Consider the following 144179-nt stretch of genomic DNA (forward strand, 5'->3'; position numbering starts at 1 on the left):
ATCCAATGTTCGTGTAAATATTCTAATCCCTGAAGTGTCATCAGCATATATGCTTTGATGTGGGAAGGTGTCAAAACAAGACTAGTGTCCTTTATTATAACCTGTAAAGCAATATATTTTATAAACTGCAACCACTTCATTGACTAAATTTACACAAATGTCTATATTCAAATACAGAACAGACCCATTCAGATAGTACAAAGCTTCATGTGAATAGTCGTGCAGAAAGAACTGTATATGTGAAGGTTTCCAGAATAGTGAATACTTCACTGCAGGCTTATGGAAGATGAATTCAGTGATATCAGTAATGCAGCTTTACTGAATGACAAGGATGCTCACCACTAAAGAGTTATAGTATATATGTTTTTGTGAAGTCTCAATAGAGCTCCCACAAGTTACTAAGCCATAACCTGTAGTTTACAAACCCCAATAGTTGGATTCACACTTTACACTAAGCCATAATGTGACTTGTTTGAGTTTGGCTTAGCAAATGGTATGAACTGAGCCACAAAGTTCAGAATTATTGAAATCAATAGGGCATCAGTTTGTCTTAACTGACTTAGTCTCGTTGGTTTATATAGCTCTCTGCCAAGTATGATCAAGCCAACCCATAGTTTCTAATTAAAAAAAAGTTATCTGAGAGACACTTCATTAGAATGTTTTAGGTCTAGTTTAAATAAATAGCACCTTAAGCAATTACAATTTTCTCTCTTTGATGAAAGCACCATAATCTTCAGCCCTCTGTTTCATGAACATTTTACTTGCTTCTTTTTGAACTATATCAAAATAAGTTGTTTTGCAGCATGACTCAGTTACTTTATTTGCCTTCAAAATTATGTTATGTAAAGCACCATGTTTCCTAAATGACTTAAGAGGATAAAAACAGAGGAATAGAAGACAAATGGTGTCAGGAGCAGAATGTTATTTCAGTTACACATTCTTAGAAATAATAGGATACCTCCAAAGGGTTCAGGGACAAGTGAAAGTTGAAGGAAGTAACAGATGACCCCTGAAAAGTCCTATGAGAGATATTTTCAGACATAAAACAATTCATTATGTTTATTTTAAAAAAATCAAGTGACACATTCACTTTTCTATTCTTTTTCCTAATTCTTCCTGCAACCTTGTGATTTCTTCCTATGAGCTCTGACTACAATATATATAGAGTGAAACTTGCCTCTAACAGGAAAAGTTAAACCAGTAGAAAATGATTGGTTTAAGCAGTCTTACCTCTAGATCCGTTTCCATAAAATCAAACACTAGACTGATGTTTGATTTGTGTCCAAACGCATCAAGTAACTGGAAGAAAAAGACATCCAGATGTTTGTAGTTCTTATTTCATAAACGGAAATGGCTCCAGGTTTAAAGAGATCCTGAGAAAAATAACCTGGGGTGTCTTCTTCCTGCTTGGTCAGTGGACAGGCAGCTTTAGCTAGTTGGGATGTCTGCATGGCAAGCTATCAGTTGATTGGTCTAGTTACTCTTACCTTTCCACAATGTCTCAAAGTTATACTAGATCCAGCCACCTGCTGTGTCCTGGAGTGCTAAGCCAGAAATTTTTTAAAGTGAGGAAACTAACATCTGTTCCTCACAGTGTGACAACTTCTCAAAGATATCAAGTAGTGTGATGGCTCTGCCATATGTAGAGAATATTAGTAGTAGAATGGATACTGTCTGAATTTGAATCTGAGAGGGAGTTTGATTCTTAAAGAGAGTTATCTCATGGTTTTAAAAATCTATACTATGATTTTATTAATGCTTGTTAATGTTTTTTATGACCCACCTTGCTAGTATGTATATTCTGAAAGGCAGAATAAATTGAAATCAATAATACACAAACCAGAAACAGCGTTAATTGATTTCTTGGTATGCTGGCTCTGCTGAAATATAACAGACTGTAGAAAGGAATGTTAAATTATGGGCTAGCATTATACTTCAATAAATAAAACGTAGTTAAGTTTTCTGCTCCATCTTTGCATGGCCCTATATAATTGAAATAGGAGAAGGTTGTTTGCCCGTATCTTTGAAATCTTGAGCCATGTTCTACTTTTCTAAATCACACATAGCAAAAATTATAATATGATGAGATATCTCAGCTCATTCCATTTCAAGCCAAAAGGTTAGCAGAAATAAACCTATGTAAGGAGCCTCATTTATATATTACAGCAGTGAATATGAGTTGCTTCTCTTTAACCTGCTTAACTCATAAAACTTTAGTAAGTTGTATAACAGGACCACAGTGGTGAGGTAATGTTAGACAATAAAACCCTGGGTCATAGGAATGATTTCAGCTAATCTGATCTAAAGATGAAATAACTAAACACATTTGCAGTTGTAAAGGGTCCTAACTATCTGAGTAAAATAACCAAGCAAAAAGATTATATTCACACTCCTGCAGTCAAGTTTCATTGTGATGCTATAAACTAAGCTCTGAATTGTACTCAGGTCTGTCTTTAACTTTTAGATTCTGGAGCAGAGAGAGAGGCAAGAGTGAGACCATATCACAGCAATCATAAGGCAACAAGCAGTATCTTAAAAGGATTTTAGCGTGCCCTAAATAATAAGCTTCATTCTTTGAACCCTCAGGCTGTTTCCTTTGTAATTTTGGTAATTACTGTTGCACATTGTTACTAGTTTCTGGCCTTATACTTATTCATACTGTAACATGGGGTATATTTAGAGACTGGAGCTTGCAAAGATTGGAGATTTAGAGATTAGAGCTTGCAAAGTTCTTTTTGGCTGAAAGATATATGTTTTTCAGTTTGTTGAGTTCCCTTGGAAAACTACTCCAATATAGCATAAAGAAAGTATAGCAAGTAACCAAACTCCAAAAACTCAGCTCACTGGTTCTTTCTTTCTTTCTTTACTTTCTATCCTGCCTGTATTACTTTTATAAATAACTCAAGGCAGCAAACATACCTAATACTCCTTCCTCCTACTCCTTTCCCCACAACAACTCTGTGAGGTGAGTTGGGCTAAGAGAGGGTGACTGGCCAAAGGTCACCTAGCCAGCTTTCATGCCTAAGGCGTGACTAGAACTCACAGCCTCCTGGTTTCTAGCTCATTGCCTTAACCACTAGACCAAACTGGCTTTCTTCCTGTAATTCCTGTATATTCTTATACAATAATATAATAATTAATACAGTAATATAATAATAATAATTACTGTAACATCTGAAACCAATGGTTTCAGAGTTATTAGAAGATTAAATTATTTTACTATAATGTATTGGTTTCTTCCCACATTAACATAATCAAAATTCACCTGAAACTGAACCATGTCATTTGCCTCTTCCATATCATCCTAACATACATGGAATACTTGAGTGAACAGAAAACTGCCATAGGTAAATAGCTTATATAAGAATATATGAATTGGGCCTAATACACAAATGGCTTTTCCAAGTCAATTTTTTCCTACATCTATAAATTTTATAAGATTCATTTTTCTGGGAACTCTCTCCCACATGGAATAGCAATTTCTAGCCAAATTTATTGATAGCTATAATTAAGGTAACAACATAACAAGGATTTTTTTGTAGAGTAATTCATACTTACCCCAATAATATTTGGATGGCTAAGCTCCTGCAGCAGTTTTATTTCTCGAAGGGCCGTTCTATTTATACCTTATTTGAAAGAACACAAGATTAAAAGAATTTGAGGTACCTTAGGTGTTTCAAAGACTCCCTTGACAAGGAGTACTCAGTGCTAATACTTCTGCCTTGATGATTTATGTACACATTCGTAATAGTGTTATGCCCATATGATCCAAATCTAAAAGTCCCAAATCTATCCCAAGTGACCAGACTTCTGGACCTTTCTTCTGGACCTTAGAAAACAACTTGTCCTAGTGAAGAGTTGTAAGTTAGTTGCTTTAAGTTTCTGATCTAATCACTAGCACTTCCAATTAAAAAGAAAGTTTCAGAGAGATTCCTATCATTTCCTATTTTTGTATACAATGGTAAATTACATGAACTAGTTTAACAGCATCTTAAAGCAGCTTCATGATGATGAACAGGTTAAGCATGGCATAAACTTTACTGATAAAATTTACACAAACACACCACCCTTGAATATTCCCATGTATATTCAAGATGCAGAATTCAGTCAAATATTCTAGAAAAAAGAAGAGAATTATTTCACATTCTGTATCCTGAGTGATGAGGGAAAAACTTTGTTTTCAGAGAAGGCTAGGTCCCTATGCAAATATCCTTTGATGTCACACTTCTTCCAAAATTCATTGTTTCTACACTAGGGAGGAAGGTTTTGGTGGAGACAAAAGGAGAATAGAAAGATAAGAGCTTATTTTCTATGGGGTACAAAAATTATACTGTATGTGCCCATATCTATACTGATCATATAGCTTTAAGAATCTTAAGTGTCCTAAGCATTATTAGAGTACAGTAATTACATGTGCCTATATTATCTGCATTCACAATGTAGATCCATTGGCTCTTTTAATAATTTCCAAACTCAACTGCATGCCAGCATCTGCCTTTAAAGCCTTAAACAGCTTGAAGTAGTCCACTTCAGATATCACCTGCCCTCAGTACTAAGTCTTTAAGATCAATCTCAAAGGCCATGTTGTTCATTCCACCTGCATGTGAATCAGGTGAACAAAGATAAGAAATAACCTTGGTGGTGGTGTCATCCAAGGTCTGTGTGCAGTAAGATCTTATTCTTCACAATTTGATTGTAGATGAGTATGTGAATGCAGTGTGTATTACTGAGACCTGGATGGGCAAGGGCAACAATGTCATGCTGTCAGAGATTTTCCACTCCTGGGTTTTGGGTCCCTTATCTGTTTGATCTTGTCTCAAGGCTCGTGTTAAAGACTGCTCACCTTTTGGTGTTGGGTAACTTCAATTTCCATTAAGTCTTAGGGGTGGTTGGGGCAGAGTTTGGGAGTTCATAGCCACTGTGGCAACTGTGGGCTTGATCCAAGTAACACATATAAGCAGTTGGGCTTTGGGCCTCCTTTTGTCTCTGAGTAGGTATGATGATCTGGATAAGTAGAGCTGACTGTAGTTCAGATCACAAACCTCTTATTGCACAATTTAGGATCAGACTAAAGAGATTAGGGAAGACCCACAGATCAGCTAGATATGAGCTCACTAATATTCCTAAGAAATATGCAGTGGAGGTGAAGAATTGATTTAAGGGACTGGACTTAGTAGATAGGGTCCCGGAAGAACTATGGACAGAAGTTCGCAACATTGTTCAGGAGGCGGCAACAAAATACATCCCAAAGAAAGAGAAAACCAAGAAGGCAAAATGGCTGTCTGCTGAGACACTAGAAGTAGCCCAAGAAAGAAGGGAAGCAAAAGGCAACAGTGATAGGGGGAGATATGCCCAATTAAATGCAAAATTCCAGAGGTTAGCCAGAAGAGATAAGGAATTATTTTTAAACAAGCAATGCGTGGAAGTGGAAGAAGACAATAGAATAGGAAGGACAAGAGAGCTCTTCCAGAAAATTAGAAACATCGGAGGTAAATTCCAGGCCAAAATGGGTATGATCAAAAACAAAGATGGCAAGGACCTAACAGAAGAAGAAGAGGTCAAGAAAAGGTGGCAAGAATATACAGAAGACCTGTATAGGAAGGATAACAATATCGGGGATAGCTTTGACGGTGTGGTCAGTGAGCTAGAGCCAGACATCCTGAAGAGTGAGGTTGAATGGACCTTAAGAAGCATTGCTAATAACAAGGCAGCAGGAGACAACGGCATCCCAGCTGAACTGTTCAAAATCTTGCAAGATGATGCTGTCAAGGTAATGCATGCTATATGCCAGCAAATTTGGAAAACACAAGAATGGCCATCAGACTGGAAAAAATCAACTTATATTCCCATACCAAAAAAGGGGAACACTAAAGAATGTTCAAACTATCGAACAGTGGCACTCATTTCACATGCCAGTAAGGTAATGCTCAAGATCCTGCAAGGTAGATTTCAGCAATTCATGGAGCGAGAATTGCCAGATGTACAAGCTGGGTTTAGAAAAGGCAGAGGAACTAGGGACCAAATTGCCAATATCCGCTGGATAATGGAAAAAGCCAGGGAGTTTCAGAAAAACACCTATTTCTGTTTTATTGACTATTCTAAAGCCTTTGACTGTGTGGACCATAACAAATTGTGGCAAGTTCTTAGCGGTATGGGGATATCAAGTCATCTTGTATGCCTCCTGAAGAATCTATATAATGACCAAGTAGCAACAGTAAGAACAGACCACGGAACAACGGACTGGTTTAAGATTGGGAAAGGAGTACGGCAGGGCTGTATCCTCTCACCCTACCTATTCAACTTGTACGCAGAACACATCATGTGACATGCTGGGCTTCCAAGGCTGGAGTTAAAATCACTGGAAGAACCATTAACAATCTCAGATATGCAGATGATACCACTTTGATGGCTGAAAGTGAAGAGGAACTGAGGAGCCTTATTGTGATAGTTGCCTTAATTCCAATAAAACGCTCAGACTCAAAATGACAATTCAGGTTCTGAGTTTATTTAGAAAAGGGTGCAAACAGGTAAAAAGCTGAGAATGAGAAAAGCGCACCTAAACTCAAACTAAATAGCATCTTACACACAGCAGCCCAGCCCCTCCCTCACATACAGTTCACCCCACATTCCCAGGTGCTCCTAACGAGCTCTGCTGCTCAACGGGCAAAGAGACCTTGACATTTCAGAGATAGTCTAAACACATTCCTTCTGGCACAGATCAACACGTTTTTAGTACAAGGCTCGCAGCAGCACCCTCCCAGTCAGAACACGTATCAGCACCATGGCAAGCGAACTGTTACAATGCAGAAACATCGGAACGGTGAACGTGACACTTATGATGAAGGTGAAAGAAGAAAGTGCAAAAGCTGGCTTGCAGCTAAACCTCAAAAAAACCAAGATTATGGCAACCAGCTTGATTGATAACTGGCAAATAGAGGGAGAAAATGTAGAAGCAGTGAAAGACTTTGTATTTCTAGGTGCGAAGATTACTGCAGATGCTGACTGCAGTCAGGAAATCAGAAGACGCTTAATCCTTGGGAGAAGAGCAATGACAAATCTTGATAAAATAGTTAAGAGCAGAGACATCACACTGACAACAAAGGTCCGCATAGTTAAAGCAATGGTGTTCCCCGTAGTAACATATGGCTGCAAGAGCTGGACCATAAGGAAGGCTGAGAGAAGGAAGATCGATGCTTTTGAACTGTGGTGTTGCAGGAAAATTCTGAGAGTGCCTTGGACTGCAAGAAGATCAAACCAGTCCATCCTCCAGGAAATTAAGCCAGACTGCTCACTTGAGGGAATGATATTAAAGGCAAAACTGAAATACTTTGGCCACAATCATGAGAAGACAGGACACCCTGGAGAAGATGCTGATGCTAGGGAGAGTGGAGGGCAAAAGGAAGTGGGGCCGACCAAGGGCAAGGTGGATGGATGATATTCTAGAGGTGATGGACTCGTCCCTGGGGGAGCTGGGGGTGTTGACGACCGACAGGAAGCTCTGGCGTGGGCTGGTCCATGAAGTCACGAAGAGTCGGTAGCGACTAAACGAATAAACAACAAGGTATGATGATCTGGATAAGTAGGGAATTTAAATCTGCCCTTAGTTGTGGCCACATCACTTCCTGGTCCAGGTGATATGGCAGCTACCCACCACCTTGGAGAGCAAAGGGACTGATTAGGAGTCTTCCCTAGTTACCTTATGAATCCAAAGGGTTTCTGGTAGGCACCTGGGGTTTTCCTCAATACACATAACCCAGGAGAACCTGATGGCAGTTCCCTGCTTTTTTCAAGTGAAGGAGGGAGAGTCTTGCAAATTTTTTTTTTCTGTCAGTGTGCCTGCATTTTGGAATAGTCTCCCCCTAGAAATTAGATCAGCCCTATGCTGTTGGCTTTCCAGAAGCTATTAAAAACAGAGGCTCCCTGAGTTTTGTGATGTGAATTGACACCATTGATTATAATTTATGTCAGGATTGGTTTACTGTTTTATTTTCTCTGCTTTACTGGGGATGTTATGATATTGTTTTGATATACAGTATATTGTAAACTGCTGAGAGTCTTTCCAATTGTGGCAGGGATAAATCCAGTATATATATAAATAAATCTGAACTGGAACTCCCTCCTAATCATTGTCCCTTATTTCATCTTTCAGAAGCTACCAAACGAAGAAGCTTATTCTTATTAGGTATTTTAGATACTTACCATCTTTAGCTTCTGATCTATGTCCAAGTTTTATCTACAGCAGAGAATATTCTTTATTAATATATGCAGGTCAGGAACTGCAATAATAGTTTTAACTGATAGAAAGCTATATCCTATGCTTATTTACTTACAATAACTATGCATATTTACTTACACACATGTATAAAAACTATACATATGTACCACTGTATATTTTATTACTTCAAACACTTCAACAGGTTTGGTGCTTACAAACTTTTTGTAGAGTTACGTAGTTGTGCCAGACCTAATGTACTGGCTTAGAAGTCCCAGTAAATCAGGAATTCTGTTTAGTAAGACATGATGTAAACAAGCAGTGTACCCATACATGGAGTTCAACTGTGTTCCCACTTCACAAATGCCATCAACAACCAAGAAAGTCTATACATGGTTGACACTTATGTATAGTGAAAGTCGTGACTCATATGCCAAATTTAAATTTAAGTTCTGGGATCCACAGACTTTTAGTTATTAATGTTTATCTACTACTCCAACGGTCCAAATCTTCATGTAAAAGTAATTATGACGAACTGAAAAACTACATTGAAGACTTAGTGTTAAATTTCCCTACTGCATAAGTTCTAATTGGAGGGGACTTTAGTGCCAGAATGGGGTCCAACGATAAGGCGTTATTTATTTATTTAATTTTATCCCGCCTTTATTATTTTTATAAATAACTCAAGGTGGCGAACATACCAAATACTCGTTCCTCCTCCTATTTTCCCCACAACAACAACCCTGTGAGGTGAGTTGGGCTGAGAGAGAGTGATTGGCCAAAGGTCACCTAGCCAGCATGAAAGCCGGCCACTAGACCAAACTGGCTCTCTAAAAATATTTTTTTAATTCTACATTTATTATTTTCATAAATAACTCAAGGTTGGGAACATACCTAATACTCCTTCCTCCTCTTTATTTTCCCAACAACAACCCTGTGAGGTGAGTTGGGCTGAGAGAGAGTGACTGACCTAAGGTCACCCAGTGGCTTTCATGCCTAAGGCGGGACTAGAACTCACAGTCTCCTGGTTTCTAGCCTGGTGCCTTAACCACTACACCAAACTGGTTATATACTCATTACCATTAATGCCCCCTTGATCCCAGTCATGAGTCCTCATTGCTGCAGCATCAATTTAAAGACAATATCTCTAGCTATACTGGTCACTGTCTAGCTCAATTAACTTACTATTTGAATCTGAATATCTTAAATGGGGCAATGTTGAATGACTGTCCAGCAGAGTATAGATAGTGGAGAACAGAGATCAGCATTACAGATTATATCACAGTCTCAAATAACACGATTGATTTGTTAATTTCATTCCAGGTGACAATGGGCAAGCTAAAGAATGATTAACAGAAGATCAGTGTCTTAAATCTAATTTAGCCCTGACTTCTTACACTTGATTTTCTTCCTGCAAGTGTAAATTTTGGCACTTTTAGAAAACTACATATCTGCAGCTATTGAGAACTGTTGGTGGCTTGAAGACTGTGTCTTAGGGAAAAAAAGTATCTTTTTTCATTACTGTATTTATAGCAAATTTAAGATAAAATATAAATAAATTATTTGAGGGAAACCCTCACTCTTCTTTTCAGGTAAATAAAATGAATTCCTACATTTTGATATAAAGGAAACAGGCAATGTTTTCCAGTAATGTTGTTAACTTTTTACTTTAATTAAATGATTTCCCCATTTATGTTGTCTGCAGAGGAATCCATAGTCTTCTCCAGAGATAAATGATTGTTCAGATCTAAAAATACTGCTGCATTCTAAATTATGGTTAGAACAAAGGATGATCTGAGGAGATATGAAACAGCCAAAATAAGACTTACCTTTTTAATAGCAACAATTTGATTTGTGTTCTTGTCTCTTGCTTTATAAACAGTAGCAAACTAAAGAGGAGAGAAAATACCTGAACATTAAAAATTCAATTTTCCAAAGATATAGCAACATCACTACCCAGCTTTATTTACTTAGAACACAAAAAGGGTTAGGGTTAGAGAATACCGTAATAGGACTTTTATTAAGGTCACAAACCAGAGTTACAGACACATTAAAAGGTGGATCAGGCCGCTATTCCTTACCTGCCCTTCACCCAGAAAGTCCAGTTTTTCGTAGCGTTTGGCTCGCGCTCGCGCATCCATGGCGACGCGATACCAGGGAAGGCCGGAAAGGTGATTTAAAATCCCCCGCGGCTCAAAACGAGCTTTAAAAATCCAAATGCCCAAAGTGCAATTCCGCGCCGCCGTTTCCGGTGCGGAACTCTATGCCTGCGCATGCGCCGCACGCTGGCGAAGGACGCTTCTGCTGGCCGGGCAACGGCGTCTAAACCGGAGAGGAAGAAGTAACGGCGCGACGCTCGTCGCTGGGATTCCGCTTTCAAGGGAGCGGGAGCGGGAGCGGGAGCGGGAGCGAGAGCTGGGTAAGCGCTAAGGTTGGATGAGCGGCAGGAGCGGTATCCCCTTCCAAAAGTTGGCATGGAAAGGAGTAGTACATACTTCATATGAGTGAAAACACGATACGGCAATTTTCAAACAATTAAAAAAATCTTATTATCTGCCAAGTTTGGCCCTTAGATGTTTTGCGCCGGCCTGTAATACATTTTAACGACTGGGTCACTGTTGTAAGTGTGCATGGCACTGAACATTTTGGGGTGGGATGGAAAGGCGAGAGCAAAAACATTTTATAAATCCCTTAAATAAATTATAAAAGTGTTCTGCTGATGCCAGTAAAGTGACCTGAAACACGCTTGAATTTGAGTTCGGTTGAGTAGTCAGTTATGTGTAGCCAAACTGAGAAAATGCCCCAGAAAGAAGATTAAATCTGCATTTGCTGATTGGTATGTATCTACACAACTCTAGAAATAATTATTATAGATAAAATACAACAAATCACATTATGGTGGAGAAGACTACTATGACCTGGTCCCTGTCAGTCTGCTATCCAGATAATATCTGTTGGTGAGAAATCCTAAATTCCCTACCCATGCTTTTGATGGTTATCTTTATACCAGGTTTTTATCGGGGAGGAAGCCTTCCCAAGTATATCAGAAAGGAAACACAACCAGATGAGCTAATTCTCCTTCGCTGAAAGGCTGCATTAACTGAATCTTGCAAGTCTGAAAGTACAAATCTCCCACCATCTTTTACAGCTAATAAGTTACAGAGGTTCCTGAGCTTCTTTCTCTGACCATTATGCAGCTGTGGGCTGTGCCCTCCCTTATCTGATTGTTCGCTATGCAGCATCTCTTCCCCTGCCTCCCAAGGTCATTTCCACATACCATTACAACTGTCACAAGCTGGGACTGACTTGGACCTCCAGCTAAATTTCACACACAGAACTCCAATTATGTAGTTAAGCTGTGTCTTTATTAAAACACTGCCAGCTTCAAATCAATACTCAATTACATTCAGAAATCTTCATTATGAGTTTGCAGACAGCGAGTTTGCCTTTGTAATTTTTTTTGGGGGGGGAAATATTATTTGAAAGTGTTACCTGATTTGTTTCCTCTTCCTTAAATTTCACCCCGTTTGCTGCGATGTTTGACTGGCCAAGCTCTGAATAAAACATTAAAATGGACCCAATGATGATCTTTCCATGCAGAAATTGCATAATTTTGAGACATGCTCTCAGCTTTTCCCAGTTGCAGGGCTGACTGTTGAACGCTAGCAAATTAACAACGATGCAACTAAAAAAGTTTTTCATTAGGCATGTCTTGCACTTCCAGCAAGGAATATCCACATTCTCTGACAATATCCTTCGTTCGTACCAGTAAGAAAAACTTTGGCTATTCCAAAAACAATGAAGTTGTTTTTCATCCATTCTTTTGTAGATTTGCTTGTATGTTTGGGATTACTATCTTGCTGCATGACCTGCTTACAGTTCAGCTGATGGTAGTTTCCTGTAAAATTCTGATACAAACCAGAATACACGCTTCATTCAATGATGGTAAGTTTAGGCCATCCCCAAACCATGACATTACTACCTCTGTGCTTGACAGCTAGTATGAGGTTTTTACTGTTAAATGCAGTGTTTGGTTCCCTCCAGATACAATAATGTCCATGTAGCCTGAGAAATTCTACTTTTGACTCATGTCGTTCAATGAACATTCCTCCAGAAGTCTGGAGAATCATCTGCAAAGTATGACTGTGGATCAGTGCTCCAGAGCTTTAGAAATGTTTTGTAATTTTTCTACATTGACAAGCATCAATGACATTTTTACAGAGGTCTTCAGAAATTTCTTTTGAGTGAAGCATGACATGCTTTTAAAACCTATCTAATAAGAGAAACCAATGCTTGTGAGATTTGCATAGGGCAGGGCTGGCCCAAATTGGCCCTAATTGTTTAATGCAGTTTTCAGACAACTGCCCTTTGTTCTCCCTTTAACAATTCCATACATTAAAAAGGAATTAATGGTGTTTACATTTTCACACTAGCACATTATATGTTGGGTGGCTTTCTGAAATGAAATAAACACCAAATATTAGTGTTACTTGTTTACTCAGGTTTCTTTTATATTTCACTAGGACCCACAGGAACATTTGCTGTTTGCAAAAATATGCAAAAATTCAGAAAATCCAAAAGGGGGCAAATACTTTTTTCACAGAACTTTAAGTAATAAGAGAAGCACATCAAGGCGCATATGTTTGAGAAAATGTAGGCAGAACGGAAATGTACATTCTGCTAAGCAGGTGCATCCAAAACGGCAGATCCATATTGTGGTTTTTATTATCCAACTGTCCAGATGGGTTTGCTTTATTATTTGTGGTGGTGGTTGTAAACCCAATTGCAACTGGCAATTAGAATTTGTTTGGTTTTTGTGCAAACATTGCTAGTGTAGACCAAACCTTAAAATACATATGAAGAATATATCAAACAACAGTAGAAATGCAAACATTACATTCAATATAACACACAAAAGCATTCTTACAATAATAGAAGGTGAACAACTTAATGGAGCTGTATCTACTGATTTAGTAAAATCTTGCATACAAAGTCGCATTATAAACTTGAACCTCTTTCCCACTTAAACAAGACAGATGAAAGTTCTTCTCAAGTTTGTGTAATAAAAATTGTTGTTTCAAATAACAATTCTCCATTGCTAGGCTTGGCTTTCCTCTTTCCTGTCATTAAAACAGGTATGTTATAGTGAGTACATCTGTTAAAAATGAAGTCAAATATTGATCACAAGATCCATGAATATATCCATTTGCAGTTTCAGTACTGCTTCATAAAAATAAATTATTTTGTATGTCCTTCATATGATTCATTGTGTGTGCTTCATATAATTCATTGATGTATACTATAATCGTGTACTAAGTACTGTGTACTATGAATTATACTTCATATTATTCTGGATTTGTATATTAGTAGAATACAAATCAGTGCTACCCAAATCATTCAGCACAAGGAGTTCTTTCAGCTTCCTGATTCAGTGACTCAAAGCAACCCACTCATGGACATGTTCTGTTGTACAAGTATGAACTCCCTACAAGAAACAGGCCTCTTGATGGAGCAAAGAAAATAAATGCACACAGGAGATTCTTATCTCAACACTGCAATTCATGGACAGTCCTGGAACTCATCTGAGCCCAGCTGAGAATATTGGTGTTAACTCTGACTGACAAGTAAATATTACAAGTATTTTAATTTCTTATTACAATGTAGTCACTAAGATCATTTAAAAACAGGCATATGAAATGAAGTCCTGCATATCCTGAACCAAATTTCTTGTAACAATTGTGCAAGTTGAGGTAGTGTAGCACCCAGGGAAGAACTGACTTGTTTCTTTTTCCAAAGGAATAATCACATATGTTTGTAGATTATGTTTACTGAACACAGTGAGTCCTCTAACAAAATTTGTCAGTTTTGATAGTGGCTAACTTAAGTTGATTTTTCAAAGTTCTTTGGAAGGACATGTACTATGTTACTGAGTAGAAGGAACAAATCCTGCATTGTTCAAACTTTGAAAACACCATGGTTTTCTTCTGGCTTTATGTATTTATTTATTAAATTTATATCACCACCCTCTGGGTGGTTTACAATAAAATGACACTAAAAACATAACCACCTAAATTACCATTAAAATATAAATAAAAATAAATGTAAAATCCAAGTGGAGATGGAACACAATCACTAAGAATTATGAAGAATCATGAAGTCATTTTATTAGTAGTTATTTTTAATTCTTAGTGTATCAACAGCAACTATAAGAGATAAGGAAACTATACTGAATGGAATGAAAAAATAAATTTTAATAGTGCACTTAAAGTGGAGGCTTCTGGTTACTTGAAACAGAATTTTCTTTAAATGTGAGACACAAGCACTTTCTGAAGCTATTAACCTTTAGTTTCTCACAAAAGTACTTTGAAAAAAAATTCCTTATGAACTCCTTTAATATCCAGAGAGAGAGAGAGAGTGAGTGAGGAAGGATTTTATTGTAAATACAAGGGTTTTTGTTATTCAGCAGTTACAAACTGCACAATGCTCCATCTTATTCTGGGCCTCCACGCTGTAAAATAAAATATTATCTTTTAGCAGAAACAAAAATCAGTTCTTGCACCATGATCAGACTGATATCCATTACGTACTTATTTATTGCCTTTCCCACAGGAACTCAGGATGATATACATAATGCTCCCTCCTCCTATTTGTCACCACAACAGCAATCCTGTGAGGTAGGTTGAACTAAAAGACAGCAACTGGCACAAAGTCACTCAGTAAGCTTCTGTGGCTGAGAAGGGACTAGAACCTGGGTTTCCCCACTCCTAGTCCAACACCTTAACCACTACACCACAGTTTCTACTGCTACGATACACAGTCACAGATATTCTCTCTTCTACTCCCACTTGACAATTTCTGCCCTTCACCCAAGAGCATGTTCCATTTGACTCTCTTGGGCACAAGCCAGATGAACCCTTAGTGCCAACTGGAAAACTGTGGCAAACCCTTTCCCAAAATGCTGCAATCTTTGTTAAATTTTAAGAGAGAAACTGAATATGCAACTAAGGGACTTTGGAAGGAGTAGCACAATGAAGGTTTACATATAATTCTTAATGTAAAATCGAGGATTTCTAAAATACAGTAGGGCACAGCTACATGAGTATTCTGGAGATTCCAAAATAATTAAAAAATAACATTTTACAGTAACTTCTAGCCAGTGCCATGTTGTACAAATAACTACCCACATGTTTTTGCAATGTTGTTTTTGCAATGCTTTTTCTATACTTGATTTCTTGCAGTTTTCCTACCAACCACTTTCTGGGTATCTGAGATAGCCATAAATAAAGGTAAGTTGTTCAGTGGTCCAATTTAGCTGCACCTTGCTTTTTGTTCAGACATTCAAATGCTGCTTTTAACTAAGAATGGGACAGTTCATGCTTCATACCACATCAGGATAGTCAAGCTAGTTTTGGGTTATGGTTTCCGTAAGTTCCACCTGGCATAGCTAATGGATAACCCAAGATATGAAGGGTACAGCTAGCTTATTCCAGCATCACACTATGAATTAGCACAACTCTAAGATTATGCACTTCTCCATTCTCCTTATCAACAGTCAAAACAACTTTTCAGGTTTTAACTTTTGTGAATATTTTTCTTTGAACCAGGGAATGTGGCTTTATTTAAATACTGATCACTTTAAGCAAGCCAGCTTGAAGTTCGGAAGTTTGATTCTGACAGCTTTTGAAAGCCATAGTTTACCAGCAATGTAAAGATTCAGAAGCCACTTTCCTAAATGTGTAGAAAGAGGAGAAGAAACCATCCTCACTTTAAGCTAGCCTTTTCCAATTTGGTAACTCTCCAAATGTACTAAGTACTATTCAACTCTCAGAATTCCAGCCAGCGTGGCCACTGGAGGCACTCATTTTGACTTCACATAGAAACTGAGTACCAAAATAATAATTTAATCCTAAAAGCCTTCAGGGATAAAGCAATACTACAGTAATCAAAACTTTTCTTATTTTCTTAGTTATTTATTTACCTAATACACTGCTATCCTTGCTTTTTTCTAGCATAGGAGTATACATTAGGCTTACAGGTGGTTTCTCAGCCAAGCAACTGAGCAGATCCAGGCAAATCTGATTCAGCATTATAATTGCTTCATGTATCTCCAACCCATACCCTAAAACAAGGTCTGGTATTCTGAATGTTTTAAAACAAGGACAACCAATCACTTGGTTATCACAAGCAGGTGGAGGCATCCAGTTCCAGCTATTTCAGACTCAGACGGCTTCAACCAGATATTCTGGCCTCCCACCAGCTCCAGACAGTATGCCAAGCTATACTCTAAAACATCTGGAAGGTACCAGGTTGTCTAACTCAGTTGTTTCAAATTCAAGACTGTCCACGTTTTGAAACTATCGTATATTGTTTGTCTTATTCATTTTTGTAGGAGATCTTTAGAAGAAAGTAACTAAATTCCCAACTAGAAGCATTCTCCAAAAGATAGGACTGAGAAAATTTTCCTCTATTCTATCACATTTATACTATGAGGTTCTGGAATCATATCTCCAACAAAATATTGGGACAACTATTCAGAATTTGGAGAGAACAATCACCAATAGGTGACTTAACACAGTGTATTCATTTTGTACTTGGTAGAGTTACACTCATGCTGGAAGAGCAGGTTTATAAATTGGGGGCTCCCCTGGATTTGTGTTGTTGGATTCCGATTGCATAACAGCATTTTAGGTTATGGATGCAAACAGCTGCCTCATTTAGGAGGAACGAACTCTTTATAGTCACCCACGGTAGCTGACAGGAACAGGGTTTCATCAATTCTACTTGTACCCATCTGAACTTGCCTGACAACTGAGATAGCAAAGACCCTTCCTTGGAATTCCCCACAAACTAAAGTTAGGCAAACAGCCGATGGAGAAGATGCAAGTGAGATGGGCGACTATATAAATTCAGTCAATCAATCAATCAATCAATCAATCACTGTACTACTTTTTGTAAGAGATTCATCTTTGACAGGGATTTTAGGTCCCCCCCTCCCCAAGGAACAGGAGAAGTCTATCTTATTACTAAGTATATTTCCAAATTTATTTGGTTCTTTATCTGTTTGTGGTTGGCTGACAGACTACTGGGGGAGTTTGAATTTTTAGTTGCTTCAACCGCATTATGGTGCTGAAAAGATGTTTTAATATCTCCAAGGATTTTATTTTGCAATAGGTGGCCCACTCCTGGTGTAAACCATGCCTCCTAATTTATTTTTTGTGGGATCTAGAGATTCTTGTCACTGAAATTCATTGACTAATTATTAAGGTAAAGGTAAAGGTTTCCCTTGACGTAAAGTCCAGTCGAGTCCGACTCTAGGGGGCGGTGCTCATCTCCGTTTCTAAGCCTTGGAGCCGGCGTTGTCCATAGGACACTTCCGGGACATGTGGCCAGCATGACTCACAGAACGCCGTTACCTTCCCGCCGAAGCGGTACCTATTGATCTACTCACATTTGCATGTTTTCGAACTGCTAGGTGAGCAGGAGCTGGGACGAGCAACGGGAGCTCACCCCGCCGCGCAGTTTCGAACCGCCGACCTTCCGATCGGCAGCTCGGCGGTTTAACCCGCAGCGCCACCGCGTCCCCTGACTAATTATTAAACATCCACATTATTTCTTGATTTCTAGTGTGAAGTAAAACCAGTAAGATGCTAAGCATTAGTACGACTAAAACATAGTCCGATCCTCTATGATTTTATTGTCCTGCTTCAAAAAACCCTAAAAAAGTGGCCTCTGGCCACAAAAAAGCAACCCACATATAGTCTAAACTTTGATTTAATTAATTAATTAATTATTATTATTATTTTTAAAAAAAGTGGCTTTGAAATGAAGCAATACTAATCTTTTACCTTTTTTTTAAATAATGGGAACTTACTTGGATGTATTCCATCTCTTCAGTTGACATGGGTTTCCTCCTGTATTTCTGCGGTAAAGTTCTTACTATTTCTGCTGTGTCAGGTATGCCTTGTGTTCTACCAGTAAATAAAGTATTTTGATAAGATGGTGTCTTGCTTTCTGCAGAAAATTGAGAGGCTACTCCATGAAGTGGAGGCACTCTTGCCTGTACAGACTCCTGCACTGAAACAGTAAGAAAGAAAACTATTTATATTAGCAAAAATACTCTGGATACCCTAGATCATAACTAACCATGTTGGTCTACTGCAGCAAGAGACTTGGGCTACCTTAAAGGCTAGATACAAGTGCCGTTCTCAGGTAGTAAATATATTTATTAAACATATGTAGAGGAATATGGAGCTAACCTTGAAGAAGCAATGCAGGAACGGTACAGTAAACATTCACATAGCCCTAGGGTGGGAGAGAGGATGAGAAAGGAACTCAAGATAACTCCACCTTGATTCTCTTTAGTATAAGAGAGGGAAACTCTGTCAGGCTTCTGTTATTATACTCTACAGTAATAAAGTAGAGTTCTAGTAGTCCTTATAGTGTCTGTTTCCTGATCTGACCTACCTCAGAGGCCTGACAATATGTCAATCTGATCATTGGCTATGCTGAGTGGATAAGAGAGTTGTAATCTAACACATCTGGAGAGCCAAGGATTAAGGAAGGTTTGTGTGTGTGTGTGTGTGTATAATGTAAACTGTTGAAGTTAAATGGTTAATTCAAAAAAGTTCAAACTGAAACTCTAATTAAAGTACCCAGAAGAAACAGTTACATTTGTGCACAGAAGTGGATACTGTTAACACCTTAGTGATGTGAAATAAATTAGCAGACATAGTTGGAAAACATTATGTTGGGTTCACACATCATGCTAACCCATAATGTGGTTTATAAACTATGAATTATGATTTAAATCTCCTGAGCACATCCCAACCAATAGTGGTTTATTGAATAAATTATGGTAAGCCATGGCTTGGCACCATGTGCATTTAGGAAAGATATACTTACTTTTAGGCTTTGGAGTGCTTTTTCTGTCTGGAAACTTAATCAGTGGTGTATGTGGCTTGACTATCTAAAGAAATGGGAGATATATTGGAAAAGCAAGTCAGCGTATACATTCATATATCTGTGCACTTTTGCCAAGAAAGGATAAAGTTTATGCCCCCTTTTAGACTGAGAACCAAGTTGATGTAGTATTTAAGTTGCTGGATTAGAAACCAGAAGATTTTGAGTTCTAGCCCTTCTTTAGGTATGAAAGGTGGCTCTCACAGCCCAACCCACCTTGCAGCATTGTTGTTGTGAGGAAAAAAGGAGGTGGGAGCATTATGCACTTTGCCTTCAGTTGTAGAAAATAAAGGCAGGATATAAATCTAATAATATTTCAGTGGAGATTAAGCGGAAGCTCAAACAACATCAACTGAAGTGGAAAACCAGCAATAGTAATAATTTAGGAGTGGAATGTATCTGTTTTTACAAAACTGCTCTGCTTTTTCAAGTTTAAAAAGTTGGACTGGTTCCAGTGCTAAAACTATCTTATTAATTCCAGGGATATTTCCTGTTTATTAATTTGCACTCTAATGACATCCAAAGAAAAATACAACCACAGTTGTTACATTTCTTCTATTATTCTGGAGGAATATTTATCTGCATGGGTGGTTGGCAAGTACTAAGTGCAGAGTACAATTACCATACTGGGAATTTGTACAGTTTGTCCAAAGGTTTATTTTTATTCTTAGTATTGCAGAGAAAAAAAAGGAAGGCTAGGTTCATTCATACATAACAAGGGAATAAATCATCCTATTTCCTCCAGGAATCCTGCAAATTTGACAATCCATAGCAATTGCAGTTATTTATTTAAAGCATTTTTATCCTGCCACTCAAGCCAAAAAGGATCCCTGAGCACATTATATTTTGATATAAAGCAAGAAAATCCCTGCTCTTATCTCTCTCTGCTACAATTTAATGGAATATCTGTTGCTAGTAAATGTATAAAGTATGAATATTGTTTTATCAGGCAAAGAGAAGCTGACTATGTCAAGCAATATATTTGGTTTAAGAATTTAAAGAACAATCCTACTGGATTTTACTAAACATCCCTCTAGTCCAAATCTTGTTTCTTGGAGTGGTAAATAGATGGCATCCATAGGGAGGTGCAAAATGTTCCATGCATTCTATGCACAGAAAAGCTGGGTTTGGGTGGCCCATGCCCAAACTGAAACATGCGTATCTCAGCATTTTGGTCAAGGCATGAAACAAAATGGGACTGTTTTGATCCAAGAGACATGGCTAGGGGAAGGGCAAGGGGGAACCAAAGTCACCAATTGTTACAGGAAAGCAGGAAGAAGGAAGGGAAAGTGCTAGGAAAATTGGGGGAGTGGGTGAGCAGGCTGGTAATATATGTACTGGGACATTCATGGCCGAGGGATAGAAGGTATTGGGAAGGTGGGAGGGGAAGGGCTATGCTTACTGGAATTGGCAGTGGCTGATGGCAGATGAGGGTCTATTGGGACACTGGCAGAGGAGGGAAGATTCTGGGAAGATTGACAGGTGGGCTGGCCATAAGGATATCATGACATCAGTAGCAGCAGTGGCTGTGGGTAGAAAGGCAAGATGCCAAGGAGGTGGGCAGGTCAGTGGAATATTCTGTAGTGGGCACCACTGAGTGAAGGAAAGGAAAGCAGGGACACTATGTAGCGGCCTTGCCCTTCTTTCCTATTCAGATTCTTTCATATGAAACCCGGAACAATAGAAATATCCTGAATTTTATTTATTTATTATTTAATAAATTTATTCACCGCCCATCCCTCCCCTACGGGGGGACTCTGGGCGGCTTACAATAAAACAGGATTAAAATTCAGAACTATTACAATACAAAATACAGTAAAAATACAAATATAATAAAATCTACATGGCGAAAAGATCTTAATCAGTCCTTGAGTGTAATAGGCCCCTCAGAATCACTTTATGGTGCTAGCTATCCCCACATGTAATTATTCCCCCTCCCATTCCAAGCCTGCAGACAAAACCAGGTCTTTAATCTTTTGTGAAAGTCCAGGAGTGAGGGGGCTTGTCTCACCTCTGGGGGAAGGTTGTTCCAAAGGGCGGGAGCTACAGCAGAGAAGGCATGCTTCTGAGACCCCACTAGATGGAATTCTTTTATAGATGGGGTCCGTAACATGCCCTCCCTGCATGACCGGGTGGGGCAGGTCGATGTAATAGGGATGAGATGGTCCCTCAGATATCCTGGTCCCATGCCATGTAGGGCTTTAAAAGTGATGACCAACACCTTGAATTGGACCTGGAAGCAAACTGGGACCCAGTGCAGCTCACGCGTCAAAGGTGTTACGTGTACAAATCTTGGGACGCCCAAGATTGTCTGTGTGGCCGCATTCTGGACCAGCTGTAGCTTCCGGATATTCTTCAAGGGTAGCCCCATGTAGAGCGCATTACAGTAGTCTATACGGGAGATGACCAGGGCATGAGTGACCGTTCGGAGGGCCTCTCGGTCCAGGAAAGGCTGTAACTGGTGCATAACACAAAGTTGCGCAAAGAACCTCCTGGCCACGACTGCCACCTGCTCTTTGAGCAAGAGTTGTGAGTCCAAGAGGACCCCCAAGTTACGAACCAGGTCTGTCTGGGGCAGTGCAACCCCATCCAGCACTAAAGATGACAAGTTCCTGGTGCGCAAGGTGCTGTTAATCCACAGCCACTCCATCTTACTAGGGTTCGGTCGAAGCCTGTTGTTCCCCATCCAGGCTCCCACAGCCCCCAGACACTTGGAAAGGGTGGACACGGCATCACTTACTTCAGATATACAACTGGAGATATACAACTGAGTATCATCAGCATACTGATGATACCTCATTCCACAGTGATGGATGATCTTGCCCAGCGGTTTCATGTACATGTTAAAAAGGAGAGGGGAGTGTACTGATCCCTGCAGCACCCCACAAAGAAGGGGCCATGGGGCCGATCTCTCCTCCCCTATCAACACTGATTGGGACCGGCCCTGGAGGAAGGAGGTGAACCAGTGCAAGACAACGCCACCCATCCCCATCTCCCTGAGCCGACCCAAAAGGATACCATGGTCGATGGTATCGAAAGCCACTGAGAGGTCAAGAAGAGCCAGGATGGATGCACTCACTCCATCCCGTTCCCACCAGAGATCATCCATAAGTGCGACCAATGCCATTTCTGTCCCATGACTGGGCCTGAAACCTGACTGGAAGGGGTCTAGATAATCCGTTTCATCCAGGATCGTCTGGAGCTGCAACACCACCACTTTCTCAACCACTTTCCCCAAAAAGGGGAGGTGGGAGACTGGGTGAAAGTTGTCCACTATGCTGGGATCCAGCAATGGTTTCTTGAGGAAGGGGCGCACCAGCGCCTCTTTAAAGGCAGCCGGAAATACCCCCTCTCTCCAGGATGCATTTACCATCGCCTGGACCCAACCACATGTCCTCTCCCAAGCTGCCTTCACCAGCCCGGAGGGATATGGATCTAATTGGCAAGTGGTGGTGTTTACAGTCTGGAGGATCCTGTCCACTTCCTCAGGCTCAACAGGATCAAACCGTTCCCAGATAACAGAGTAAGAACGTTCCCTGGGCATCTCCATAGATACTGCCTCACACTCAGAGTCCCACTTGGAGCGAATCTGAGCAATTTTATCCTGCAGATGCCCAGAAAACTCCTCAGCTTGGCCCTGTAGATGGATCTCTAGGTCCCCTTTCCCCAAGAGGGATCGGGTAATCTTAAACAGAGCTGCCGGGCAGCATTCTGCAGATGCAATAAGAGCGGAGAAATACTGACGTTTCGCCACTCTTACCGCCACAAGATAGGCCTTAATAGCGGTTCTAGCTTGTGTTCGGTCAGATTCAGTCTTTGTCTTCCTCCAGCAGCCCTCTAGGCATCTCTTAATCCGCCTCAGAACCTTCAGCTCCTCCGTAAACCATGGGGAGTGTCAGGTTCAATGGGATAAGAGAGGCCGCACAGGCACGATCCTGTCCAAGGCCCCGGTTGCTTCCCTATTCCAGGCGGCAGCCAGGGCCTCCACTGGACCGTGCAGCAGATCCTTGGGTATAACCCCCAGCTCCCTCTGAAACCCTACTGGGTTCATTAGTCGCTGGGGGCAGACCAATCGAATAGGTCCTGCCTCCCTGTGGAGGGGGGCAGCATAGGAGAATCTCAGGTTCACCAGGGTGTGATCTGACCATGACAAAGGGGAGAGATGTACTTCTCCCCTCAGATCACATTGCCATTGCTCCGACAAGAAAACTAAGTCCGGGGTGAGGCCACTGTCCCGAGTTGGGTCTCGAATAATCTGAATCAGGTCCATGGCCGCCATGGCGGTCATGAACTCCTGAGCTGTCTCCGAGGCATGCCCCAGGGAAGGCAGGTTGAAATCCCCCAGAACCATAAGTCTGAGGAACTCCGCCACCAACCCTGAGATGGCCTCCAGCAGCTAAGGCAGGGAGGTTGCCACACAGCAGGGAGGCTGGTACACTAGCAACACCCCCAACTGTTCTTGAGAACCCAACTTGAAAAACAGGGTCTCACAGCCGGGCACTTGTGGAGCATGGCCCCTGAAGGCCACAAGAGATTCCCGGATGACAACAGCCACCCCTCCTCCCCTGCCCTGAGATCTCAGCTGGTGCCATACTTGAAACCCGTCCGGGCACATCTCTGAAAGAGGAACACCTCCTTCCGGGCCCAGCCAGGTTTCAGTAATGCACGCCAGGTCAGCCCCTTGTTGCTAACAGACCTGGCGTTACAAAGCAGCAGCCGCAGATCAGGGCCTCCATGGGTCTGCTGACCAGGGTCTGGGTTTGAGCACGGAGGGCTGGAACACGCCACCAGTAATAAACACCGGGGGCATCTTCCCTGTAGATGGCCCGCCCTTCAGCTCCCATAACATCCCTGACCTGTCACCACCTCAATCCTCTGTCCCGCCCTGCAATCCCCAGAGTCTTGCAATCCATTATCCCCCAATCCTGGACTCCAAAGACCCCTGGTTAAAAATAGAGATTCCTCCATCCAAGCACACAATCACTCACACCCTCATACACTCACTCAATCACAGTGCGATGGCGGGCCCTTCGAGCGCACCAGCTCACGCTCTCGGCGTTGTCAGGACCTCACCATCGCCTACCCACTCATTCACTGTGCCCCCCCTTGGCTTCTCTCACTGGTGAGGAGGGGGCACACCAACCACTACTCCTCGCCCCCTGTCTCTCACTCAGGAGGCGAGTATTTCCATACAATCCTTCCCAATCAATAACCCGTATTCCCTCTTCCGCCTCTCACAGGTGGGAGGGAGTACCCCATTCAACTTGGAGGAATCTCCACAAGGCTGACAAGGCTACTGATGACTACAAGAATGGTGGGTGATCGAAGATAAATCCTGAGGTCTCAGCTCTTAAAAGTAAAATTCACACCCGTGGACCAGTTCTTCTACAGGTCGCTGGACACCCACTCAATCCAATTATCCAGGGGCTGCCCCGGTGTCGCTGCTCCCCAGGCCTGCTGCGCCATCGACGTTCATGCTGGTTGAGCTGGACCAATGCTCTCCATGTTATCTGGGGAGCCCTGGCCAAGGCCCTGGGAATTTTGGTATTGTAGAACCATGGCTGATCTGAAATGGTTCAGTAGAACCTGTGGAATGTGATAGTTCATTCCACATTCAAAGCATTTTCCCCATTTTATGCATGCCACTGGTCATCATGAAGCCATCAACAAAGGTATAATCTATTCTTCTATTTCTGATCCATGTCATCTTGTACTTACAGAGTCAAAGCATGAATGACTCTGTACTGCCATAAGAGTTGTAGAAACTTAAAAATATTTAGGAAATATATATTTTAGAGATGAGGTAGAATTATTCAATGGGTCTAAAATAATCGTTAGATTGTTGTAAAGCTCAGAGGTAAATCTAACAATTGAGCACATGGAAGGAGGAAAAGGAACGGAAAGGAGTCAATGTATAGGAAAGGGGAAAAAAAAGAAAGACACATGAAATATAAAAACTATTACAGGATCTGAATGTTAGTTCATGACTCACATTTTTAAAATTTAAAAATCACCTCCCATAATAGAGGTGAGGATTATCCATAGAAATTGAAGGAGAATCAATGGCCATTTAAACTACTGGGTCTAATCTTATGCTTAGTGCGGGAATCCAAATCAAAGCATCCCAGACAGATGTCTATCTAGACTCTGCTTGAAGACATCCAATGAATGGTTGACTCCATCATATTCAAAATAGCTAATAAAGACAGTATGGTCAGTAGTCACAGAATGGGAGAAGAACTAGATCTGAGAAAAGGAGATATAATATCCCGGCCACTGCATTCTAAAGGTTAAGTAACCCTACCATGGTGTTGGAGGAAAATTCTGAGAGTGCCTTGGACTGCAAGAAGATCAAACCAGTCCATCCTCCAGGAAATTAAGCCAGACTGCTCACTTGAGGGAATGATATTAAAGGCCAAACTGAAATACTTTGGCCACATAATGAGAAGACAGGACACCCTGGAGAAGATGCTGATGCTAGGGAGAGTGGAGGGCAAAAGGAAGAGGGGCCGACCAAGGGCAAGGTGGATGGACGATATTCTAGAGGTGACGGACTTGTCCCTGGGGGAGCTGGGGGTGTTGACGACCGACAGGAAGCTCTGGCGTGGGCTGGTCCATGAAGTCACGAAGAGTCGGAAGCGACTGAACGAATAAACAACAACAAAACCCTACCATAACTTGCTAAACCTCAACATTCAACAATTCCTGCCCACAAGGCCAGTAGGCAGAGATGCTTAAAACTAGTTTAGCAACAACTGCAGGATCACACACTGTGCACCCCATGCCTCTAAATGCTTGACATCATTAAAGCAATGTATATAACCACTCAGAGTTCCCCGAAGGGAGGAGATGGGCACGGACAAATTGGATGGATGGATGGATGGATGGATAGATAGTTAGTTCTGGATAGATGTATACACCATGGATGGTTCTAGCTTTTCTCAGAGTTGTTCAAATAACAAACCATGCATAACATTAAATTCAACCATTAAGGAGCCCCTCCAACTTTTTTTTTTTACTATCAGGCACATATTTAGGTGAAGGGCATTTCTATCAAAACTTTGCTGGAAAGGAAATGAAATTGTGATGCAATAGCATAAAAACCAACCCTTTCATCTCCATTACAATAAACAAATAACTGCTAGTTCCATATTTAGCCTTGTCTCCAATTTGGGAAGCATTTTTTTTAAAAAATACGTACTTTGCCAACAGTTCTGGCAAGCGATTATGAAATAAATCTCCAAGCGCCGTCTTTTAACCAACGTCTGCAAGGCCTCTTCGTGTCTGGGCTTCTCGACAGCCCTTCCCACAAACTGGTGTACCTCTACTTGGAAGTCTGGGAGTTGCAGTCCAGCAAAGCGGATAATCCGCGTGGAGAAATATGGTCTACGATTTATAGGGGAGAGGAAACTCAAGGTTTTAACGAGCAGAAGAAGTGAACGAGAAGCCACCGAAGCGTCCGCCGTTTTCACATGAAACCCGCCAGGGAAGCCTCTGTGGCTGGCTGGGCAAGAGCTGTGTGAACTAAGTGACTAAGTTAAAGGTACCCGGGTCGATCGAATCCACCTTCCAGGTCTAGCGGGCAGCGCAACCCGTTCCTTCTCCTTCCCACTCAAGGACACCAGTTCCGGCTCGTGCAGCTCGACACCATGGATTCGGTCCCCAAGCTGCAGGCCCCCGAAGCCTGGCACAGAACCGCAGCCGCAGCCAGTTCCCAAGCGCATCCAAAGCTTTCGTCAATGCACTCGATTTGAAGGACTTACCTGAACGACCCTACTGGCAGCTGCCATCTTGCTGCCCATGATGATACCCCGCCCAAGCAGAGAAAAGAGCGCGCCAGGACAAAGCGTTGCTGGAGCGACGAGGCGGGGTTTAGCTAAGCCCCGCCCTCCATGGAGGGCACGGCTTCGAACCAAGCGGATCTGGAGCGAAGTACGCAGAATTTGGCCCAAGAAAGCGTTCCTCGCGCAACTATTGAAGGAGGGACTGGCGGGTGCCAATGTTTATTTTAATTAATAACATTTATTAAAGCAACTGGATGTAATACCAGAACTTACTGATTGGTTATCCCTTGTGTTTAAAACTGATTTTTTATTATTTTCTATCCCTTTATTATTTTTTATAAATAACTCAAGGCAGTGAACATACCTAATACTCCTTCCTCCTCCTTTTTCCCCACAGCCCTGTGAGGTGGGTTGGGCTGTGTGTGACTGGCCCAAGGTCACCCAGCCGGCTTTCGTGCCTAAGGCGGGACTAGAATTCAGCCTTCTGGGTTCTAGCCCTTTGCCTTAACCACTAGACCAAACTGGTCTTTATTAAGACTTATGTAGCTACCACATGGCAGACAAAAACTGTATATTTCCAGTATGCAAATCTGTTTTGTTTGCTTAGCACCTTCTATTTACACAAAAATTGCATTGTAAAAAGGAGGCTGATTTTTTTTGGAATACCTGCACATACAGCTATTTGCATGATGCCCTTTAGCCTACACAGAATATTCAATCAGATAGAGTTTTGTCATCTCCAAGCACTGTTGACCTTTTCTCTTTTTGTCTATGGGTGATCCTTAGTCGTCATCTCTGTGACCTTCGAAGGGGAGGAAAAGTTAGTATAAGCTCTAGTTATACTTCATCTCAGAACACCAGAGTACACAAAGCTATTTTTGTTTAATTACAAGTACAGCTACAGTACCAAAGCACATTTATTGAACATTATTTAATATTTCATTTTAATACATTTGCCAAATCCTCTTATTTTTGGCTTTCAAAACATCATTGTTCAACTAAAGGTAGCTATATTTGCTAAATTGTATCTTATATCAAATTCATATTTATATCATCAGGCAATTAATTTAGTAATTCCTCCTCCCGCATTCATAGAGGTCAGTTCCAATTTGTTCAAAGGCCACGGCAACCCTAACCATAAAGGACAGCCACTGCTGTGGTATGAGGGACAGGTAACCATCCTACCCTTTCTTTAAAGTATCTAACAAAGCCAAGTCTGTTATCTCTGAAGGCAGCCTGCACCAGTATTTAACAAGTTCCTACGTTTCACAACCCTCCCCCCACCTTCTTTTGTGTATTTTGAACTTTTCAATTGGGCCTTTCTAGTAACAAAAAACAAACCTTTGTTTCCTGTGTGACAGCTCTCCAAATACATAAAGACTCATTTATTGTCTTAAAATCATTTTTTCTTAGCATACTCAGCTTCAACTATTTAAGGGAATTTCCAGGCCTCATACAACTTTTCCCACCCCCTCTGGACATAACCCTGTTTGGTATCTTTCTCAAACTGTAAATGGTAGCATGAACTTCAACAGCACTACAGTGTGAACTATCTATCTTGATGCCCTGTGATGTTTTCCTAATAGGTTAGTTTAGAATGTAAGCACCTTCAGATTTTTATCTTTGAACAATGCACATACTGTTTACTAAACGGCATTGAGACAATAGCAGCAGTGGGCATTTTATAAATCTGTTCTTGCTGGAGAGTGAGATCCCACTGCCATTTTGTTTGTCTTGGCTCAAAATACTTTTTTGTCTGGGAAAGGGAACAAGAGGAGACCTAACAATACAAGACAAATCAATTGTAACATTTCTGCAAAAAAAGACTATCAACATTTAGGAATTACCTGCTATTTAGATATTATGGAACCTACTTCTAGTTTTACTATATTACCTATTCATTGGCTATGAAAAACTAGAGTTGCCTTCCTTAAGAAGTACTGTAAATCCTACTGTGCTATAGTGTTCCTCTTGTTATTCCTAAAGAACAGTTTCTTGGAGAAGGATGAATTGCACAATTCAAAATACTGTGATACAATAAAACTTCCACAGCTTTCCCCTTTCATCAGTTTTTCCCCAATTTCTGCCTCCCCTTGCCTTCATGGATCTTCATCTTCCCTGTGTTCCTTCCCCATAATGATATGAACCTTTAATTGAATGCACCACTGTTGTGACAGAGTATTAGCGAATAATTATCTTTATAATCCTAATTTCCTAACTGCTTTCTTTTCAAGTTGCAAGCTTGATTTCCACAACCAGCAAGAAGCTTAATTGTGCAATCTGCTACCACCTCTCCCATCTCCTGTTTGTGGGACAATTATTTGACTAGAATTTATCTAATGCAAATTTGCTCCTGGAAAGTTCTGATCTTTTATTTTTCAATCTCTTAAGTACCTTATCACAAGATTCTACTAACTAGACTAATGTTCCAAGTATTACACTTCATTGGTATTTGAGTTAAAGGGCCCATACATTGAGACTGACACTATCATGTCCATCACAGCACTTTTCAACTAAATGACTTTTGTCAGCTGTTTTCCCTAGATATAGAGAAATAGATTATTACAAATATCTTACAGACGCAAGAACGGCCTTAGCAAGAGTGGAAACACTGTTGAATAATATTCTGCAACATCGACTATGAATATTTGGACAACTGATGACTCTTTAAAAATCCACTGAAGTTAGGGATAAAGAGTTATTATGAGGGAGTTTAGCAAAAAAAGATTAAGTTGCATCCTACTCACATATGTATACATGATGTGAAGACAAAGCACAGGTTAAATTGTGAGGAGAAAATGAAGTGGCTATCTTTGTAAATACCTGCTTTTCCAGAAGGCCTATTGCTCTGTTGTCACTAAAAAAGGCAATTGGTAACTTTGTGAGAAATTAAGAGAAGATGGGAATTATTTTACAGCTAGATGACTCTCCAGTAATAGCTCCTTGTATACATTAGCAATGACTGTAACAGGAATTTCCCTTTTGTTGCTATATCAATACATACTTCAGTGTAATATATTCTTGTACAGATACACAACCCTTAGAATATGTCCAGTATATCACAAAAACCTGACAGACTACATTTTCTCTTCTGAATTTGGAAACCACAGCAAATACAGTCATTAATTCAATGCTGCTTTAGATTCCAGTCACATTTTTCTCCAGTTGTAGAACAATTGCCTTCAATGCTGGATCCTTTGCCCAATTGACTCCACTTCCAGTAATAAGGTTCTGCAATAAAATCAATTTTTGTTCTCAATTATAATATTGTTTTAATGTGCAACTAAATACAAGTTCAGCAAAATAAGCAATGCAATGATTACTTAGGTTGCATAATATTTTTGTTTTGTTGTTTATTCGTTTAGTCGCTTCCGACTCTTCGTGACTTCATGGACCAGCCCACGCCAGAGCTTCCTGTCGGTCAACACCCCCAGCTCCCCCAGGGATGAGTCCGTCACCTCTAGAATATCATCCATATTTTTGGATATTATACTTCTGTAAGCAAGCTTTTTCAAATGCATAAGATTTTATTCTTAGAATATGAATATTTAATAAATTCCATTTATAATCTAAATAATAAAAAGGGATAAAAATATGGGTTGCATATAAAGCTTTATTCTGCATGATATCAACCTGTGCAAGTTATACCTGTGGCTATGATGGTAATTATGGTGGTAATAACTTCAGAGTACAATATTTATCTGTCAGTAAACATTGAAACATTCCAATGTCTACAGGTGGTCCTTGTTTAACGACCATTCATTCAGCGACCGTTCATTTTACAACAATACTGAACAAGTGGTAATTACAACCGGTCTTTGTACTTGTGTCGGTTGCAGCACCCCTGCAGTCACATGACTGTGATCCAGGAGCTTGGCACCCAGCCCACATTTACAACATCATAGCATCCCACAGTCATGATCGCCATTTGTAACCTTCTTTGCCGGTTTCTTACAAGCAAAGTCAATGGGGAAGCTGGCAAGTGGTCACAAATTGTGACCACGTGACATCCTCGCTTAATGTTCTGCAGTGATTCGCTTAACGACAGCAACTAGAAGTGCTGGAATTTCCACTGCTAAGTGGTGCAGTCACGTGACATCATGCTTTACAACCATGTCACTTAGCAGTGGAAATTCTGGCCTTAATTGTTGTTATTAACCGAGAAGTATCTGTATTTGATATCAAAATTTTAATTTATTTGTTTCACATCTAGTAGAAACTAGCTCATCTTGCTAAGTAAGACATTTTCTCATCTTCTCAAATATAGCTTACCTGGAAAATGTTTTGAATCAATGTAGTCATCTGAATTTCCTGTTGCAAATTTTTAGAAACTTTTTTCAACATTTCACCAACCTTCATATTTTCTAAATCCTGTTTTCGTTTTCTCTTCATATCATGTATTTGCGCCAGTTTACATTCTCCAGCTCGCTTTAATTCTATTTGAATATTGGGGGGGAGAGGAGAGAGAGGTGGTAAACTAGCTAATTTCCAAAAGCGAGTTCAAGCATTTGATGCCTTGTATTCACTATACTCAAAGATTAAAGTAATGAAATTAACATTTTAAATTAAATTAACTTAAATGTGTTGTTTCAAATTAATTTATCCTACTGAATGAACATTTTTTATCACAACCAGTTAAGGCTTACCTAGTCTGCTCTGCTTAACCTCATTCAGTTTTTCTTCCAGTTCACGGGATTGCTGCAAAACCAAGTAATTTATATTTTTTTGGAAAATAAAAAGTACCCATGCATCCAGATTAGTACAACTACAAAGATTAACTTTTCAAAATACGTTATACTACTGGTTTCAAATGTTGCTTTTATAGACAGTGACCATTATCATTTTAATATTAAGTGTCATGAGTACTGATGGTGAGCAGGAGGGGGCCCCTATCTAGGGGGAAAACGCATGCGTAGTTTAGAGGCTTTGAACTTTCCTTCAAAGAAACTCAGAGCAGACCCACCTTGAGTTTTGGGCTTATCTGTGTTGGTTTCCCACGCTCTTTCAGTTTGGCAGGATTTTCTGTCTAGTAGGGTAGGACAATAAACACTAGAGACTCAAGCTACCATCTCAGCGTGGTTCTTCGCTCAAAGATAGGACATTAAAGATACTCACCTGCTTTGATTTAAGTATTGCTGTACTAAGCATCATGATGTGTTTAATAGTATCCCAGATAAACCTAATGAGAAAATACAGAAAAATTAACAGGACCCACTGGTATGTGAAATCAAATCACATGTTAGATAAAATAATGTACATTAAGCACATTTCTAAGAAAAAGAGTTTTGAAATGGAAAGATTTAAAACACTGGAGTATCCTGCTTAATTCTTTCCCAAGCTATGTTTTTCTGTTCACCTCTTCGTATTTAAGCAGTATTTAACTGCTCTTCTAGCTCCACAGATTTAAAATGCTTTGCCTGGCAGCATTAAATGTAGCAAAGAGGAAAGGAACAAAAGAGTTACAAATGTATTTCAAGATTGCCTTAGAAGATGGGAAAACATTAGCCACAACTTTATTGGTTTAGCTAAAACATGGTTTGGGTGCATTATAGTATTTGGATCCAAATATTGTACATGGCTAGTCTTCCTGCTTGTTTCATTATCTTTCCCCACCCAATTAGCTGGGAATCAGTCTCATAATGCTCTCTGCACATGAGGTCAATCTATTCATGATTCTGCCAATAATTTAGCTGTCACACCAGAGTAACACCCATTTGTTCTGGTACTGTGTTCTCCACAACTGGCTTGCCAAACAGCCTGCTATTCTGTGTCTTTGTCCATTTCCTAAGATCATAAGTCATCCTTGCTTGAAATCTGAATTCTTTTTTATATATCATTTCAGTTTTCTTGAAACTCTTCCAGATCATACAAAAGTGTGGCAGCTCTGGAATGGATGCATATGTGACCCAGCTACTGGTGCTGCCTTTGTGGGAATCTTCACTTCAAGAATTAGATGCACCAATCTCAGTCCAGGTATCTTGCTCTTTGGTCTATTGCTGCTGCTTTTGATTTGACCTCTCTGTGCAGGAACATACCTGCTAGTTGCTGAAACCATTCTTGATTAATTTGCAGTTTGTTTCTTATGCAGCTGAAGTTTTTGTAATACTTTGTGCAGTATCTTCCCTTGAGAAGGTGTAACTTCTGCAGTTGCAATCCTATTTGCCTCTATTGATTCTCTCCACTGTCTGTGTCAGAGGGGTTTGCTCATGGCCTGCTGTGCCCTTTTTGATGTTGATCCAGATGAAAGTATGGCCTAGAGTGCTTTGAGTGACCATCTCATCCTGAGAAGCCTCTTTGTTGGGTGATTCTAGAAAATTCGGTGGTTTACCAAGGATTTCCAGGTATCTTTGGGAAAGATTATCATGACTATATTTGAGATATAGCTACAAAGCAACCTAGAGGAAGATTATTTGGACCTTTTTCAGTCAAGGTTTAGGCCTGAGCATAGACCCTTAGCTTTAATGAACTATTAACCACACAAACAATATTTGTATGTCTGGCCAAGCAAAGATTCTTGACAAATATATACTATAGACAGGTTTTTTAAAAATGCATTGCCTTCATGATTTCAATGCTTACTTTGAATCATCATCATCTTCATTTTTCAGTTTGGTTCTAAGGGCATCAGTTATTTGGATCCTATAAAACAAAGAGAAGATAGAAATAAGGTTGTATTGACATGTGTAACAATGTATATAGAGCATTTATAACAAAAGGATAGATTTGGATACCAAGTATTTTTTCCTTTTCTCATCATATACATGTAACTAACTTAACATAATGCTGAGCATTATATATCAAAGATGAAAAGCAATGTTAAGTAAACAAACTTTTATTTTAAGTATAAGCTTGAATACTTTTCAACAGATTTTAGTACTTCCCCAAAGCTATATTTTTTATCAACCGTTTCACAGTGGTAACTTAGGAGAGAACCAACATAACTGAAAAAAAAACAACAGGATAAAGTCACCTTTGAGAAAACCTTGACTCCAGGTGTCCCCGTGGGCAATCCATGTAGTTTGGCAATGAAACAAAACGTTTGTTTCAGAAATCCTTCTTCAGGGATTTCTACATCAGAAGGATTACCTGCTGGTCTTCCATCTAAGTACTAACCAGGACCAACCCTGTTTAACTTTATGAGACCAGCCAAGATTGGCTAGGACCACTATCTAGTGGACAGAAATGACAACAGTACTATCTATCACAGGCCTGCAATCAGATTCAGCCTTCTGACTACTCCATTTGCAGCTTACCAGCATTTCAAATTCCTGCTCTGAAATTCAGTGACAATATGGCTGATTTTCAGTTGTGGGATTTTACTTTCTTCTCCCCTTGCTAAAATTTAAACCATTTCTATCCCTGATTTCTGTCAAGCTACTTGAATCAGGGTTCAGCTGTAAATCACAAGCCTCTGACTGCACATAGCTTAATGAGGTGGCTGGGTCTGAACTTGGCTGAAGTCTCTCAGTCACTTGACATGGCACCGCTACTGTAGATAAAAATCTTTATTACAAATTAAAAGGCAGCCCTATGCATCAAATGATTGGCCTGTCAAAACCTTATTTAAACGTATTGTTTTTTTCTTCCTGTCTTTTCCACATTTCAGTTGGGCTTCCTAATCTGCACCTGAAGTCCTTAAAGTTGAGTGGTTGCTGGTTGCTGAGATAATGAATATGTCTGTCCTGAGAACCAATGGCTTTTGTCTTGTCTCTCACATCATTCTCCTCTTTAAGTTTTACCTCTTCCACACCGCCCCCCATGGAATCTGGAAGGACTGAGTTCTACCCTTTCTTCTTCCTGACTCTCAGCAGCAAGAAATGGAGGTGTTTTTCCCCTCACTCTATATTTTTTTGCTGGAGCTGGAAAGACTTCAGCCTTTCAGAACTTTCTATCTTTCAGATGGTGCTGTCTCTTCATGCAACCCTCTTCTCCCCAAATCAAATCCCCTTCCTATTCAAGAGCCAGAACAGCTAGCAGCTGCAGAAACTGTATCAATCAGCTGGTCAAATGATTTAGGTTTGTATAGGTTCTGCAAATGGAACTAACAAAGGAAGTGGAATCAGTGCACATTGTCTGCGACCCCAAAGGAATAGAATACTACAGCTGAATATTGTCAGACTATGCTGTCCCTCTCTCTGCCAGCCAACTTGTCCAGGCACAGCAAGTACAACGCCCTCAAAGCTGTTTGCGCCCGCCCACCAGTGTTGTGACCACAATTTCCAAAGTCCTGCCTTAACTAAAACAGAGACATAGAAGATGATTTTAAATACAAAAGAATTGCTTATGGACTTAGTCATAAAACCATTTTTTTTTAGTATGCAGGCAAACTAGAATATGAATTAAATGCATGGCAATATAAGAGTACCAGGTAGTCCTTGACTTATGATGGAAATTAGAATGGAATTTCTGTGGCTAACTGATGCGGTCATAAAGTGTGACTGCATCATTTAGCGATGGCAATCCCTAAAGTTCTGGTTGCCGTTGTTAACCGAATCCCATAGTCGTTAGGCAAGGTAACTCCTGCTGGCTTCCCACAACCAAGTCAGTAGGGAAGCCAGCAGGATATTGCAAGTCCTAGGTGGCTTGCAAGCAGGCTGGCAGGCAGGCAAATGGCTACTGCCAGGTGGGGTGTGTGTGAGGGGGTGCATGAGGATGCGAGGGAGGCATGGTGAGGGTATGCAGGAGGTGCAGCAAGGTTGGGGAGGGTGCACAGGAGTGCATGAGTGGCTGGAGCTGTATAAGCACAGAGGGACTGGGGGAGGGTGCGTGGGTGGGGGAGACTTACTCCAGTGACTTGCGACCTTCCCTGCCGGCTTCCCCCTTGACTTCCTGGGGAAGCTGGCAGGGAAGGTCACAAATGGTGATCATGTGCTCATGGGGTGCTGCAACCGGTCCTAAGTGTGAGCTGGTTGCCAAGCACCCAGATTGCGATCATGCGACCATGGGAGTGCTGGGATGGCTAGAACTCCAAGGAACAGTCATAACCATGATATGTTCAGCATTGTTGTAGCTTTGAACAGTCACTGAATGAATGGTCATAAGTCAAGGACTATCTGTAAAGCATAGCAAAGTTAAAATGATCAAAATAGTTAAAAATATAGCTTTACAACATTCTAGGCATTCAATCCACATGCTCACCCCCAATCCTCAGGTAAGGTGAGAGTTAAGTCCCCTAGCTCACAGTCAAAGGATACATGATAAGAAAAAAAAAAATGACAATTGCATAGCTGTTCGCACAAAGCCAGGTCAAACTTGTCATGTAATCCAAACACGAATTCTATTTTTCAACATTTATTTATTCTCCAGAAAGGTTAGTAAGAAAAGTCAGTACATGCTTAAATGAGAAGTCTAGCTAAATGGACTTGTTTTATGTATTTATTTACTAAACCAATTTATGTAGCTGCCCAACTCACAACAAGCAACTCTGGATGGTGTACAACAGAATTAAAAACAGTCAAAAATACATTAAAAATAATAAAAAAACAAACTAAAACAAAAAATGAAAGGGTGTTAAAAATAATGGAGGCACCTCACTAATTCACCCATCCCCTGGGGTCCCCAGGCCTGCTGGCATAACCAAGTATTGGGGGACCTCCGGAAGCTCAACAGTGACGAGGCCAGCCTCAGCTCAGGGGGAAGAAGATTCCACAGTGCGGGTGCCACAGCAGAAAAGGCCTGCCGCCTAGGGCCCACCAGCTCCCTAGGTGACAGAACCCATAACATGCCCTCTCTGCTGGATCTGGTAGGGCGGGCAGATGAAATTGGGGAGAGGCGGTCCCTCAAATAACCTGGTCCCATGCCATGTTTGCTGTATTAATCTATATATTTTATTTTACTTTAAAAACGATGGTTTCTTGCTAAAACTATATTAGTTGGCTGTGTTGGACAGATATATTGTAGATGTCCTATAGAAATGCTGTAAATAAAGCAAAACAATACAGTCTTTACCTTCGTAATGCTAAGGTTTTGTTTTGATACGATACCCTCACCTCTTCCAAGTCTCTTTCCAATTCTTCTATAGAACTAAGAACAACATTGAAGAGAATTTTCTTTAGTAACTTTAATAGCTTGTATTCTCTCAGAAATTAACGTAATGACAGGTCATTTGTTTCATATCAGATCTAAATGGGTTTGCTGTTTTGATAGAGAGATCCAGATGGTTATCTGTTTTGATATTAGATCTGGATTTTTTTTGCATGTTTCACTGAATATAAAAGAGCAAACTGAAATGTAGTGCTAACATATTTAAGATAAATACATTAATTCAGAAATCAATTTTCCTTTTTTAATATAATTTCTATGACAACAAAATAGGAAATTCTAAGATTACATGCAAGCATATGATTTGGTATGGGTATACTGAAAAACTAAACATAAGCATGTTTAGATTCCTTGAACTATGAAAATAGGATGGGATTCAGGAAGATAACTAGTGAACAGGTAAAAGGCATTAATGCAAGAAGTAGCTGGTTGCTTTTCATGACCAGAAAAGGTACATACTATACATCAGCCATAGTAGTTACTTGAGGAAAAGAAAACTGCACATCCAGCATGTATTACTCTTAGATACACTTTGTAAGAAAGAAATTCCACCCAGGTAAACGTGGCATGTTTTCAAGTATAACACAAGAAAGTGAATACATTAGAATCTTTAAAATACAAGTTTCCTTAAAAATAAATGAAGTAAGAAAACTTAATAGATCAATTCTAATATTCAAGTGTATGAGAAACTGGAACGTATTCTCATGCTATATATAACATACCTCTTGAATTTTGAAAACATACCTCTCTAATATTTTTTCATCTACAACTTGATCTGGAATATTTTCTTCATCTGCTAAGGAAAAAAGATATATGTATAAAGGATAGCTGAACAACCCTCCCATCTCTCAAGACAAATATGTTTCAAAATGTAATTTTCATATTACAGAGAAAAGGCAGTCAAAATACTTGATATTAATGCTTATTTTCCAAAATATTTGCATGTTTGTTATTTTAATCTTACTGGGAGCTTTAACCTAATTTTTAAATATTTACTTTCACATTCTAATATACAGAGCCTGTGCTTTTATAATGATACACTTACCTGAATTGATTATTGTATTATATTCCATAAGATGCTGACTTATTTGTTCCTTGATTCTATAAAAAAACCAAAACACACAAATAAAAATCAGAAAAAGAAAGTGCTGTTGTAGCACCTCACTGCAAGAGTGAATTGCATTACTGTGTTCACTGAATTTTTTTTAAAGAACTCAGTTTATGACCATTTAAAATCTCCTAAATTTAAATTAGGATAAATGATAAAACCACCACAATATGAACACCATTTCTTCCATTTACAAAGTTGTTCACAGTTTTAAGTTTTTCCCTTTGTAGGCTTTTTTTTTGTTGCAGCTCCACTTCACAGGCCATCAGCTTTTAAGAGATCTCAGGAGCAGCTTTTGTTAAAGACTTGTGAACATTGCCTAACAGAAGCACTGGAAACATTATGATATATAAAACTCTTATTTCCAGTCCTCTTGCTGGTACTGCTACTTCCCTAAGTTCCCTAAGTTCCGAATAGTGATTTTGCAGGGAAACAGTATTTCTGGCCCTGTAGGCTTATGTTCAACAATATTCCTCACAGCTAAAATAATCTGCACTCACAGAGTTCCTCAGTTTCTTCAATCAGCGGAAAAATATGCTGGCATAGTTGGTGCTGCCCTGACAGACCAGCTTCAACCGGCCTTCGCACTCAGGCCTGCGACTAGATAGCTCCATCCTTACAATTTAAGGCCAGCCACTGCGGGATTCCCCCGGCTATCGAGGGCTTTTCTTCGTGTGGTTCCGCTGCTGAGGAGTCCCCGACCTGGACTGCAAAACTCCGGACCAACATTAGATGGAAGCCAAGAGCTAAGCGAGTTTTCTATCTCCGCCTAGGAGCCGTCCGGAGTTTTGCTGCCCCTACGGAGCAACCCTAGAATGGCTTCCTGAGGGAAGAAGTCATAAAGCGGCGGTAAGACCGACAACGACTGACCGAAAGAGCGTGAGCAAGTCCGGGATCTTCTCCTCTTCGCTGACGAGCAAACGAGCCCCTTCATCCGTCGCTCCTTCAGTGTTCGTAGTGAAAGCCGCCGTCGCCACCGGTGCTGCCTTGCCTCCTATCTCCGGGCAGCCCGCTACATCTCGCGCTTCCATACCGGCGACGGCACCCAAGCCTCTTTCTTCGCACCGGCTACCCAAGCGCCGTCACCGTTCCAAGGGCCGCCCTTTCAAACAGCCCGCCGACTCCGCGTTACGTCAGCAGAGTATCGTCAGATCGTCGATGGATTGCTCCGGTCTAATTGGCCTGCTCTAGGTCGAAGGGAAACAGCAGCGCTCTTTACTCAGGCCTCGAGGGAAAAGCGCACGAAGATGTCGTCAGCCCCATCCCGGGAGCCTGTGAAATGCGTAAGGGAGCCTCCCATTGGCCGGGAGGAGGAGGAGGAGGAGGGGGAGTTGGACGGGGCTGGACTGGACTGGACTGGACTGATTTTTGGCCGTGGAGCGTCGTTTCCGGTCTCAGGTCTTCCCCAAAGGAAAGCCAAACAAAGGCGAAAGGGAAAGGAGGAAAGGAGCAGGTTAAACTAGGGAAAAATGCTTTAGGCAGGGCTGTAATGCTAAACATTTCACTTGGAAATAATTTATATCGCATTTGGTAGCACTTCCGAATTAGATAGCTTAGGAGTGATTTCTTAGGATTAAACATTTTCTATAGAAAGTGATATACCAAATAAGTATAATACTGTATCAGAACCAATTTTTCCTTCTATTTTTTTTTTGGGGGGGAGGGTTGAATTTCTAGATCAGTGTTTCTTAAAGTGTGGCCCAAGGACCCTTGGAGGTCTGTGAAATCAACATTATTTGCCAGATATTGAAGACATTTGCACAAATTTAAAACAATGACACTCTTCTCATTTTTTCTTTAAAAATAGGATCTTTTTAATGAAATATTTTATTTATGATAATATCTAATGGTGTCAGGGAAACTGGTGAAGAACCACGCTGAGCTGGAGTTGCAACTCTAGTTTCTTTATTGTTCCTACTATATAGAATCTTGCCAGACTAAAGGTATCTAACTGGTCTAAAGGGAAAAGTACTCCTGGGACTCTAGGGTGGGGCCAGCCTAACTTTCTTTGTTGGCCTGCCAATGCTGTCAATGCTGTGAGAACGCTTATCTCCCTGGAATGTGCTCTTTCCTCCCTCAGCTCCAAGATCCATTACAAATGGGTTTAATTTTTACCTGATTCAATAAATAAATATTGGATGAATGCATCAATTAATATGGTAAATATTGATAAATATAACCCATTGCAAACAAAAGCTTTTGGGGGGTCCTCTTTTGGGGTCTTGTGATTTTTAAAAGTGGGAGAGCAAAAAGGTTAAACATCAATCCAGAGCCATTCCTGTGATAAGAGATTAACCGTTTGTGAGCTCCTTCTTTCAGAGGTTCCATGTCTATTACAGTAATTGTTTCTTCCTGTTCAGTTGTGTCTGATTCTTGGAGACTGTCTGGACAAGTCTTGCAGTTTCTTGGCAAGGTTTTTCAGAAGTGGTTTGCCATTGCCTTTTTCCTAGGGCTGAGAATGACTGGCCCAAGGTCACCCAGCTGGCAGGACTAGAGCTCACTGTCTCCTGGTTTCTAGCCTGATGACTTAACCACTGCATCAGACTGGCTCTCAACACCTACAGTATTATTACTAATGTAACAGTTGGCTGACTGATAAAGATTTAAGAGACTGTTTTGTATACAACCAGCTGCAAATTTCCTTTATTATCACTGAGGAAACTCACCAGATGACAGAAAGAAAATGTTATATATGCATTGGGACTATGTTCGTCTTAAAAGGGAAGTAGCTTAACTGCTGGATTTCTTTTAATCTACCCTTTTTTCCCCTCAATAAGTCATTTTACCCATACCTCCAGTTCTGGCAGGGTGGGCATGCTGAGGGTTTCCTCAGCGAAACAATGCCATCTTGTGGGGCTGATGTGCCTTCGCTGTTGTATGCCTGCCCACCATGGAACTGCCTCCCAAATGGATGAACCTGCTCCTGCTGGACTTAAACCCACACTCACTCACACTGATGTTACCTAGTTGGGTAATGAAACATCTGCAAGCAAACAGCCAAGCTCCGAGAGCACCAAGGACTCCACAAACCTGGCTTTCCCCACAGGCATTAGGGCCAGATTTAGTGGAACCCAGCGCTGGCAAATTTGTGACTAAATATTAGCGTGAGATTCAGTGGTATTATTTAATATTTGTGTTTGTATTTTAATTCATGTAGTTTTTATTGTTTTATATTGTGAGCCATCCAGAGTTATTTGCTTAAGATGGGTGTCCATACAAATTTAATAAATAAGTCAGACTCTGAAAATCATACTTGGAAAAGAATCAGTTTTGGTTTTAGGGAGGTACTAAAGAGCCTGACAGGATAAAATATACAAACCTGCACTCCATATTGCCCAGAAAATATCAAATAAATCCAGGTTGGCTTTTTTTATGGAAGCAAGGCTAGCAACTTTTACTTTTTTGGTAATGGCATGATTGGGGCATGTTCTTCCCTGCAAAAAACAGTCAAGCTACAACAATTTGAATTTTCAGAAAACAGATGGTGTGAAAAATCTCTGCCTGGGAGATCCTGATAATCAAAGCAATGCATTAAATGGAGAAATAGGCCCAATATGATTCGAGAACTTAAGACCAAATATTGCTGGAATTGTGCCCAGTGTAATGTAATGGACTGACAGGAAAGGCAGGTTCAGCTCCACTTTCAGCCATGGAAGTTCTCCTCAGCCCACCTACTTCACAGATTTGTGGGGAATGAGAGGGAACACCGTGTATGCTATCTTGAGCTCCTGAACAAAAAGAATATTAAATCAAATAAATGAATTAATTCTATTTAAATGATTTTTAACTTAACTTGCCCAAATCTAATCATATGGTTTATTCAGACTGTAGTTTAGCATATATAAATTCAGTTCAGAGCAAAATCCTACATACTTAGTTTTGATACATATTTAATATTCCACATTCCATTATATCAAGACAATTTATGAACAAGCTCTAAAGGGTATCTCTGACAACATACAATTGTGCAAATAAAATAGTTGTGGAAAAACTCTTTTACAGGTATGATTCATCAGAAATAAAAATCTCCATTTTAAGGTGTGAAAGCTTTGACAGGTTGGGAAAAAAACCTTCAGATGTCCTGACTAGACACAAAGTTTATAAATAATAATCTTTTCCAGGTTTTGGAAAATGTCAGTTTTTCTTATGTTTAAAATGCTGTACATCATTAACTTTCTTCAGAGTAAAAATAAATTTCCTTATAAAAGTATGTTGTATATAAAAGTGAAATATAATTTAAACAGAAAAAACATGTCATTTGTTGAATCTGAGGTACAATCACTATCAGTTTTTACTAGTTCTGAGTTTGTTATATTCATGGCTTCTGAAAACTGAATTTTTGCTTGTATTAAGACAAGTTTTAATTTAGTTATTGATGTTGGTGTATTTCTAAAGACAGAATGTTTCTATTAATATCCATTTTATGTATTGGCTAAAACAAGTACTTAGGAACAGCCCTTGTAATTTTCCTTACTTCAGAATACAAATAATGAAAAATCCCTCTGGGAAAATAGACAGGAAACCTTTTTTCCTGTTTACTGGTCTTCAGTTCAGCAGATCATATAAGCATAGCTTCCAGTATCCTAATATGCCAGTTTTATTTTATGCTTAGTATCTGCCAACAGAAATGTTTCAGTTAAAGTAGACCATGACAACAGTTGAAGTAAAAGTAAATAAGTTTATTAAAAACTTTAAGTGAATACATTTATATACACACACCAGTGACACATGGTGTCAACTTTGTCCTAACAGTTAAATTATATCTATTTCAACAATGGCTTAGCCAGATCCTGTATGACTGCAGAATTCAGTGCTGGAAGGGTGCTAATCTTGGCATGCTTGCTGCTGGCATATTTGTTTTTGACAGTCTAGGGAGAAAGATGTGATTCATTATGGAGTACTTTGCAAAACAGCATTACATACTTTTTAATTAATTTCTAAGGCTGCCCATTTATCAAACAGCCATTAAACCACTTCTGTTGAGAAATATATAACAGCAATGTGAGCTACATAATGTAATCAGCATTGCTTAAACATTTGTATAGATAAAACCTTTTTGCTGCATTATACATAAAAGACAAACTTTAGGGATCAGAGAACACAACTGAAAATTCTGAGAATGTATTTATGAGTAGTCATAAAATGGCTGCCACGGCAACTTGCTTATGTACAAAATGGCTGCCACAAGGAAGAGGACCTATCATGCTTATTCTCCAGGAAAAAAGAAAGATGCCCACTGTTTAGGTTGTTTCCCCACTAGGGAGATGTTTTTTGGTGGTCCATGTTTGAAAGACAATATGCATGTCTTGGACACTTTGGCTGAGCATGGGACAAAGTGTGGTTGTTCCAGGCAGAAGTGATTTGGGAGCTGGAGATAGAGCGGGGAGAAAGTCAAGGGCATTAGGAGCAGCAAAGGAGGAGGATAGGTGCAGGGGAGATGGGGGCAGGCAGGTTGATGGGATACACCACAGTGGATTATTGACAGTGATGGCAATGGTGGCCAAAGGAAGAGTGCTCTGAAAACTGGGAGGCTGAGAAATAACACTGCACTGGAAGCCAGTTATTGGGCAATACATACCACCCTTGCTCCACTCATCATATTCAGATGTTATTTTGTCCAAAACACTGAACCACAGCATTCTGGGGTTTTGTTCCTATGACCCATGGGTCATTTGAAGTGTGGTGGTTTGTTCCAGGTTTGGGAAAAAAAGATGTTTTGAACACACTTCCCCTCTGCCCATTGTATCTTTGTTTTCTGTGCAGATGGGGCACTTTCAAATAAATTAAAACTACTTTTATTTTCTAAGAATGCCTATGGAGCCATTTCGGCCTTAGGTTCTTGCAAATAAAGGTATTAGGGAGTGACTGGGACATTTGAGGGTTCCAAGAAGAGTTGTCTGCAGGCACATTGGTGCACAAGGCATTATGTCACATTTCCCTAGCTAACAGAATTGCAGCAGTTACTAACAAAGTACAAAGTGACTGTTAATTTCTGATTAGCTAACTTGCTTTGCCAAAAACATTTTTTAACAGAAAGAGGATAGTGGAATTAGCCAGAGAGGTGGCAGCGTCCCCTTCCTTACCCCTCAGGCAGATATATCGGCGTTTTGATTTGGATTCTTGCACTGAGCAAGTGATTGGACTTGATGGTCTAAATGGCCTCTCCCAGCTCCATGAGGCTATTTAATTCACAGCCCATCCTAGGATTCACTCATGAAGATCAAGATTGTGTTTTTTAAGTACAGGTAACTAAAGCAAGTAGATATATTTACCATGTGCTTTGTAAGGCCTCGGTTTACCAACATCACGTTCTTTGCCATATGCTGCATCACAGGAATAAGACCATCTTCAGCATAGTACATGTAGTGTTGCAGAGTTAGTGTCTAAAGCAAGAAACAAATTGATAAATTACTGGTTTTGAAGGCCTTCTGGTCTTCAAAAAAGCTGTCTTCAATGAACCTTTTTTGGGAGCAGTTTTAATAGACTGGAAATTTAAGTGTTAGTAGACGATCGGTAGATTCAAGACCAAGTAAACTCTTGCTTAAACATCTAAACTGAGTTCATAGCAGAGAAAAGGTGTGACCTACACCTTCCCAGTTCAATTTATCCTTCATGCTAATCTGCTCCAGTAACTCCTGAAGAGAAATTGGTTCAAGCACTAGTTTAGTGACCACAACTGGGACTGGGAGCTTGGTCATTAAGTGAAACCACATCTGTGCTTATAATCTTACTTCAGCTTTCCAGACCTGCAAAGGTCGTAAATGTGAGGACTGGCTGCAAAGTTATTTTTCCATTACTGTCATAACTGCAAACGGTCACTAAAAGAGTCAGTTGCTAAACGACTCTCTTGTTAAGTTAGGGTTTTGTGGCTTACCCACTCTCCTTCTTCCAGAACTTTAGTAGACAGGCAAAAAGCTGCAGCTGCGATCTGGGAGGGAGGATAGTGCACCATTTCATAATCCACCAGCGCAAGTTCCATCAAATATTTTGCCAGTGTATGCTGATGTATATCTGCCTAGAATAATCAAAATCAAGTTATCCTCATTGTCCTACAAATCAGTAAGAAAAATGTCTCTTATTACACATTGCATAAGATTAAAGCATCAAGTTATTCTTCTCTAATTGTATGTATAGAAAAACAAACCAAAAGCTTTTTAGAGCTGTTCCTTTCACTGGAAAGAAGCAGTCAATGCTGTATGACACCATCACATTAATTGGGCTTTTACCAAAATGAGAGCATAGAAAAATAGGCAATTTATTGAGGAGATATTTTCCAGTTTTGACATTTAAAGAAGCATTACCTCTCCAATTTTTGATGCCCTCCTTAGGAAGTGCAGTGGAAGTGGGCGACCAAGGTTGAAGTCCAGCGATCTTAAGATTTTCATTTCCATTTGCCTGATTTGTAGGTTGGTATAAGTGTGATCTGTCACAAAGGCAAAGTCACCAATTTCTGGTGGAAACATTTCTTCATATTTGCTAGCAATGAACATGGCTGTTACACCAACCAGTTGTAGCATCCTCTTAGCTACTTTGTTATTCTGTAAGAGAGAGTTCCCATCATTCAGTCATTTTATAAAACTTTCTGAAATACTGGAAAAAATTGGTGATGCTATCCCAATATCCATTGTTCAGGCCACTCATTTTCATTGGAGAGGTACTTCTAGGTTGATTGCAGAACAAGTTTAGAGTGTATGTATTATTCAGCTCCTGGTAATAGCAACTGAATAAAAATGCTGCTGGTGGGCCAAGCTACTACTCAAGGGAAAGGCTTATACAATGGGAATCTCTTAAATTAACATGCAGCTCTTGATTTCAAATAAACCTCATTACTTAAGCAAGCTAAAATTCAGTGGAGAGCTGCTGCTATTCTGTTTGCCAGATTTGGAATGAGCTCTCTGACCAGGTTTCCTTACCTGCAGAAAGCGATCAATTATGGCAACAGTCATATACATTGTCTCTTGCAAAAGTTTGAATTTCATCTGAACTTGCACAAGCCAATCAATTAGGATGGCCCGCATATTTCCAGTAATCTCCTGACCTGCCAAGTAGTTTTCTCTCACTGATTGCTGACCCTATAAAGAGCAGAAACATGAAGGATGTTAAATTACGATATTTCCCAGCTCTATAACTATGTTCTGTCATTGTCTAGTTTGATTAGTTAAAACGTACTTCCCAATATGAAGTCCTCTAGATTGTGGGGAAGACTAGCTTCTTTCCCCAGTTTCATCACCTGAATTTTAGATCAAACAACCATCTTGTGCTTTTAAACACTATGGTTTAGTGTGAGGAAGTGTTGGCTTGATAGCTTGACCCTTAGCCAGTTGTATAATCATAGCTACTGGTAGTTTATTCAAACCATGGTTAAACCAAGGTAAAATAGGATGAATTATCTCAGTTTAAATGTTCAGTGATACTTCAGATATTGTGCTAGAGATATGCTAAAAACAAGTTACCTGCTACTAGTAGCAGAGTCTGGTGTTTGTGATAAAATACATTTACCTAACACGGTAGTTTTAATTTCAGGGCCATATGTCAGGCCTGATTCAGCTCTTTAAACCAACCTCAAGAACTTTCAAGTAATTGTAGATGTCCTTCACATATTCACTGCAGAGGTTTGGATCAGAAACATCATCTGTATCTACATCTTTCACTTCAAGCAGTACATCTGAGAAAGCCTGGCATAATATGTCCTCTGCTGGAGCACAACCAGATGTTTCCATGGGGCTTGGGGATGGAGACTCCAACTAGGAAAGATATTATCTTTATTTAGCACTTAATCCACAATATAAAAAAATATGTAGCATATTTCTGCTTATTTCAGAGCATTTTTCTTGGGACCTAAAGGTGTTGTATGATGCAATAGCCAGGAAGAGGGCTATATCGTATGTCCCTAAGGGTGCATTTGTTTGTATTTCATAGACAGAAGTACAGCTATTTCCTGTGGATGTTTCACCTATGTTCTTACAGTTGCATGACTATAGGTACATTTATATTTACATTTCAAATTTCATCAGTGGACATTCAAATTTGAAAGATCTGGTTATCCATGGTTTATTAATGGTACTAAGCCTAACTTTATACCAAGGAAAGAGTTAAGTGCTGCGGTAGATCGGAGGCAATTTGGAAGAATCCTTCTTCCTCAAGGAACAGTTGAAGTGTAGAGATGCTAAAGTTTGCTCGGCCATTACTGTGTAGTCTTTCTCAACCTTTTGACCCTGGAGGAACCCTTGAAATATTTTTCAGGCTTTGGGGAAACCCCTGCACATTCAGGCTCAAATATAGGCCAGAAGTTACAAAATTATTGTATTAATTTCACATGTAGGCCTGTATATTTGCATGAACGGTGTTCTTAAACTAAAAATAAAGAATGCAACTTACCTCTTTAATGTGAAGGTGCCTGAATTTGAAATATTTTTTAAAATAAATTGTGATCTCCCAGGGAAGCCCTAGTGACCTCTCACGGAACCCTGGTTGAGAAACCCTGGTGCAGTGGTTTAAAAAACTTAATCCTGTTAGAGAGACAGCACTAGTCCTAATTAGATGCATTACATAAAATGCCTCTTTCCAAATATATTAATGGTTAGTATATTGTGTTTGAAAAAAATATCGATGACATCTCCTAAGAGAAATAACTCTGTAGGTTAAGTATTATGAGTGAATCAATTGTCTTGATTTTAGGAGGTTAAGAAGTACTTTACATATGTTTGTACGCCATCTCATCTAGCAACACCAGGTGACTTAACAATATATGAAGATACAGTAAAATCATCCATGAAGTCACCACAGAAATAGTCGAGAATAAATAAAATTCATACACACTATTAATAAAAGCAATTACTGCTATTAGGTATTTAGAAATACCATCCTAAAGCAGAATCAAAGCTAGATCTTGGAGGATTTTAGAATTTTAGCCAAAAGGTGTTTTGCCTGTTACAGCTAGACCAGGGCTACCATATCTATTCACTGCCATCTAGAGGTCATCTGAAATTTTGCAACTCATATACATTAGGCCTAAGCACAAGTTTGAAAATGCAACCTAACAGAGGTAAATAAGGATTTTAAACCCCATGCTCCCAGCCTAAGAGTGACAAATACAGGTTTACAAACATAAATAAAAGTCTCTGCTCCAAATACCCATGATCCTTAAATACTTGTTTACAAGCTATTTAATACCTTAACAGGTTCTGGAATTGACTTTTCTTCTTTCACAGCTTCATTTAGTTTTTCAGTAGGTTTTGTGGTTTTCCGAGTAGTCACCTTGTCCACAGCTGTAGGTTTCAACATTTCCTAAGGGGGGAAGTGGTGTGGGAAGGGGGAAAAAAAGATAGTAATGCCATAGTCCTGCTTATTCCTAACTCCTACTGTTGGATGGAGAACAGGCAAAGAAAGGATTACCTTTTTCACTAAGTCTTTAGACTTCGGCTCACAAGCTTTGTTGCCAATGTCTCCCAAGGCCATCCTAGGCCTCAAAGCCGGCTTGGCAGTAGCAACCCCCTGCTTACTATGGGCCATTGCAGGTTTGATTTTGTTCTCAGCATTGACCTTTGTGTTCTACCAAAAAAAAATAAATTAAGTGACACAGCACATTCAGAAGTATTGACACAGCACTATGATGAACTGGGAGGGAAAATTACATGTTACTCTTTCAAGCAGCTCTAGGGGAAAAAACATTCTCAATTAAGCTTTAGGAGCAGGGTTCTACCAAATACTTTCAATAAGGCAGGATGACACTCTTTCCACTCTCACCAGGCTACCTGGATTTCCGTTCGAGTACAGGTTTAGAAAAACAAGAAAGAGAACGATCTCAAAAAGAGTCACAGGCAAGGTACAGTATTTATCACACCACGTTACTCACTCCACCACTGTCACCCTTCATAGGCAAAAGTAGCACAACAGATCTTTGCACACGTTTATTCAGAAGTAAACCCCAGGATGCTCAAAAGGTTTCCTCTCCTGTAAGGTGGGATTTAAGCATAAATGGCCGCCAAGCCCCTGCAAAAAGTAACGTGTAGCATCAGTCTAAAGATAGCCCCAGTGAAATTCCTCCATACCCGGGTAACCCGCAAAGCCATGGCCTCGGCTGGATTTCTAGATCCTCACGACCGGCCTACTCCAAATCGCTCCCTTTCTCGCCCAAGACCAAGAGACAGCCGATTACTGCTACGCACGAGTCCAATACCCACTTTGCCTGCCGCTGCAAGTTTAAAACTCGCACTAGGCTGCGCTCATTGGCTGCTCTTTAGTTTCCGCCTCTTACCATTGGCCACGCAGCGTTCTATTCTAAATGCGTTTCTACGACTACGGAAGGCTGATTCCTCCAAGAGTTCGAAAAAGGAGGCGTGGTTAAGATACAAGGATTGGCCCTGTCGAATCACGTGTCCTTCAGGTTCGGTGCTCAGCTGGGAAGGGAAAGGTTATTACTGGAAGGGTGTGATGATTATATGTGGAAGGTGAGATCGATGGCCACTTTGAAAATTTGAATTAAGTTTAAGCGTATATCAACTGCAGAAATACTAGAAAAGATCAGTTGTTTCTTTAATACTAATAATATATCACTGCCTACAAAAATATGTACTTAAAAAAATCCGTTCAATCATTAAAAAACAAACACCATGTCTAAGTTTTATTTATGGTCATCGTATGTGCCAGAGTTTGAAATTTGGTGTATCTGAATATACCAGGACATTGAAGTGCATCATCATAGGTACATCTTGTCCCAATTCCCCAATAGGTCCCTATAACTTTAAATGTGTGGAATCGTCAGAAAATCAAGTAGCCAGGTTTTCCCTGTGATTGCAGGTTTCCATTGGAGCAACTGCATCTGTTGAACTTTGTCATGGAGATGTTAAAACGTAGATGAAAAAGTGAAGAAAATCTAATAATGCTAATGAACACATCCTGATGAGTAGACTGGGCTTCTCCTCCTGATATCTTATTATTAATGGATGTTTAGTATTTTCATGTAGAGTTTACTTATATAGAAAACCAAGGACTTACCCAATTTTATTGCCCCAACAGCCCTACATGCTAAGCTGAGAGATAGCTATAGGGTCAAAGTTATAGGCTTCATTTGAAACATATTGAGCATCTTGAGTCTCTTCTACTTGAATGGTGAAAGGATTCCTAACTTAGTGGCAAACACAGTAATACTTAATACTCTCATACCAAAATCTATAGAGGGTAGATATTCTTAGGTTTTATTAATGAATAGTATCTTGCTATCACTTTACTGCTATTTATATATGTGCTTTTATGTGGTTGAAAACAAATTATCCTAATGTTAAAATCTGATGGTATGTGAAGTCTCTGAGTAACAAATAGCACAATCCCAGGAATGCCTCCTCAGAAGTAAACATCAGGAGGGCTTATTCCCAGGTGAGGATAGGATTGAAAATTTAGGAAGGTTAAAAGCTTTTGGTGGTCAATACACTGCCATATTGGCAAGATATGACACCTGTTGATTTCATGATGTCATTAAACTGCCTTTCCCTGATCTTGCTTTTCTGGAACTATTGAAGCATTATTACCTATGTTCCCAGTAAGCAATGGTTCTATTGGGTAAGGATGATGAGAGTTGTAGTTGTGGGGGAATACCAGGCTGTGTAAGGCTGTCATAAAACTTCCAAGGTGCATATGCCCAACATATAAAGGAGAATGTGGCTGAAGAAAAAAAGAAGTGTTTACCCAATTTAAATAATAAAACTGTTGAATATCATGCTCAGGACAAAACACTTCCTCCAGTTTGTTAAGAAACTAGTAATGATCATTTTGAGCTTTTTATCCTGGGTATAAATCTATCTGCTGGTCAAAAGATTTCTTCAAACTGAACTTGATTTCTGGTAACCTTATAGAAACATTCATATAATTTTCTTAACAGCAACATTAAAGTGGTTTGTCAGTGACTTCTAAGATACTTGATATCCCAGCCGTCAACAACCCTTGGATTTCTTCTCATTCAGGTCCAACTGTGTTTATGCCTGTGGAGGTGGTGAATACCCTTGGCTTATATTTACTCAGTTTGCTTACCAAAATATTGTGTAGGACTATGACAAACTTTATTTAAATTTCTCACATCCGTTTAAGTCTTGTATTCTGCACTTTAGCACAGAATGAAACTTAAAAGTGCTGGATTGTGCCAAATACCTTTATCTTCTTTTGGCATTCAAATATTGGCAGTACAAGCAGATTCAACACTGACACGTGTCTGTTAGAAGTTCTTATCTCTAGAATAGCGGAGAAGACAAGCTGCATGATATTAAGCAGGAATGTGGTTCATAATCTTAAGAAGGGGCATATGTAAGGACAACTTCCTACTGATACATATATACAACTCTCAGTTATTTGAAATACTGAAAGGGTAATGAAATTTAGGGGAATAAATTAATAAGCTTATTCTTGTTACATCTGAAGAAACATCCTTCCCAGTCCTGCATTCTCTGCTCTCTCCCCCAACACCACCATCACCTATTCTGCTTACTTGTCTTAATATGTGTTGCCATAGCAGGTATTCAACTCTTCTGAATATTTATTCTATGTAATACTAGGGGCACTTCATAGCTCCTTAGAATTCTACAGAAAATGGCACTCATGGCATCATTTTCAATCTTGATTAATCAGGGAGAAATGACTCATGGCAGAAAACTAAATTGTCACTGAATTTTTCTAGTTTTAAGACTGTAGCTTATACAATAATTTCACTAGATACTTATACAAAATATAAAGTATTTATTTTACATAATGGTTCAAACTAAAGAACACAGAAATGCAAAAACAAAAAAGTTGTTTTTCCCTCCCTGATTTGTTGTTACCAGGGTTTTCTTTCCTTTAAAAAAAAATTAATTCACCTGACAATATTTCTATAGCAGAATCTATTTCCCTTCATTTAAAAAAGCTGTGCTTAGAAAATAGGATTGTATACAGGAATGTACATGTTCATTTGTATCTAATGTTCTGAAAAATATTTGCACTCAGTGTATAAATACACATACAGCAGCAAAACTTCAAAATAATTTTGAAGACGTAATTTTTTTTTTTGAGTCTGCTAATTTCCATTTCAAAGCTAGGGAAAACAATTTTAGGTTGCAATGGAAGAGAAATGTTCATAATTCCTGTTTCGAGAGAGTGTACAATACATTTCTGCTCATCCACATTCATACAGCAAAATCCGTTTAATAAGACACCAAATACAGTATTTTACATTGCCATTATTTCCACATATACAGCATATGTTCTAGGTGTCCCACATTTTTTAAACCCCCTGATCTGATTTTAAAGATGTATAACCGTTTGTCTAAAAATCCATATATATATATTTGTTCCTGTACATTTATGTGCAACTTCTCCTGATGAAATAATGGAGATAGCGAATTCCACAGATGTTAACTCCAAATTACATGATGTAAGTACCATCTTTGTAGTACTTCACGGATTCCATTTGTTTTGTCATTGAAAGGACATCATGGAACCCTGTACTGAGGCCAGACATATGCTGAAAATAAGCTTCCTTTTCCACCTGGATAGTCAAATTGTTAACGCCAGCATCTTTGAGAACTGCTGATACCTAAACAAAAAATGAACATTAAAACACAAACATTAAATCTTTGACAAAACTCTCTCTGAAGCTCCAAACAAGACAACTGTTGTAAGGCAAGAGATATCACTCCACAGCTTACATCGTAATCTTCTTCTCCACAAAAAGCTACATGTGAAAAACGTATTTTCTTTAAAAACTTCCTTCCAGGCAGCAGAGGAAGGACTTGCTGTCTCAGCAAGTCTTACCTGGGATTTTACTTTTTCTATTGGTATAATATGCACAGAAAGCACAGCAAAAGCACACTGTGTCCAAGACACTGCTTGGTGTTTTTAGTCTCAAAATTTAAGGTGGTATTAATACAATTTCAAGCAAAACTGAAAAAACACAAGGGGAATAAATTTAATTTCCCCACTTCTTCTAAATATAATCCTGAAGAAATGAACCATGATGCTGTTCTTAGGCACAGACTTTGGCTATTGTGTCACAAAACCCTTCTATAACATGAACGTTGCTTGACACCTGCACCATAGTGTAACTAGAATGGTATTCTTAGTCAGTCTCATACAGCTAAGCGATCTGCAGTGACTGCGCGTATGTAGTTCCCAGTCCCATTTGTGGAACTTCTGGAACTCTGCCAGGTTGTACTGCTAAATCTCAGTATCATAATTATTTGAGGAGAAAGGAAGGAATAGAAAAATAAATGTGTTAAGCAAATGATAGGTGTGTTACACCTATTTTTTTTTTTAAAAGTGCAAAAAACAGGGAAAATGCCCCACAATTCTATCACTGCCTCCTCTAGCAGGGTCACCTCATCACTGTTACACGTATCAGAAACTTCTGGAGGCTTGGAGGAAAATCTGAAAATGAGCAATCCCCACCCCAAGACTGCCTTCAACAGTGTACCCGGATGGAAGTTACCTCCAAGGCGTGATAAAATTGCCCTCCAGTTGAAACAGTGTAATTTAAACATTCTATTAACTGAAGACAATGAGCAGCTTTCAGAAGTTGTAATCCGAGGGGTGATTATTAGCTTATTATATGTACCATTTGGTTGTACTACTGGCTATTGACATTTAACTAATGTAGAGAAATTCATTAGTGTGAGAACTGGGGATGGATGAAGTACGAATACACTAAGCCACCTGCTGTATAATTCTCTGTTCCATCACTTCTGACATTACTTGCACATGTATTGTGCCTGCCACAACATTAGCAGAGTGACACCAGAAATGAGGATCTCTGTAGGAGATGACACCATCCAAGTTCTGGATCTGTAAAAAACACAGGATAACCAGCAATAAATATTCTGTAACACTGTTCAACATGTTTCTCCAAACCCTTCATTTCTATAAAGTTATAGGCAATGTTACTTCTAACCTTTTCTAAAGCCAGGTGCAGATCTTTTTCATGTTCTGTAGGCAGTCTCAACAAGAGTACTTGGCAAGCATCTTTTATTAGAGGTATCACACTGAGAAAAATCAGTGTGGCAATAAATAGAGAGCAGAGTGGATCAGCTATCAGCCATCCAAACTGCTGAATGAGAATTGTTGATATGATAACACCAACGCTCCCAAGGGTATCTGCCAAGACATGTAGAAACACTCCTGGGGTGGGGGAGGGAACACAGGTCATTAATACACTAATTTAGCAGTTAAGATACAGGAACAATTAGCATAAATACTCCTATCAAAGATGAAAAAACGTGATATCCTAAAATACTTCTATGACCTATTTTAAAAAACCCTTATTTACTTATTATAATTGTTATGCTGCCCAACTCCCAACAACTATGGGCAGTTCACAAGTAAAATAAAAAACAGTAAGAAACAAAAATAAAGAATAAAAAATGGCAAAGATGACAAGAACTGGAAAGGAACAAAAAAAGAAAAGAAACAAACCCAGACAATCCAAGGGGTGTTGCCAAAGGCGTTTATCTTTATATGTCTTTATATGGTAAATAAATACCTAATTCATAAAAACTCTGCTGCCTTCTACTTACCTCTCATATTGGTATTCATGCTGCCTCCTAACGATCCATGTGAGTGTCCATGATTATGAGTGTGCCCATAGTCATTGTGGGAATGGCCATGGCCATGGCCATGACTATGGCTGTGATGGGAATGACTGTGCTCATGCACATGGCATCCTCCTCGAGAAGGCCCATGGGAATGGGCATGGCTAAAGGCACAGATACCAACAAGGTTTACTATCAGTCCTCCAACTGAAACAGGCTGCATGAAGGAGAAAAAAAAAAACTTTACACTTATTTACTGCCATTAACTATGCCTAAGAAAACAAGGAACCCAGCCTAGAGCAACTTCCCCAAGTTGTTATCCTCCACTGGAGTTGGCTCTACAGATTCCAGAATTCTTAACCAAAATAGGATGACTATATCTCAATAAAAATATTAAGTTTTGTATTCAGAGAATCATGATGCTGATGAAACTTAGCTCTTTGTTACTTAATTCTCAGGAATAAAGTATCTCTCATACGCAGATGCAAAGCTATAATTCTTAACTCTGCACAGCTAAGAAACAGACAGAAGAATGCAAGATTGTATGCTTACAGTACTGCTGTGTATGAAATTCCTTAGCTATGTACATTTATACCTCCACTGTTAATATTAATCAGAGTTTGATTTTAATTAGGATTTGAAATCAGCTAATTTCCATTAACCATGGAAATGGAATATAGATGCACCCTTTGAGAACTCTTAACACCAATCGGCCAATAGTCAAGAATGATTGACTTATTCGATTTACAAGCATAATGTTGGCACTGGCTGTATGTCATTAAACAAGCCTGAACAGTATTAATATTCCTTGCCTTCTGTAAATGAGGCTTTAGCTAAATCTCTTCCTATTTCAGAAGTAATTTAGATTTGGGGCCATAAGAGAAAATGTAGAACATCAGACTCCATCTACCACTGTATCATTCTGCCACTTGCTTCCACCTGTGTCCCAAGTTTTAGCACAAAGGAGAAGGCTGAACTTTGAAAACTGTGAAACATTTGTTAATTTTAATCAAAAGATAAAAGTTAACCATTATAGCTGAGAAACTGTGAGATAAATGTTACAGTATATAGTTCAAGCTGGACAGAAAAGATTGGTGGAATCAAGTTATATATTACAAGAATGCATTTTTGTTTTTTAAATATGGCAACCATTGCATACATAGAATGAAGAATAAGAGAAGATTATTCTATTATCATACATTACTTAAAAGAGGCTGATCATTAATAACCCTTTATTCTTTATTGAGGGAAGGCAATCTGTTAGGTTCTGTGGGCCATGGACACATAAACAGACATGTATTCTTCCTTTGCTATACACATAATTCTCCCCCAACTTTCATCTAGTTCACTTGAGAATGCACAATTCTGAGCCCTTTCATTGAGGCAAAGACAAGATATTGGGTTTTATTTTTTTCTCCAAGAGGAAGGAAAAACTGCTGCATTTTCTCTGCCATTACCAACAAAAGAATAACACTATCCTTTTTTGCTATGAGGAAAGATGAAATCATGAGACTTCATTCCCATTTAGAGATACTTCAGAGCTACATACAGGCAGCTGGATGTCAGAGGCTTTGACACATAAAGGCTGAGTTGCCAGCCTCAGTTCTACACACTTTGCACAGCCTTTTCTCTGAAGGAAAAGCACTTTTAAAAAAAAATTAAGGATGAAAATTTTGAGTCCAACTAAGTGTGAGTTATTTCCATTGTCATGAGAAACATCTATGAAATTAACAGCATCAATAATGCTTGAGGAAGTGAATTCTGTTTCTACTGAACTTGTAAAAATGCTTCAGAGCAGTATTTTTAAGGTTATAGAAAACAAGGTTACAAACTTACAGTCAACATATTTGTATCTATATCTGGAGGATCAACCAGTCTGGCCACAGACTCAGTGAAGACAAAGAAAGCTATTACCATGAGAAAAAGGCCGTTAATAAAACCTGAGAGAATTTCTACACGGCCAAACCTGCAATTGAGAAAAGAAAGAACAAAACTATAGACAAAATATACTGTGATGTCCCGAATATGCTAAAATCCCAAACTATTCTGTTAGAGAACCCAAGTTTACAGGTAGTCCTCACTTAACAACGCTAATTGGGATTGGAAACTCTGTTGTTAAGTGATGTGGTCATAAGTAAAAGAACCATGTGACCGTGCTGCTTAGCAATGCTAGTTCCAGCAGTCCCAGCTGCTGTTGTAAAATGAGGACCGTGCGGATTGTTAAGTGAGGACCTCACATGACTGCTACTTGTGACTTCCTGCTGGCTTCCCACTGACTTTGCTTGTTGGAAGCTGGCAGGGAAGGTTGCAAATTGCGATCATGTGACTGCGGGGATGCAGTGATGGTCCTAAGTATGAGGACTGGTTGTAACTACCACTCGTTCAGAGCCGTCATAAGTTCAAATGGTCACTGAACAAATGGTTGTTAAACAAGGACCACCTGCATACAAGCTTGCTTGCTTAGTTATTTATTGCAACTGTAATTATGCAAGCTGATAAAAACGGGGACGAGTCTGATTTTCTTAGCATGAAAAAAATGCTGATTCCAACAGACAATGGGAAGAAAGAATGGGTCTTTATGGCATGTAATGCTAAAACTTTTTGAGAAAAATGCAGAAGCAGATTTTATATTTTCCTATCAGTTATTTTTCTCTTGAGTGTTCTGGATGAATAAGTACATCAAAAAAACACAAAAAACTACTTTGTTTTGAGAAGTGCAAATTCAGATGAAATAATCATTGTCCCAAAAGAAATCTTCCCAACTCTCTATACAGTAAAAACATTAACTGTCATACTATGATGAACCATTCAGCTTGTTCAGAACTATCTAAACTGAATTCAAACAGCTGTCCACAATTGTAGAATGCTATATGGGACCTTCTGAAGGTCGTTTGTCTGAGGCTATCCATACTGGGTTGGTCTTCCCACTTGCTCCAGCAAATACAGCCAAATTTCCTTGCTATACTTTATCAGGGAACAGATCTCTCCCAGCAAGTTTATGGGACTAACAAGCAACATGGGAACTCCAAAAATACAAAAAGAATACAAAGAACAGATAAAAATATATCTGTTCAGTGAAAGACATCACCAAGACAGCCTATTTGCTGAACATTAGGTTTGAGGAAACTTACAGTGAAAACATTTAAGATCACAAAAATATTTTGGGATGGAATGTGATAGTGCTTAGCTGCCATCAGCAAGTGCTTCTTGACAACAGATACAGTCCATATGGCTCTTGTGATTTCGGTCAAGGCTTCAGGGAAATGAATGGTGATAGCAAGCTCAAAGGCCATCAGGAAAACTTATGCTGTCCAAGACTGAGTTGTGGGTCAATGCGTTATTGAATGAGAGCAATCTTCAGGATGAGTATCTCACAGATCTTATCCAATAAGAAAAATCTCTAAGAAATAAAATGTTCTCTTCATCCTTCTCACTGGATAACTCTCCCTCTTTTTTGTAAAAGGGAATGGCAAAACCAGTTAACATGAAGCACTATTATCAGTCAAAGTTCCAGACATTTTATAGAAAGCTGGAGAGACAACTTTTCCTTAATGCACAGAAATGTGATACAAGCCTTATTGTCTCTTGCTAATATAATTGGAATCTGATGAAGAATAAGACCTCGAAAAGTAGCAATGGGGCTTACTCATAAAGCTTTTCTTTGAGTACCCTGATAACTGGAATTCCAAGAAACAAAGTGGTTATTCCCATCTTTCTCTGTCCTCAGAATGGTGGCCAACATAGCTGTCTGAGGAAGCCCACATCATATCAAAGAACTTCCATGGCCATTTTCCATAAAGTCTGCCATTATGGAAAGCACCTGGGGGAAGCTGAAGGGACTATCTCTCAGCTGATAGCTGGATCCCTGGGAAAACAACCAAGTGCAGAACAGAGAATTGGGGATGGCAATCCCATTCCTGCATTCCTCTCCTGAAGTACTCAGTGATAAATTTGACTGTCTGGTTCTTCAGACTCCACATCAGAGAGAAGAAAGAGGGAGAGTGATAGGAACTCCTGAATCAAAGCAGGGAAGCGGAAGGCAGAAGACAACTGGCTGGGAGGGCTCTCTCTCTTTCAAGAACAGCAAGGAAAATTTGACTCTGACTGCTGGAGTGATTAGAAAGAGCAAGAAAAGTTACAGATATGCTCCTCCCATGTGAGACAAAGGAAAATTTCCCAGCCCTATCAGAACCTGAGACTCAAGTTTGGTATCGTACTCAAAGGACTAGACTAGACTAAAAACTGGAAGACTGTGATTTCTAGTCCTACCTTAGGCACAAAAGTCAGCTGGGTAATTTGGGGCCAGTCACTCTCTCTCACTCCTAGGAAGAATGCAATGGCAAACCACTTCCAAAAATGTTGCTAGGAAAACTGCATGGATTTGTCCATGCAGTTGCCAAGAGTTAAGAGTGACTCAAAGGCACCCTCACAAAGCAGCTCTGCCACTGAACCATATCCTCTCTATTATGAACTATTTCAGAGCTCTGTAGTTAAAAAAATTAGCATACGATAAACCATATCACATGAAAGGTAAAATATAATCACAAATGCTACATGCATGAGCTGTAAAAGGGAGACGTGCCTCTAAGTAGCTTGGGCACATATAACTTGGATCAAAATCACCTACAACTTCGCTGTATATTTCAATTATATCTCCTATCCCAATATTTGCTTAGTGTTGTGTGAAAGACAGAGAGAGAGATTGGTCTAGTGGTTAAGGTGCTGGGCTAGAAACCAGGAGACTGAGAGTTCTGGTCCCGCCTTAGGCATGAAAGCCGGCTGGGTGACCTTGGGCCAGTCCCTCTCTCTCAGCCCAACTCACCTCGCAGGGTTGTTGTTGTGGGGAAATAGGAGGAGGAACGAGTATTTGGTATGTTCGCCACCTTGAGTTATTTATAAAAATAATAAAGATGGGATAAAAAAACTCTTTAAGAAAACCTTAGACCTTATTTATTATTTCAATTTCAAGGCTGTTCTACTCCACAGCAATTCTGGGCAGCTTACAATAAAACATTAAAAAGAATATAACATATATGCATGAAAAAGAATACAGCTGACAAGACGACAGAACTAAAAACCAAAGAGGCTCAAACACCATCCTAACCCAAGCCCTTGAAGAGGAACCAGGTCTGTAACAATATGGGGAAAATCAAGAGTCAGGAGCAGTATGGATCTCCTTCTGGTTTGTAAACCATAGCTTAAAAAAGCTCAGTGTCTTATGACAACACAGCAAATTGTGATGTATTTAAAAACAATAAATCTTTGTTTACTTTAGTATAAACGGAGCCTTTTCATTTATTTGTGTTTATTTGGTGTAAAGTACCTGTCTTTTAGTCTCACAATTTTGTCTTTACACCCTTTAAAGAAATCTTTATAATTAATTCAGTATACATACCCATAGGAGAATATACGGGTTGCTTTCCATCTAGTCATCAGCGCTGCAAAGAGACCCATAACTAAAGCTGAACAGTCAAAAAGCATGTGAAATCCATCCGAAATTAATCCTAGACTATTGGTCCACACACCATAAAATAATTCTATAAATGTAAAAGCCTAAAAAAAAGTAAAGTTTAATTTTGTCTTTGAAAATTAAACATGTTTTGGTGTTACATATCAAACTGATTAGAAAAATTCATACCTCGTGGGAAAAATAAAAAACAAAGATTCATATACTACTCTACAAAGTATAATCTGGAAAAAAATTATACCCTGAATAAGCATTTCAAATGTCTGCTTTTACGAAAGAGAGAATTATAATACTTGAGAATAATTTCTGTTCGACAACAACTATTAAAACAAGGATGTAGGAACAGGTTTCAGTGCTTGATTGTCTTTTTTGCCTTTTAGTAAAGAATTTTCAATCTGTCATCTAGCTTTGATAAAAGTAAAATGATCCGTTGATCCATTGACAATTTTATGCATAAACATTTAAAATGCAGAGTGTAAGACAGGATCAAAAAGCTTTTTAACAAGGCTTGTAACAAAGGGTGGGCAATGTGGCCAAGAAAACAGCTAACAGAACATATATCACCCTATTTCCAGGAAGAAACAGGAACGTGAGCGCTACTATCATTTCCAATTTAATCAAGCCCACACTGAGATAGCACTCCTTCTTCTATAGTTTTGGTAGTTGCAATTTTTGGAGAAGACAGTATATTCTTGACTTTTGGGTACAAAGCTTGGATGAAGCTGATTGATATTATCTAGGAACATATAGAAATAGTGGAAAGGTTCCAAACACACTTACTTCACTGTTTCCTTCTCTCTCCTTCCCCATCTCCCACTTTACACCCTATGAACTACAATCTCTCATGGCATATCACCCAATGCTTTTGAATTTCTCATCAGTTTCAAAAGGAGTTGCCCTTCCTGTTAGTTCACAAGTCCATTACATGGGTCTGTAGATCCTTGTCATTAGTTTTACTGTTGACTAAATGGAAGACTGAGATCTTTTAGGATATATACATTACTTTTTGTAAAGTATGACATTTAACAAACATTCAAAGGAAAATGCACAGAAAATTAGTTTCTGACTCTGCTAGGAAACTTCTTAAAACTGTAGGGCTTGTAACACTAAACTGTCTTGCCAAGTTATGTATAGAGAGACTGGGGTTTCCTTGAGAAGCTTCCTAAAGGCATCTATTTGATGAAGTTTCAGTGGTTTGCCTAAAGTTGTAAGGCTGGACTATATGAACAGTGCAGGCCCTTCCAGAGAGATTTACATTAAATAGAGGCTTCTGCTTTATTCTCACTGCCAAATAACCAAAAGTAATTTCATATATTTCATTCTCTCTGTCTCTCTCTCACACACACACATATATCCTCACACATATACAGGGATAACGACTTAAAATATAAGCTTACCAGATTTAGGCACAGAAAATAAAAGATCTGCCTTGAGTCAGACTCCTCAAGAATTTGCTTCAGTGATTCTTTAATAAATCGAGGTAAGGACTGAGAGCTGTGTTGTAGAGCATCACCCATAAAATTGTACAGTGGTATTCCTTCTGGAGAATAACCAATAAGAGTGCCTTTCTGCCCTTTCCGTGTTGGGGAGGAAAGAATATTGGCAGCTGAAAAGACAAAACATTTACCTATATTTTGCAAGAAATGCAAACACATTTAGAAAAAAGTTTTTTTCAGAGATTCAGACCATTCAGTAATCAGTTCAGTTGTATATCATACTGGCCACTTAATCACTTAATGCATGGGGTGATATTGTTTCTTTGTGCTTCAAGTCAAGCCCCATGATGGTGTTGAATTCATTGATTCATTCATTTATTTATATGGCCACCATATCAATAAATGACTCTGGGTGGTGAACAGTGTTAAAAAAGTAAAAATAAAAACATATACAAACATTAAAACACATAGCAGCCAAGAAAACAACAGCAATCATTAGCATAGCCAGGAGATGGGCCAGAGCACTACAGATCTGATTTTTTTTTAAAAAAAATTAAACAATAACTTGATCATTCATCTTGACTAAAGCAAGGAACCTCAGATCCAAAAAACAACTTGAATTTTTTTCAGTGATCTAGCCTATGGCCATGTTAACCAATGCAAGATTTCTAAAGGGGATAATTCATGCAATTTCATAGATACTGACTGTCACAAAAAATACAGCATGAAACTGCTTTCAAAGAAAATCTAGACATTCTAGAACCTAGTAAATTTGTTTCCAGATTGTAAAAAAATAACCAAGAGGGAATCAACAAGTTCAGAACACTTGATGTAGCTTAAAAGGTAAAGGTAAAGGTTTCCCTTGACGTAAAGTCCAGTCGTATCCGACTCTAGGGGCGGTGCTCATCTCCGTTTCTAAGCCTTAGAGCTGGCGTTGTCCGTAGACACTTCCGGGTCATGTGGCCAGCATGACGACACGGAACGCCGTTACCTTCCTGCCGAAGCGGTACCTATTGATCTACTCACATTTGCATGTTTTCGAACTGCTAGGTGAGCAGGAGCTGGGACTAGCAACGGGAGCTTACCCCGCCGCACGGTTTCGAACCGCCGACCTTCCGATCAGCAGCTCAGCAGTTTAACCCGCAGCGCCACCGCGTCCCTTTCTGATGTAGCTTACTACTTTAAAATTAACAATGCAGTCCTCCCTGAACTGGATCTCTATTTATAATTAGCAATAGTTATAACTATTTATAACTAGAAATTTCAGCACAGTATTTGGTAAAAACTTTGCAAAAGATTGGAAATTCCATGCCCAGCATTCATATATTTTGTGGTATCAAGGTCTTCTATCAATACATGCAAATGTCTTGAACAATATTCCACATTTTTTTCAAAAAACTCTCATACGTACATAATATAAAGAAAATGGCACTGACTACCACTCCTCCAGATATAACATGCTCTGTAGTTTCCTGGTGTGCTGGTTTGTTCATAGCACGAAGCTGGTTTGTTATTGGATGTGTCCAAAAATTACCAAAAATTAAAGCACTAATGAAAATGAGAAAGGATCCATAACGGGCACATTTTGATACTTCCATCTTGACAAAACACACAGATTCTACATAGAAGTCCAAAATCATGACGAAAAAGATTATACTTAAAAAAGGCATGATGAGGGAAGGCCATGATTCTACTTTACTCTGCAATCAAAACATGCAAATATGTAAATACAGGCAGTAATATTTAAATATTGTTGTACATTATTGAACAAATGTATTTTTTCTTTCTTGTTGAAAAAACAAAGCATGGGTTATCAACACATTTTATGTTTTGAAAGCAACAGTGTGTACTCAGGATTTCTTTTAATGGCTCAGGAATACCTATCTATATCAAGAGAAATAAATATATGTGGTTGGTGAGAAAATATTTTGCTGGATCAGATTAAAATCCTCGAGTCCAAGATTCTTCACAAATCTCCAAGAACTTGCTCTAGCAACCTCTACAGTATTATATATCACAGTAAATTAAGAATTTTAACTAATTAAAATTAGTTAATTTACTGTGGCTCTCTAATTGGAAAGTAGAGAGCTAATTAACTGGCTCTCTACTTTCCAATTGGAGAGCCAGTTTGCTAGAAGCCAGGAGACCGTGAGTTCTAGTCCCACCTTAGGCACAAAACCAGCCGTGTGACCTTGGGCCAGTCACTCTCTCTCAGCCCTAGGAAGGAGGCAATGGCAAACCACTTCTGAAAAACCTTGCCAAGAAAACTGCAGGTACTTATCCGGGCAGTTGCCAGGAATCAAGAATGACTTGAAGGCACCCCCACATACTGGGGGTGTTTATTTATAGTCCATTAGATGGACTTCAATTATAGTCCATTAGATTTACACAAATATTTAAGTAAAAAGTATCAAAATATATAACATTATAAATACAATGTTCTTAAAATAAAGTAGCAAGAAATTGGATTAAATTGATGAGTTATTTAAAAAATGAATGTGAAAACTCGATTGGTTAAAGTCAGTTGGAACTTTGGTATGTTTCAGAAAAAAAGTGGGCTATAGTTGCATTTCTAACTTCAGTAACAGACAAGGTATTCACCCATTCCTTCATAATTTCATCTAATGACTACTGTAGTATTCTCTGTGTCAAGATGTAACACAGTGCAGGAATCTGCCCCTTGAAAACCTCTTTCCCTGACACTGAACAGGATGTGTTAACATGGTTCTACTTCAATTGCCCCTCTCCTACCTTTTTGCTGAAAGAAAAGGTAAAGGTGGGACAGTCACACTAGGAGGTGCTTCTATTTCATCCACTTTGTTCCCTTCCTCTTTGGGAAATGAGAGGAGTGCAAAAAACCACCTCTTCTAGAGTCCATGTTTCAATATGAAACTGCAGAAGTTTCAGTCCTGGCATCCCCTTTTGGGTCTTTTGGGAAAGGCACAGAGCAGACAAAACTGCTTTTCCAAGAGCAACAGCTTGAAGGTACTGACTGCACTAACAAAGATGATTTAGACCCAACATTCTGACATCAGACTGCTTTTTTTTAAAATAGTCATGATGCTATTTACCAGTGACGGAATGTGAGGGCAACCTCTGGGAACAGAGGGAAGAAATGCTGCCTAGGGGATCAGATCAGATCAGATCAGATCAGATCAGATCAGATCAGATCAGATCAGATCAGATCAGAGGGAAGGGATTCCAAGAGAAAGGGTAACGGTCTAAAGAAGAAACTTAGGAAAGACCCGCCCTGAACACTCAAGCGATACATAGGGAGGATGGGAGATTTGTACTTTCAGACTTGCAAGATTCTGTTAATGTAGCCTTACAATAAAGTAGCATTAGTTTATCTAGTTGTGTTTCCTGTCTGGTTTACCTGGAAGGGCTGACATTACCTCAGTTGTCAGAGACAAAACAATTACCCAAGGACATAGAAGGAGAACTGAAACAAGATGCGACAATGATTGAAGACGTTTGGCTCCACCAATATCTACTGAGAGCTTTCGGGAAGCTGTGTGAAATCCAACTTTACAACACAATGCTAATACAAGCAAGATTACTCCACCCTATCAAAAAGAGAGAGAGAAGAACTGCTATTAGCACACTAAAAACCAAATGTTTCATACTCCTTTAAGTATATCTCCATTAATAAATACTACATACCTTACATGTTTCTCAGAAAGCATATGCAGAGGAAAAGATGCACATAAAGTTCTTGGCAGCCCCAGAAATTCGTAAACAGTTGATAAAATCAATGCTTACAGAGTTGTAGCTAGTTATATCCAAGTTTACAGTTTCCTACATCCAAGTCCTCTTCTCCCTACCATACTGCCATTATGATACAAATACATAATAAATTACTGCAAATTGGAGGCCATTAAATTAAAAATGTATTTGTCAATGCTGTTGCAATATAATGTACAATCTTTCTACTGTCAAATAAGCTACCCTTAGTACAATGGGGCTTACTTCCAAGTAAGAGATGATAGAGCTGCACCCTTAGTCTACAAAGATACTTACATTTAAGGGCTATGCATATCCATAAAGTTGAAATAAATTAGCAGAAACTATTAATAGTATTTTTAAAAAAATATTTGCTAAGAGCAACCAATTAAAAGAGTTAAACAAGCTTACTAACTTTTCAACATTTAATTCAGCATTTACCTTATGATCTGCAACTCCTAAGAAAGTGATGACTGTATAAAGCATATGGGTTAAAGCACTGTCATGGTGTCCTTCAGCTAAAAAAATTTGAAGCTCAGGAAAATTCTGCAACAGGATCTTATCCCTCCCCCATTCAGTCACATATAACATGAACAGCATTCTGATTCTATTAATTACTTTCTTGAAGAAACTAAACAAAGGATAATTCCTATAATGAAAAAGTGATAGTTTCATGTGACTTTTGGAGAATAAGCTGAGCAATATTCAATCACAGATGATTGCCTTAAAGGTGAAATGCAGACAAACAAGTAAGAGGACTTTTTAACAATCTGGTCAAGTATTTTGAAACTGTTTTGTTCATGATATAATTTTCCCAGGCCTTTTTTCCCTCTTCTGTTTTGGTAAACTTTGATGTTATGTTATTTTGTTAACTGTTTATAACTCCAATTTCTTTATGTTAATTGGTTTGACGCACTTAAAAAATACCCTAAATCATAGAACACACACACAGGAAACATCATTTACGTATTAGAAGTCATACTCTAAAGTATAACTAATCATTTTCAATCTAATGGAAGTTTTCAAAATGAGCTATAACCTTTACACTAAAAGCCTTACGGAACAGTCTCACGCTATCAATTCCATCTTGTTTGTTATTCTTACTAAAGGTAATGTTCCTTAGCTTAAAACAGAATGCATTCCTATCAACAACCTATTATGTAGAGATGCCAGAAATCTGAATTCTTGATTTATTCAGAAGAAAGCTGGATCATTATATTGCAGAGAGTTAATGCCCTCCAAAGGAGAGTTGAGTGCTTTATGTTCTCAATGAGGCAGTACTATAGTAATTATTTATGGGACCACTTGGGAACTCTCCAAGATTAAGAAACTATCATTCAGATTCTAATTTTACATTTCTGGTCAACACAGTTGAGCAATTCATGACCCAGCTACAATTTTACTGAGTGGACTTAACATTTTTGAGAGGCTGAGGACCATAAAGAAGCAGGGTAGCATACAAGTGGACACTGCTGTTTTTGGGGTGTTTGTAGGATTTTAAAAAAATTGATACAGGTAGCCCTCAAGTTATGACAGTAATTGGGACTGGAATTTCCATCACTAAGTGATGTGGTCATAAAGTGTGACACTGCGTGACTGCATTGCTTAGCGACAGCAATTCTAGCAGTCCCCATTGATACTAACCAAATCCCACCAGTCGTTAGGGGAGGACCCACCCCGATCTTAGCCACTCCCGGCTTGGTCCCACCCATCCCCGAGCCTCGGTAACGTAAGGGACTGCCTCCTCTTCATCTTCCCCCACCTGCCTATTTCCCCCTGGCAACTCTGCCCTTTTGGCTGCCCTGCACTCTGCCACCTCTGCTGGCCCTGGGCTCCACTTGCCCTGCACTCTGCTGGCCCTGCCCCCCCAGCTGACCTTTGCCATCTTCTTCCTCCCACAGCCGATGAGGCACGCCTGGCCCGGCCCTTTGCAAGGCAGCTGCTGGCCGCGCCAGGCCTTCTTCCTGAGGCCCCATATGGCCTTGTCCAAATCGTGTGTGGTTTTCTCACAAGGCTTTGGAAGGCTTCAAAGGGCTGGCATGGCCAGTGGATCCCAGGGTGGCAGGGCCAGTGGAGTGCAGGGTGGCCAAATGGGCAGAGATGGGATGGAGATAGGCAAGGGGAGCTGAAGCATCCCTGCAGTCATAAGTGCAGGCAGGCTGCCAAGAGCCCAAATTTTGATCACGTGACTGCAGGAGTGCTGCAATGGCCATAACTTTGGGGACCAGGCATAAATACTATTTGTTCAGCACTGCTATAACTTTAAATGGTTGCTGAATGAATGCTTGTTAGGTAAGACTATGTGTATACTAATTTCAGGGCTACCACTACTGTTTTCAGCTGTTTTCTGTCATAACATGTTGGAAAATTGTAAAAACCAAGATACCTTGGCATACTGTAGTATGCTGCAAAGCTGTATTACATAAGCAGAGTAATAATGCTATTACTTACTAGCAAGTTTATTCTGGAAATAGTATTTGAACTGGGCACAATTTCTAATAGAACAAAGTACAATACTTCATCTTTTGTAATATGTTAACAGTCCCATGTTAAAATTAGGCAGCTAGAAGAAAATTTTCTCTCTCGTATAAAATCAGAAAGGATACGGTGTTCTGCAATTTTAGCCATGAGATCATCATTATCAAAAAGCAATAGGCAGATCACAGCAATTATAAAAAATGCCACACCTCTGGTCTAGGGAAAAAAACAATGGAGAAGTTAGTAATAAAAGGAGAAAAATACTCTGAATAACATCTGCTAACAAAGAAACAGGTAATTTGAAAACTTTACTTATATAAATATGAACTTTTTGCAAAACAAATGTGATACCTTTGCTGGCCCTCCTCTGGAACTTGTGAACAGGACACTAAGTAATGAAATGACAACAATATCACTATGCTCAAAAATCAACACAGTTCTGCAAAAGAAGAACACAACATGTAATTTGTAAGATAGTAATTCAAAAACTTAAGAAGCTCTTGCACTCAAACAGCATTCTGCAATTCTTCCTACCAACTTAACCAGAACAGTTGTTGCAGTACAATCTCATCCTTCTCATCTGTCTGTAGTTGGTGGGTGGGGGATATTTCCCCTGCAGTTCTGTTGAGTTTTGGAAAGCACAACAGAAATAAAATTCTACCCTCCCTCTAGTTCAGTGGTGATCTACATATTAATACATTCATCTAGATTTTCTCAACATTACTCTTAAGTAAACTTGCACAGAATTAAGTCCTAAGCTTGAAGGACCTCCTTCTCCATCACTAAATGGATCAGTTTCTGAAAAGACAGGTATAGGATTGCACTGAAGGAAAAAGGTTGGATCTGGGCTACCACAACTTGACTAACATAAAACTATGAATCCCAGTCCTAATGTACTGGTTTCAAACTGGTGCAAGAAAAAGGTTTAAGCTTCTCCAAGTGTTATAACGCAATTTTAATTCACAGCCTAGTAAATGGATGCTACAAACATGGAGACTCTGGGCTATCTTAGTCTTAGCCTCTGTTACTGCTACTGTGACTGGGTTCAAATATTGCTAAGCTCAGCTGGCTGGGATGGAAGTTTTAGTCCAATGCTTACGTAGGACTGGAAAAGGCTAACCCAAAACTTGATTTGTACATCACATTTATCATGGATACATCTATGATATATTTACCTTAGTGGTCCACACAGGGTGAGGCCAAAAAACCACAAGAATGAAATTATGCAACCAACAACAGCATGTTTAATTATTTTGATCCACTGGAAGAGAAGAAAAATGCATGAAGATTCTTGTACTCAATTCTGAATCCAAATCATTCTTTTAAAAAGCACTCCCAATGTTTTGTTAGATTATTTAACCCTGAAATACACAATTCAATAATTCATATTTCAACAGCTTTAGTACAATTGCACAGAACTTTCTATACAATTGTATAGAACTTTTGGAGGCCATTTGATGCCTACTAATCACTTTTCTTTGCAGTATCCAAAGCTCTTTATGACTGTAGCACCAAACCTCAGTTTCTACCATCTTGAGAGAAATACATAAAAATCCTGTTAGGCTTTCACTATTAAATAGTTAACATTGTTTTAAAAAGTGAAAAACTCTAACATGCTCCTATAAGACAGAAAAAGAATTGGACAATTCCAGCCCTTATCCCACTCAACAAAATCATTTCACCACCAAAATGCTACACCCCCAATTCTAGATCAAACTAACTTATTGATTAATATTCAGCAACTGAAATCAGAATTCTTGTCACTAATTTTTTTCACAAAATACTGCATACAACTTCCTCCTAGAAGGCCTCCAATCTTTTAGCTTTTGGGAAGGCTTTAAAAAGCTGGCTCTTCCCCCAAGCATTGGGAGAAGGTGAGGTTGGAGCCTGGGGACTGTATTTGGTGATGTACTGCTTTTAATGATAATTATTATTGTTGTGAGCTACCCAAAGTTGTGGCACATAAAATTTATTTTAAATAAATAAATGTATGAAAGTAAATGGCACTTCAGCCTGTAATAATGGCAACTAGTATATAATTTCTCTCAAACTGACAATTGAGCTTGTGTTACTTTAGAGAATGTTATTTGGTCTTAGATTGTTAAAATAATAAAGTGCCAGTAATGTAGAGAACTAATATTTCATTTCCAATGTATTTTTAATGGGCAACCTGATTGTATCAATTCTTAAACACATTTATAAACTATGCAGGGACAGAAATATGTAATGGACACATTATTTTTTGAGCTTTCCAAAAAACATTTTTGAAGGCAAATCATGGAACTATCCTGAACTTTTCAGTTGATTTAATACAGTTTCAGGGCAGTTTCTACCATACTAGAAATAATCTCCAACTGGAATAGGCATTCATGTCATTCTAATTCCATATGCTATGTTCTGATCTATACATATATACAGCTTGTCTAGACACTTGAATGATTTCTTTAAACAAGCTCATATAAAACATGACCTCTGTAATCAAAGTTCTACACACCTGATGCTTAGTTATTGGTTTTCCAGAAGAAAATGGTTTTTGAATCAAAATCATAAAAAATGCAGATCTATATGAATAAAAATTTTGTTAGTCAAATGTGATTACAATTTAGAAAAAAATCAGTGTCTACATGAGTTTGGCTATGGCATTTTAAAGTATTCATCTCACAGAATAAGACAAATCCATCGCTTCTAATCTGAAACCCATCAAATCTTATTTCATGTAGGAATTGATGTGAATTTATAGAAAGCTACAGAAAAGCAGCATTTCTACTCTATAGAATACACATGCACCAAATAAGTATGTAGAAATAAACATCATATGTGACAATCTTCCCAGGAAATTTCCTATCCATATGCTTTTAGTGCCACAGGTATAATTTAACCTAAGTGATTTGATCAAAAACTGCCCTTGTCATTCATTCATTCATTCATACACACACACACACACATGCATATAACACGCACATATATACATAGACACCTACACAGTTTTAAAACTATTGAATCCCAAGGAATAGGGAAGCTAGAAAATTATATATTTTATAAATTAAGATCTGCCTTTCTGCTTTTGGGGCACTCAAGGCACAAAATGTAACAAGTACATTTGAGAGGTTTATCAGGTTGTCTTCCATTATGTAAGCACTGTCTTTCTGGCCTATAAATAAAAGCCTATTTGGAAATCTAGTAGGTAGATGAAGTCTCATCCCAAATTCTGCCTACTGTTTTCAGATTTTCAAAATTTAAGCAAGACTGGAAGAATGTAGGAAAAAGCGGGCAAAACTGCACATTTCCTTTCAAATAAGCCGATTAATTTCCACCAAGTTTGACTATGAATTCACAGTATCGCTTATCTAATTAGCTTCATGTCCAACAATGGTCTACCTTCATATGAAGCATTTTTTTTTATAACAATGCCATAGCATCAATCTTTTACAAAGCTGTTTCTGAAACTTCTGCAGATGAAAGGTATCAATAGATGCAGTTCTTTTTCCTCTATAAGAAACTTGCAGATGTAGCAAACTGTTATCTTCTGAAGCTGGGAAAGGGAACAGTAAGGATCACCATGCTTGCCATTTTTGCTGAAAGCTCAGGACAGGGCAAAAATAACTACACACTTCTATCTGGGCAGAAAGCACAGCCCAACATACAAGATCACAGACTGAGCCAAATAACCATATCAGTCACCCTTGTGTTTGTTAAATCTGATTATTTCCCAGAGCTTTTGCCCTCCTCTCTTTAAGGCTGCAATGTCCTTTTCATTCTACATACTGCCTAATATACTAAAAAGCAATGTATATTTCAAATACAAGAAATGACTATGACTGACGTTTAATTTTGCATCTAAATGTAATATTAACTTTAAGTCACTGATAGGTTATCTTAGAGTTTCAGACTAGATGTACGTATCACACCAAATTTTGGTTTAATCACAGGTGGCTGATTTGCACAACAAGCTAAGTCATAAACCATGGTTTATAAACAATGTCTGACACAGTATGTGAAAATCATATTAACTGGATATTTGAACTAGGTTTAGCCTGAACAGTATTTCTTAAATAAAAAATTAGGTATAGTTTATAATGGATAGAGGGTGCAAACAATGCAAATTCTATAGCTTGTTTTGCATATCAGGTATTCAAAAACTGTGATTTGGCTATTTTTTCTTCCCTCTTTTATTTAAAGGAAGCAATAGATACATCTGATACTAACCAGTTAGCCAAAACCAATTTGAAAACATGTTTCTTTTGACAATGGTCTCAACTCTGAATTGATGCTAATTATTATAGCAAAATTCTGCTGCATACCAATAGTGACCAAATAAAATCATTTTATTTCAGACAATGACCTGACTGACTCCAACAGAGACTAGAGATGGTTATGAAAAAGAATTAGAATGAGGGAGTATGCTTGGTAACAGGGCACCGTAAATTTTCAACAGTCCTATGATCTCAACAAGTCTATGATGATAACCCCGCCTCCGAATGTTTAGATACAAAACTAATGACAATAACAAGTGCTGAAAAAAACAAACGTCAACTTACCCAAGTTTTACAATGAAGATAAACTGTACAAGGTGAACTACTTTCAGGAGGTCATAGGATTCAAACAATCCTAGAGCCTTCAAAAATTTAGTTAAACATAGCAACACTATATATTTAGTCAGGCTGAAAAGAAGAAAAAAAATGGTTAAATGCTAACTTTTCAAGCAAGGCTATACAATAATGTAAATGTAATATATTTTAGATAAGCTAACTTTCAGTGTATCAATTCTAGAATTAAAACTAAGGCTATAAACTTTTTTCTTACTCCTAATGGAAGAATCAAAACTAAGGCAACATTTATGATTTAAGGGCTTAACCTGATTATGTCTTTACCTTTTTAATGGATAACTGCCTCAAATGGTATATGATCTACAATGCCTTAATCTGATCTACTCAGCTATGAAACGCTGAGAGAACTGGATGTGCCTACATACTCTATCTATACTCTGGAATTCTATGAAGTAAGCACAATTGTGCTATTCATGATGCATTTGGTGCTCAAAATACTATACCGCTATTGATTTCTTTGCTCTAATGTAACACACTTAAAAAAAAACACAAGATGCATCCAGGATTGGTCCAGTGAAGCATGGCTAAGAGCAAGCTAGCTTTCCTGCTTGCATATTTATTGCTTTATAGCCAAGACCAAAGCAACATACATTAAAATCCATACAACAATTAAAATCCATGCATAAAAGTTACATAAAACCAAGACATTCAAAACTGTGAGGAAGGAATCACTTGGCTTCTATAGGCGAAATGAGATACAGATTCAGCCTCTATGCTTCAGCATGTACAAGTATGATTTTCATATGGCAGGTTGAGGTCTGTCCTGGTTACCGCCTGATGGGTAGCACATCGATTCAGGCCAGAGAAAAAAAGTCTGCTATGGCATTTTGAAAAAAATAACTAAGAGTCCAAGGAGAGGGGTGATTCCAGTATAATAAAAACTGGAAATTTTACATGTGGATAGCAAAGTCTCAGACCATCTGCTGGGGTTTTATCAAGGCCTAGGATAAATAAGGCTGGTTTTGACAAACAAAAATACATTAAAATTAAATTCTGAGTCTGGGAAAGGTTTAGTGTAAAAGAACTGTTGCTATTCTGGGTGAATGTATGAATCAGGCCCATTGTCATGAGCACCGTTGAGCTGAATGCATCAGCACAACAGCACACATGACAATACCTCGGAAACTAGAGGAAGGGATTTAAAGATAAGCAAAGCACGCACAACAACAGACACAGACCCCGAGGAGAAGGGAACGCATTAGAACACAAAGGGGGAAGAAAGAACGACAAAGACAGGGCGGATCACGAGGCACACCTGAAGCTGTCAGCAGGAACGCAATGGATATCGCCCAGCTGACAGCAATCACCGGCCGGAGGAGGGAACCGATTATGAGCGAAGCCTGGGGCACCAGCAGGGGCCCTGCGACCCCTCACCTACCGGCAATGAAGCATACAGGACTTGGGGGAATGACACAACCCAAGGTGGGGGGGGGCGCTGACCGGCGCGGGTTATTTAAACCCCGCACCAGCGCGCTCCCTTCACTCTCAGCTTTTTCTAGCTATGCACTATGCTGAAATAAACCTGAACCTGCTCTTCCCTGAATCAGTGTCTGTGTTTTACTCAGTAGTAGGCAGCGCATGACATAAAGCTGAGAGTCATAAACTCAGCCTCGCCAAGCCCCATCGGACAACAACGAGCCGCGGGAGGAACAGACGGCGAGAAGAACACGAGCGGAGAGCGATGGAGCCGACGCGTCGCAGGCAGGACGGGCGAGCCGCATGGCGAGAGGCGGAGGAGAACCGACAGAGGCCAGAGGCAACACGGACCCCAGGAGCCGCGGACACCCTCCCGGCCCATCCCGAGCCTCAGCCCCACCCCCGGAGGGAGGCGGAGGCGACCCGACCACGGGAGGGAGCAACATACCTCCCGAGACCCGCGGAGACCTCCCCGCCCCACTTCGCACCCCAGCCACAGGCGTGGAGCTTCAGCCCAACTGCAACAAATGCGGTGGAGGACGGAGAGACGAACCAGCTGAGTCCCCCCCAAGTCGAGGGAGCTGACCAGCGGACGGAAACGCCTGAACCCCACCGGTGGCCCAACTATGCGGAGACGCCGACCGGTCCGATCACAGCTGCGGCGCGGAACTTGGACCGAGAAACGCAAGCCAGACTCACGGCCATGGAGGCCCAACTAAGGGACCTCGGGACCATGCTGCAGTCGCTGATGTCCTCCATGCCTCACTGGAACATTCCCGTGCAGGTACACACCCCTATTCAAACCCCGAGCGGGTCTTGGCACCTCCATAGGCCAAATGCTAACCGGCAAGGTTCCCCGGTGGAAGAAGCCATGGGACGGGACGTGAGGAGAGGGGATCCACCGAACACCAGGGCCCCAAAGGACTTCCCCATTTTCTTCGACGGGAACCCCGCGAAGCTGTCGTTTTTTGTCACGAACGCCAGGGAGTTCATGGGGCGGCACGGACACTCCTTTGACTCCGAAGCGGACAAGATCGCAGCCGTGGCGATCAAGTTGCAAGACAGGGCGGCGGACTGGTACGTCCAAATGTACGAGTCCAATTCCCCCGCCCTCTCTGACTTCCACACCTTCATCACTGCGATGAAGCACTATTTTGAGGACCCGCTAGCCAAGGAGAGGGTTAAAGGCGCGCTTCAAGCCCTCAAACAGGGCGCACGAACTGTCGCGGACTACGCCCTCGAATTTAAAGCCCTCGCAGGGAAGATTAACGACTGGTCCGAGACTACCCTGCTAGAGATGTTCAAAAGGGGCCTCAACCGCGAGGTACTCCAATGGGCACTCTACCGGGACGACCCAGAGACGCTGCAAGGCTGGATCTACCTAGCGGGGAGAGCGGAACACGCTCATCGCACTTTCTTAATGACGACGGCAGAGGACAAAACAAACACCAGCCCAAAGGTACCTGCGCCACACTTGGGGCCAGCCGGTCCCACGTACCAAAAGAAGTTTGCTCGCGGACCCTGCGCGAAGTGCGGGAAAATGGGGCACAAAGCGGCAGACTGCTTCTACAACCGAACACTAACTAGCGCTCCCAAACCCGCACCAAAAACGACGTCCAAACCCACTAACCCACTGCCGCCCCCCCACCGCCGGATGACCGGAGCCACAGCGACACCAAAGACATGGACGCTTACTTGGCGGGGGAGGATGCCGAAGTCCCAGACCGGCCGGCGGGAAACGCTCCCCGCCTGCCTTAAAACGCGCTGCGGGGCAGGTGGTGGGACAGGGGCGCGAAACACATAGACAGAGCGACGAAAGCTCCGTAATAAAGGGGTCAATCAGGCTTTCCTTCGGCAACAGAGCCACCACGGCCGTGGCGCTAGTGGACTCGGGGTGCTCCAAGAACCTGATCCACCCCGACATAGTCGCCAAGCTCGACCTGCCTTGCCTCCCCCTCCCCACACCGCTGGCTTTCCACCAGCTGGACGGCTCAACAGCGGGAGGGAAACCAGCCACGACACAGACCGAGCCGGTCACCCTGCAAATGGGCACCCACACCGAGCGAACATCTTTTGTGGTAACCCACATAGGGCGGCCCATCGTAGTCCTAGGAATACCGTGGCTCGCGACCAACAACCCGCGCATTAACTGGAAGACCCGCACCTTCCAATTCGACGACGGCGTGTACCAGGCGCCAGTTCCGGCGGGCAGGATCAACCCCACAGTGGGACGGGCAGAGGCTGCAGCCCAGGACAACACAGCAACCCCAGAAGACCTACCTGAGCAATATGCTGACTTCTCAGAGGTCTTCGGGGAAGAGGAGGCGGCTCAACACGTCAAGGCACCGGACCTGACCCGAGCATTCCACATGACGTACCCCGACAAACCAAAGGGGCGCCCAGCCGAACCGGCCCCTAGAACACACTTCCCCCCTCGGGCCTCCCCCCCCACCCGCGTCGCCCCCAGGGGAAGGGGCCCCCCAAGCCTGCGACTTGAGTAGACCTCCTCCCCCCTGGGACTCACCCTCCCCCCGCCCTCCCCGGGCCCACTGGGGAGAGAAGATTGGTCATAAGTGCATCGCCAGGGGGCAAATACCCAGGATGCACACATGACAACACGACGAACATCAAAATAAACAAGCAACAAAACAAAAAGATAAGGATCCTACCTGGAGCTGAAAAACACCCGACCAGCCACGCCTCCTCTCACAACGAACTGAGCAAGAACAAGCAGGGTGTGGTCGAGGTATGCGCACTCGCAGGGTGTGGTCGAGGCATGTGCACTCGGAACACACCCAAAAGATGGAAACGAGGTAGAGGGCGGAGCGAGGGGAGGGGTGAAAGCACCCCGGCGGGAAATACAAAAAAAAAAACAAACAAAAAAACTTTTGACAGCTCTCCCGGAAAAAAACCGGAATGCCGGGGGGGGGGGGGCTACCATTCGAAAGGGGGGCAGTATGTCATGAGCACCGTTGAGCTGAATGCATCAGCACAACGGCACACATGACAATACCTTGGAAACTAGAGGAAGGGATTTAAAGATAAGCAAAGCACGCACAACAACAGACACAGACCCCAAGGAGAAGGGAACGACCCCGGCCGGAAGAACCAGTCATTAGAACACAAAGGGGGAAGAAAGAACGACAAAGACAGAGTGGATCACGAGGCACACCTGAAGCTGTCAGCAGGAACGCAACGGATATCGCCCAGCTGACAGCAATCACCGGCCGGAGGAGGGAACCGATTATGAGCGAAGCCCGGGGCACCAGCAGGGGCCCCGCGACCCCTCACCTACCGGCAATGAAGCATACAGGACTTGGGGGAATGACACAACCCAAGGTGGGGGGGGGGGCGCTGACCGGCGCGGGCTATTTAAACCCCGCACCGGCGCGCTCCCTTCACTCTCAGCTTTTTCTAGCTATGCGCTATGCTGAAATAAACCTGAACCTGCTCTTCCCTGAATCAGTGTCTGTGTTTTACTCAGTAGTAGGCAGCGCATGACACCCATCCATAAATATATATTCCATGTCCCTGAAATATAAGGGAGACTGTATTTATATTCATGGATAAGAGAGCCAGTTTGGTGTAGCGGTTAAGGTGCTGGACTAGAAACTGGGAGACTGCAAGTTCTAGTCCTCTCTTAAGTAGAGAAGCCTTTTGGGTGACTTTGGGTGATCCTTTCAGCCCAACTCACCTCACAAGGCAGCTGTTGTGGGTAAAATAGGCAGCAGTATTCATACAGGTAGTCCTTGACTTACAACGACAATTGGGACTGGAATTTCTGTTGGTAAGTGATGCAGTCATGAAGCACAACTGCATTGCTTAGTGATGGCAACCCCTGCAGTCCCAGTTGCCATTGTTAACTGAATCCATGGCTGTTAGGTGAGGCAACTTCTTGCTGGTTTCCTGCAACCAAAGTCAGAGGGGAAGCCAGCAGGAAGTTGCAAGTCCCAGGCTGGCAGGCAGATAAGTAGTTGCTGTTGGGTGGGAGACGGAGTGAGGGTGTCTGCAGGGGTACGTGAAGCACCACACAGGTCGGGAAGGGTGGGCAGGAGTGCATGAAAGGTGCCATGCAGGCTGGGGATGGTGCGCAGGGATGTGTGAGAGGTGCCGCACGGGTTGGAAAGGGTGTGCGGGAGTGTGGCACAGATCAGGAGGGGTGCGCAAGAGGTGCCATGAGGGTTGGGAAGGGTTGTGAGAGGCGTTATGTTGGTTGGGAAGGGTGTGCAGGGGTGCACAAGAGGTGCCAGATGGATCAGGAAGGGCACGCAGGGTATGGCGTGGTTCAGGCAAGGTGCATGGGGTGTGCCATGTAGGTCGGGAAGGGTGCGCAAGACTTGCACCGCGCAAGTCAGGGAGTGAGGGAGGGGGTGCAGCATGGGTTGGGGGCATGGGGTGCACAAGAGGTGTGCTGTGGGTCAGGAAAGGTACGTGGGGGTGTGCAAGTGGCCAGCTCAGCATGAGCGCAGAGGGGCTGGGGAGGATGCATGGATGGGGAAGACTTACCCCAGCGACTTGTGACCTTCCCTGCCAGTTTCCCCACTGACTTTCTGGGGAAGCCGGCAGGGAAGGTTGCAAATGGCGATCACTTAATCACGGGGTGCTTGGCAAGCAGTCGTGTGAACAGGTTGCCAAGCACCCAGATCACAATCATGCGACTGTGGAGGTGCTGTAATAGCCATAACCAGTCATAAATCCCTTCACTCAGCACTGTTGTAACTTTGAACGGTTGCTGAATGAATGATCATAGGTCAAGGACTACCTGTATGCCACTTTGACTTCTACAAAATAAAAGTGAGATATAAATGTATTAATAAAACTATACGGCCTTTTATACATGGCCAGTGCAATGGCTAATGGATAACTAACAAGGACAGTATGATGCAGTATAATCACAAATATCATATTTACATACATTCAAAATATTTTTTACTTGCCAACAACTGGTCTACATGTTATATAACTGCATTGCGCAAATACTTCTATATTTCCAGATTCGGTATATTTTAAAGCTTTCAGACTGCAGCTATACATTACCAAACTTCCATATTAAAGTCACACCACTGTCATTAAGAGTTATCACACATGATGACTAAAGCTACTTGAACTTGCTCTTTGCGTCTTCACAGAAATTCTTAGTAGCCGACATACTGCAGAAGTACACACTGATTTTAGAGCAGAAAGTTGGCAATATCATTGGCCTTAACAGCTTCACAAACAGGAGAAGGCAGTATTAGATCTTAGGCATCCTTGTTGGACTTTCTCCATTAAATGTGTGCTTAGCTAGAAAATCCAGCTCGAGTCTGGATCTGGTAATAAGACCAAACTTACAAAGGAAAATTGTGCATCTACTGTATATATTTAATGGGAGACCCAGTCTGGCTTAGTGGTTAAGGTACCAGGCTAGAAACTGGAAGATTCTGGGTACTAGTCCAGCCTTAGGCACAAAGCCAGTTGGGGGGCTTTGAGCCAGCCACTGTCTCAGCCCCAGCAAGACGACCATGGTAAACTACTTTCGAAAATATTGCCTAGAAAACTGCATGTCCTTGACATACACACACCCACACACAAAATCTTTAATAGCTTTGCAGAGAAGAAATCTAGCAGGTGTAGTTTAACATAACGAAACCACAGGCGGGAAAGAATAGATGATTTTCCCTGCGACTGCCACCACAAGGAACGAATAACCTCTGACGAGGATACGGGGCTCCTAACTGCAGAAGTCTAACGCGGCTGCCACCTTCTATAGAGCAAAGACTCCGTCGCCCGGTCTTCCATAGAAAGACCCGGCTGAAAGCCTTTGATCGCTCTACGGGGGAGACGGCGCCTCCACGTCATCCCGGCTGCAGGCGGCGGAGCTTCGCGGCGTCTCGCCAAAGGACCCTCAGCGCCCAAGCGAAGAAATAAGCCCGCCCCCCAGCAGGCTCTAACTGGACCCGCTCGCCCCCTCGGCCAAACGCCCCCAGGACGGTCAGTTACCGGGCGCTGGGCACATCCACAGGCCCCAGCCGCCCGCCCCTGGCCAGGGCGTCGCTGCCGCTCCCGCCGAACTTTTCTTCCATTGCCGGCTCTCACGCCCGGCCTCCTCAGCCGCCGCCGCCGCCGCAGCCGCGGGGCCGCCTCATCCTCCACGGACTGAAGGCCAGGTGAACGAACAGGCAAACCACGGCCCGCAGGCAGGCCTCAGCCCGCCGCGGAACAGGAAGAGGCCGGTGGGCGGGCTCAGCCAAGAGCCACGTCTTCAGCAGCCGCCGGAACTGCAGAGGCGGAAAGGGGAAAGCGGGGACCGGAACAGAGGACAAGCGCGGTGCTCAACTTCCCATCTCTCCTCCCACTCCTACCCGAATGGATTCGCCCATCAGGGCTTTAGGAAATAGTGTGGGGCAGCAGCGCCATCTATCGGCCTACATCTGCCTCGTTTCCCTCCTGGAATGATGCTTACGGTAATTCTGACCATTTTCTCGAAAGCAGATTCTCTCTGACCGAGTTCTTCAGACGCTACGCTGTCACGTCCCATTGTTGCTCCTTGCAGCCCAGTACTGTATTATTTAGTTAGCTCTGGGTCTTATGTTCAGAGTAGAAATCTGTGGCCTTCAAATATTGATAGATTACAGTTCCCATCATCTGCAACCACCTTGGCCAATGGTTCATATCCTTGTAACTGGAGAGCCTGTGCTGGAACCAGAAGCTTTCCACTTGGCTTGCCTGTGGGCTGTGGCTTCTCCCCAAAATTCGTTTGGTTCAATTAGAGTTCTCAGATAAATAAGGTACACGGTTGTAGTCTAATAATAACTTACAAGCAAGTCCCAAAGAGTTGGGTGGAACAACTTTGCCTCAAATGTACATTGGATTGCAATCTAAAGTCTGCTCCTATAAAGGGCTTTCTCAGAAATAAGCTCCACTCAAACTGAACCCAACAGGATTTAGGTTACTGTATAAAGTGATCTGCTTATGACTGCAGGCCAAGAGCTTCTCTTAACTTACCAGGTGCCTCCTGTTTCCTGGCTCACCATACTGAGGAAAGAGTGTAATTTCACACCTTGCATCCAGGCAATGGAGCTTCAGCGTGTGACACTATGTTCAATTTCACCCTCTGATGTCTTAGCCAGGGTGTTTACAACCGTCTGCTTGGCCCATGTGTACTGTCTGGATTTTTTGCTAGAAAGCCCAGCCTAATTCTTGGGCAGAGTTAATAAAGGTGAAAGGTGAGACTGGAGCTGGCCGTATTTGACCCCATTAAGGCAGTCATCTCACCCATCTTTGGGTACTTCTCTGATTTCAGTGCACCTTCTTCCATTTGAGTAAACCACAGCAAGCCAGTTTGAATATATGGGCAAAGTCTGTGTATCAGAACATACTGTTCCATCATCACTTCATTCAGACTGATTACCTCATAATGTACTTGTAATGGCATGTCTTCAGAGGAGAGGGAAGACATCTAAGTCTAAGCACTGCTGTAACTCAGAGATGCACCACTTGAGGGCATAAAGCAACATACAGCCCTCAAAAGCTTTGGATGCAGCTCCCAAAAACCTCTAAATATTGTTATAAAATTGCATCCTTTAATGTGACCACATGTATTACTTCTGCTTTTGGATACTATAAATGCTCCCTTATATATGTCAAAGATATACAACCTTTTCAGCAAGGGAACTGCACGTTTTCCTTCTACTCTACCTGAGGGCTGGAGAGGGTATGGCCAATGAAGTTGGGATATCACTATATTGGATAAGGCTGAAATTACGGACCTGTCTTTCCCCAATTTTGAAGGCTTGTAATGTCTTTTCAGCAATGAAATTAATGCCTTAAGCCTTGCAGGCTTAAAACCATTCCAAAACTACTTAGGATGTTCAAGGGGACCTACAGTTATGTTAAGGCTCTGCCTTAAATCAGGGTGGTGTAGTAGTTACGTTGATGGACCTGAAAGAGGTTCAAGTCCACCCTTAGCCCTGAAAGCTCACTCCATGACTTTGGGCCAGTCAATCTCTCTCAGGCCCAACTTACCTCACTGGGTCATTCTTGTGGGGAAAATAGGAGGAGGAAGCATGTATACTGCCTTGAATTTCTGAATGATAGGCAGGATATAAATGTAATACACATATATGTTAAATATATTATTTTATTTATTTATTAATCAAATTTATCACCACCCATCTCCCAAAAGGGACTCTGGGCGGTTTACAATAAAAGATAGATAAAAATATAAAACTATAAAACCCTATAATTGTTTGTTGTTTATTTGTTTAGTCGCTTCCGACTCTTCATGTCTTTATGGACTCTACAGATCTCCTCTTTCCTATCAGTCATCAACACCCCCAGCTCTCCCAGGGACGAGTCCATCACCTCTAGAATATCATCCATCCACCTTGCCCTTGGTCGGCCCCTCTTCCTTTTGCCCTCCACTCTCCCTAGCATCAGCATCTTCTCCAGGGTGTCCTGTCTTCTCATTATATGGCCAAAGTATTTCCGTTTTGCCTTTAATATCATTCCCTCAAGTGATCCGTCTGGCTTTATTTCCTGGAGGATGGACTGGTTTCATCTTCTTGCAGTCCAAGGCATTCTCAGAATTTTCCTCCAACACCACAGTTCAAAAGCATCGATCTTCCTTCTCTCAGCCTTCCTTATGCTCCAGCTCTCACAGCCATATGTTACTATGGGGAACACCATTGCTTTAACTATGCGGACCTTTGTTGTCAGGGTGATGTCTCTGCTCTTAACTATTTTATTGAGATTTGTCATTGCTTGTCTCCCAAGGATTAAGCGTCTTCTGATTTCCTGATTGTAGTCAGCATCTGCAGTAATCTTCGCACCTAGAAATACAAAGTCTTTCACTGCTTCTACATTTTCTCCCTCTATTTGCCAGTTATCAATCAAGCTGGTTGCCATAATCTTGGTTTTTCTGAGGTTTAGCTGCAAGCCAGCTTTTGCACTTTCTTCTTTCACCTTCATCATAAGGCTCCTCAGTTCCTCTTCGCTTTCAGCCATCAAAGTGGTATCATCTGCATATCTGAGATTGTTAATGGTTCTTCCAGTGATTTTAACTCCAGCCTTGGATTCCTCAAGCCCAGCATGTCGCATGATGTGTTCTGCATACAAGTTGAATAGGTAGGGTGAGAGTATACAGCCCTGCCGTACTCCTTTCCCAATCTTAAACCAGTCCGTTGTTCCGTGGTCTGTTCTTACTGTTGCTACTTGGTCGTTATACAGATTCTTCAGGAGGCAGACAAGATGACTTGGTATCCCCATACCACTAAGGACTTGCCACAGTTTGTTATGGTCCACACAGTCAAAGGCTTTAGAATAGTCAATAAAACAGAAATAGATGTTTTTCTGAAACTCCCTGGCTTTTTCCATTATCCAGCAGATATTAGCAATTTGGTCCCTAGTTCCTCTGCCGTTTCTAAACCCAGCTTGTCCATCTGGCAATTCTTGCTCCATGAATTGCTGAAGTCTACCTTGCAGGATCTTGAGCATTACCTTACTGCCATGTGAAATGAGTGCCACTGTTTGATAGTTTGAACATTCCTTAGTGTTTCCCTTTTTTGGTATGGGGATATAAGTTGATTTTTTTCCAGTCTGATGGCCATTCTTGTGTTTTCCAAATTTGCTGGCATATAGCATGCATTGCCTTGACAGCATCATCTTGCAAGATTTTGAACAGTTCAGCTGGGATGCTGTTGTCTCCTGCTGCCTTGTTATTAGCAATGCTTCTTAAGGCCCATTCAACCTCACTCTTCAGGATGTCTGGCTCTAGCTCACTGACCACACCGTCAAAGCTATCCCTGATATTCTTATCCTTCCTATACAGGTCTTCTGTATATTCTTGCCACCTTTTCTTGATCTCTTCTTCTTCTGTTAGGTCCTTGCCATCTTTGTTTTTGATCATACCCATTTTGGCCTGGAATTTACCTCCAATGTTTCTATTTTTCTGGAAGAGGTCTCTTGTCCTTCCTATTCTATTGTCTTCTTCCACTTCCGCGCATTGCTTGTTTAAAAATAATTCCTTATCTCTTCTGGCTAACCTCTGGAATTTTGCATTTAATTGGGCATATCTCCCCCTATCACTGTTGCCTTTTGCTTTCCTTCTTTCTTGGGCTACTTCTAGTGTCTCAGCAGACAGCCATTTTGCTTTCTTGGTTTTCTCTTTCTTTGGGATGTATTTTGTTGCCGCCTCCTGAACAATGTTGCGAACTTCTGTCCAGAGTTCTTCCGGGACCCTATCTACTAAGTCCAGTCCCTTAAATCTATTCTTCACCTCCACTGCATATTCCTTAGGAATATTAGTGAGCTCATATCTAGCTGATCTGTGGGTCTTCCCTAATCTCTTTAGTCTGATCCTAAATTGTGCAAGAAGAAGTTCGTGATCTGAACTACAGTCAGCTCCAGGTCTTGTCTTTACCGACTGTATAGATGTCTGCCACCTTTGGCTGCAAAGGATGTAGTCAATCTGCTTTCGGTGTTGTCCATCTGGGGAAGTCCATGTATAAAGCCGTCTCTTAGGTTGTTGGAAGAGAGTGTTTGTTATGCAGAGTGAGTTGTCTTGGCAAAATTCTATCAGCCTATGTCCTGCTTCATTTTGTTCTCCCAGCCATGCTTACCTGTAATTCCAGGTGTCATTTGACTGCCCACCTTAGCATTCCAGTCTCCTGTGATGAAAATAAACATCTCTTTTAGGCGTGTTGTCCAGTAGGTGCTGCAGATCCTCATAGAACTGCTCTACTTCAGCTTCTTCAGCATTTGTGGTTGGGGCGTATATTTGGATCACTGTGATGTTAGATGGCTTGCCCTGAATTCGAATTGAGATCATTCTATCATTTTTTGGATTGTATCCGAGCACTGCTTTAGCCACTTTACTATTAATTATGAAGGCTACTCCATTTCTTCTGTGGTCCTCTTGTCCACAGTAGTAGATCTTGTGGTCATTTGATGTGAAGTGGCCCATTCCAGTCCATTTCAGTTCACTGATGCCCAGAATGTCTATCTTTAATCTTGACACTTCACCAATAACCACATCCAATTTGCCCTGGCTCATAGATCTTACATTCCAGGTTCCAATGGTGTGTTGATCCTTAGAATATCGGATTCGCCGTTCACCACCAGCACCGTCGGCCGCTAGCCATCCTTTCGGCTTTGAGCTAGCTGCGTCATCACGTCTGGGGCTAGTTGAACTCATCCTCTGTTCCTCCCCAGTAGCATTTTTACCATCTTCTGACCTGGGGGTCTCATCTTCCAATGGTATACCGACATATCTCTGGTTGTACTGATCCGTTTAGTTTTCACGGCAAGAATCCTGGGGTGGGTTGCCATTACCTTCCCCAGGGATCGCATTTAGTCTGACCTCTCTGTCATGACCTTCCCGTCTTGGGTGGCCCTTCACGGTTTAGCTCATGGCATCACTGAGGTGCTCAAGCTCCAGCACCACAACAAGGTAACGATCCTTTGCTGAAGAAAACCCTATAATACAGATACAATAAATATAATAAAAACCTCGATGGTTAAAAGTTCTTTATGATTAATATAAATATATTAATAAACATGTTCCAGAGACAGTTTGCAGCCTAAAGGCTGCAGTTTGGCCACTTTTATCTTGAACAATAGCTCCACAATTTACAGTAAATGCTGTTTAAGATACAGTTCATACAACATTTTGTGGTGAAACTAAACAAATTTCAGAACTGGGAAGGGGCCACATTAACACTGTAGCTGGGGTCACACACCACACTAAGCCATTATACATGTTGTGTGATTTTGGCTAAGTATGGAATGGACACGGCTTGTGGTTTGTCAATCATAGCTTACATATGATGCATGAATTCTTGTGGCTTATTCAACTAAACAGAGTTAAGCAAACCAAGACTAGTGGGATATGTGAACTTGGCTAGTGAGATGTATGTAGGAGTAGCAATGCATACGACTAAATAAAGACAAATATCTAGAATTACAGAGTTGGAAAGGACCATTTAAGTCACCAGGTCCAATTTCCTGCCTCTGAAGGAATCCAAACTGAAACATCCTAGACAGATGGCATTTGTTTCTGACTGCTCATTGGAAGGACAGATACTGAAGCTGAAGCTCAAATACTTTGGCTACCTAATGCGAAGAGAGGACTCACTGGAAAAGACCCTGATGCTGGGAAAGACTGAAGGCAAAAAGAGAAGGGGACGGCAGAGGATGAGATGGTTAGATAGCATCACTGATGCAATGAACATGAATTTGAGTAAACTCCGGGAGACAGTGCAGGACAGGAAGGCCTGGCGTGCTGTGGTCCATGGGGTCACGAAGAGTCGGACACGACTTAACGACTGAACAACAACATGTATTACTGTATTTCAGTTTTCAAAAGAAAGATCAAGGAGAGAGCGCAGTGACTCTATTGTATTTGCCAGCCACGTCCATTTTTTAATTCATCCATGCAAATGTCAGAGGGTAAGTGCTTTTTACAGCAAATTTCAGCTTTAGAGTTCCATTCTGTGAGAACAGTCTCACCGGGACTTTAGTTTCTTGCTGAGGTTACAGAATATTCTCTTCCCTGATATTACTTAACCAGTGATAGATTTTAATCGCATACATTTTATATCCAGAAGGGGGAGATGTTGCCAAACAGAGAATGAATATTTAACAAACCTGAAAACTTGACCTCAGGAAGACACCCACTAGAAATACAGAAAGAAAAAAGCACAACTGTTTGCATAGTTCTTAAAAGTTTTACCTTTGGCTGCAGGCAGCAACAATGGCTTTCATGACTATATTGTACAAACAAGATGGCTATGGTAGAGGAAGAAATGTTCATGATCCTGATCCAAACATATCTGATGCAATAAGATGGCAGTGTTGCTGACTTGGGGCAACACCTGTCCCAAGAGCAACTTGGAAAATACATTTTCCTCCATTTCAGCCCCAGGCCTTGCGACCCTATTTGAGATTTGCTTCTTACCTTGGCTTTGAGATGCAGATATCTCCTTGCATCCCATCTAAAATACTGTAGTAATGAAAGTAGAATTTAAGGTAAATTCTGAAAGTAGAATTTTAAAAAAGAAAAGAAAAGCCAAAAGCTAACTACTCTTGATCTCACAGAAAGGCCTGTATTTATTCACTCTAATGAATAAATTATTGCTGCTGTTAATAGATTTGGAACCCAATTCAATTGTTCAATTCGATTGTTTATCCAGAAATAAGAACGCAGATTATCTCAACTTTTATAAATATACTTATACTGTGGGGTGTAAAAACACTAGAGATGTGTAAATTGGTGTATTGAGAGCTACTCACTTTTTTGTTTAGGTGTTTTGTTTTTCATTTTAGGATGACTACTTATTTTGGTGTCACCACTTTTTACTAGAGAGATGGCATTTATTACAAAAGAAGACGAGACGTTTAGGAACACCAGAGAAAGAAAGGAGATTCCGCAAACCAAACAGACAGAAAGAACATACATATAGAATTGGAAAAGATCACGGGAAAGCAAATACCAAGTTGATATGTGCTATTAGTATTTTGCCAGGAGTCCCCCCCCCCCATTTAATTAATTTATTAAATAAATAAATCTCATAGAAATAGTCCTGGGTCTAATTCTAAAGCTCCCTTCAGCATATTAATTGATGAGTGATTGGTGAAACTGCAAAATAACCCGTGCACATGTATTTGTCTAGCATTTTCTTCATCTTTAGATACACATTTTACCTTCATGGCCTTGGGCTTATCTAGCAACAGCCTTCAGAAGGACAGTTGAGGGAAAGACAGCTGAATAACAAAGTGACTGAGTGTGGGGAGGGGGGTTGTGTTTGTCTCTGCCTCCCCCCCAACCACTGCATGCTTTTGCCTGAGAGGCTCTGACATATGTTAAGGCTTGGCTTTGTATTTTTGGTTCCCCCATTCTGCTGTCTGCGGCTGCACTTTGCATGGGAGGTCTTCAAATACAAAAATACAAGAGTGGAAGAGCCAATGGTTTCAGGGAAGCATGCAGACGGCTGCATTCCATGGCCCTTTGGTTCAGTTTCTTAATACCACCACTAAGTAACAGGATCTCCTGTGAGAAGGAGAGAATTCTAACTCTGGCATTTGCTGTTAGGAAAACAAATCCTGCTAAAACTAAAATAAAGTGATGGCCCCCTCTGTAGCCTTAGAAAGAGAATGGGTATTGAATTAATGTTAATTTCCACTTTGCCAAAGAGAACTTAAAGTTTTTCTTCTTTCTTTCTTTTAAGATCTTACTTGGATCATGTGGAATTAAAGAAAGAACTAAGCAGCCTGAATGGGATTTCCTGGCAAAGTGCAGAGAAAGGGCAAGTTGTCAAGGCCCAGGGAGTAAGTGGCTATAGGAACAGCAGGCTCTGTCGGGGATGATGTCTAGATACACTATCCATCCCTGTTGCTGTTACTTAGTCAAACTTTTGCTGAAATGGTGTCCTCTGAATGTATCAGGATGCTTTGAGGATTCCAGTGTGATCCTGGGGAGTTACAGTCCCAACACACCAAGAGACTGTCAAGTTGGGAAAGGCTGATTTAGTAAATCAACAGTTTTTCTCTCTTTATTTGACCTTCTATAAAATGCAGGATTGTGTGCTTTGCTTCTATAATGATCTGCAGAGGACACATTATGTTTGCACTGCATGCTCTGCACAGGTTAGAACATACAAGCTGTCTTCTTTAACATGAAACAACATTTATTTAACATTTGTGTAAATATTTTATTTCTCTTTGAATGTCCAAGTTTAGAGTGTCTTTGTTATGGAAAATAAGGGGATGGTGGGGGAGAGATTTAAAACTTTATTTCTAATGACAGGCTAGAAGTGACTTACTTCAGGTCAATAGTCCTTCCTAGTGTTAAATCACTACTGTGGAAGAATTCTTTTTGCAGACAAACAAAAAACCAGGAACTAGCCTTGTTCAAGAAAGTGAACTGCTCCCCACTCCCATGTATTAACATAGGACTTTAGCAAGCAGTGGCTAGACAAGTTGGCTTGTTTTTTTTTTTTTTACCTGAGCAAAAATAGTTCTCAGAAGAATGCCTGATTAAGTTTTCTTTTCTTTTTCTTTTTTAAATTCTCAGAAAGACCACTGTTCTCCAGTACATAAATGTCAGAAGCATTTCTGTGTACTGCACAGTGAAAACAAGACAGTACATGGCCAACAAGACAGGTCCTCAGATAAGTGCTGAAATGTGCTTAATCTTGCATTCCTTTGAAACAGTTGCTAGCTTTTTTTATACTAGAGCTCAGAACATTTATCATAACTACACCAAATTATCTCCCTCTGTGATGGCGTCCAACACAGTGCATATTTCACTTTGAAGTGGACTTTTTATTATAGCCAAAGTATTCTTTTTTTCTCCTTGTTCATTTCCAAAGTCATTGACATAGTCCAATAATATGATTTTATACATATCAGATGTATTCTGGAATGAATGGCTGCCTTTTAAAGAGCTCAGAGTTGGTAAGATATTTTCAGTTCAATTTATAACTGTTTTTTTTAAAGTTAACAATGGGGGAAAATAGCTATTGGCTAATGCAAGTATCCAGGTCAATTAAATGGGCATGGTCATCTGGCGCAGTCCTTATGGAAGCATGTCTCACCATTTTCATGAGGAAAGGGCTGATTGAAGGGTCTTCCTCCAGCATCATTAATTGGACCAACTTCTCTCCAGTGTAGAAAATGACACTGGGGAACTTTTGAACAAGTTCCTTCTTATATGAAATTTGAAGTCTCATTGTTTTCTTAGAAGAGCTTTGTTTGATCATGATGCTTCTTTGAACCTGTGTACAAACTTGAGATTTAAACAGATTATATAAAACGAAGCCAATCATTTCTGTACCACATTCACTAACAAGCAGCAAACATCAGTGGTGTTTCAGAGGTCAGTGGTGCCCTTATTTTCAACAGACATTAGTGTGGTATATAGAGTCAGGATGGACAAGGACCGAGGTTCAAAGTTTAAAGGATAAGCTTTGACCAGGCACCTGTTAGAATTTGCTGCCTTTCTGCACCTATAAATTTATTCACCACTTTGGATAATGGAAGTAGAGATAGTTAGCAGCAGGACTCCACACTTCCATATCCTTTCAGGGATGTCTGCAGAGAGTGGGCAAAGATGTCAATATGGCAGTCATGATGGTACAATTGGAGCACTGCCTGTTTTAGATGTGTGAACAAATTGGATTACTGCAATGTACTCTACATAGGACGGCCCTCTTTGGAAGTTTCACCTGTTGTAAAATGCAGTGGTGTGGGCAGTTGTAGGTGACAGTCGTTTGGCACATGTGACACCTCTGCTTCATGAGCTGCACTGGCTACCAGTATGCTTCTGGGTGCAATTCAAGGTGCTGGTGGTAACATTTAAAGCCCACATGGCATGGGGGTGGTTTACTTAAGAGATTGTCTCTCCACACTGTTGTCTACCCATCCTGTTAGATCCAGCAGGAGACGCATGCTCCGGGTCCTGTCTATGAGAGAGTTCCATCTGGCAGGACCCCGGAAGAGAGCCTTTTCCGCCGTGGCACCCATCCTATGGAATATCATCCCCCCCCCCACGAAGATTAGACTTGCCCCAACCTGCTGGCCTCTTGCAAGGCATTAAAAACATGGCTTTGCCATGTAGCCTGGGACCCTGGCAGTATGGGAGACCCAATTTCATGGTTGATTTGAATGTGGGATGCTATGAATGTTCTCAGCTCCTATTTTATGCAATTGATGTTGCTTTTTAAATTTTGGTTGTTTTATCCTGTTTTTATTCTGCTTTTAATTGTTAGCTGCCCAAAGTCATGTGTATGAGATGGGCAGTCATATAAATTTATTAAATAAATAAATAATAATAGGTGGAGCTTCAATTGCACCATCATGGCCACCACGTAGATGTCTTTGACCACATCCTGCAGATACTTTATCTCCTTTCCTTGTCTAAAAGATTTACTTGGCATGTCTCTGTGTCACGTGCCCCTTGTTGGTTAGGCTGATATTCTCAGGGCTCTCATCGCTTCCTTCCTCTTTCAGCTTAGTCTGTCTCTTGCCAGTGCAGTTTAGGTATTTACCGGACTCTCTCTCTCTCTCCACACTGGGGGACAGCACAATAGTTCTCAGCTGAAGACAGACTTAAGTAACTCAGGCTTGTCAGTCACCATATTATTTTATTTTAATGCAGGCACCAGCCTCAAAGAGTACTTTTTTTAAAATAAAAGTTATACTCCTAAATTTAGTGTTTTCCTTTCCATGCATTCTTTCCTCTGTATAAGGCAATCTGCTATGCAAATATAAAGACAGGATAAAAATATAATATATACAATATATCATAAGAGAATCAGTTGGTGTACTGGTTAAGGCATCAGGCTAGAAACCAGGAGACTGTGAGTTCTAGTCCTGCCTTAGGCACAAAAGCAGCTGGGTGACTTTCGGCCAGTCACTCTCTCAACCTAGGAAGTATCAATGGCAAACCACTTCTGAAAAACCTTGCCAAGAAAACTGCAGGGACTTGTCCAGGAGTCAAAAACTGACTTGAAGGCAACTAACAACCATCTCTGTCACAGGGCTGTTGGAAGGGTAAAATGTAAGGAGTACAGGTAGTCCTCAGCTAACGACCACTCGTTCAGCAAGTGTTTGAAACTTGCAACAGTGCTGAACAAGTAGTACTTACAATCAGTCTTCGAAGTTCTGGCTGTTGCAGCATCCCCCATGGTCATGTGATTGCACTCTGGCACCTGACAAGTGGCTCACACTTAAGACAGTTTCAGCGTCTTATGGTCACATGATCACCATTTGCAACCTTCCCTGCCAGCTTCCCATAAGCAAAGTCAATGGGGAAGCTGCCAGGGAAGGTTGCAATTTGCTCCTGCCACTTGTTCTCCTGAGAAGCCCCCTCCGTAGAACGCTCATGCCACAGCACCCACTCCCTGGTCCACATACTTGTGCAGCTCCACAGCAACCCCTCCCCATTCCACACACACTTGCTGCAGCACCCCCTTCCTCACTCCATAGTACTCACCTGCCCTCCGGCCTGCTTGTGAGCAGCCTGGGACTTGCAACTTCCAGCTGGCTTCCTCACTGACTTTGCTTGTGAGAAGCTGGCAGGAATTCACAAGTCACAGTCACATGAGGTCCTCACTTAATGACCCACGATTTTCGCTTATTGATGGCAATAGGGACTGCCAGGATTACTGTCGCTAAGCGATGTGGTGCTTTACAACCACATTGCTTAGCAATGGAAATTCTGGTCCAATTCCTGTTGTTAAACAAGGACTATTTGTAACACCATATATATGGTTCTGAATAGAAGAAGCCTAGTGTAATGGTATGTGGGAATGAGCCTGGGAGACAGGAGAAAGACCTGCAGCCTAGGCGACAGTTTTCCTCCTGTCTCCCAGGGTCCTTCCCATATACTGTTACACCTAGCCTTTTCCTGAGAATGCATAGCAGAGTCATGAGGAACATTTTACTTAATTTTTTTATAAGCCACTGCTTGCTAGGTCATCCAAACTCAGAAAACCATGTTTAAAATTTAACTGTGATAGCTGGAAAGGAACAAACTTTAAAACATGTATTGAGCATTTGACTGATCTCAACTAGCCTAAATTAAGATGAAACATGATTTGGTAGTTTTATTTATTTCTGTACTGCTGGCATGGGAAGCCCTTGCAATGGTTCTGCACCCACCTTCCAGCTTCTTCTTTCTTAGATTATTTCTTTCAAGAACCTGAAATGTTGCTGAGAAGAATTCCTTTCTCTCTGTTTTCTTCTGGAGTAAGAAAATATCACCTTCTCAGGGCAGAGGATAAATTGATCATTGTTTTTTTCTGCATGGCAGTACAGTGGAGGAAATGTTGGTTTAGGAACAGGGTTTAAAGGAGGGAAGGGCATCATTTCCTGAAGCTCCACCCTCTGACTTTGGCAGGGTGGGGGAGTCTATCTGATCCTTGAGACTGGGGTCCCTGCCTCTCCTTTCTGAGCTCATTTTCCTTCAGAAAGTGGTTGTGGTTGTGTGGTTTTGTGTGTGTGTGCACATGTGTGTGAGGGTAGGCGGGGGTAGGTGTCTTTAAAATGACATAGTGCCTCTGTATGTGTATCTGTATGTTTGTATATATACATTTGAAAACACTGACTTCAGGGAACATGTTATTTGCTTTATTTCCTACAGGAAAATGAAGTAATAAAAATCATTATGTGGTGAGTTGGTTATCTCAGAAATGGATGTGTAAATCATGCCCATGTCACTTAAGAGTCTGTAATAATGCAACTTGACATGTATTACCCTCCCCTTGTTTATTATGAGAGTTGTGTTTGTCACATCATAGACATAAAATGATGATTGGAAAGATATGGTTATATTGTAAGTGGCTATGCTATAGAGATAAGGTAGATTTTCAATACATATTCAGATATTTTGCAATCTTATTTATTGAAATGCTCCAGGGATTTTTGAACTATGTAGCTAATGGGAAATTTCTATCCCCAGGAATTCTTAACTAAGGCTACATTGGCATATGGCCATACATTGAGGAGATAGATATAAATGTTATCCAAGGTTATCTATCACTTAAGAGTCAGGGCCAACTGTACATCTTAGCCCAGTGTCTAGAAATTGTACAGGTCTAGATGGTAAGGAACAGAGTCAGGCTCAATTCTGCCAACAGAATGGCTGTGGAAATTTAGGCTCCCTGGTCCTGGGGGCTTTCCATCTTTAGCCTGGATTGGGGCTACACTTCTCTAATGAAGTCTAGTATGCAATCTAGCAGTTGTCTTGGAGTTCCAGTTCCTGGTCAAAGAGATGGTGAGCTGCAGCCAAGAGGGCCTTCACACAGATTCATCTAGTGTGCTACTTGTGCCCATTCCTACACGGAGAAGCCCTTCAGATGGTTACTCCTGTCCTAGTCACATCATGAATGGACTACTGCAATGTGGTCTACATGGGCCTGCCCTTAAAGACCACTTAGAAGTTACAGCTGGCCTTGAATGCAGCAGTGCAGGCAGAGTTGGGCATGCTATACTATGCCACGTGATGCCACTGTTTCACAAGCTATACTGGTTGGTGCTATTCAAGGTGCTGGTTATTAGCTATAAAGCCCTTCATGGCATAGAGCCTGGCTATTTGAGGGATCACCTATCTCCAATTGTTTCTGCCCAGCAGGTGAGTTTGGGCAGAGTGAATGTACTTCAGGTCCCTTCAATAAAACAGTGTCATCTATCAGGACCTAAGAAGTGATGGAGTTTTAAAGGTTAATAAAAGAACCCCAAGCAGCTAACAACAAGCTTGCAGAGTAGAAGCATGAACCAAAACTTGCACATTTAAGCTTAATTACGTTCAGAAATAAATTCAGTTTTCACACTTTAGTTAGATGAAGAAAAAAAAAACAGAGATAGCTTACATTTATTCAGTGGATCTGGATACAAGTAGCTTCATAGTGGAAAGCACTTATTCATCACTGGTTCTTTATAGACATTTTTATGGAAATAAAAATGTCTGCATGCAAGCGAGATGAAAGGACAAGAGCTGCATTCTGTAGCACCTCCTGCTTGCAGGTGTGCCAAAAGGTAATGGAGATTGTTAATCCCCAAACCCAAGAAGAAGAAGGAAGTGGAAATCAGGTGACCCATGTGACATCCCACAAGCACAACAGAGGTGTGTTTATTATAGAAACCCCCTTTTTATGCTTATGAGACAATACTGAGTTGAACCCCTGATAATTCCAACAAAAAGCATGATTTTTCTATTGTAGTGCCTGTTCTCTGGAACAGCATTCATCCTAGGCATTCATATGGCTTCCACCATGATGATTGTCATGAGTACTGATGGTGAGCAGGAGGGGGCCTCGATCCAGGGTGGAAAACGCATGCGTAGTACTGAGGAATTAAGCAGCCATTCAAAGAGACACAGATCAGACCTGCCTTAACTTTTGGGGTTTCTCTGTCTGGGTTTTCCCACGCTTCTTCAGTTTGTTAGGATTTTCTGTCTTATGTAGCAGTAATAAACACTAGAGACCTACTCCTCGTCTCAGCGTGATTCCTGACTGTTAGGACAATGATGTTCAGAAAGTCACTGAAAGCTTTGCTAGGCCTTGGGGCAGAGTGATGGTTGAACCCCTGTAGGTTATTTATTGTAATTAGGAGTCTCTCTTCTGAACACTTATGATCTATCTCTTTTTTTAATTGTTCCTACTTTTTTTTTTAAAGTGTAAGCCACACAGAGTCATCTGGAGTCTATATTGAATGAATGGATGAATGAATGAATGAACTGTGATTATATAGACATATGGCCACTGAACTTATTTAAATTCCTCCAGTGAAGGGCAGTTCACTGCTCCAGAGTTAATTTGTTCCAATGTTGAACAATTCTTACTGTTACAGAAATGTTCTTATGTCCAGCTGCAATCTACTTCCTTGTAAGGAAGAGTACTATTCTCTGGTCATGCTTCAGGTTGTCAGTGTCCTTCCTAAAATGTAGTACTCATATCTAGGGATCATCTGAATGCAGAATAAAGAGGAACAATGACTTGTCTCACTCTTAATATTTCTGATGACTTCTCTTGCTCATATACTTGTGCTGGTGCAGCCTAGGATTGCATTTGCTATTTGCCTTTTTTCAGCTTTTTGCAACTGCATCTGACTATTGGCTCGTGTTCCGCTTACGTTGCAATGAGATAGCAAGACTTCTTTCTTTTTCAACCATCCTGCTGCCAAGTATGGTTCCCTCCCATACTATGTATACTTATAACTTTGATTTTCTCAATCAGATGTAGGACTCTGCATTAGTTCTTGCTGAAACTCATCTTGCTGGTTTCTACCCACTATTTCAGCTTCTCAAGATCCGCTTGGATGTTTGAATCTCTTCCCAAGCAACTAGCATTTAGAGCTTGCTACCTGTGATTCAGGAGGTACTATGTAACCATCAATACTAGTGCTATTGATAGTCATTTACATAATAAATTATTCCATTTCTCTAAAACCATCTGATACACCATACATCTGATGACAGAGTTGCATAGTTTAATTATAGTTTGGGCAAAGGAGTATTTCCTTTTATTGATCCTGAATCTCCCTGAATTAAATTTAAGTTAAAGTAGTCATAAGAATGGAAGAATGATAACCCTGAGCAGTGAGATGAGGACACAAACCAGGCCCTTGTGTACTTACATCCAAGTTCCTGAAAGATATCTATAAGCTGTGGGGTTTGTGTTGTCATGACATACATTTCTTCACTTCTCTGTTGACATCTATGCCCCCCCCCAAATATCATTCAGTCTTTCTGAGCCACTTCAGCTGCTGCTGTAACAGTAATCTCTCAGTGGAAGTCCATATCAAGAGAAAATACAGTACTGCTGATGACCCTTCCATCCATGTTTTCTGTATATGTGTGCATTCCTTTGGTCATTTGATAGGCGAGAGGAAGCTAACTATTTATATTGCTTTCAGTCTCCATAGCTGGAGAATTACAATGGTGAAATAATATGTATGTGATGTACATTTGGTCTCAGTCAATTCTACAACCAGCACTCTCAAACTGTCATTTGTGATATACAGTGGGATGAGAAGGTGCTTACCTGGTGAGATGTTGTTCCTGCAGTCCCTGCTTCATCTCTCTCAGCTGGTGCTTTATTCTGCTGCATTGCAAAAAAAAAGAAAGAAAGTAAGAAAGAAAGAAAAGTCCAGGACTTCCGGTGGGGACATGGTGGTCTGAACAGTTATGCCCGTGGGCTCTGACAACACGGCATTTTTTTCAGGCTCAGGCAGGTTTTTCTTGAAGCCCAGGAGTGTTTTTCCAGGGAAAGGAAAACATTCGGAATCACCCCATCTGTCCTCCAGATGGCTGCTTGCAGCCAGAAGATCACAAATAGCCTTCATGTTTGACTGGTAAGAGCAGCCAGGAGGCTGGGGCGTCACCATTTCCAAGCCATGCTGTAGCCTTAAAGGGACATTAAGACTGGCCACCCCATTTCTAAATCACCCAATTTATTTTTCTTTTAAGAAAAATAGGCTTTCTACAGCAAGAAGAAACTGGTTCCCTTGGTGCTTATCGTTATTTTTGGGATCATTAAAAAAATTGTTTTAAAAAAAGTTTTGGACTTTGCTTTCCATCCAAATACTAAGGAGGGTTGAGAGTATGTAATCGTCTCCCTGTTATTATTTTTGTACTAAATTTGAAGATATTAGCATTTCCCTACATGTTGAATCTGCTGTTTTGAACTTTCAGCTTTCTGCTGCCACTTTCCCTGGGGAACTGTCTGTTACCTTACTCTCACTTGTGTAAAGACATTCTGGAATTTTTCTATTATCTTCCACTTTCTCTGGTTAAGTACCTAGGGGGCGCCATAATCTACTGCGTGAGACATGGAGGATTTCGATCAGGCTTTTTCTGACTTCCATCAAAACTAAACAGATGCTTTCTGATTCCTGCCAAGCTCTTATGCAAGGCATTCAGCATATTGTGGAAAACATGAGGTTTAAAATGCGCCATCTGGTTGGGGATGTTGTGGATGAAACTGAAGAATTTAACAGTGATAGAAATGTTTCTTCTAACAGTGAGATCGGGACTTCTGTTGAAATGCTGGATGAAGATTGGACAGTCGAGTTGAAGAAATTTAAGGGAGAGACTGAGTTGCTAGCCACAAGTGAAATTGTCTTTTTGATGGAACGCTATGGAAAAAAGGGGTTATTATGTATGGGAGGTTTTCTGAAGAGAAGTCGGAGTTTTTGAGGGGGGCAGTTGGGCTGTTCGATTTCTTTATGAAAAAAGCTCTGTGCGCATTGTGGGGATATGTGAATGCTCTGGTTTATTTTGAAGTGGGATAACGGTTTAAGAATATTTTTCTGGATTGCTTTTATGGTCTAGTTGATTTCATTTATCTTTAACGATTTGGATTAAGATTATTAAGGTATAAAAAAGAAATAATAAATGTTTGGTTTTGGGTTTAATATGATTAAGATTATTATAATTGTTGTATTATTAATTACAATGGCAGATAATTTATATATTTTTAGTTTGATCTTTATTATAGTAGACAGGAATGTATAGATTAGTAGTAGGAAGGAAATAATTAAATAAATGTTATCCTGGGGGGGGGGGAGTTGATTAGGAGGTGTGTGTGTATGTGTGTGTATGTGTATATATATATATGTGCATGTGTGTGTGTGTATTCTTTTAACATAAAGAGAGGGAGCAATTGTATTTAGTGATTTTTATATTGTGTCATTGGAATGATTTATAGAAATAATGTGATTTTGGTTTAATATAGAGTAAGGGATTGATTGTGGAAGATTGCTGTATATGCTTGCTGTTAAAAGTTGGAAGTCACCTATTTTTGTAACTTTGAAAAATTTTCTCTTGTGTTTCCACACTTTTTTTTAGTTTTTTTCTCTTTGTAGCTTTTTGTTTTTCTGTAGTTTTTATCTTTGTCTGAAATCTAATAAAATTCTTATAAAAAAAAGTCTACCTTTGTTCTGGTTTCACATAAATCAGCACAGAGCCACAAAAATCTGATTCAGGCCTTGAAACCAGCCAGCGTCATGGGAATGAGCAACCCCAGAACCAATTCAGAAGTGGCTTCATGACCATGAGTGGGAGTGCCAGGAGTTTTACTTTGTGAAAGATATGCATTAGACAAAACAGCATTCTGCTTTATTGGTGATGTCAACTAAATGATTTGCCATTAAAAAAAACACCTTTACTGATACTCAAGGACATAATCACATACACTTATGTTTTGATCATATTCTTTGCTAACATTTAGTGTCATCTTATATTTGTACTCAGAATATCATTGTGTTACAGAAACTAAGGCTTTAGGGCAAAGGATAGGTTGTATGATCTAAAAAAAATTTGTCATACCTCATGTCAGATTTATTTACTGTAAACATGACATTTTTGTTCTTTGTGCTAACTGGAAAGCATTTTGATAAATGTCAGTAAGAACCAATCTATTGCTGAGAGAGCTGAAATCAAACAGGAAATAGTTTTAGCAAAATTCTAATTTTTTCATGCTTCTGCTGCCGAGATGGTGTTTATTTTCAGCCCAGATTTGTCTGTTTTTATAGCTGTGGTTGGAACAATAATGTGTTATGTTTTCCAGAATTAATCTTTTAAAACCTTGTTAATTCTCTTTTCTTTCAGTCCAACAGTATTCATTAGTTTATCTAGGAATGCCATAATAAATGTATAGATATGTTTATTTATGTGAATGAAACTTAGGATTTTTGCACTTGAGTTTGTTTGTTCCCAATATTTGTTTCACATTTTGGTATTTCAAAGTACAATTCACTGTATATATGTTTTTATTAGTGGCTGCCCATTTCACAATATTAAATGTGTTGTATATGGTATGTTATTAACAAAGATACCAGCCTGAAAAGACCCACAGTTAGTCATTATGCACACAATTTTTGTTGAAAAGATTGTAATTTTACATTCATGGAAATGTTACTTTTGGATGTCAAAATAATTTTATATTTTCATGGGTCTCTTGGATACTCCAGTTCCTTATCCCATGCTTCCCAATACTGTTGAATATCTAATCTGAGCTGCTTACTGGAGATATGTTTCTCAAAATGTTACACTGGTTTGTATAATAGGATGTTTTTTCTTTTTTTATTATTATGTTTTTGTATTCTTAATATATTAATGTTTATACAGTACTAACTGAAGAACCAGTTTGGTTTAGCAGTTAAGGCATCAGGCTAGAAACCTGGAGACCGTGAGCTGGGTGACCTTGGACCAGTCATTCTCTCTCAGCTCAAGGAAGGAGACAATGAAGATTATTGACACTATTGTTTAGGTAACTTAGACTATTGGAAATAAAGGAAAAAGAAATATTATGGAAATATTAATTACAATTTATGGTGACAGTATAACAAGCATAAGAATATCTGACATTTTCATTCAGAATTGAATGTAAAGCCTGCTGCAGATTGCATCAAAGTATTTGTTGTACAATAAAGGTTTCAGCCTTGAGCTGATTACTTAGTGTTAAGCTCTCCATTCTATGTAAGCATGTATGTATGTATTTAAAAGATTTGTATGGCTGCCCATCTTAAAACACAACTATGGGTGGCTCCTATGTAGGATAGCAGGCTGTGACATCATGGCTCAGGCCAGCTAGAATTGAACTCATGTATTAATCTTGTCCTGGAAGACACAGGCGTTTTTGTAGATGCTCATGCTCTTTTGTACTGTATGCCAATGGTAAGGAAACTGGTATGAAGACAAAAGAAATGAACACTGCATGTTCTTAAACTGCAAAAAGGTTTATATTAGAAGAATGGAAAGATGTTCAGTTTCTGTCAGTTATATAGTGGTCTGTGGAACTTACCTTTTTCCCTTAAATGTCTGAACAGCCTGTAGTGAGGAATCTCAACCAGTGGACAATTTAGAAGTTCTGTATAATCTGTATAATCTGTTCTATATATTTAATTTCTTCTGAAGTTAGGTAAGATGACACATATAAATAAATAAATAAATAAATAAATGGCATTGTATGGTATGAATTTCTTGAATAGTGCAGAGCCTTCTTGAATCATGGTATGGTATGGTGAGACTTCTTCAAGAGTATATGATGTCTTTTTCTTCTTCTTTTACTGTAAACCATCCAGAGTCCCTCTTTCGAGGGAGATGGGCGGTGACAAAAATCGATAAATAAATAAATAAATAAATAATAGTATTTTAAACTTGTTCTTTTCTTGTTCTTGTTTCTTTTCTTTTCTTTTCGTTTTTTTTTTTTTTTACAAATAATGACATTAAAACAAAGTTACTACTGGAACAAAAAGCAGTTGCATTTTATGTATATGTCTGGGTTTCATCAAGAAAGATAATGAAGAAAGGGTTAATTTTTTCCTCCTTCCTTATGTAGTAGTGTTCAAATGTTATCCAATCTGGTGCCTTTTAGATGTATTGGGAATGTGACTCCCATTTTGCCCAGGAATCCTGGGAGTTTAGGGAATCCAGCTTAGGGAAGTCTGCCAGAGTCAGGTAATGTATCGCTGCTACTTTAAGGAAATTAAAATATATAAATGGGACCACACATTGAACATTGTGTACACCGGGCCATAGCTTATACAAAACAACAGTACCCCCACCATCGAAATACTGGACAAAAGTTCTTTGTGCAGATACAAAGCTAGATAAGATACTGTGTGTAAAACATGGCCTGGTGAATCTTCCCTTTGACAGACTTAATCCTCTTTTTCTGTTTTGTATCCCGTCATTTTCCAGTCATCTGATACAAAAGATCTTTGAGCACAGCAGCACAGATGTGATATTCCTCTGCACATGGTAATCTTTTGAATCAGGATCTTTCCTTTCTCTGAGCTCTGCCTGCACTTGAATTGCTGGTAACTTTAGGACATATCTTCGGTGTAATGATTGCCTATCCTGATATACTCAGACTCACAAGCAGGTACTTAATGATATCTGATTTATTAAAAGAATAGTATGCAAATACAGAGAAAGCTGAGAATGACTAAAAGCATGCCAAATACAAACTAAAAACCCTCGGCTCCAAACGTAATCCCTCCCCTCACCTGGCCATAGCAACCACCCCCTCCCAGGTGCTGTTAGCCGTTGTTCACACATCCTGGGAAAGCAACCTTGAACACATGAGATAACCCAAGCACATTCCAACCCAGCAGCCAACAGATAACAACTCCCCGAAGAGGAATCCTCCTCCCTCCCAAGATCAAACACGTATCAGGGAAATGACATGCGAAACGTTACGATGTACCAGGAACATTGGAACAGTGAACATGACATTCGGAGCATCATTTAGTACCAGTTCTAAATGCATTCTAGATTTAAGCATCTTATGGTTTGTTTTTTAATGTTCTTAGTTTTTTTTTTTATAAAACTTCATTATTTTTCAAAGCATAATTAAGATACAAAAAAGGAAGTATAGAATAGATAGAAAACAGAACTAAAGAAAAAAGAAAAAGAACTATAAAGTGTCAATAGAGAGAAAACAGAAATGGAAAGTGACTTCTGACTTTCTCCAATACAGATATAAATTTACAAATCTAGTCTCTTACCATTAGTTAAACTATAGTAACATTATTTCTATTAAAACAAACCATTTAATCACTCAAAGTCAAAACTTCATTTTTTCTATTATAAGCAATACTCTAAAAGTGGTTGCTAAGTAGATATAAATCCAGAAAAGAATGTTCTCTCATTAATATTGTTAGTTTAGCCATTTGAGCCAAGTCCATTATTTAACAATCCAATCTTCAACCATGCGTATTTGTGGATCTTTCCATCATTGTGCATATAAAAGTTTTGCAGCTGTAATAATGTATAACAGCAAAACTCCATATTGTTTTTCTAACTCCTTTTCCATCAACCCCAAAAGAAATTGTTCTGAGTATTTTTGTATATTTATTTTGAGAATCTTTTGAATAGTAATACATATTTGATCCTAGAACTTTTTAGCCTTCTCACAAGTCCACCAAAGATGATAGAAGGTTACTTCACCCTGTAAACATTTCCAACGAACATTAGGTACACCATTATACATTTTTGATAACTTATCAGTGTTGGAGGTTTTGGCAAATTCAGCATGCCTCATTAACATGTAAGTTGCCCCACAATGCAACTCAGAGGAAGCTGTTTGTTGCCACTGCTACTTCCTCTCTCTCTCTCTTCCATCTTGTCCACCCAGGGGGAGGCAGCGTGGATGCTGCTCTCTTCATCAGGGCCATGTGCTTGGGCCTTGATGAGGGATTCTGCCCCTTTCTTTCACACACCTCTTGGCAGCTGTAGGGCTGAGAGTTTAGGGCAAACTATATAATTAGTAAGAAAAGAAGAACAAAGGAACTTCATCTTTTTCCACCAAGATGGATGTAGCAGAAGCAACAATGAATAAAGTCAATAAGCTTCTTTTTACTTCTTAAAGTGTCTAAGCGTGTGATTCTTTATGCTTGGGAGGGCTGAATGTGTAAGAGCAATAACCTGTGTTTCTCTGGCATGCTCATTGAAGCTATCTAAGATAATTTTCTTTTTCTGTCCCAGCTTCTAAGCTGTGTTAAGCTCTGCTCCATTTTCAGTGGTTCTAGCAGGCCACTGAACTGGCTTCAATCAGGAATTAAATACCAACAGTACATCATCTTATAAAAATTTTCTTTCAGATTATAATTCAGCGTAAATTTCAAACCTTTAGTCCACATATTTTCCCATTGGTCCAGCATGATATTATATCCAAAATTCTTAGCCCACTTAATCATACAGTCCTTGACGTGTTATCTTCCATATTTATCTGTAACAACATCTTATACATCTTAGTAATAACATGGTTATCATTTATACAAAGTTCCATTTCGAACTGAGTTGTTTCATTAACAAATTTATAATTCTTTTTATCTACTTTAAAACGTTCTACCAGTTGTACATAGGTGAACCAATGACATGTAAAACCTTCCGACTCTAACATTTCCCTTGTTTTAATTTTTGGTTCACCATCCTTGAAATTTAACAAATCTTTATATTTTAACCAACTTATTCCTCCCATATTTTCTCTTCTGACAAATGCTTCTTGAGGTGACAGCCATAATAGTATATTTGGAGACAGTCTTACCTTATATTTGTTCCAGATTCTAAGTTTGGCACTCCTAACAAAATGATTTTTGAAATCCTTATCAACTTTAACTTTATCATACCATAAATAGGAGTGCCACCCGAATCTTAACTCATGTCCTTCCAGATGTAGTAATTTCTTATTCTCCAAAGTAATCAATTCCTTCATCCAAAGCAGACAGCGAACATCAAAATACAATTTCAGGTTAGGCAGACCCAAACCTCCTTGTTCTTTGGCATCTTGTAACAGTTTATATTTAATTCTTGGTTTCTTGCCTTGCCAAATAAATTTCAAAATATCTCTCTGCCATTCTTTAAATGGTAAATCTGTTGACAAAATCGGTAAAGTCTAGATGACAAACAACATCCTAGGCAAAACATTCATCTTAATCACAGATATTCTTCCCGTGAGAGACAATTGTAATGTTCTTAGCTTTCATTATGAAGTAAAAACATTAATGGTGATTTTATAGATTCCTGAATTCCTGTTAATAGAGTTTAAATAGAAATATATTTTGTCGTGGTAATGTTGCAGATTTGAATTAGAGTTGACAAGTTTATTACGCATTTTAAGCTCTATTCTGTTGGCTGGAATGAGTCATAAGATGTAATGCACTGTACCTGACCAGATGTATTTTTGCAAAAAATCCAGTAAAGCATAATAAACCAGACAAGACGCACTAATCTTTTAATCCATTCCTTATTTCAGAGTTTTGAGGACAAGCTCTCAGACTTCATTTTGTAAGTACTGTCCACTCTGACATTTAACATGCATGAATAAAGAATAATACCAATCTCTTGTTCACATAAAAGTATTGAAGACTCTGATAGTACTTTTGGAATTCAGCTTTATGTGACACTTTTATTTTTTATCTGAGATTATAGTTATATGCATAGTAGAGTGTTTGACTGCTTTTGAGACATTACTTTTCCATAATTATCTGGAAGTAAAATTAAAGCTTGATTTAAATACATTTTTAAAGTAGAAATACTTCATGTGTGCATATCCCACATTAGTGCTTGAACATGGCACTGTTGAAAAGACAAACTTATTGGTAACTGGATGACTGCAGTGCACTTTCATGGGGCTGCCTTTGAAGACCACTCAAAAACTGTACTTGGTGCAGAATACAGTGGTCTTATTGACAACTTAGGATCGCTGTAGTCATATAACACTGATGTTGTGGATGCTGCACTAATTTCTGTAGTATGAAGGAATTTTCTGGAAGATATTATCCCATGGAAATCAGGTGGTTAACATGATTGTATTATTTCATTTGAAAGTAAACTTAAATCACACAGACACACAGACACACACGGCACCTAAAGATGAGCAGTTGAGAGAATGCCTGAGGCAGCAGCAGATACAGAAGGAAGTTCAAGCAGAGGAAGTGCCATGGCAGGACAAGACCCTGCATGGGATGTACCATTGACAGATGGTATCATTGACAGATAGCTGAGGTGGCTGACCTTGGGAAATCCTACCAGTGGCTGGAAAGGGCTGGACTAAAAGACAGCACTGAGGCACTGATTGTAGCAGCACAAGAACAGGCAGTAAGCACCAGCTCCACAGAAGCAGGGTCTACCACACTAGACAGGACCAAAGGTGCAGACTGTGCAGAGAGGCCTCAGAGACAGTCCAACACAGTGGCAGGGTGTTAGGATGCAGGCAGGAACAGCATACACTGAACACCACAACCAAGTAGCTGGCATTGTGTACAGGAACATCTGCACAGTGTATGGGCTAGACCCTCCCAAGTCCAGATGGGAGATTCCACAGAAGGTTGTGGAGAATGACAGGGCTAAGATCCTGTGGGACTTCTAGCTCCAGACAGACAGGCAGGTACTGGCCAATCAACCAGACATTGTGGTAGTAGACAAGGACCAGAAGACAGTGGTGGTGATAGATGTAGCGGTGCCAAGTGACAGCAACATCAGGAAGAAGGAGTATGAGAAGCTGGAGAAGTACCAGGGTCTGAAGGAGGAATTAGAAAGGATGTGGAAAGTGAAGGCCAAAGTGGTCCCAGTGGTGGTAGGGGCACTTGGGGCAGTGACTCCCAAGCTGAGAGAATGGCTACAACAGATCCCAGGAACAACATCAGAGCTCTCTGTCCAGAAGAGTGCAGTGCTAGGGACCGCTAAGATACAGAACCCTCAAACTCCCAGGCCTCTGGTAGAGGACCTGAACAGTTCCCTTCACAAGGTTACCTTGGTCCTTCCTTGCAGGTTGCATATTGATAAATAAACACTAATTCTTTTCTTTTTACCTAAGTGTGACTGTAGTCATGGAATCTCTCAGACTGGATGGGAATCATCTTATGCAGCACAATGCATTCCAAACCCCTTTTTCCTTTTGGTTAAGTGCACAGCAGAGAGCAAGGAAGCTATTTAAGGTAGTTATTACATAGTTAACAACTTTTGCCCATTGAGTGCTACATCCTTTAGAGGGTTTCTTTTTCTGGGCTTGTTAAAGTTGACTGTATATTTCCAGGTGTGATTCAGGATGGATTTAACCTACAGAGGCTGATATGGTTTCGCTCCTAGGAATTTGCAGGACCGCCTTCTCTAAGTAGAATAAACCCATCTGGTACTTCCTCTTGGATAAACATCATTGGTAATTGCCCATTTTGGGGAGGTTAGAGGGCCCAGGATTCATAAACATGTTAATTCGCAGATGGCCTGTGTTTTATGGAATAGCCTCCTCCTTGAGGCCAAGTTAGTGCCCACTCTAAGGATTATACTTTCTGTAAAAATGGTGCTGTTCCAGGATTATGCTGAGAGTGATGATGTCAAGGATTATGTTTTTATGTTTTCTTGGTGTTTATCTCTGGTGGTCTAGTGATTATAGCAATGTACAAAACTAACCAATAAGTAAATTAACTGATAAAGAGGGAAGGATTATCATAACTCTTGAAGAAATTCAGAATGGAGTAGATGTTCAGGTTATCATGGCTTCATTAAGAGCATAAGCTCTGCATTGAAAGAAGGCACATAGAAAGCAACATGAATTAGAGAATTTACTGAAATCTTATGCCAAATAACACCTACTCTGAAAAAGTAAAATTATTTGGTTAAATTAACATGAGGCAAATAAATACCCTTCTTCTCAGGCAGAATTTCATCTGGAAAAAAAAAAGTCTGGGAATCAAGGGGAAAGACAGTAAAACCACATGCACTCAGATTAGGGACATGGGAAGCAGCCTTATCAAGGTAGGCTATTAGTCCATTTCATCTAGCATTTCCAGTTTTCAGTATTAAAACCAGTCAAAGATAAAACTATCATCCTTGGAATCCTAGATGCTGCAAATTTAGTGCAAAAGAATATAGTCAAACTGATTCAGAAACGTATCCATCATAATATACTCTGGAAAGGAATCTAAATGCATACTAACCATCAAGATTAAAAAGCAAAATAAAATAAATTATTGCAGCTTACACAGCCACTGAACAACAAGAGACAGTATAATTGATGAAGCCAGGAAAAGCTCTAGACATGAATGTGTATTGCCATTAAATGCTATAAAACATTAGATGAGCTATGCAAAAGTTAGCATTTTTTTTCAGTCTCTGGGTTCTATTGCATGATCTCATGTCATGATCCAGATCCTCCCTCCTGCTCAAAATGTTTTAAATGGCTGGAAATAGTAAGATTTCACAATATTTCAGCAATCTCATCCCAAGGTCTAATGTGATCTCATGTGGGAACACTGAAATCTTAAGAAATGTCAGTAAGTACAGAACACAAAATCTCATATAAGATTTGATGTGATCTCACACATTTTTGTTCATTTTTAATTACTTCTATTTTTTAATTTTATTTTTAACTTGGTTGAATTGTGAGCATTATTTTCAGGTGAAAATGACACACTTCAGACACTGTGTTTCTGAATTAGTCCAAATAGTAGGTAAATTGATCTCAGAAAGTAATTGAGATCAGAGTATTCCCTCCCACAATTTGAAGTCCACATATTTTTAATGTAATAGCATGGTTATTTCTTGCCTTGAGAATTTTGTAAACTTTGGGTATTAAAACTGACTTCTGCATAGTGCATGTGATTTCAAAGGTTTGAGTCTTCAGAAGTATTAACTTGGAAATCCAGAAATTCAGTGTTTAGTAACTTCAATAGTATTTGAATTTAAAATTCAGAGGAGAAATTTATATGTATGCAGGTGCACACACTGTGTACACTGTGTGTTGTTGTTTATTTGTTTAGTCGCTTCCGACTCTTCGTGACTTCATGGACCAGCCCACGCCAGAGCTTCCTGTCGGTCGTCAACACCCCCAGCTCCCCCAGGGACAAGTCCGTCACCTCTAGAATATCATCCATCCATCTGGCCCTTGGTCGGCCCCTCTTCCTTTTGCCCTCCACTCTCCCTAGCATCAGCATCTTCTCCAGGGTGTCCTGTCTTCTCATAATGTGGCCAAAGTATTTCAGTTTTGCCTTTAATATCATTCCCTCAAGTGAGCAGTCTGGCTTTATTTCCTGGAGGATGGACTGGTTTGATCTTCTTGCAGTCCAAGGCACTCTCAGAATTTTCCTCCAAAACCACAGTTCAAAAGCATCTATCTTCCTTCTCTCAGCCTTCCTTATGGTCCAGCTCTCACAGCCATATGTTACTACGGGGAACACCATTGCTTTAACTATGCGGGCCTTTGTTGTCAGTGTGATGTCTCTGCTCTTAACTATTTTATCGAGATTTGTCATTGGTCTTCTCCCAAGGATTAAGCGTCTTCTGATTTCCTGACTGCAGTCAGCATCTGCAGTAATCTTTGCACCTAGGAATACAAAGTCTTTCACTGCTTCTACATTTTCTCCCTCTATTTGCCAGTTATCAATCAAGCTGGTTGCCATAATCTTGGTTTTTTTGAGGTTTAGCTGCAAACCAGCTTTTGCACTTTCTTCTTTCACCTTCATCATAAGGCTCCTCAGTTCCTCTTCACTTTCAGCCATCAAAGTGGTATCATCTGCATATCTGAGATTGTTAATGTTTCTTCCAGAGATTTTAACTCCAGCCTTGGATTCCTCAAGCCCAGCTTGTCGCATGATGTGTTCTGCATACAAGTTGAATAGGTAGGGTGAGAGTATACAGCCCTGCCGTACTCCTTTCCCAATCTTAAACCAGTCCGTTGTTCCGTGGTCTGTTCTTACTGTTGCTACTTGGTCGTTATACAGATTCTTCAGGAGGCAGACAAGATGACTTGGTATCCCCATACCGCTAAGAACTTGCCACAATTTGTTATGGTCCACACAGTCAAAGGCTTTAGAATAGTCAATAAAACAGAAATAGATGTTTTTCTGAAACTCCCTGGCTTTTTCCATTATCCAGTGGATATTGGCAATTTGGTCTCTAGTTCCTCTTCCTTTTCTAAACCCAGCTTGTACATCTGGCAATTCTCGCTCCATGAATTGCTGAAGTCTACCTTGCAGGATCTTGAGCATTACCTTACTGGCATGTGAAATGAGTGCCACTGTTCGATAGTTGAACATTCTTTAGTGTTTCCCTTTTTTGGTATGGGGATATAAGTTGATTTTTTCCAGCCTGATGGCCATTCTTGTGTTTTCCAAATTTGCTGGCATATAGCATGCATTACCTTGACAGCATCATCTTGCAAGATTTTGAACAGTTCAGCTGGGATGTCGTCGTCTCCTGCTGCCTTGTTATTAGCAATGCTTCTTAAGGCCCACTGTCATGTTTCCCATTTCAATGTTCTGTTAACATTGTAACGTTTCACATGTCAAGTCATTTTCCGTGTCCACTCGCTTCGCTCGTTCAGGGTTTTTCCATTCCTCCGCCCTCCGTTGTTTTGGGTCTTTGGAATGTATGTTTGGGTTTGCAAGCCTATTCAAGGTTACTTTCCCAGGCGTGTGTAACGGTTTCTAGCACCTGGGAGGGGGTGCGCACTGACGGGTGATTGGGGCGGGACTGGCTTGCAGGCAAGGCTTTTAAGTTTGTATTTGGCGCGCTTTTGCTCATTCTCAGCTTTCTCTGTATTTGCATACTATTCCTTTAATAAATCAGTTATCTTTAAGCCCGAGCTTGTGAGACTGAGTATTTGGGATTAGGCAACCATTACATAAAGCTGAGAATCATTTAATTACTTTCCGCTAGCCCCATCCAAAGTTGGGTAGAGAGGAGCGCTAGCGATGATCGAACCTCTGCTTCGCGAGAGTGAGGGGAGCGAAGAAGAGCCGGACTCAACGAAGACTCTGCTAGCTCCAACTTTGAGAGTGCAAAGAGCCGCACGTCGGGAGAGGCGAGATGCTCAACTGGATGAGCTATTGTCAGCGGTGCAGGGTGCCACGGGGGGTGTACTCCAACCCCAGCCCGAAGTGGGAGCAGCACAGGGGGGGGGGTTCTCCACAGCCGTCCTGGGAACCCGAAATCCCCTTATCCCCGAGGGTGGTGGTAACCAACAGACCCCTAGAAGAGCCGGTCACTCCTGCCCGCATGAAAGCCATAGAGGACAAGATGGAAATGATAGTGACCTTCATCAAAGATGCCACTAAGAGTTCGGGGTCTCTACAGGAAGACTGGGAAGAGGAACCCTCTCAGCTGTTACCCCCCCCCCCCGATGGAGTTCCCTGTCATTCAGGGGAAGAAGCAAGCTTCGAACTCCCCGGACCGTGGGGGGAAGAGAGCCAAGGGCGTCCCGAGATCAGTCACCACTGGCGGCTCGACGCCCGCTGTTGTTTGCGGAGCCACCACAGCCGGTGGAGCCGGTAAGAACCTTCCCACCTTTTGGGGTAAAGTTTGATGGGGACCCTACTACCCTTTCCTTCTTCATTACCAATGCTAGACATTATATGGAAGATTGGGGCCGAAATTTCCGCTCTGAACAAGGCAAGATTAATTTCATTGCCAATAAGCTGAAGGGGAGGGCAGCTGACTGGTATGTAACACTGTGCCAAGCTGAAGCCACCGAGTTAGAGGACTTTGATGAGTTTTTGTGGGCGCTGAAGCAGCACTTTGAAGACCCCTTAGCCCAGGAGAGAGCGAAAAACACCCTGAGGAAACTCTACCAAGGGACCCTCTCTGTCGCAGACTACGCTTTAGAATTTAAAGCCCTGGCGGGGAAGGTGGAAGACTGGTCCCAGTCAACTCTGGTGGAGATGTTCAAACAAGGGCTGGAGACGGAAATCTTCCATTGGGCTTTGGGCAGGGACGATCCCAAAACATTATATGGCTGGATACAGTTGGCAGGCAGTGCGGAAAGCGCCCTACAAATGTATGCCCAGAGTAAGGAGATGAGACAGACCCGAGCCGCGAAGGGGGCTCGTGCCGCTGGATTTTCGAGTCGCCCTAAGCCAAAAACTTGGGAAGAAGAGAGGGAACGGCGATTGGAGAGAGGGCAGTGCTTAAGATGCGGAAAAGAGGGGCATCGTGCTACTTCGTGCCCGAGGCGCCGACCAGAAGAGTGGCCTGGGAAAGCACTGGGAAAATCGCCCTCCCTGCCGCGCAAGCTGAAGGCTGCCTGTGCTGAGCTCGACTCTCCGGACCTCCCATTCGGGGACGAGGACGAGGAATTACAATTCGACAAACCGGCGGGAAACACCTTCCACCTGTCCTGAAGGGCGCCCTTGGACAGGTGGAGGAAACCGGGCGCGACCACGATTCGGTGAGTGGGAACTTCCCTACAATGACTGTCAAAGTGAAATTGGGCTCTAGAACTAAAACTGTCGAAGTCTGGGCCATGCTGGACTCGGGTTGTTCTCGTTCGCTGATGCATCCTGACGTCGTAGCTGCCCTAGAACTGCCCACGTTCCCTCTGCCACAGCCCATGATCTTCATGCAATTGGATGGGACCATGGCAGGGGGGGAGGCAGTCACACACTCTACTGGACTGGTGGCTTTACAGATGGGCACCCATTGGGAAAAATTGCCATTTGTCGTAGCGCCCGTAGGGGGCCCTCTGGTAATTCTAGGAATGCCTTGGTTTGTGCAACAAAACCCTTTTATCAACTGGTTACATAGAACAGTAACGTTTGCTGATGGATTTTATAAAGTACCTGAAAAGGACTTGTTAGAGGACATGGAGGGAGGTCGGGTGGCTAGCACTACAGTACGAACTCTTTCACCACTAGAAGGCTTGCCCAGCCAATATCAGGATCTAGCTGATGTGTTTGGGGAAAAGGAAGCAGATCGCTTGCCACCTCACCGAAAAACAGACTGTGCCATTGAGTTCTTACCTAATGTAAAGTTACCTCACCCAAAGATCTACCCCATGTCTCCCAAAGAGCTGGCTACGCTAAGGGAGTTCATTGACAAAAACCTGGCGAGGGGTTTCATTGAGCCTGCTAACTCCCCGGTAGGGGCTCCTGTCCTCTTTAGACCAAAAAAGGATGGCTCATTGAGGCTTTGTACCGATTTTCGCGGGCTCAATGCAGTCTCAATAGTAAATAAATATCCTTTGCCCCTGATCAAAGATATGTTATCACATCTGGCCAGAGGCAAAATCTTCTCAAAATTGGATTTAAGAGAAGCCTATTTTCGCATTCGCATAAGGGAAGGGGACGAGTGGAAAACGGCGTTTAACTGTCCTCTTGGGGCTTTTCAATACAAAGTCTTACCCTTTGGTTTGTCAGGGGCACCTGGGGTTTTGCTCATTCTCAGCTTTCTCTGTATTTGCATACTATTCCTTTAATAAATCAGTTATCTTTAAGCCCGAGCTTGTGAGACTGAGTATTTGGGATTAGGCAACCATTACACCCACTCAACCTCACTCTTCAGGATGTCTGGCTCTAGCTCACTGACCACACCGTCAAAGCTATCCCCGATATTGTTATCTTTCCTATACAGGTCTTCTGTATATTCTTGCCACCTTTTCTTGATCTCTTCTTCTTCTGTTAGGTCCTTGCCATCTTTGTTTTTGATCATACCCATTTTTGCCTGGAATTTACCTCCAATGTTTCTAATTTTCTGGAAGAGGTCTCTTGTCCTTCCTATTCTATTGTCTTCTTCCACTTCCGCGCATTACTTGTTTAAAAATAATTCCTTATCTCTTCTGGCTAACCTCTGGAATTTTGCATTTAATTGGGCATATCTCCCCCTATCACTGTTGCCTTTTGCTTTCCTTCTTTCTTGGGCTACTTCTAGTGTCTCAGCAGACAGCCATTTTGCCTTCTTGGTTTTCTCTTTCTTTGGGAAGTATTTTGTTGCCGCCTCCTGAACAATGCTGCCAACTTCTGTCCATAGTTCTTCCGGGACCCTATCTACTAAGTCCAGTCCCTTAAATTGATTCTTCACCTCCACTGCATATTCCTTAGGAATATTAGTGAGCTCATATCTAGCTGATCTGTGGGTCTTCCCTAATCTCTTTAGTCTGATCCTAAATTGTGCAAGAAGAAGTTCGTGATCTGAACTACAGTCAGCTCCAGGCCTTGTTTTTACCGACTGTACAGATGTCTGCCACCTTTGGCTGCAAAGGATGTAATCAATCTGATTTCGGTGTTGTCCATCTGGTGAAGTCCATGTATAAAGCCGTCTCTTAGGTTGTTGGAGTACACTGTGTACACTCTGATTTTGTATGCACACACACATATATACAGTGTACAGAGTGTATGCACCTGTATATATGTGTGTGTGCATACAAAATCATATATACATGCTAGACTGATAGTGGTACAGTCTCCTTCCTGTACCCCAAGATGCCCATTTTTTTTTAAAATAATCTATTTAATATTCTAGTAGAGAAATCACCAAGATGTACACATTAAGAACTGATCAATATGCCATAAAAGATGGTCATTAGGAAGATGAGACCTCCCTAGCTTGTAGGCAATTATTTTATACTATTTTTGATTAATGATTTCATTTTAGCTGCTTCAGTGTTCTGTGGTCTTCATTTGTTAGCAATAATTATAGGACACCATGCCTTGCCTGGATCTGAGTAATTCTGACCAACAAATATGAATTAAAATCAATAGAAATGTCATTAGCATCCCACAACCATTCCTCATGCATTCACTTTATTAAAATTTGCTAAAGTGTGAAATATGTATGACAAGTAACGATGTTTTAATCTTTCACCAAGGTAACAATTGAAAGCTGATTGATTCCTTTCAGTATGTCATTCAGTAATTATAAAATCAAAATGATGGAAGATTGTAATCAAGAAAGATTCAGGCCCATACACCGTTGTTCCTCCATGCAAAATAAAATTCTAATTTGCATCCTGATTTTAATCTGAAAAGATAATGAATCTCCCATTTCTGCCAGTATAAATAAAATAGATCAGTAGATAATAATATGCTGGGGAAAAGTTGCTTAGTTTGCCCTCGGTCAGCTTTAGGACACCTAATAAAAAGAGTTCTTTATTTTAACAGAGAGAGCAAAAGATTGATAAATCAGAACTGCAATCATAATAATTGAACAACAACACAACAATAGATCAAGTAGCACAGCCATAAAACATTTTAAAACAGAGAACAAATGGGTAAAACCTTGAGATAAAATATTAGAACCGCAATCTAGTGTGTGTGTGTGTGTGTGTGTGTATGATTATATATTAATATTTGTGACTGTTAAATCTGTATCCTCCTTTTCTTTGTAGTTATACACCTACTTGCCTTGGACGATGTAGGCTCTGATAGCTGCCAGGTGGAATTTGTAACAGCCATCCTCCTGCTTTTTATAAGTACTATTTTTTCCTCCCTCTTGATTGGCTCATTTGATAAAACCCTTAGCCATCCATATAATTTAAGCAATTGTGTACACCTATTTGTGCTGACTCTGAAAGATTGGGTACTTCCAGATGAGATCTTCACTGCACAAACAGTGCCTTATTGTCTTATTGACAGATTTTTTTATGACCCGTCTGTCTTTCCCTACCACTCCATTTTTTTTCTTTTATTGGGTGGCATTCAGAGCTGCCCATCCAGAAGAATCCCTAAGTTCCATTTTTATCCATCACTTTCCCCACTCTCTCTGGGTTCCTTTCTTGTTGTGCCATCAGGCTAAAGGTTCTTAATGGTTGTTGAGATCTGCCTGGGTTGTCACAAATGGAATTATTACTTATGCTGGTGCTGGGGAGGCTGACTACACCTGTCTGGGATAGTTTCTGGTCCTGGGGGTACTTCTGTGATTTGCTGCCCTCTGTGCTGCTTTGGTTTGTTGGCTGTAGCTGAGGTTTCTTCCTGTTTCAGCTGGAACAGTGTTTCTCAACCTTGGCAACTTTAAGATGAGTCAACTTCAACTCCCAGCATGGCTGGCTGGGGAATTCTGGGAGTTGAAGTCCACTCATCTTAAGGTTGCTAAGGTTGAGAAACACTGAGCTGAAGGTTTGTGCTGCCTGGCTGGGTCTTTGCCCTTCTCTAGTTTGAGCGTTGCTCCTGCCAGATGGGTTTAACCACTTCCAGTAGGTCTCTGGCCAACTCCTGACTGCCTCTGCTCTGGTTCTTCTTGCTGCTAGCTGATTCCCCCAGCCCAGTTACTCCCCACTGCCATGAGCCATGACTTGGATCCTGCCATGAGTGTCTGCAGGGAGGGGATGAAAAAAGTCAAGATGGTGGCCATAGCCATGCAATTGGACCCCTGCTCTTTTTTACCTGTGTTGCTGGATCCTGCATTGTCCTTCCCTAGCTGACCTGCTAGCTGAATTTCTGGGCCTGCTCCTGCCTCTCTACTGCTATGAGCCAACTTACTAGCCAACTCTGGTATGGAGTTCTTCAGGATGTCTGGGCCCTCTTTGGTCTCTTTTCCTGGGACCCAGCACTTACCAGCATAGATTCCAGCAGCCTTTTCTTCCTTAACCATGGGCATTACCAGAAGTTCTGCCTGCCTCGAAAGCCAGATGGCACTACCTCACACCCCATAGCTGGCAGGGTACATGAACAGTATGAGCCAGCTGGGTAGGAGGAAAGCCATGGGGGCTTCTAATCATATAGCTGGCCTCTCATAGATCTGACATTTATTTCCTTTTCACACCATATTTATATATTGGTAACATTATTTGTAAGCTGCCAACTTCACTGCCTGGACTGTTATTATGATGCTATCTTCATGCGCTTCTGTAAAAATGTAAAGATGTCCGGAAGAAAAATGATGTTAAAAATGATGTGGGTACGTAAGAACCAGATTGACAAAATATAATAAATCATTTCTGGGAAGAAGAGCTGGACTGCATGTGTAATGAAATGCTTTAGCATTACATCATTTCTGTCATAGCTTCCAATGTCCTGTATTTTAGTGCAAATGCTGTAGCACATTACTAAATAAAACAAAAACAGCAGATGCACAATTATACATTCATTTAAGAATTGCTTATTTAAAAAAATAATAACTCTATTGAGAAAAGTAAAAATATACCTCCTGTTTCATAACCCAAAATATGATTTTTAATTAAAATGTCATTTCTATATATTTTATCATATTTTAAAAAGATTTTATTTTTATCACAACTATGTATCTCTGTCTTGGGTGAAACTATTCTGGGATAAATTCTTGCACATAGAAGTCTAAAAGAAATGCAACATTTATTATGTTTTTCTGTTCTTCATCATAGATTTTTATTAGGCCCAAGATGGGAGAGGCTCCACCCTTCTGAAATACCATAGACTGTAACACTGCAGACACAGACTCTTTTATTATTAATCTTTGGGGATCTTTTCAAAAGTGGACAACACAAACAAATTCACTGTTTGCCATATAAGATATTCTGAGTTTTGTCTGTGGAAGGAAGGGAAAGATTCTAGTCTGACATTTATTCTTCTCAGCATAGATTTTTGGTTTGTTTGTTTGTTTATTTATTGGTCCCATTGGTTCAGTGTTGCCTCCTGGTGACTGCCTGGACAAGTCCCTGCAGTTTTCCTGGCAAGTTTTTTCAGAAGTGGTTTGCCATTGCCTCCTTCCTAGGGCTGAGAGAGAGTGACTGGCCCAACGTCCACAACATGTTATCTCAAATCCAAATGTGTCCCCTGGCCCAAAAAGGGCCCATCCCCTTTGACTTCAGCATGAATTCCTTTTCCCCAGTCCTTTGACCTATCTGCAGAGTATTTCTGGTGCACCTGATAATTTGCAAAGTTTCTGAGGTGTCAATATTAGGAAAAGATGGAATGTATTAAAACCCAAGAAATTGTTCTTACATACTCTCATTCATGGAGTTAAAACAAAGAAGAACCAGAATGGGAAGAACTATGAAATGGCAGCAAGTTGAAATGTGAATAAGCAAAGTACAGTTGAAAATATTTTGGTATCTTTTTTTGGCAGTCCCACTGGTTTTGTGTCCCATTTATTGTCATAAGATTCATTTTGTTTTTCTTTTGGTAATCTACAGTATCTATATCTATATACCTATATATCTATCCTTGTCTATCCCTGTCTGTCTATCCATCTATCTAAATTCTCAGGCATCTGCTACAGGGAACTTCATTGTTTTGTATAAGAAATGCATGGGATTTTCAAGCTTTGTACTGTTTCCTGAAGTAAGCTGACCTGCCACATTTTACAGCCGTATTTTATAAGCATTAGGAAGGAGTTATATCTGTTCCATCCCATTCCATTGCTGTATGTTTCTGATTAGAGAGTTTTCATAGTTTGCATCATGAATTTGATTACTAGCAATGAGACCATGATCCTTGCTCCAGCCTTGATATTGGACATGTCAGAGCACCATGTCAACATAGGGGCCTCTGTAGACAGGATGCACTTCATGGAACATATCCAAACATATGTATTTCAAGTCCATTCTTTTAAAAGATTGCAATGCCTCTTGCCATTTCTGAGAATCCTTCCTATTGTATGAAAAAGAAATGACACAAATGAAATACAAGTATTTTCATTCCCTTCTTCCATTAATTAATCTATGTGCTTTTGTTTCTCAGAGCCTTCCTGATGGAAGCGCCTGGCATTACCAACCTTAAAATATGGGGCTGCAGTCGTTCCACCCATTTTTCCTTGGTGAATTTGTGCGTGTGTGTTTGTGTGTATGCAGTGGCATCCATGGGGGGATCAAAATATGCAAGATGGAGGGTGCAATATGTACAAAAGGGGCAGGGTCCCAATTCCAACACCGTGCCTGCCACCTTATAGATAATGATACCCTGCCCCCCATGGATGCTCCTGAACGTGTTTTTTAAAAAAAAGCATGTAAGAATAACTGGGGAAAACGGGTGGAATACAAGTGTAAAAAGTATAAATGTTCCATGGACCTCCCATTAAATTCAGTAGATGAAGTTTATACTATAAAAGAACCCATGGTAACAAATTACAGAAGCAAGTGGTACAGCTGTTTAGTTTTATCAATTTATATGTTCCTAACCAAGAAAGAGAGCTAGTAGAAAGCTGGATAACAATTTGTTTTTTGTTTTTTTGTTTTATGCATGCTGCCTCAATCATTAAAGAAAGTCTTGGCAGTTATGTATTGGGGTTACAGCAAAACAAGGGGGGAAAAAAGCAAAATCAACCACAGCTTTGCATTGGAGAAGGCATAACCAGCACAAATATAGATCCAGCAGTCAAAAGCACCACTGAGAGGTGGATCACTACATCCTACTCCAGCGTGTTTACAGATTTATGAAAACCCATCTGAGCAGCATCTGGGTGCTGCTTTCCTTGACCTGTTCTGGGTGACACATTGAGGCAAAACGTAACTGGTGTGAGGATTATTTGGTTATTTTTCTTGGGACGATTCCACATGTTGCTGCCTGCAACAATAATGCCATTACTAGACACAACTGACATTTGGGAATACCTTAAGTTGGGTGACAATACAGATTGTATAATCATATATGAAATACCCAACAAATTGTTCTTATCTTCTAAAGGGGGAGGTTATAAAAATCAAGATGGTAGCCGCAACCATGTGATCAAGCCCCGCATGTAAAAAAGGGGCTTAGCTTCAGTCACATGGTTCCGGCCACCATCTTGACTTTTTTGATTTCCTCACTATGGATACTCCTGTACTGTACTGAACTGTTCTTGTATTGGTAAGATACTAATAGAAAGATAACACCCTGCTTGGGAAGGAGATACATGATACTCCCAGACAGTCAAGTATTCCCTTCCTCTCACCCTTCCGATCTTTCCCAAACCAGTTTCAAGCTGGGCTTTGATTGTTTTCTCCTCTCCTGGCCTTGAAACCCTGAAATCAGGCAGAGACATGGCTAGTCAACCAGCTGTCCTTCCAGAGGATCAAAAAGGGATTGCCCTCTGACCTTCACAACTCTTGCAGTAACAAAAATCCCCTTGTCCCAACTCTGTAGAAAAGAAAAAGAAAGTTTGCTAGTTCTGCTCCATCCATGTTTTTAGGCACCTGATGTACATTTTCAACAATTTGCAAAGGAAGAAATGGGGGTGGGGTGGGGAAGAGGAGACGCTTGACATGTGGAAGCCACCTTGCTATGAAGATGCCCTTTTCCTGTGTCTATTAAAAAGCCCCTGCAGCTATTGTGTTGGAACGATAGCATGGCAGACTATCGTATGGAGTGTGTGTGTGGGGGAGTTGTAGTTTGCTTGAGGCGGGAGTCTGAGTAACGGGATGGAGTAAGAATTCAGGGTAGGCTGCTGATGTTTAAGCAGAGAAAATCAAGCCAGACATTTATTTTTTTAACTGGGTTTAAGAACCAGTTAACTGCATTTTTTTGTAGCATAGTGAGGTTGGAACAGGGCTTGCTTGCATCCATCCGGGGGCATCTATGTGGTGGGGGAGCAGAGGGAGGTGTAACAAAGCTCAAGATGGCATCTATGTGAAGTCCTGCCCCTTCTTTATGTGTGTCACATAGGGGTGGGGCTTTGATTGGGCAGTCACAGCTGCCATCTTGACTATGGACAAAGACACCCTTACTTACATCCAAGGCCTGGTGAAACAGGGGAAAAGCAAATAGAAAAGCAGACCATCCACAATCCCATATTTTGCCCCCCACCCCCAAAAGTCCAGCTTTGACTTGGTTTCAGATAAACCAGCATGGAGCCAGAAAAATGCTGACTCAGCCCTGGAACAAACTGGCATCATAAGGACAAACAGGGTTGGAGCTTATCCTGGAGCAACATGTAGAAAGTACATGGAGGGCTCAAAATCCACTCTGTTGCTATCTGATAGCTGGCAGTGAAATAAATGGAGTTTACCTGATGCTCTAGTTCAGGAGTCAAAATTAAGAAAAACAGACCTGCCATCTGTGTGCAGCAATTCATTTTTCTTTGGGAGTGGGGGTAATACCTGTTGCAATCCCATTCACGTTCATTCAGAAATAACTATGACTGAGCCTCAAAAGTTTACTTCTAGGTAGGTAAATATAAAGACCCTGCTACTTAGGGTGAGATTACAGATACAACACTTCAGAAATTTGATCTGAAATACAACATCCAATATGTAGTCTGAGTTCATGTATTGCCGCCAAGTTACTTATTTATTAGATTTATATCCCATCTTTCATTTAGGAACTCCAGGTAGTTTATATAAGGCTCTCTTCTCCCATTTTCCTTCCAAACAACCATCCTGTGAGATAGGTGAGGCCGAAGAAAATGGTGACTGTCCCAAAGTCATCCAGTGAACTTCTGTGGCTAGCCGTGGAGTTGAACCAAGAGTCATCCGAGAGTCTCTAGTGGCCTTCAGGGGCGCTGCTCCACAAGTGGCCAGCTGTGAGACCCTGTTTTTCAAGTTGGGCTCCCGAGAACAGTTGGGAGTGTTGCTATTGTACCAGCCTCCCTGTTGCGTAGCAACCTCCCTGCCTGAGCTGCTGGAGGCCGTCTCAGGGTTGGCGGAGTTCCCCAGACTAATGGTTTTGGGGGATTTCAACCTGCTGTCCCTGGGGCGTGCCTTGGAGGTGGCTTGGGAGTTCATGGCTACCATGGCAGCCAAGGGCCTGTCCCAGATTATTTGGGACCCGACTCGAGACAATGCTCTCATCCTGGATTTGGTTTTCTTGTCAGAGCTGTGGCAATGTGATCTAAGGGAAGAGTTACAGCCGTCCCCATTGTCATGGTCAGATCATGCCCTGGTGGCCCTGAGATTCTCTTATGCCGCCCCCCTCCACAGGGAGGCTGGACCCATTTGATTGGTCCACCCCCGGTGACTGATGGAACTGGTAGAGTTTCAGAGGGAGCTGGGGGCTATACCCAAGGATCTGCTGCATGGTCTAGCAGAGGCCCTGGCTGCTACCTGGAATAGGTGGCTGGGGCCTTGGACAGGATCGCGCCTGTGCGACCTCTCTTGCCCCATCGAACCTGACACTCCCCGTGGTTTACGGAGGAGCTGAGGGCTCTGAAGAGGGTTAAAAGACGCCTAGAGCGCCTCTGGAGGAAGACAAAGACTGAATCTGACTGAACACTGGTTAGAGCCACTATTAAGGCCTACCTGGTGGCAATAAGAGAGGTGAAGCATCAATACTTCTCTGCTCTTATCGCCTATGCAGAATGCCACCCGACGGCCCTGTTTAAAAATCACTCGATCTCTTTTGGGGAAGGTGGGCCCAGTGACCACTTACAGGGCCATGCAGAGGAGTCTTCTGAGCATCTGCAGGATAAAATCACTTGGATCTGTTCCAAGTTAGACTCCAAGCGTGAGGCATGGTCCATGGAGATACCAAGGGAGTGTACTTACCTACTTATCTGGGAACAATTTGATCCTGTTGGACCTGAGGAAGTGGACAGGATCCTCTGGACAGTAAATGCCACCACTTGTCATCTAGACCCATGTCTCTCCTGGCTGGTGAAAGCAGCCTGGTAGGTGACAGGTGGTTGGGTCCAGGCAATGGTTAATACATCCTTGAGTGAGGGAGTGTTTCCAACTGCCTTTAAGGAGGCGTTGGTGCACCCGATCCTCAAGAAACCATTGCTGGACCCTACCATACTGGACAATTTTCGTCCAGTCTCCCAGTTTCCCTTTTTGGGGAAAATGGTTGAGAAAGTGGTGGCATTGCAGTTCCAGAGGGTTCTGGATGAAATGGATTATCTAGACCCCTTTCAGTCAGGTTTCAGTCCCGGATATGGGACAGAAATGGCATTGGTCGCACTTATGGATGATCTCCGGCAGGAGCGGGATGGAGGGAGTGCATCCATCCTTGCTCTTCTTGACCTCTCAGCGGCTTTTGATACCATCGACCATGGTATCCTTTTGGGGCGGCTCAGGGAGTTGTGGGTGGGCGGCGTGGTTTTGTGCTGGTTTACCTAATTCCTCCCAGGCCGGTCCCAATTGGTGGTGATAGGGAGTGAGAGATCCGACCCTCGACACCCCTTTGTGGGGTGCTGCAGGGTTTGGTTCTCTCTCCTCTCCTATTCAACATCTACATGAAACCACTGGGATCATCTGTCACCATGGGATGAGGTATCATCGATATGCTGATGATACTCTGTTGTACATCTCCATCCCAGGTGAGGTAAGTGATGCTGTGACTGCCCTCTCTCAGTGCCTTGGGGCTGTAGGGGTCTGGATGGGGAGCAACAGGCTTCAGCTGAACCCTGGTAAGACGGAGTGGCTGTGGGTTAATGGCTCTTCCATATCCGGGACTTTGTCATCTTTAGTTCTGGATGGGGTTGCACTGCCCCAGGCAGACCTGGTGCATAATCTGGGGGTCCTCCTGGACTCACAGACCCTGCTCAAAGAGCAGGTGGCAGCCGTGGCCAGGAGGGCCTTTGTGCAGCTTCATGTTGTTCACCAGTTATGCCCTTTCCTGGATTGGGAGGCCCTTTGAACAGTCACGCATGCCCTTGTTATCTCCCATATTGACTATTGCAATGCGCTCTACATGGGGCTACCCTTGAAGAGTATCCAAAAGCTACAGCTGGTCCAGATGCAGTTGTGCGGGCTATCTTTGGCGCCCCTAGAAGGGCGCGTATAACACCTTTACTACACGAGTTGCATTGGGTACTAGTCTGCTTCCAGGTCCAATTCAAGGTGTTGATTATCACCTTTAAAGCCCTACATGGCATGGGTCCAGGCTACCTGAGGGATCGCCTCTTTCCTGTTGTATCAACCCGTCCTACCCTATCATGCAGAGAGGTCATGCTGCAGACCACGTCAAAGAATTCCATCTGGTGGGTTCCAGGAGGCAGGCCTTCTCTGCAATAGCTCCTGCCTTTGGAAGATCCTGCCCCCGGAGGTGAGGTTGGCCCCATCGCTCCTGGCCTTCCGGAGGAATCTGAAGACGTGGCTCTGCCACCTGGCTTGGGGTGGGGAGGGGAGTAGTCACGCCTGGGGATGGCTAGTGCCCTAAAGTGCTCCTCCCACGCAAGGACTGAATTAGATCATAGCCATCTAGACTTTATTTTTATCTATATTTATTAGTTATTTGTAATTGTTTTTTATATAGTGTATTTTTATATATGGTAATTGTATTATATATTTATTGTTTTTCTGATTATTTTGTTGTAAACCGCCCAGAGTCTCTCTGGTGAGAGGAGATGGGCAGTGACAAATCTGACAAACAAATAAATAAATAAATCTGGTTTCCCTACTCCTACTCCAACACCTGAGCTACATGGCTGCATTTGTAAGTAATTGCATCTGATGCATGGGATGGTGCTGTGCTCCATCTAAATGGCCTCCTGCAGTTCTTTAGAAATGTTGGCTCTAGTATGAAATTCAGTCACTAAACCAGTGTTTCTCAACCTCAGCAACTTTAAGCCAGCATGGGGAATTCTGGGAGTTGAAGTCCACACAACTTAAAGTTGCTGAGGTTGAAAAACACTACACTAAACGAATGTGGAATCCAGATTAATGTTGGACTAGGACTGGAGGTCCTGGAGAACCCCAGGTGCAAATCTCCACTTAGCTTTGGCCTGGCTTTGGTCCCGGTTCTGGGCTTAGAATGCTTCTGGAGCCCCTGTCATGTTTTTTTTAATGTTATTGTTGTTGTCTTGTCTGAGAAGTTATGTTCTGAACTGTGTTTTAATTATACATTTTATATTTTGTAAGCTGCCAAGAGTCTTTTTGGAGTTGGGCAGCCTTAACAAGTCTAATAAATAATATAATAATATGGAACTTCTTTTCTCTAACCTACTGACTGACTTGAAAGGGATGTCCTGAGGATAAAGTTGTAAAGATGGGCAAGTTATGTGCTCCTTAAAGGTATTTTTGTAAAAAAATGTAATAAATACATAAAATAGTAAAGTAATAAAATCCAGCTGGGTTAAGCACTCTGAAATCTCACTGATATCAAGAGGAGAGTTAAGCTTATACGTAACTGTCCTTGAAATCAATGGCATTTAATTATGTCTGGATTCCACTCAAAGTCCCTATTCCTCATCTTACAGAGTTTATGTAAACTATCAGTCATTCTTCGCTGCACATAAATTATCTGATAAGAGGCTTCTTAGATACTCACAGATAGCGTTTATTTACCAAGGATTTCTGAGGTCTTAGGCTTCCACAGAGGGATCATTGATGTTAATGTTCTGATGCATGCAGATAATTCATTCTGAAGGATTTATGACAGTGACAGTCAATATAGTGAGGCAAGAGTATATAGTAAGTAAAAATATAATTTCTGCGCCTAAAAATAGACCCTTTTAAAAAGTCCTCCCTTCGACTCAGCAAGGAGCCTTGGTGTCATGTTCACCGTTTCAATGTGCTTGGTACATCGTAACGTTTCGCATGTCATTAGCCTGATACGTGTTTGATCTTAGAAGGGAGGAAGATTCCTCTTCGGGGAGTTCTTATCTGTTGGCTGCTGGGTTGGAATGTATTTGGGTTATCTCATGTATTCAAGGTTGCTTTCCCAGGATGTGTAGAAAACACATAGTGTAGTTACCAGCACCTGGGAGGGGGGTGGTTGCTATGGCTAGTAGGGGGGAGGGATTACGTTTGGAGCCGAGGGTTTTTAGTTTGTATTTGGCGCACTTTTAGTCATTCTCAGCTTTCTCTGTAACTGTCATAATTTCCCTAATAAATCAGATTTCATTTAAGTAACCTCTTGTGAGTCTGAGTGTTTGGGATAGGCAACCATTACATAAAGCTGAGAATCAAAAACTTCAACTCCCGCTGGCCCCTATCCAGGAAAAGACAAGTTCGTCCGATCCTGTGAGGGAGAGTGCTGGCGATGACCGATCCAGATGTGCTACTCGTGGAGAGTGAGGGGTCGAGTGAGGGAGAGCCCAATTCTACTATGATGCACCCCGACAGAGCCCCCCTGGGAGAACTCTCAGCGATCCGAGAGGAGGCGAGTTCGGGGTCTGAAGGCGAAGCTACGGGCATGAAGACTGCGCCAGAGACCACGGTCACGACCCCGGGCGAACTGGTCACCTGGGACGACAGTTGGGGGGACTTCGCGGAGGCGAGGGGCTCGTCCTGGAGGCAGAGATACCCGCTGTCGCCAACGGTGGTACAGGTGCCGCTGAGGGGGGACTCCCCCACTCCAGACCGAATCCTGGTGCTAGAGTCGAAGATGGACTCCCTGGAGCTCATTCTGCAGAAAAAGAGCATGGACCTGAGTTTGCTGAAAGAGGTGCGGGAGGGGTCAAGCCAGCGGCACTCCACCCCTTCCTCCCAGGCACAGTCCCTAGAACGGAGAAGGGGAGCTTGCCCAAAAGAGGGGGATTGGGCTCCCAGGGTGGAACTAGCGTCGCCGCCCGTCCCTGAGCAGAGGCGGGCGGGACCTGTCAGAGCAGCTGAACCGCCAGTGGGGGGACGCAGCCCGTCGGGCGGAGGATTGAGGGACTTCTCTGTCAAGTTCGATGGAGACCCTACAAAACTCTTGTTCTTCCTGACGAATGCCAAGGTGTACATGGAAGAGTGGGGGTCGCTTTTTCGATCGGAAAAAGCGAAAATCATCACCATTGCCACCAAGCTGAAGGGGCGGGCAGCGGACTGGTATGTACAGATGTGCCAGTCGGAAGCCCCTGAACTGGAGAAATTCGACGAATTCCTCTGGGCTCTACAGCATCATTTTGAGGATCCCCTAGCGAAGGAGCGGGCGAAGCGTGCCTTGAAAGAACTCAAGCAGGGATCAAGAACTGTGGCTGACTACACGCTGGAATTTAAAGCGCTAGCGGGCAAGGTGGAGGATTGGTCGCAGACAACTGTCATAGAGCTGTTCAAAGATGGTTTAAACACCGAAGTGCTGCGCTGGTCGCTGGGGCGAGATGACCCTGACAGTTTGTACGGGTGGATCCAGCTCACTGGAAAGGCTGAGCATGCCCACGAGGTGTTTGCGCAGAGACGAGCAACGAAGTCGGGGCGAGATGGCAAGCCCACCCGCCCCTCGGGCTCCTTTGGTTGATCCGGACAACGTTCCTGGGAAGAGGAGAACGAGCGGGCGTTACGCGAAGGGGCAGTGCCTGCGCTGTGGCAAGGAGGGGCACCGTGCGGCGGCATGCCCGAGGGCGAAGGGTGAAGATCGGCAGGGGAAATTGACTGCGAAGTCCCCTTCTCTACTGAGGAAAATGAAAGCAGCTGTGGCCGACAGCGAGCTGGAAAGCGTGCCGTTCTACGGGGACGAGGGTGAACCAGAATTGCTACAGCCGGTGGGAAACGCCAGCCACCTGCTCTAAAGGGCGCCGCAGGGCAGGTGGTAGAAGAGGGGCGCGAGCCGGTGTCAGTGAGTGGCAGCTATCACATTCTCACTGTGAAAGTCAAATTGGGATCCCGTTCGAAGACAATAGAAGTGTGGGCGATGATTGATTCTGGGTGCTCACGGTGCTTAATGCATCCTGACGTGGTAGCTGCCTTGGAGTTACCCACCTTTCCATTGCAACGACCCATTGCTTTCACCCAATTGGACGGGTCCATGGCCGGGGGCAAACCGGTCACGCATTTTACCGGTTTGGTAGCCTTGCAGATGGGTAGCCACCGGGAAGGGTTGTCATTTGTAGTGTCTCCGGTGGGGGGTCCTTTGGTGGTTTTGGGTGTCCCATGGTTGGTCCAGCAGAATCCGCAGATAAATTGGGTCTATCGAACTGTAACCTTTAGGGATGGATTTTACCAAGCACCAGAGGGAACTGAAGCCCCAGAGGAGGTGGTGGGGGTAGTGGCAGCTGCGACTCCGCAGTACCCAACCCCTCCTCTTGAAGGTCTACCGGAGGAGTACCAGGTCTTTGCTGATGTATTTGGGGAGAAAGAAGCGGATCAACTGCCTCCGCATCGGAAAACTGATTGTGCCATTGAGCTGGTGCCTAACACCCAATTGCCTAAGCCCAAAATTTACTCAATGACTCAGAAGGAACTAGCTTTGTTAAGGGAGTTTGTGGACAAAAACTTGGCAAGAGGGTTCATTGAACCAGCTAGCTTGCTAGTGGGGGCACCAGTCCTTTTCCGCCCAAAGAAAGATGGGACATTAAGACTCTGTACCGATTTCCGTGGGCTCAATGCAGTCTCAATATCAAATAAATATCCCCTGGCTTTGATAAAAGATATGTTATCACATCTGGCAAAGGGGAAAATCTCAAAACTGGATTTAAGGGAAGCCTATTACCGTGTGAGGATCCGGGAGGGGGATGAATGGAAAACGGCATTCAATTGCCTGTTGGGAGCTTTTCAATATAAGGTTTTACCTTTTGGTTTGGCTGGGGCCCCTGGGGTGTTTATGCAATTGATCAATGAAGTACTACATGAACATCTGTTTAAAGGGGTATTGGTCTACTTAGATGATGTATTGATTTATACTGAAACTCTGGAAGAACATGTACATTTGGTTAAGCAGGTGCTTCGCAAACTAAGGAAAGCTGAGTTGTATGCCAAACTGTCAAAATGTGCCTTCCATCAAACACAAATTGATTATCTGGGGTACCGGATCTCAGATAAAGGCATCAAAATGGATTCTGCTAAAATCCAAGCTATCTTAGAATGGGAAAGACCCCGCACCCGTAGGCAACTTCTAAGTTTCCTCGGGTTCAGCAACTACTACAGGTTATTCATAAAGGGGTTCGCTGAAATAACCTTGCCCCTGACTGATTTACTTCGGACAAAGGGGGTGGGAGAAACCCGCCGGGTAAAAAACCCAGGCGCGCTGCTTAGATGGACTCTGGCTTGTCAGGCAGCGTTCGACAAGCTGAAGGAGTCTTTTACACAGGAACCTATTTTACAACATCCTGACCCCTCCAAACCTTTTGTTGTTCAGGTGGATGCCTCTGATTATTCTATTGGAGCCCTGTTGTTGCAAGCCGATGGGGCAGGGTGCTTAAAACCATGTGCCTACCTGTCCCGCAAATTCTCTGAGACAGAGAGACGTTGGCATGTGTGGGAAAAGGAGGCTTTTGCAGTTAAAGAGGCTTTGGACTCTTGGCGGCATTTGTTGGAAGGGGCTAATCACCCATTTGAGGTGTGGACTGACCATAAGAACTTGGAAGCCCTTAGTACCCCTCGCAAGCTGAGCCCTAAACAAGTCCGCTGGGCTCAGTTCTTTAACCGCTTCAACTTCAAACTGAAGTTTATCCCAGGGAAAAAGAACTTTTTAGCAGACGCGCTATCCCGGCAACCCCAGGACTCCAGCGCAGCGCCAGAGGTGGTCAGCACTCTGTGGACACAGCCACAACTAGGCATGCCTGCTGTGACCCACAGCCAAGCCCGTGCGCAGCAGCCAGCCGGCTGTGATTCCGCGCCGCAAGGCACCTTGTCCATTTCCTCTCAATTGCAACAAAAGTTTCTAAAGGAGCAGAAAACTGATACTTGGTTGCTAGCCAATAGAGACAATGTTACTTTTGATCGGGGATTCGCTTGGAAATCCAACCGTCTCTACGTCCCTGAAAGCTTGCGAAAGGAGGTTTTACTCCGTTCGCACGACGATAAGCTTGCTGGGCATTTTGGTTTTGTAAAAACATTGCACCTCGTCCGCAGGCAGTTTTGGTGGCCCACATTGCGCAAAGATGTGAAGGATTATGTGGCGTCTTGTTCTGTGTGTGCTATGTCTAAACGTAAGGTGGGAAAGCCTCAAGGCTTGTTGCAACCAGTGGCCAGTCCCGCTTGCCCCTGGGAGGAGGTGTCTATGGATTTTATAGTGGAGTTGCCTCCTAGCCAACGAAAAACTGTGATTTGAGTCATAAAAGACTATTTCTCCAAGCAAGCGCATTTTATCCCATGTGTCTCCATTCCTTCAGCACGACAATTGGCCCGCCTATTCCTTGTACACGTGTACAGGTTGCACGGATGTCCATCCCGCTTGATTTCGGACAGGGGCACACAATTCACCTCTCAATTTTGGTGGGCATTCTTAAAGCTTTTGGGTACTAAACAGGCATTGTCCACGGCGTGGCATCCTGAGACTGACGGGGCCACAGAGGCGTTAAATTCAACACTGGAGCAATATCTGCGTGCTTTCGTGAATTATCAACAGGACGACTGGGTTGACCTCCTTCCCTTTGCTGAGGTTGCCTACAACAATGCTGTTCATCAAAGCACTGGGCAAACCCCTTTTCGCACTGTACATGGCAGGGATTTTGTCCCTATCCCTGACTTGCCACAGCCGTCCATCCCGCCTGCCTTGCCGTCTGAATGGGCAACACAGCTGGTGGACTCTTGGCCGATCATCCAGCAAGCACTAGCGGACGCCCAGTCTGCTTACAAACAGCACGCTGATAAAAAGCGTGCCCCTCACCCTGCGTTTCAAGTGGGTGACATAGTATATCTATCTACTAAGTTCATCAAGTCCTCTCAACCTTCGAAAAATTAGCTCCTAAGTTTGTGGGTCCATTTCCTATTGTCGCACAAATCAACCCTGTGACTTTTAAACTTGATTTGCTGCATAACTTGAAACGCTTACACCCTGTCTTTCATTGTAGTTTGCTCAAACCCCTTACTCGCTCTGAACGCTGGCATGACCAACCTCTGCCGCCTCCTCCCATCATGATTGACGGGCAACAACACTTTGAAGTAAAAGAAATTCTGGACTGTTGCCGGCTTCGCAACACCCTGCAGTACCTAGTTCGCTGGAAACACTTCCCCCACCCTGAGTGGGTGGCCGCTCATGATGTAGCTTCCCCTGTACTTATTGCTCGATTCCATAATGCTTACCCCTCCAAACCGGGTCCTTAGGTTTTTTTGGGGGGGCAGTATGTCATGTTCACCGTTTCAATGTGCTTGGTACATCGTAACATTTCGCATGTCATTAGCCAGATACGTGTTTGATCTTAGAAGGGAGGAAGATTCCTCTTCAGGGAGTTCTTATCTATTGGCTGCTGGGTTGGAATGTATTTGGGTTATCTCATGTATTCAAGGTTGCTTTCCCAGGATGTGTAGAAAACGGTTACCAGCACCTGGGAGGGGGCTGGTTGCTATGGCTGGTAGGGGGGAGGGATTACGTTTGGAGCTGAGGGTTTTTAGTTTGTATTTGGTGCGCTTTTAGTCATTCTCAGCTTTCTCTGTAACTGTCATAATTTCCCTAATAAATCAGATTTCATTTAAGTAACCTCTTGTGAGTCTGAGTGTTTGGGATAGGCAACCATTACACTTGGTTTCCGAAGTGAAATTGCAGCTTGTTTGACTTCTCTTTTGTTAATCAAATATCACACAGATAAGGTTTCTACCGGAAATTTCTTGTATTTGCAGAGTAATATGAATTTTGATGGGACATAATCAACCCTTGCATATTACAGGCCATTGTAAACATTTTTGCAGCTTCTACCAGCTGGTACAGAATGTTAAACCTTTTTTGGCTCTCAAGGCAAGAATGGCAAGGCAACCAGCTTAGAGGTCAGCTTGTTGGAAGGAGATAATGGAAACAACCAGGGAGCTGATAAAGTAATTTAAGTTTTAGCAAACTTTATTCCATTGTGCATATTAATTTTCCAATTCAGGTACAAGAGTGTACTTGTGCTCCACTTTCATTTCAGAATTTGGAAGGAAGAGAATGAATACACACGTACATGTACACATAGCAGTTGCATGAACTTTGTGACTTTCCCATATAACCATTGGTTAATGAATGCTTTCTGTATACAGTCCATATGGTTGCCCCACTGTCTGCCCATCTGTGTTACAGATATTGCATTTTCCTCAAACTCTAACAGATAAAAATGTTTTCTTACTGAAAAATGTGTTTCTTATGTTAGAAAACTTATTTGATACTACTGTGATTATTGTGGGAATGTGATTAAGGAAATGGGTCCCTACTTGACAATGTCTGTTACATCACTTAAAGAGAGGGGGTACAATTCTTTCCTTTCTCCATGCCTGTTCCATTTTGTATTTGTTATTCCCTGTTTTTTGAAGGACTTTTGGAGTCTCTTTTATATAAAGCTCTAGCATCATTTTTATTCTCCATTACTGTCAGCTCTTCAAGGTAGACCAGACTAGAGACCAATGTCATGTGGGTCAATACTACTTTATTGTAAAGCTATAGTAACAGAATCTTGCAAGTCTGAATATGCTTCCCCCCTCCTTCCCTTTAATTCTGTGAGAACTAGGGAGGGCTGTCTGAGTCGTTTACTCACACTACATTCTTGCTCCAGACTCAGACCTCTTTTATCATTGCCTTGGTAGTGGCAATGTCGCTCCAGTCCCTCAAGGCCATTCCTTCTGTCCTCTACAATTACCAAAAAAGAGGCAGATGTTACCAAGCTATATGTTTGAAAGTTATGATTTCTAACTAAGATGTATGTGTTTCACAGCCCTGCTTCTAATTTCTGAAAATTCCAGGATTAACTATTCCATTCTTTATGTCTTAGGTTTTTTTTAACCTTCACCCAACATTTCCAAATCCTGTTTTAGAACCTGAACAGCTCAGGCATCTCTAGTTTTAAAACCCTGCTGCCATTCTTTTCATCTGCTGTCTGAAAGGAGGGTGACCCCTCTATCTAAAATTACATCACAATCAATATATTTTATTGGTGGGACATCTTGCTATTGTTGCGTAAGATCTTATATTTTCAATAAATGATTCTCTGTTATTTGATCTTTGTCTTTCCAGCCCTCCAAATGCGAATACTACACCAAACTAATATGTCTTATAAGTAGTATTTCCATAGGTTTAGGGGATATACTGTATGTTATTTGCCATTGTCACTGCTTGCAAGTGATTTAAAAATATATCATACTGTAGGTTACTCTGATCCAGCAAATTTTAAATAAGTTGGAGAGAATGGATTGTGTCTTTCAAATATGCCACAAAGGTGGCATTAAGCAAATGTGAGCTATAATTGATTGTAATCTGTAACAAATGAGGAAGTGATAAACTGCACAGTTACCTCAAAGAACTTGCCTTTATGCCAAAATTCATTTGGCAGCCATTTTGACTTTTAAGAGTGCCAAAGCAGCATTGCTCAAATGATTGTTTCACATAATGCTGTGATACAAAATCTGCTGAAAAAACATTGTATGGAAACGACTTCACAGTTATTTACAAATATCTGTGGTAACTCTGCAGCATAATTGTCAGACTCACTGGCAAGATCTCAGCAACATCGCCTGGGCAGGTTAGTAAGGCTCTAGGCTGTCTGACACATGACCTGGCACAGCTGGGTACGAATCCTTATTGCATATTAGGAGGAAGTCATTATAACAGTTGATTGCCCTTTGCCACCAGGAAGGTGCAATTCTTTCTTTATACATACGGTACCCATGCACAGAGGCAGCTTTAGGCTAAAGCTGAGTAGGCACTGGCCTAGGGTGCAAAAGTTTAGGCAGTGCCAATCCCCCCTCATTCTGAATCATTCTAAAAATGCATTTGTTGTTGGTTATTTTACTTTTTTCAAATCTCGGCTGTGTATTATTTCTATTGCTATGTGTTTTATAGTTTTTTTTTAACTGTTGTTAACCATCCAGAGTCATGAATTTGAGATGGGTGGCCATATAAATTGAAAAAACAAATATGCTTTGTATTTGCTAATATGTATCAAAGTAAACTGATTAGCATATTGAACTTAAGAACGATTCCCCATTGTTTATGACTTTTGAGTAAATATTAAACTAGTTAATTCCTATTTATAATTTAGAAATAGCTGTTTTCCCTAAAACAAAACCAACAATGCATATATCTGCTAAATGCATGCCACTCTTCAGTTAAAAGATCTTTTATATTTTTCTCCAGGTGATGCAGTTATATGCATGCATGTTTTCACACACATGTGAGTTTGCATGTATAGGGAAATGAAGGGGTTCTTCTGGCAACAAGGCAGGTATTGCCTTCTTTTATTGACTGTATATACATGAGCTAATATGGGAGCTTTTTAAGGTGAAGGAGGTGGAAAAAATGATTTTATTATCCTAACCATTGATTATAAACATTAACATAATAATGTAAGATCCTGGAATACAAACATGCAAGCTTGTCTCAACACATGAGCAATATGGTTTTTATGCATTTGCTTACCACAATGAGCCTTCTCTGTTTTGACTGCTGACATACAGTGTGACCTCCGGGATTTTTTGTTTGTTTGTTTGTTTAGACCAGTGTTTCTCAACCTTCAACAACAATCAGTTACACCATTAAAAAAATGTAGCATGCTCAGTAAGAAGTTCTGTGTGAGAGAAGAAATGGACTTTTTTGTGGGAGAACTCAATGTTTGCTAGCCAAGGAAATTGAACCACCACCAGGCTTTCATTGGAAATACACTGGAGGGTTGTGTACTTGAGTGCCTGGAAATTATTATTTTAATTAATTGATACACTGGAAAATGTTAGTGATTATATTTTCTGTTCTGCCTAGTTCAGGTGGGGTGGAATTGAAGGATGAGCCTATTAGCAGTATACAAAATTAAATACTACGTTTACAGCTTTTCCCCATTATTAGAGGACAGGTGCAGAGTCAAACACACTAGCCAGTATTAAGAATGTAGGTGTATTCACAAAGCCCTCCACAACTTTCAATGGAGCCTGACCTGAACAGTCACCCTGCAGCTGCAGTACTGTGTTAAGTATTATATAGAAGACACTGTCCTACTTATTCTTTCTTGGTTAACCTGTGAACTTGGCAGGGTCACTGGGTTAATTGTGTAAGATGAAGCAGGGCAGTAGCACTGACAAAAAGGTTTATTGTAGTGTTGTAGTAAATGGATAATAGAGGGCATCTGATGACAAGCTTTCAAAACCCTTTTGAATACTCACATTTGTGTGTAAATCTGGTGAGGATGGAAAGGAATGAGAACAAATAGGATGGATTGGGGAGAAGGATTCATGGGGCAAATAATAAATGGGGACTGGTGCCTGTTAAAGCTGAGGAGTGGCAGATTAGGAGGGGGGACTGTGCTCATTCTTCTATAGTCTAAGCTTACACTTCGCTTTATTTTTAAAGAACAAATCTTGGAGGCACTCGGAATAGAGGGGCTTAATGGTGACTTCAACATCCCCGCTGTTAATTTTGATCACGATGGGGATTTATTCGGCAGAAATCAATAGAAAGCAGCGCATCAGTCATTCTGACAGAGCCGCTTTAAAGTCAACATTAGGAACAAAGTAATTAATTACTAAATAGAAGCTTTCCCTTTTTGGCATGCTAGGGAGACCCATGCAACTTACTTTGTTTCAAAGTATATCTCAATGTCAATTGAGCTTTTTATTCATTTTTCAGTTTATGGCAGCAGGCCAACAATTCATTCCTACCCAAGGTCCAGCTGTAGGTCTAACAAGCTGCTGTCGTTTTATCACTCACATTGTTTTGGGTCTATTTTATTTGTGAAAAGCAGAATATTATTCTAATCAATTAATTAAAATGGAAAAGTCTTTAATAGACAGTGCTGGAAATGTGAGAATGGAGGGCCATCAAAATTGTCCTCAACGGTCTATCCCCTTATCCTGCCTACAATGGGTCCTGTAAGGTGAGAAGCTAGAAAAACGGAAGGAAGAGGGGGAGTATATTGAAGATTCAGAGACTGCCTATCACTGGAGAGAGAGAGAAAAAAAAGGTAAGGAGGGTGGGTGGCATCAGATTTTGGAGTACAGTATTAGGGAAGGTCTGGACGGTTTTATTTTTTACTGTTGTTGTTTTTCCAGAGGAAATATATTCTACTTCAGATGCCAAAATAGTTTAATTGACTATACATGTTCTGTCCTTTAATTTGGAGGCAGGGCCATGGGCACTTGCAGGAGGGTGCAAAGGGGGAAATTATAACATGCATGATGACATAATCGTGCAAATGCTGCATCTTACATTCTTGCATCAGGACCCATTGTCATTTTGACAACACCACTGGGCAGGGCTAGGAAAAAAATGGCCTCTACACTTCAATAACGTCTTGGGTTCATTTGGACGTATGTGTTTTATGAATGTATCCCAACTGTATGCTACAATAATGTAAACACATTATACAGGCTTAAGGCACTACCATACCAATATTTTGTACCACTTTGGAATTGGCTACAGACCAGACTGATCTCATGACATCTGCTTTTGCAATCTGAATCAATTTATTTCTGACTGCTCCAGTTTATTGGAACCAGAAACAAAGCTGGTGTTTTTCTTTGAATTGCTGCAGCTCTGCAGAACTTACAAATGTTAAATTTCACAATGATGGGAAATCTTGCTGTACCCTGCTTCCTGGGCTCGATCCAGCCATTATTTCATTTGCATTTTATTTTATTTACAAAATTTGTATCCCATGTCTACATCTCATGACCCTGAGCCATTGCTCTTTTCTCTCCCAGAAGTTCAATATCCTGTTCCTGGAGCTTATCCCATCCGACATATAGAGTTAAAACTGATTTTCCCCTCTCCCAGTTCAGCTACTGTAACAACACACAACTATGGAGAGAGTTACTGTGAAAAAAGACCTGACAGCCTAGATTTACATTATTTAATTTATTTCCTGATTCCAGCAGTTGGCTTCAATCCAACCCCTTCAAATCTATGATCACTGTAGTCTGTAGACCCCATGACTCATCATATGTTTCTATGGTGAAATTTGAAAAGCGCGTCATCAATTCTATATTATCTCTAGCATATATTGTTGAAAATAAAGATTTTGTCATGAGTAAGGATGGCGAGCAGGGGGCTCCCACCCAGACTGTCAAGCGCATGCGTAGCACTGAGGAACTGTTCAGCCATTCAAAGAGACACAGATCGGGACCGCCTTAACCTTTGGGGTTTATATGGCTGGGTTTTTCCCACGCTTCCTCAGTTTGTTAGGATTCTTGTTAAGTACTAGTAATAAATATTAGAGACCAAGTCATTGTCTCAGTGTGTTTCCTGGTAGTCAGGACAGATTTGTTGGAAAAACATTGCAATTGAAAAACCAGTCTTTTTTTTTAAATAATACCTTTATTGAGTTTTAAAACAGAGAGATAAAATCTCACAGAAACTAATAATCAAGAGAAAGAATAAGAAAGAAAAAGAAATAAAGAGAAAGAGAACAGAAGTGCAGAAAAAAAGGAAAGGAAAAAAACAGAAATACAAAAAGGAATGACTTCCGATTTCTTTTACAACAGATATAGGTAGAACTTACATTAAACTCTTACTCTAAGGTTACAACATAACATCCATTTTTTTCTATTGTCAATTAATATTACTAATAGTCAAATCTGTATATCATAATTTCATTCTTTTCTGTTTCTGATGCTGGAAAAAGTAATTTCTTATACAGTACATGTAGGCCTAAATACTTTTTTTTTTGCAGTTTTTCACTGTAATTTTTGTCACAGATGCCAAGAAAGTTTGTCCTCCTCTCCAACTGTCCATGTTCTTTGCCTGTTCAGATTTCTGGTAACTCTATGCAAGGGTAAGGGAATTTTGTTACTCCAGTACCACTCAGGGAACAGGATGCTAAACAGATGGTGGTCTTAGCATTATTCTATTGATTACCTACAGGGAAGAAGGGTAGCTTGTGGTGTTGTTTGCACATATTCTACATTTCAAGGTCAGTAAAAGTGAGGACAATCACAGAAACTGTGTTTTGGGAAGTTTTGGGCAATGGAAATGCTGATGGTATAGAAATACCTTCAAGTACATTATCTATTGATAATATTAGACACTGGTTTTTACATTCATGATCAAGTTATTATCATGACTGCAGTAAGCTTACCTGAACATTTTTCTTTTTTTTTTGAAGGGTATGCTTATGGTAACTCAGACTTTATTGCCCTGTTATTATTGAGATGGGTAGACTGGTAATTGAAGCACAACATGTCTGGAGATGCCAGGTTGGGGAAGGCTACTTTAATGCATTAGGGTAAACAACATTTTCACAGGCGCTTCCCTTGATGTAGCAGCTTCTTGAGAAGTAGCAAAAAGGTGAAACTCAAAGGTTTGCAAGCAGAAAGAAACAGAGCAAGAATTGCCAGGCAGTAAGCTGGAAGAGGAGATGTGCTCCTTGTCTGGTCACCAGACATTCCTTTTCATTTTTGCTGGGTCATCTTGCTGACCCAGAGTCCCCTAGACTATTTTTACATTCCAACAGTGGTATATGCACTACTGGATGAGAAACCCTTGTCTATTCTATATTACTATTGCCTTAAACACTTCCTCACTGGTCTGGTAATGAATGAAATTGTGATGTACTTGGATCACCTGAAAAGCTGAATGGAGAGATAATGCTTGCTGTTTTTATTGGGATTGCTATTATCTTGTCTATACTTCTCTTTATTTCTTTGGCTTCTACTTGAAAAAGCTCTCTCCTAAAGTTTCATGCCTTGATTGTAGGCTGTACACTGATACATCTTCCTCCCAATCACAGGAGTTGTTTTTGAGTTATATGAAAGGCTAGGTTAGCCTGAGAAGTACATTGTCATAATAAAGTGATTTTGATCTCATGACAGTCTTTTCATCCTGTGGATGAATATTTTCATTTAAAACTCTTTTTCTTTAACTTTAAATAGAAGGTTTTGATCTCTTAAAAACAACTTGGCAATATGAAGAAGACCTTTTTCTCCTCCTTCTCTTCCAAAGAAAGAGAAAGAACAACAGCAAAAAAGGGCAACAGGGAAAGGAAGATTCCAACTGAGGAATGAATGATCTTTTCTGTGTGCTTTTTTCATTTCTGCATTTGCTGGAGACAATCAGAATCTAAGAAACAAGGTTCTCCCATTCCTACTCAATGTAGTTGTTCTTAACAGAATGCAATCATTTTTATATTGATAAAGCTGTTCCTGAAAGATTAGACCAGTTGTACGTTTACAGTTATATTCACAATCTTTATTGTATTTGCAGTATGCTTGAATGTCTCAAATTTGTACTGTCTATTTTGGAAAGAGTTTGGATATTTAAGAAAATAGTGGGTTTGTTAATGAAAACTTCAAATATGTTGCTGAGTAGTGTTCAGATGAAGATAAATTATTGTTAGTATGGAATGGAGAAATAGGAAACAAATTAATGATTATTACATTGTCTCTCTGATTTGTTATTGTGAACTTTATATTCACGAAATGAATCAATTAGGTGCTTAACACAGAGAAAATTATAACCTGGACAAAAGTTTGATCCCTATGAAAGAGGAGATGGGAAAGAATATTCAAATCTTTACTTGTTAGATTCTGATTCCCTAGGTTCTTGGCTTCCTCAACCTGGTGCCCTCCAGATGCACTGGGACAGCAGCTCTGAGTATTTGTAGCCATCATGGAATCTGGCAATTGTAGCCCCAATACATCTATAGGCTGACAAATTAGAGAAGGCTGCTGTAGGAGATAATGAAGGGAAAAAAAAATCAACCCAAAATTGGGAATACTTGCTTTTTTCCTGGGTCCAAACCACACATTGATCTGTGGATTCCTCCAAAAATGGCATTTCTAGGTCAACTTTTTCACTGTAATATTCATTTACCTTGTGATAAAAGTTTCTTTTTTTAAAATTCAGTTTTTTGTCCAAGGAGCTCTGAGTAGTCCATCCTTTTTATTCTCAGAACTGTGAGGTAGGTAAGCCTGAAACCAGTAGTTAACCCAAGAGCACATGTTGAGCTTGATGGGTTGCAAGAGAACAGCATTCCCCTCTAAAGATACCTTATTGATATCTAGGGATATCATACACATTTTAGTCCAGTAGTCTAAACTAGCTTTTCCCAATCTTGCACTCTGGGAGAAATTGCAGTCCCAACACTTCTGGAGGGCTCTGTTTGGGAGAAAGCTGCTCTATATTCCTAATAATCATAGCCAAAATCTAAAGTGATGGATGCTGGGAGAGGTAGTAGAGTAGCTTCTGGAGGACCACAAGTTTCTCACTCCTGACCAAAATATAACACCATAATAATACTGGGTCTTGGCATGCCACCATGTCCATTTTTAATACCCCAGCTCTATATCAGTGTGGTGTGTTACAATGTATGTTGTTGTAAATGTTTATGAATTGTATGTCAGTTGTTTCTGACTCTTTGTGACTCAGTGGGCTTCATTTTGCCAGGTTTGTTGGCAAAACTGCTTCTTTGAGTTCTTTTGCGCCCATGATCATGTCATCAGCGATAGTCTCTTGCCATCTTGACTTATGTTGGCTTCTGTTTTTGATTGCCTCTCATTTTTCCAAGCATCAGAGTTTTCTCCAGTAATTGCTTCCTTTGCATTATAGGTCCAAAATATGTAAGCTTTAGCTTCATTATTAGTGCTTCAAACAAGTTTTATTGCTGGACAGTATTGGGCATTAAGGTTTGGTGATTGTGCTCTAGAGAACAGATTTCCTGACATTTCTCCAGCAGCTGTGGCTGGCATATTTAGAGGTAGTCTACTACTTCAAAGTAGTCTTCTACACAGACCACAGGCAACTGAGCAGGGACTGAATGGGCTCCTGTCTTTATAGCCAGTTGTCCTGACTTCTGATTGGCCTTTAGCTGAGCTGGTTTCCAATTGGTGCAGGTTGGTGAGGGCTTGTCTCTGACTGAATCTTTGTTTGTGTCCAATCCTGATTGGTCATTTTGGTGGTGTTGGTTCCCAATTGGTCCTTTGTTCAGGCTGGCTTCTGATTGGTCATTTTTGAAGTGCTGATTCCTGATTGGTTCTTGGTTTGTGCTGGGTTCTGGTTGGTTAGTCTGAGCAACTGAGTTGTGATTGGGTCCTTGTCTAGGCAAGTCTCTGATTTGCCCACTTAGTTTCACTTTCTCCAATACTGAATTGTTTCTTGTTCTTGTGCCTCAAGTTATTCTCAACAATTTTCTCCAGCAGAGGCAATTTTTTTGTTTGGTTCAGCCTTCTGATGGTCCAGCTTTCACAGTGATAAACTACAGTTGGGAACACCGTGGCCCTGACAATGCATATTTTTGTGGTCAGTGTGATATTTCATCTCTGACATAGTTTTTCTCCCAAGTGGTTCAAGTTGGGTGGCCATATAATTTCATAAACAAACAAATAATCTGTAAATTTTGAGCCTAGGAAGATAAACTGTGTTCTTTTCTGCCAATTTGTTTTGGCCTGGTGTTGCATGTTTTAAAAATATTCTTAAAAAATTGTTAAAATAATAGAATGCAAAGAAAAGCAAGACAAAGAATAAGATGGACAAAAGAATTACTATATATATACACACACACACATATTTAAAAAGCACAGTTTTGAAAATCAAAACGACTAAAGAATTGAGCCCAACGAATCTGTTTAGGACTGAGTTTGTGAGGGGTGTGGAGCGCTTCTAAATTTTTATGGTCAGTCCACACCTCAAAAGGGCATTTAGGTCAGTCCACACCTCAAAAGGCACCCCTCTAAGAGGTGATGCCAGGCTTCCAAAGCTGCCTTGACTGCAAAAGCCTCCTTTTCCCAAACGTGCCACCTCCGCTCAGTTTCAGAAAACTTCTTGGATAGATAAGCACAAGGCTTCAACCGATTGTCAGAATCGCTTTGCAGCAAGAGCGCCCCAATTGAAAAGTCAGAAGCGTCCACCTGCACCACAAAGGGTCGCATGGGATCAGGGTGCTGCAAAATGGGTTCAGCCATGAAAAGGCTTTTAAGTTTGTCAAATGCCGCCTGGCATTCAGGAGTCCAATTGAGTACCGCCCCTGGGTTTTTCACCTTGCGTGTCACCCAAACCCTTGGTACGTAGTAAATCAGTAAGGGGCAGTGCAATTTCAGTGAACCCCTGGATGAACTGGCGGTAATAATTAGCAAATCCAAGGAAACTTTGGAGGTGCCTTCGGGTATGTGGGCGCTCCCACCCCAAAATGGTTTGAATCTTCCCAGGGTCCATCTCAATGCCCTTGTCAGAAATCCAATACACCAGGTAGTCAAGTTGAGTCTTATGAAATTCACACTTAGAAAGCTTAGCAAACAGTTCAGCATGTCTCAATTTGCTAAGCACCTGTTTTACCAGGCGCTCATACTCCTCTTCAGTTTCCGTATAAATCAAAACATCATCTAAATACACCAACAAACCTTTAAACAAATGGTCATGTAACACTTCATTTATCAGTTGCATAAACACCCCGGGTGCCCCCACCAACCCAAAAGGTAAGACCTTATACTGGAAAGAACCCAGTGGACAATTGAAAGCGGTTTTCCACTCATTGCCCTCCCGTATGCAGATGCGGAAATAGGCTTCCCGCAGATCCAATTTGGAGAAGATTTTCCCCTTTGACAGATGTGCTAACACGTCTTTTATTAACGGCAAAGGGTACTTGTTTGATATGGAGACCACATTTAATCCGCGGCAATCTGTACAGAGTCTCAGAGTCCCATCCTTTTTTCCCTGGAACATGGGGGCGCCAGCCGGCGAATTTGCTGGTTCGATGAAACCCCTGGCCAAGTTCTTATCCACAAAATCCCTCAATGCCGCAAGCTCCTTCTGAGTCATGGCGTAAATCTTCGGCTTGGGCAGCTGAGCGTCAGGGACCAACTCAATGGCACAATCAGTTTTTCGATGTGGCGGGAGTTGGTCTGCTTCCATCTCACCAAACACATCCGCAAAGTCCTGGTATCTCTCCGGCAAGCCCTCCACTGATGTCACATTGAAATGCAGGGTTGCTGCTGCAGCCCTCTCCACCGCAGCAGACGGCACTTGTTCCGCTGCAGGAGCTTGGTAAAAGCCATCTGAAAAAGTCAAAGTCCTGTGGACCCAATTTATGTAGGGGTTTTGCTGGACTAACCAGGGAATCCCCAAGATGACAAGGGGATGACCCACAGGTGCTACCACAAATTGTAACCCCTCACGGTGGCTGCCCAATTGCAACGCCACCGTTCCCATGAAATGAGTCACCGGTTTCCCTCCCGCCGTTGAACCATCCAGTTGGGTGAAGATCATGGGCCGCTGCAATGGGAAGCTGGGTAAATCCAAAGCAGCCACCACGTCAGGGTGCATTAAACATCTGGAACACCCCGAGTCGATTAACGCCCAAACCTCAATGGTCTTGGTGCGGGAGCCTAACTTCACCTTCACATTCAGCGTGGGACAATTTGCACTCACCAAAACATCTTCACGCCCATCATCCACCACCTGCCCACAGGCGCTTTTTACAGCAGGTGGCTGGCGTTTCCCGCCGCCTCTGTTAGATTGTGTTCCTCCTCTCCCCCGAAGTACGGAACCTCCTCCACCTTGGTCTCCGCCTTGGCTGCCTTTATTTTCCTGGGCAGTGAGGGCGATTTGCCTGCCGCTTTTCCGGACCGATCATCTGACCTGGGTTTTGGGCAAGCAGCCGCCCTGTGGGCCTCCTTTCCACACCGAAGGCACTGCCCTTTGGCATAACGGCACTCCTTCTCCTCCTCCCAGGCACGTTTCCTGGGTTTTCCAGTCGTGGTAGTGGGTCTGGATCCCTTGCTGAGTGCCGCGTGTCTCAACGCCTTCCTACTGTGTGCGAAAGTCTCGTGGGCATGTTCAGCCTTCCCTGCCAACTGTATCCATTCATACAAAGTATCTGGGTCATCTCTACCCAATGACCACCACAGGACCTCCATGTTCAGCCCGTCCTTAAACAACTCTATTAAGGTGGCCTGGGACCAGTCCTCAACCTTTCCAGCCAAAGCCTTGAATTCCAGAGCGTAATCGGCTACGGATCTTTGCCCCTGGCTGAGCTCTTAAGAGCCCTCTTCGCCCTTTCTTTGGCTAAAGGGTCCACAAAGTGCAGTTTTAATGCCCAGAAGAATTATTTGAAATCCTCCAGCTCAGGAGTGTCCGCCTCATTTAACTGGACAAACCAGTCAGCAGCCCGCCCCTTTAGTTTGGTGGCAATAGCATTGATCTTGGCCCTTTCGGAACAGAAATACAGTCCAAATTCATCCATATAGCTGCTTGCATTGGTAAGAAAGAATGACAGCTTAGTTGGATCCCCGTCAAATTTGACTGTAAAGTCTTTGACCCCTGCTCCCGGTGGGCCCCTCACCACGTCTGGGTGGTCTGACTTTCTTTTGGGTACTGGGGATCTCCGCTCTCGAAGAGGGGACCTCGAAATTCTCACTCTGTGAGATTTTGGCTCAGCCCTGTGCCGTCTCCTTTCTCTTTCCACCGATCAAAGGGGGGAAGAAGAGGACAAATACCTGGGGCTGTGTGGTTGTGGCTCAGCCTGGTGCCTTCTCCTGCCTCTTTCCACCGAACGAGGAGGAGGAGGAGAAGGGGATGAATACCTGGTGCTTGATTCTCCTCTCCCACTCTCCTGAGGCCCCCAGTCCATTGACAGTTTCTTTAACATATATTCCATTGACTCAAATTTGGCCTCCAATAGTCTTATCCTTTCAGGGGTCTGAGAATCCTCTTTCCCTTCCCCGTCCTGCCTCACAACAATTGGGGACATTGGGTACCGCTGCTTCCAAGACGTCTTGGACATCCCTGGTAGGGGTCCCCATGCTTCATCCCAAGTTGTCAGCTCGCCTGGTGATCCTTCGGTAGGCTCAGAGGCTCCTTTTTCTCCAACCTCCTTTTCTTCCGGACTGGAACATGACATCTCCTGTATCTCCGATAATTCTCGAGTAGGGACCCTTTCCGTTCTCCTCACCGTGGAGTCGGGTTCCCCATCGCTCGTGTCCTCGCTTTCCCTGGTTTGGGGTTTTGGTTCGGTCATCGCTAGCACTACTCCCTCACAAGATAAACCCGGAAAGGGGCTAACAGTAATTTTTTTAAGATTCTCAGCTTTATGTAATGATTGCCTACCCTAACAAAACCAGACTCACAAGTAGAAGCTTAATGATATCTGATTTATTAAAGAATAGTATGCAAATACAAAGAAAGCTGAGAATGAGGAAAAGTGCGCCAAATACAAACTAAAAACCCTCGGCACAAACGTAATCCCTCCCCTCGCCCAACTGTTTCAAATTCCCCACCCCAGGTGCTGGTAACAATTTCTGCTGATGTCCTGGGAAGAAAACCTTGAACACACAAGATAACCCAAACACATTCCAATCCTGCTGAATACAGATAACATCCCAGGAGACAGAGTCCTCCTCCCCTCCCAACCGAAACACGCATCGCCCAAATGACATGCGAAACGTTACGATGCACTGTAACATTGAAATGATGAACATGACACAGTGAGAGAATATACTAGTAACACATTCTCCCATCCCTTCCATTTGTGTCCCCAACCAATAACCACAATTTAAATATTTATGCTTTACACTGACTATTAATGATTGTTTTTGGTTTCTTTTAAGTCCTAGGCACCATATTCCAAATGTCTAAATCTGCATTAGACATTGACATAACTTTAGCAGCAGCCTTGCTTTGACACGCTTTCACCTTCAGCAACACTGACCACCAGGATGTATGACATGACTAGTTTCATTCTTTTGGAACTCGTCAGAAGTGTGTGTGGGGGGTAGATTTTATTCTGTGGGCTTCAAACCCTCTACCTGGAATTGTATTCACAGACCTTTGCACTTTAGATGATTATATGCAATGCAATAGCATTAGGAGCTCAGTGGTTGCAGGAGGAGATATATAGAAGCTATCAGAATGGTATATACAGTCCATATTTTATGTCCATATACAGGGTTTCAGAGGGAGCTGGGGGTTATTCCCGAGGGCCTGCTGCACGGTCCAGCGGAGGTCCTAACCACGGCCTGGAATAGGGCTGCGGCCAGGGCCTTTGACAGGATCGCGCCCATGCGACCTCTCTTGCCTCGTTCCACCCGTCACTCCCTGTGGTTTACGGAGGAGTTGAGGGTTGAGACATCTGGAGCATCGCTGGAGGAAGACAAAGACTGAATCTGACTGAACACAAGCTAGAGCCACTATTTAGGCCTACCTTGT

At 41.3% G+C, this 144179-nt stretch overlaps 4 protein-coding genes across 6 annotated transcripts in view; all 4 read right to left on the bottom strand.

The window, feature by feature from the left end:
- The window catches only part of CDK7 (cyclin dependent kinase 7), a 22637-nt gene extending 12125 nt beyond the window's left edge, over nucleotides 1-10512 (bottom strand). The window contains exons 1-6 of the mRNA XM_063295575.1: nucleotides 10294-10512; nucleotides 10042-10101; nucleotides 8200-8233; nucleotides 3559-3626; nucleotides 1231-1299; nucleotides 1-101 (exon numbers count right to left, since the gene is read on the bottom strand). The exon at nucleotides 1-101 is cut by the window's left edge and continues 10 nt beyond it. Coding sequence (XP_063151645.1) covers nucleotides 1-101; nucleotides 1231-1299; nucleotides 3559-3626; nucleotides 8200-8233; nucleotides 10042-10101; nucleotides 10294-10353 — 392 coding nt within the window. The 5' untranslated portion in view covers nucleotides 10354-10512. The remainder of the gene's footprint in view (nucleotides 102-1230; nucleotides 1300-3558; nucleotides 3627-8199; nucleotides 8234-10041; nucleotides 10102-10293) is intronic.
- Nucleotides 10513-14445: 3933 nt separating this feature from the next.
- On the bottom strand, nucleotides 14446-39279 carry LOC134491673 (centromere protein H-like). Of its 3 annotated transcripts, XM_063295578.1 has the most exons (11): nucleotides 38975-39251; nucleotides 38042-38097; nucleotides 37741-37789; nucleotides 36904-36978; nucleotides 33535-33594; nucleotides 32071-32134; nucleotides 31602-31653; nucleotides 31228-31391; nucleotides 19115-19178; nucleotides 18084-18286; nucleotides 14446-14720 (listed from the first exon to the last, which is right to left on the bottom strand). In XM_063295578.1, exons 1-11 carry the CDS (start codon nucleotides 39133-39135, stop codon nucleotides 14703-14705), a joined length of 966 nt encoding a protein of 321 aa, XP_063151648.1. In that variant the 5' UTR covers nucleotides 39136-39251; the 3' UTR covers nucleotides 14446-14702. The 3 variants fall into 3 exon arrangements, with proteins under 3 accessions (XP_063151648.1, XP_063151647.1, XP_063151646.1); XM_063295577.1 differs by lacking the exons at nucleotides 14446-14720; nucleotides 18084-18286; nucleotides 19115-19178 and adding an exon at nucleotides 29616-30186 and having other exon boundaries at nucleotides 38975-39279; XM_063295576.1 differs by lacking the exons at nucleotides 14446-14720; nucleotides 18084-18286; nucleotides 19115-19178 and adding an exon at nucleotides 29616-30186 and having other exon boundaries at nucleotides 37741-37792; nucleotides 38975-39279.
- A 3483-nt stretch (nucleotides 39280-42762) lies between these two features.
- On the bottom strand, nucleotides 42763-49406 carry CCNB1 (cyclin B1). The gene is made up of 9 exons (XM_063295579.1): nucleotides 49156-49406; nucleotides 48500-48655; nucleotides 48278-48391; nucleotides 46666-46848; nucleotides 46018-46176; nucleotides 45406-45642; nucleotides 44979-45119; nucleotides 44377-44487; nucleotides 42763-42972 (listed from the first exon to the last, which is right to left on the bottom strand). The coding sequence occupies exons 1-9, from the start codon at nucleotides 49174-49176 to the stop codon at nucleotides 42868-42870; spliced, it is 1227 nt and encodes a 408-aa protein (XP_063151649.1). The 5' UTR covers nucleotides 49177-49406; the 3' UTR covers nucleotides 42763-42867.
- Nucleotides 49407-52253: 2847 nt separating this feature from the next.
- Nucleotides 52254-79979, bottom strand: SLC30A5 (solute carrier family 30 member 5). Its single transcript, XM_063295580.1, has 16 exons — nucleotides 79758-79979; nucleotides 72294-72416; nucleotides 70250-70316; nucleotides 68931-69016; nucleotides 68107-68194; nucleotides 67884-67971; nucleotides 65719-65795; nucleotides 64950-65120; nucleotides 62966-63254; nucleotides 61516-61724; nucleotides 60047-60204; nucleotides 56488-56617; nucleotides 54637-54868; nucleotides 54015-54241; nucleotides 53780-53908; nucleotides 52254-52664 (listed from the first exon to the last, which is right to left on the bottom strand). The coding sequence occupies exons 1-16, from the start codon at nucleotides 79838-79840 to the stop codon at nucleotides 52494-52496; spliced, it is 2328 nt and encodes a 775-aa protein (XP_063151650.1). The 5' UTR covers nucleotides 79841-79979; the 3' UTR covers nucleotides 52254-52493.
- Nucleotides 79980-144179: the final 64200 nt, after the last annotated feature.

This window comes from Candoia aspera, chromosome 2 (genome assembly GCF_035149785.1).
Source record: "Candoia aspera isolate rCanAsp1 chromosome 2, rCanAsp1.hap2, whole genome shotgun sequence".
NCBI classification, from domain to species: domain Eukaryota; kingdom Metazoa; phylum Chordata; class Lepidosauria; order Squamata; family Boidae; genus Candoia; species Candoia aspera.

Excerpts from the sequence above, each read along its gene's own strand:
- LOC134491673 (XM_063295578.1), bottom strand. The coding sequence starts at position 39,135 with ATGGAAGCGCGAGATGTAGCGGGCTGCCCGGAGATAGGAGGCAAGGCA. Across the intron at positions 31,654-32,070 it reads CAATACTTAAATCAAAGCAG|CAATCCCGTGAACTGGAAGA; the intron begins GTGAGTATCTTT and ends TTGGTTTTGCAG. Across the intron at positions 31,392-31,601 it reads GGTTAAGCAGAGCAGACTAG|AATTAAAGCGAGCTGGAGAA; the intron begins GTAAGCCTTAAC and ends ATATTCAAATAG.
- CCNB1 (XM_063295579.1), bottom strand. The coding sequence starts at position 49,176 with ATGGCTTTGCGGGTTACCCGG. Across the intron at positions 46,177-46,665 it reads ATTACTTGAAAGTTCTTGAG|GGTCAGCAATCAGTGAGAGA; the intron begins GTTGGTTTAAAG and ends TGCTCTTTATAG. Across the intron at positions 44,488-44,978 it reads TTCTGGAAGAAGGAGAGTGG|ACACTAACTCTGCAACACTA; the intron begins GTAAGCCACAAA and ends TTCTTGCTTTAG.
- SLC30A5 (XM_063295580.1), bottom strand. The coding sequence starts at position 79,840 with ATGGAAGAAAAGTTCGGCGGGAGCGGCAGCGACGCCCTGGCCAGGGGC. Across the intron at positions 69,017-70,249 it reads AACCAATAACTAAGCATCAG|TGGATCAAAATAATTAAACA; the intron begins GTGTGTAGAACT and ends CTTCTCTTCCAG. Across the intron at positions 68,195-68,930 it reads ACCCTGTGTGGACCACTAAG|AACTGTGTTGATTTTTGAGC; the intron begins GTAAATATATCA and ends CTTCTTTTGCAG.